The following is a 137,275-nucleotide window of genomic DNA, read 5'->3' on the forward strand; positions in this document are numbered from 1 at the left end:
TCTCGACTGAGAGGTGCCCTGATCGAAGGCGCAAGGTGCGTGGGGAGCTGTGCCCCAGCTGGGCCTGGTAATCCTATTAGCCGTGCCGTTTATCCAGCACTGGCTTGGGGCAGGCCAGTGCTGGCGGCTTTCCAGACATTATCTCCTCTGATCCACACTTGAACCCTACAGGGTCAGTCCCGTCATCCCCCTCGGCTGGGGTTCCCTACTGATTCAGGTGTCTGTGACTTGGTGGTAACTGGGCGGCCCCTCAGGAGTGTGGGGGGGTAGTGGGCAGGCTCAGGGATTCCCCAGCTGGCCCCACCGGGGGCGTGGCCCCTCCCCTGCCGTCCACCTGTACTTCCACACCAGGGTCCTTGAGGAAATGGAACCAAGCAAGACATTAGGCTCTATCTCTGTGGGTTTCCCTCTGTCCAGCTGCTCTATTCATTTCTCCAATCTCATGTCCTGTCCGTCTTGATGTTGGGATAGGTGGGGTGAGGGTGACAAGACAGTCTTGTCCAAAGGCACATCCGAGTGTGTGTGTTTGCTAGCTCACTTATCCATGAAAACATTTTATGACAGTAAAGACAATCTTTTCAAGGGGAAAAAAATGTAACACGTCATTAAGCGCATTTGAAGCCCTAGCTGTCCAGGTGGGGCATGGGGCTGGTGACCTCCTGGGTCTTCATTCCTCCACTTCTGGGGCCCTGTGAGGCGGGTGGGGACCCTGACACTCACATGCCAGCGCAGAGGTGAGGACAGGGGCCAGGGAGGGCACCAGGTGAGGGCAGCCAGCCCCCTCCAGGAGTGCCCACTGGGTGTGGGGCTCTGGCAGGGTCTGTGGGTGAAGTGGAAGGAGCCAGAAGGACAGCCTTCTACTGCTAGAGAGAGGCCCTGGGGACTCACCATGTGAACAGCAGGAACTCCTGTCCAGCCTGGGTGTTTATTGGTGGAGGTGGGAGCCCCACACGTGACCAGCAAGCAGGAGGCTGAGAACAGTGGCAGCAGGGGCCTTAGTGGGAACCAGGTCTCCCCGAAAGGGTTTTTAAAGTGACATCTGTGCCTGCAGCGCAAGAAACATGCGCAATGTGTCCTTTGGTCACTAGTAATGCTCTGGCCTGGTGCTTACCTTCCCCTGTCCATCATCTCTCCAAGGGTGGAGCCAGGGCGCAGACCCCAGGCACTGCAAGCAGTTGGGTCTCTCCTCTGCACCTCTCCTCTGCGACCTCATTTCCAGGACAGCCCTGCCCCCCCTGCCGGTGTCTCAGCTCAGAAGCTGCTCCTTTGGGGAGCTGGGACCCTCATTAGTGAGACAGACAAAGGCCAATTGTCACCCTGAGCTGTTAATTCATCAGCATGGGAAAGGGGCTCCCAGACTGGGGGCTGGTGGCTGGGGCTAAGTTGGGTGGGGGGTGAGGTAGGATGGTAGTGAAGGGGGAGTAACCCTCCCTGAGATTTCCTCAGGGCACTTTCCAAAGCAAACCCCAAAAAGCTTCATGTGAGTAACTAAATGCCTCTGGGTATTCCAGGGGCCTTTACCCCACTCCCCACCATGCTGAAGGCACATTGCACCGGTAGGTAAGCCGAGGTCCTAGGAGAAAAGCCTAGAAGGACCAAGCCAGGAGATGGAAATGGGGATCCTGAGAGCCCACCCCTAGCAGGGCTTGCAGGGGGAGCTCCTTTCCTCCCTCCCTCCCTCCCTCCCTCCCTCCCTCCCTCTGAGATCATTTCCAGCTCCCACCACCCAATAGAAAGCTGGTGATCCTGGGTCCCTGGCTTTGGGAATATCAAAGAAACAGGCCCCATGGAGGCACTCAGGGTACAGGTTGCCCCAGCCAGGCCTGGGGGTGTGTGTGTGCTGAGGCAGGGGCCCCTGGGAGTCGGGCCTTCAGGAGTGCTGCAGGCTGACCAGCTGCAGGCCGTGGTCCAGAATAGCAGTCCTGCCCTGCTGGCCTGGGGGTGGCCTGGCTTGTGGGAAGGGCTGGGTGCTGGCCCTGCTGGGAGGAGGGAGGGCCTGGGCCCTTCCCTTAGGAGTTTGGACTTTATCCCTCAGGCCACTGCCAGCAGCGGGGAGCATGAAAGAGTTTTGAAGCAAGGAATGACCTACTGGAGGGTGGCGGGCATGGTGGGCAGGGGGTGCTGCTCTCTGCTGGGTGGAGGCTGGGGACAGGCTGGCGGGGCGAGTTCTCCAGCCAGGGAGCAGGGGCCTGGGGACCCTGAGCTTCCCATGCGATGCGAGCACAGAGGAGCATTAGGGCAAACTCCTTGGTTCTTTTCCCCATTCCTCAGCGCACAACGACTCCTTTTATGGCCGCTATCAATAACTGCTCCCGCTCCCTGTTGCCGCAGTGGCCACATATATAATATTTAAACCACATTGGTGGATGACAGAGACGTACGGATATTTTTAATCCCAACAGGCTATTACGGTTCATATCATGTCTGTCAAATAAATATTATGAATCATTTCCCGTTATCTTTATGGGGGCAAGTTGACTCCATCAGTGAGATTGGGCACGGTGGCTCTTCCCTGCATATTTATCCTCCTCTTATGTATATGTATGTGTATAGAAGGAGATTCATGGAGCAATTGTCGATAATAAATGCCCCCGATAAAACACCCTGCCTTCTCACCGGACGGGTGGCGTCTGGAGAGGGCATGGAGGGGAAGAGCCGGGGAGGGATGTGCTATCGGGTGAGACTGGTTTTCTGGGCGCAGGCCCTTCTTGGGCTCCCATGGTTCCTGGGATTGACGTCCCTGGGCCCAGGTTCTCCTGGCATGCCACGAAGGTTCTGTGGCTGTTGGCTCTCCTCTTCCACTTTATAGCAGGCCATGGATCAGAGAGGGCCACGTGAGAGTTGGTGGCCTAGCCAGGTGGTGGCCTCCCCTCCTGGAACCCACCCCAGCACCCAGTCCTCCAGTTTTGCTGCCTGGCCCTCCTCCTGCCCAGTTGATCCCCCCCCCTCCCACCTCCACAACACCCATCCACTCTGTGATGTGCAAGGTGCTGGAGCAGTTTGCTCAAGGCTGGGGAGTGGGGGGTGGGTGATGTCTAGGGCCGGTGGTTGTTCTGAGGCTTCCCACTGTCCCTCAGCCTCAGTGTCTCCATCTGGGAAATGAGGAAGTGGGAGTCCTGGTCTGCAGGGCTGGGTGGTTGGTGGAGACGGTGCCCAGCAGTGTTCGCAAAGCTGGTGCACCAGGATGCACCTAGGAAGCCTCAGTGTCCTCCTCTCCTGACTGGAAACTCTTAGGAGCACGAGCCCTCTCCAGCCTCCTGGCCACACCTGCCCCACTGGCCCAGGCAGCTGGGACTCCTTCTAGGAGCATCTCTCCTGTTCTTTGAAATCCTGGTCCTTCTCCACATAGTGGCCCCTAACCCTTTAGGCCTCAGGCTCACTTGAAGGCTTTGCTCAAACTTCCCTTAGCTTCCTGGAGGTTTGGAAGCAGGCTCCTACCCGTGATGGAAGTAATCGGCTGCCTTCAGAGCACCTGACTCACATGGTACCCTACCTTTCTATTGCCTGCCTGGTCTGCGTGCGCAGGGCCAGCTGACCTTTGTGGCCAGGAGTGGCTGACAGGTGCGGTGGGAGCAATGTGGGGTTTCAGGCATTCATGGAGGGCCAGAGCCAGCTGCAGAAGGCACCCTCCACTCCCTACCCTCCTCTCTCCTCTCTCCCTTCTCTTCCCTATCCCATGCCCCCTGTCTTCCCCTCCTCTCCCCTCCTCACCCTTCCCCTCTTCCCCCATCCTTGCTCCTTCCCTTCACTAAAGCAGCACACACTGGAGGCCAGGTGTTGACAAGCAGCTTTCCTGTGTCCTCCAGACTAGTAGAGAGACAGGATAGGACCAGGGTAGTTCCATGAGGCCTCACTGTGATTTTGAGCAGGGCTTGCCTCTCTGGGCCTCACCCTCACCTCTCATCTTGGGTCATCTGCCATCACAGATGGAAAGTGTGACCCCCAGAGGAGCCACAGAGGCAGTGAGAAAGGGCCCCCTGGGCTGCGTGTTGGGGGACAGAGGCAGGCCACCCACCGGTGAGAACAGGCGTGAGTGCCCAAGCCCCTGCTCTGCGTGTTGGGGGCCAAGGGCCCAGAGGCCCTGTGAGGTCCTGCTGGTCACCAACTCAGGATCACATGGACCCTCTTTTGGGGGAAGGAACCAGAGCAGAGGAGGTGCCCCTTGCTGTCCCAGGAACTGCTGGGAGTCATCCAACCAGACACCAGCCTCAGGGGCCCCTGCCAGGCAGACAGGGGCCTTTAAAAATATTATTCACCCAGTGATTCCAGAGAGTGTTTACAAGACTATGCCGAGACAGGCCCATGAAATAGGCCAAAGTACCTAAAAAAGCATCCTTCAGGGATGGTTTAAAAGGAAAAAAAAAAAAAAAGCCCCAAACAAAAAACAAAACCCTCTTAGATCTCAGGTTGTAAATAGATGGATATTACTATAAAAACATTTTTGGCTGTAGAAGCACATGGCAGGAAGGCTGGGGGTGGATTTTTCCATGGTTAGCTGGGACCTGGCCACTCCAAATGGGGCAGCCACCGTCCGGGCGGTGTCTTGTGGAAGCATTTCCACAAAGAGCCCCGGCTTCAGGGGAGAGCAAAAAATAGAAATAACAAGCAGCACAGGCATTTTCCATCAAGGAGCTGGGTTTGTTGGGCTGCCCCCGCCCCGCCCCTCCCTGGATGCTGGTGGTGCCTCCTCGGCACCCTGTGCCCCGAGCCCGTGAGCAGAAGGCAGGGCTGGGGGTACCTGTGGTCAGGCTGGCATCGGTGGGTCATGAGGCTGGGGTTTAAGCAGGTTTGCGGTCTCGGGCCTGCACTCGCTCTTCTGTCTACCTGACTGGGGGCTGGGTGACCCCTCCTGGAGCTCTCTTAGGAACAGAAGCCCCTTCGCCCTCTAGCCTCCCTGGGGTGGGGAGCCCATGTGGAAATGGGCCTGCATGTGGCTCCCTGTCCCAGGCCCTGATGATTCTAGAGTCTTGGGTTTTCCAGGGCAGGGGTGGGGCTGGGGAGGACTGGGAGCCCCCTGTGCCAGGCTGCCCACTGTCAGAGGTGACTTCAGATGCTGGAGCCCAGCCCTCCAGGCTCCCAGGACCGGCTTTCCCATAAGCGCCCAGCGAGTTCCAACCTGCCCTCCAAGCGGTCTGCCTGCTGTTCCTTCCAAGAGCTGAGTACCTCCCACCTCCCGGCCAGTGCTCACACCGGTCCTGCTGCCTGCACCGCCCTCACCCTTGCCTCTGCCCAGTGAACACCTCCCTCCTTCAAAACCCAACTCGAGGACCCGCGGTCTCCGGAAGTGCCCGGGGCCCCTGGCTGGATGCGGCCCGGTGTCCGCACCACTTCCTGCGTGCCCGCGATTCGGCACCTCAGAGAGGCCCCTGTGGGCATGTCCGGTCTCTGGTCGGGGCTGGGGCGCCCGGAGGGCCTAAGTCATCCTCTTGTAATAATAGTAGTAGCAGAAGTAGCAGCTGAGCTCACTGAGCTCCTCCCACTCGATGCCAGGGCTCCCCTCGTGTTATCTCATTTCATCTGCACAGTGACTCAGTGAGAAGGAGGGCATGTCATCTTCACTTTGCAAGTGAGGAAACTGAGGCCCAGGTTGGGGAGTGACCTGGCCTGGCTACATGGCTGGAAGGGGGCAGAGCTGGGACCTGGCCTGTGTCTGTCCAACTGGGACCATGCCTCCCACCCCCGAGTAACGGCTCCACAGATATTTGTCGAATGACTGAAAGATCCACAATGGCGGAGATCACAGAGCAGAGATCTTTCACCTCTGTCTCCTGCTCCTGCCCACCCACCCTCATCCTCATCCTCTCTGTCCTGAGACTCAGGGCCTTGGATTGTCAGTAGGCTGTCCATTCATGACATGGTGGTAGGAAGCTCCATGGTAGATCCAGCTCCACCGATGGTCACCCAGGCCCATGGGGCCTGTGCTGGCTTGCACCCTTGCACCCTTAGTGGCCCAGAAGGCCCAAGGACAGGTCCTGGGTTCAAACCCTGGCTTCACCCTCACTGCTATGTGACATGTATGCCACCTCTCTCAGCCTGTCTCACAGCCAGGTGGGCTGTAGTGTCCACTGCCCATGGGGTGTTGAGTGCCTCTGTCAAGCAAAGGAGTGGGCCCTGTGGCCCTGGAGGGCTCTTCTTCCCAGTCAGTTGTGCCCAGTGGGGGCCGCGCATGAAAGGGGCAAGGCCTGATGATGCAGACCAGGAGGTCAGGGGCACTGACTGCGTACCACAGCCACGGGCATGCTGGCAGCGGCCTGAGGGCTGGGGCTGGCACACGGCACGCTCTCCATGCATGTCCGTGCCTGTGTCTGCTCCTTGTCAGAGCTCTCCCTGCGTGCTTGCCTGCCTCCAGCCCTGGCGGGAGGACATCACTTTGGGAAGCCGAGCCCCCAGAGGGAAGAAGGGTGTGATGGCAGTGGATGAGGGCCACAGCTCAACATGCTGCACTGGAAGGAAGGCGGGGAGCTGGACAGGGTAGGGGGCCCAAGAGCCAGCAAAGGGGAGGCCTTCTGCAATGGGGGGGGGGTGTCAGTGGATCAAGCAGAAGCCAGGGGGACCGTACAGGGTGGGGCCCTGGCGTAGTTGCGCTGGTTGGGGGTGGCTCCAACTGCTGCTTGTTCCCCCTGCCCCCTCCCTGCCATGCTCCTGTCCCAAGTGGAATGACAGCCTCCCCCCAGGGCAGGTCAGAGTGGCCCTAGCTCCCGGCTGTCAGGTGGCAGGCAGGTCCTGCTACACTCCCCATTTCACAGAGCAGAAAGTGAAGCCCAGATGGGGGGCAAGGCTAACCCAGTGTGACACTGGTGGCAGCGGTGCACCAGGCAGTAGGACTGGCTTTTTTGTCAATGATGGGGAGTGGGGGTCTCTGGGCAGCAAGGCCATCAACTTCCAATCACTAGCGCCCCCCCCGGGAGGGGGGGCCAGGATCACCATGTGCAGCCCATGTGACTTTGCTAAGCCCCTCCACCTCCTGGAGCCTGGGTCCCCTGCCAAGGATGGGTGCAGCAGGGCTTGTGGGGGCGGATGGCAAGGGGGCGCCTCCGGGCTGCATCTGCTCGGTGAGGCCCCCCCACGCAGGTAACCCTTGAGCCCCCACTCGGGCCGCCAAGCGGTCCGGTCCGGGGCAGCGTGATTCTTCCTTTCGTTTTTCAGCAAACAAATCAGGAATTTAAAAGTCAGGGCAGCGAAGTAGCCCCGGGGCCCCGAAGTCAGCACCCAACTCAGGGCAGCTCCTCCCCAGCCCGCTGCTTCTAAAGAGGGGTCCCCGAAGTCGGAGTCGGGCCAGCGTGCAGGGGTCCCGGGCCCCCGCCCTCCGGGCGGCTGCGAGCAGGGCCCAGGGTGCCGGAGACCAGGGCTCCCCAGGGCGTGGAGGCGGGGGTGGGGGGCGGCCGGGCACAGGCCCGCACACTGGAGGGCTCGCGGGCGCAGGCCTGGCCCACACCCCTGCGCGAGCTCGGGCCACCGCGGGCCTCAGTTTCCCCACGTGGCGGCAGGCGGGGGCGGGGCGCGGCGGGCCGGCCGCTTTGTGTGGCCGCCCAGACAATGGCCCGGCCGCGTACGGCTCCGCCGCCCGCCCGCCTCCCCCTCTGCGAGGAGGGGACCCCGCGCCCGCCCCTCCCCCGCCGCCCCGCGCGGCTCCCGGGAAGCCCGGCCGCGGCCAACTCGCAAGTTTGCGCGCCGCCCGCTCCGCGCTCGCGGCCCAGCGCGCGTGCTCGCGGGGGCGCGGGGCGCGGGGCGCGGGGCGCGGGGGCGCGGGGTCCGCGGGGGGGCGCGCGCCGGGCGGGGCGGCCGGGCCGGGCCGGGCGGGGCGGGGCGGGGCGGGGCGGCGGCGGCGGCGGCGGCGGCGCTGCGCCGAGTCCGCGCCCGTCGCGGGCCCCCCGCCGCCCCCCCGCCGGCGCCGCCGCGGTCGGAGAGGAGCGGACGCGGGCGCGCGCGGCGGGGGCGCGGGCGCGGGCGGGGGCGCGGGCGCGGGCGGGGGCGCGGGCGCGGGAGCCGGCGGCGGCGCGCAGCGCAAGTAGTTTACATTGTTGGGCGACTTTTGCAACAACTCGCCGCGCCGCGGCCTCCGCGCGCCGCCGCCGCCCCGCCGCCGCCGGCTCCCGCCGCCCGGGCCCGGCCGGCCGCGCCGGGGGCCGCCGCGCTCGCCCCTCCGTCCCGCCCGGCCGCGGGGCCGCCGACATGGACACCAAACATTTCCTGCCGCTCGGTGAGTGCTCGCGGGCGGCGGGCGGCGGGCGGCGGGCGGCGGGCGGCGGGGCGCGTCCCCGGCCGCTCGGCCCCGCGCCCCCGGCCCCCGCGCGGCCCTCGCCGACTTGGGGCGCCGGCCTGGGGCGGGCGGCCGGGCAACTTTTCGCGGGCCGGCGGGGGCGCGGGGCGCGGGGCGCGGGGCGCGGGGCGGGGGCGGGAGCGGCGGGGTGAGCGGGGTGAGCGGGCCGCCGGCTGCGGGCGGGGGTCCCCCGCGCCCCCTCCCCTGGCCACGCCGGCCCGCCGGTAGCCCCGGGCGCACCGCTCGCGCCGGGCTGCGCAGGGGCCGGGCCGGGGCGGGCGGAGCAACTTGTGCGCTCCCAGCCTGCGGCCGCCTGGCTCCGGGACGGCCTGTGCGCCGCCGCCCGGGCTGCCGAGGCCAGCAGGCCGCCGGCCGGGGCCGCCGGACCCCTCCTCCCAGCGCGCTCGGGCGGCTGTGCGGGGTCACCGGGGGCCGGAGCGCCGGGAACCCCAGGAAGGCGCCCCTTGCTCCGGCGCACCGGGCGTGGTGCGGGGCGTTCTCGGGGCCGGCGCTGCACTCGGGGAAGGACACCCCCGGGCGCGGAGGCTCAGTTCCCCCGCCCTCCCGGTGCCATCCCGCCCTCCCGGTGCCATCCCGCCCAGGGGCCGCTCTGCCCCAGACCGCGTCCCGACTCCAGGCCCTGACCCACGCAGGAGGAGGAAGGGGCTTGGCCGGGCGCCCCCAGCCGCTGCCCTCCCTAGGGTTGGGGAGCCTGTGAGAGGCAGGGAAGGGGGAGGGGGTGGGGAGACTTTATGAACGGGCGCCGGGAAGGATATTAATTTGGTGGTGGGGCCGGCAGCCAGGCTGTCAGGCTGGGTGAAGGATCTGTGCTGAATGGAAATTAAAACAGCTGATTATGAATGAAAGCCCTCGGTCAGTTGCCCCTCCTGCCTGCCCACCCCCCTGCAGCCTGGGGCGCAGTTTGGCCACCAGGTTGGCCGTCAGAACCCAGCACAGCTGTACCGACCTTTGCTGAGATTGGGAGGTGGAGGGGAGCCAGTGTGGAGCTGCCTTCCCCCTGCCCATGGGTCGGGGGGAGGATCTGAGCACCCCTACGTACCCCGCAGCCCACTCACAAACGGGGGGGGGGGTGCTGCAGGGAGACGGGAACAAGTTTCATCAGGTTTGTCAGATGGAGGAAGATGCCCTCTCTGATTCTGTAAGGTCAAGATCTCCAAAGGGACCAAGCTGAGTACCCTCCTTGCATGAGCCTGGTCCTTCCCATAGCCTCCGGAGGTGGACATATGTGCCCATTTTGCGGATGAGAAAACTGGGAGAAGCTGAGGCCACAGCATACAAAGTGGTGGATTCTGGATTTTAACCCCCGAGTCAGTGGGTGCCAGTGTGTGTGGAAGAGAAAATAAAGCTAAGTAGTGTCATCTTCCCCCCCCTTCTGCCCCCGCCCCCCCTTGCTGGTCAAGGCTGGAGCACACTCTTATGTGCACAGAGCTAGGCTCTCCCAGAGGATCCCTTTTGGAGCAGGAACGTCTGGCTGTCTTTGCTCCCCACCCCCAACGTGGCAGGGCCCTGGCTGGGTACTAGGAGGGGAGCAGGAACAGGCTCTGACGTTCTGGGAGGGTCCCGGGAGTTGGCCCATGTAGGGCTCAGGCTGCAGGGTAGTTGTGCTGGAATCCCCATGGAAAGGGGAGGTCCTGCCTCTGAGCCATTGCCCCAGGAAGCTGGATGGGTCACTCAGAGACTCAGAGGCTTTTCTTCTCCAGGCCGGTGGCCTCCCAGCAGCCCAAGCCCCAGGCTTGAGTGGAGAGTCCTGGGCTCTGATGACATTTTATTTTTTCTGAGCTTGTGACCAGCTCTGAAGTGCGGTGGAGTTGAAGGTCCGATTAAGCAGCTACTTGCCCAAGCTCTTTTGTAAACACAGCCTAATCCCTCCTGGGGGTGAGTGTCGGAAGGCCCCGCTCGCTCGCTCACTCGCTTACTCGGCCAGGGCCCGGCTGGCAGCCCAGGCCAGCCCTGGCGCTGCCAGGAAGGCCACACAGCCCTCCACTGTGCTTGCGGGGCCTTGGGCAGAGAGGGCCTCCTCCCCCAGCGCCCCTTGCCTCGGGGCCTGGTGGGTCCGGGCCCTTGCCCTCCTCCACCTGGGAGTTTGTTTCCTAGCTGCTGCCCACCGAGCTACCTGGTAAGGACAGGGACGAGCCCCAGCTATAGATCTGGGGGCTGAGTGGTCTGAGGCAGCCCCTGCTCCCAGTGCCCCCCACACCCATGAGGGAGGCCTACAGAGGAGGCCCAGAGGTCCCAGGCCTGGCCAGACCCGGCTTGGCTAACAGTAGCTCACTAGCTGCCTGAGGGGACAGGGCGGCCAGTAGCAGAGCCACAGGCCCACTGGCCATCCTCTGGGGGACTCTCCGGGACCTGCGTGAGCTTGGAACCCTGGTGAGGGGCTTCTGGTAACATCAGAGCCCCGAGGGACCCAAAATAGAGCACATTCCGGGGCCTCCCGAAATAACAGGGTCACATGACTCTTGGGAGGCTGGGCTTGGAGGCCGGGCTTGGAGGCCGTCCTGCTGAGGCAGTTCTGTGGAGGCCTGGGCACTGCGGACTGTTGGGGCGTTTGTTTGGGTAAACTCTAGAGGGGGCTCTGTTTGTTGACAGGAGAAGTGTCAGGGCGAGAAAAACAGCCCTGACTGCGGCCTGACCGTGGCCTCTGCTCACAACCCGCAAGCTCGCAGGGATCTAGCTGCCGTGCCTGGGCCCAGCGTGCAGCCCTGACCCCCGCTGCCCAGACATGGTGGAATGAGCTGGCCCCAGGAAGGGCCGTGCTGGGAGAGCCAGCGGCTGGGGCTAGGGTTAGGCAGAGTGGAGCCAGCAGCCGCACTCACGCAGGGGTGGCCGCCGGGCAGTCCTGCTGGTGCACCGAGCTGTGTCTGGCCTTCAGGGCTGCAGGGACTGCGCTGCCTCCAGGAGGCCTTCTGCATGCTCTCTCTCCCTGGCCCCCACCGCACCCTCTCTGTTTCCAATCCCGAGGGAGGGTGAGGGGGTTGTTGTGGAATTGTGCAGGCCCAGAGTGGGTGATTGGGGGTGGGCCCCTTCTCCGGCACGGGCACAGTGTGTCTGTTGGGGGCTCCGGCGTCAGGAGAGCAGCTCCCAGGTGGTTGTAGGTGGGACAGACTGACTGCACAGTGGGGGTGTGGCAGCGGGGGGTGTAGAAGCGGGGTGGCGAAAGCCCTACATGCCCAGAGCCCATGGGAGCCGCCCGCGGAGTCCCATTTTCTTGAGCGGCGTGGGCTCTTCCACAGTGAGGGTGTTTCAGGGCTGTGGTCTCCAGGGCCAAGTGAGGCCAGCCTGTAGGAGAGGCTCCTGGGCCAGCTCAGCTGCCCTCCGTGGGACACAGAGCCGGGGCGGCAGAGCTGGCCCAGGCCGGGCACTGTCACCAGGCTGAGGCTTTGTAAGCCAAGACTTGCTCTCCGTTTCCTTCTCCACTGGTTTCAAGTTTGTCTTTGTCCTTTGTAGTGGGCCTTGGTAGCCAGGGCTCTGAGGGGCCCAAGCCATGGGAGCTAGCCATTGGCGGTGCTAGGGATGCAGTGGGGCCCAGGCCCTCAGGACTCTGTATGTGGACTTGGAGCCTGGTGGCTAGTGGGACTGGTGCCCACTTGGGGCTCACCTTCGAGGCCTTTGTCCCGATGCTCATGAAGCAGATCGATTTGAGGGATGCTGTGGAGGGATGCTAGTGCCCCCGGTCCATCCGATCCCCTGTACTGCCCTCCCTGCATCATTTCAGGTCTAGGAGATGCAGTGCCAGGCTCCCCCTCCTGGTCATGCCCTTTGGCACTTGCTCCCCACACCCGCTCTCTCTGGAATGACCTGGCTGTCCCTGGGGTGGGAGGACCAGAGGCAGCACCTCGTGGAGGCCAGTGTTCTGTTGTTGGGCTGGGGGTCATGCCCCAGGGGTCCAGTCCTCTCCTTGCTGCCTGTGTGTGGTCTGCCTATCTCTCGGAGCCTCAGCTGAGCATGAGCATTTGTCAAATGGACCTGGATCTTGGCCCCTGCTGGGTATTGGGGGAGGAAGCCCGATTTGTTCTGATGGCCCATCTTCGGAGGCGAGGTCTGTGGCCAGGGGCACCCTGTTCCTCCTGCCTGGGGTGGGGTGGGGTGCGGGTCTGGAGGGCTGGACTGCAGGGATCCCAAAGTGGAGAGGGTGGCTGGGGCAGCAGACACGGAAGGGAGGGCGCCCCCGGCCTCTCGGAGGTGAGTGAGCACTGACGGGGGCCCCTCGGCTGGGTGCCTTCACCCTTGCAGGTTCCTACTGCAAAGCCTATCCTTGAGGCCCACAGCAGGTGGGAGAAGCAGGGGACTCCTTGCATGCCCCGCCAGCCTGGTGCGAGGTGTCCTGAGCCTCCCAGGTGTGCGCCAGGGCCACCCCGCAGGCAGGGGGATCGTACCCTGGAGTTACCAGCGGTTGTGGCCCTCGGCAGCCTAATGAGCGCAAAATGGGGCAGAAAGCGGCTAAATGAAATTGGCGTGGCCACTGTGGGGGAGGGTGGGGGCATGCACACAAGTGTGCAGGGCCTGGATGTGTGCACGCTCACATTCTCCCTCCCCGACGGCCTCGGCCACACCGAGCTCTGGCCCCTGCCCCTGGGCCCTGCCTGGTGCTCTACCCAGAAGTGCTTGTTACGCATCCCTGTATCTTCGTGTCTGTCCCCTTGTCCCTGAGACCTGTGTCCCTGCCTCCCAGTGTCCCCACGTCTCTGTGCCCCGGCCTGATTTCCTTGTCTTCAGAATCCAGGCGGACCTCGTGGTCATGGCCCACCCCCATTTGTCTAAACCTCTCCCAACTGGTTCTGGGCCCTGGTCTTCCCCTTTTGAGAATGCTGTGGCTCAGGTCTTTGGGCACCTGCTGTGTACTTGGGACTTGATCTTTAGGACATCACGGGGGTTTCATGTAGGCAAGCCCACTGAGTGGATGGGGACACTTAGCCCTTCTGGGAGGCCTGGACTGGCCTTTGGATAGGAGTGCTGTTTCTCCTGGGCTGCTTGATCCTCAGCATTTTCAGAAGCCACTTGCCTACTGGGACCTGGACCTGTGCCCTGTCCCGGCTCTCTAGGAGCTCTATTACGGATCTTGGGCCTGCGGGTAAATGAGTGTTCTGTTCTGGAGGACTTGGTGGAAGCTTCACGATGTTCCTTCCGTCCCTTTTCACACACGGAAGGCCCTCTGGGGAGTGGAGACGCTGATCCTCATCCAGGCTTGTCTTTGGTGGATGGCGGGGTGGCTGCTGTTGGGCTGGAAAGCCATGGCTTGGGTCAGCAGCCAGAGGCACAGCCTGAGGACCCCTGTGGCCTGGAGCCCTCCCCCTTGCCCAGGTCTGAGCCATCTAGCAGCAAATTCCTGAGGGAACTGGGTGGCGAGTGGCTGGGCTAGAATGGTCACATTAGGGCCCCAGGGCAGGGCGGGGTCTCGATCATCTCTGTGATCTGCATTCCCAACACACACATGAATGCATGGCACATGCATGTGAACACACGGGTACACATGCACACATGAACACCCCATATGCATGCATGTACACACACATGCGAATGCACACATGTAAACACCTGCACACCCATGTACAAGTGCATATACACATATGTGCTGTGTACACACACAGATCCACACGTACATGCCTTTGTGCATGCTAGTGTATATACACACGGATACAGGCACAGGTGTACATGCCCTGCCTTCCCAGCCTATGCTAACAGCCCTGATGAGCTCTTCCTTACAAGAACCTGGGCCTGCTGCCTGGACTCCCATCTACATGCATGTAGTGCATAGCTGGTGGGTGCTGGCCTGGCCCTGCCTTCCCATGGAGGTGGGTCTGAGGTGTGGAGGGCTGGTGAACCTTCCTGATGGAGCTGGTCCTGTCATGGGCTCTGCTGGAGAGGCAGGGCTGCAACAGGTGGTGGGGGGAGGGGTCTTCGAGTGGCAGGGACAGTGGGGACAAAGGCCCGGAGGCTGGGTGTCCAGGCCTGCATGGCTGCAGCTGGGAGATGTGGTGCTGTGTGAGAGGAGGCAGGATAGGAAGTAGGGTCCGATGCATCCAAGTGAGGGTCTGGGGCTCAGGTCAGGTGTGTGGGGGCCACGGGGGGCCACGGGCAGGGTGGTGTCCGTGGTTGGAATTAGGCCTCCAGCTCTGTGCAGAAGGTGGGCAGGAGGCGGGCAGGAGATAGAAGGAAGAGGGGTCCAGTGGGCCTGGAACCCGGCTGACCAGGTGTTGCTCTGTGTGGGCTGCTGCCCTTGCCTTGGCCAGGCACTCCTCGGTAGTTGCCTCCTGGGGGTGAGGAGGTCAGGCCAGGCCCCTGGGCCAGACTGCAGATCTCTACTGTCCCTGATCACGGGGATGAGTGAGTAGTCATTTTCCTCCCTGGCCCCCGCCTCTCCTGCTGTCCCCTTTCCCTTCCTGGCCCTCAGGCCCTTGGCCTGCCCTTGGGGGGAAATGCCGTCCACTCCGTGTGCCCCTCCCACGTTAACCAAGACGTTCCAGGGCCTGGGGTGGGGCTCTGGGAAAGATGATGAAACAGTCTGGTGGTCAAGGGGGCTCAAGCCCGGGTCTGGGAAGATGAGTCCTAGACCAAGGGTACCTGGTCAAGTCGGGGGGACAGGCTGTCCATAGGGGGCAGGATGGCTGGGGTCCTGGGGGCAGGGCAGGGACCTGAGGGCCATGTTAGGACTGGCCTTGGGGCTGGGGCCTGGGAACTGGGGGCCCTTGTGGGGCCTGCACCACAGGGGCCTCAGTGTGAGGCATTAACCCGGGGACCCCCCCCTCCCCCCGATGTTCACAATTGGCCCTTGGCTCTGAGTTCGTGAGATAGGTGGCTCCGAGCTCTGTTAACTGGGGCTAGGGATGAAAAAGGGAGACTCTTGGCCTGAGACCCTGCTCCCGGGGTGACCCAGAGCCTGGCCCTGGCTCCCTGCACCTCTGTGGTTTCCAGCTGTGCCTCAGTTTCCCCACTGTGCTTGGGGCACAGGGCTGGTGGCTGTGGGTCTCAGGAGAGGGAGCCTCCAGCATGGAGGGGAGGGGAGGGGAGGGATGGGAGGGGAGTGTGAGTTGGGCCTGGGCCAGACAGTGTGTAAATCCTCCAGCTCGGTGGATAAACCCTGTGGAGTTCAAAGCCAGCCCCGGGTGTGGCCTCCTGGCTGTAATGAGGTTACTGATTCAACAGGCTTCCTGGTGCTGCGGCCCAGAACCGAGGGAGGCTGGGAAGCCCGGGGGAGGGATCTAAGTATCCCATAATTGACCAATTTAGCTTAAGTGTCCGCACTGGCCCCAGGCAGAGGTCAGGCAGCGACAGCCCAGGTGGCTGGAGTGGTGCACTCATGGGCTCCCGATGGATGCCCGCCTTGCCTGGAGTTTCCTGGAGCAGATGTCTGTGGGCCCTGGCCGGCACCGTGTCCCCCCTGGGTGTCCCTCTGCCCCTTCACTGTGCCTTTGGCTCCAGCGCCGTGCCCTTAGCCAAGTCCTTTCGGAGGCCTGCTTGGTTCCCAGCAGGGTTGGTCCAGGATGTGCTGTAAACGGTGTGGGATGGTGGGTGGCATCCTGGACTCGGTGCCGGGCTGGCTGGGCTTGGGCACCAGCATCAGGTCCACAGGCCCTTGGCCTTGTTGCGTCCTCATGCCTGCCGTGGGGGTGAGGAGGGGGAGTTGTGCGGCCTCGTAGGGACACATGAGGGTTAGCTGATCAGTGGGAGGCTGTCCTGGTGGAGCAGGTGCTCAGCCACTGTGTACTCCTGATGCCCTGGCCCCCCACGCCTTCTCTTGCTCCTGAGGTTCCCTGAGGGCAGGGCCCATCTCAAGGGTGTGCAGTCGTGTGGTACCCAATATGGGTGTCCTGGCCACCTTTGGTTGGTTAGGGACTGGGATGGAGAAGACCCCGCGACTGGCCGTCAGTGGCAGTGGGATCCCACTGTGTGGAGGATGCACCCAGTGCCCCTGTCTTCCTTAAAACCTGGGCCAGCCCAGGTCTGGAGATGCACTTTGCTCATTGTTTGCCCCTCAGGGGCCAGGCATTGGGCAGCACCAGTTGGTGACCATCAGTGATGGGGTTGGCACAGTGGTAGCCACGTACTTACTGAGCTGTCCCAGGTTCGGCTCTGTGTGGACCGGCCCATGATGGGGGATGAATGCTTCAGGCTCAGGGAGGTCGCATGACATGCCTGAGGTGCTCTGGCTGGTGAAGGCCCGGAAGGCTAGCTCTGGGATTGAAGCCGGGGGGTGGGGGGCTGTCTTGAGACAGTCGGTGCCTCCTCTGCACCCTCTGGGGCTGGCTTTGTCCAAAGCGGCTTTGGGGTGCTTTCAGTAGAGGCTGTTGCTGCTGCTCGCAGGAGAGGTCTGTACAGTTGAGCTGTGGGTGGGGGCCGTCCATGGGGCCCCTGGTTTCAGCCTGCTTGGGTGGATGGGTGGTTCCCCACCGCTGCCTCCTTGGGGGTGCTCTCTGACCAGCTTGTTGCATGCCTGGCCTCAGTTTCCCTGGTATTCTCTGGCAGCCAGAAGCCTCTACTCTTCCCTCCCAGTACCTTGGCCTTGTTCCCATAAGCTGGTGGCCATCTGATTGGGGTGTTGCCGCTGGGGACCAGCTTCTCAGGAAATGGCGCTAAGCCCTCCCTGGGTTGAGGAGGACAGGCCATGGGTGGGGTGGGCAGGGAGGTGCCTGTGTGCTAGGAAGCCTTGGCTCTGAGTTGGGGGGAGGGGCAGGGGTCTGAGGCTGGGCCTGGCTGTGGGTCTGAACTGGGAGTGTTGGGTTGAAACAGTTTGGGGTGATGGCTTGTATGGGGAAATTGTGAACCTTACAGGTGGGGGCCGGCATCATTGTCGGCAGCGGGGGCGTCCTGCTACCACTTGTGGCAGGCCAGCCTCCTCTCTTCCTGGGTTCTGACCTCCTCTGCCTGGAACTCTCCATGGTTTTTCTTCACCCCCAGTGTGGAGGCCAGGCCTCTGCTCAGGGTCTTGTGGCCCTGGAGCCTCTCCTGCCTCATTAAGCGCCACTGACTGTTCTTCCTTGCCTTCTCGTGTTCCCAGCTTGCTGCCGAAAGGGTGTCCTGTGTGAGGAATGAGTGCCAGCTCTCAGTTGGAATCTGGGCGGCCCTGGGCTGGCATATTCACCTGTCTGGCCTTCAGTTTCCTTACCTGTAAACTGCCTGGGGAGGCTTCACAGGAGAGGTGGTATCGTAGTTGGGTTTTGAGGCATGAACAGGAGTTTGTTGGGTGGGCTGTGGAAAGGGAATCAAGGTAGAGAGAATGGGTGAGCCCTCCCCGGGGATTTCTTACCCCAGGGAAGGGCACAGAGGGGGATGCCCATGTGGATATAGGCAGGAGTCCTCCCTGGAGGATTTCAGAAGAGTCTGATTGGGTGGCCAGGCTACTGTGATTTGCCTCTTGCTAGCTGGGTTGTAGGTCTGTGCTGGTGAGGAACCATGTGAGCACTGGGGCGGGGGGGGGGGTGCTGGGGGGTGTAGTCAGCTGGTCTGGGAATAATTAACCCTGTGAGGAGTTAAGGGTGGCCGTGGGCCTGACTCTGACCTGGCAGACCCCAGGCTGGCCGTTGGCAGCCCCTGCAGGCCAGATGTCCCTCTGCTTCCCAGGCCCTGAAACGTCCTGGTCTGGAGTATGACCCATTCTGGCCTAGCCCACGTGGCCCTAGCTCGGAGCTCTGGTTCCTGGGGTGAGTGGCCATAGCTGGGTCCCTCTGGGTGGAGCAGCTGGGGGGGCCCTTTGTTCACCCCCTCTGTCAGGTCTGTGCCCATGGTGCCCCCTCCTGCTGCCCCTGTCCCTCTCCCGGTGGCAGCTAGGTGTCATGTGCCCGCCCAGCAGCCTCCTGTGTGAGCCCTGGGCTGTCTTCTCCCTGCATCGAGGACAAAACTGATGAGGCCAGAGTCCACAGGAGGAGGTGGAGTCACTCCCACCCCTCCCTTGCTCTTGGACTTTCTGCCCAGGACCAAGGTCAGGAGGAGGGCTGAGAGGTGGAGACCACAGGCACTGGGTGCTGGGTCGTGACCCCTGGGGCAGGGTGGTGCTGGCTTCGGCCTTCCTGGGCCCCCAGGGCCTCCCTCTAGCCTTTTCTGTCTCAGGGGGCACAAGATCCAGGCTGCAGCCCTCCTAGCCTGCTGGGTACACCTAGCCCTCCTCGCAAGAGGCCTCCAGACCACGGGCCCGGGGATAAGTGGCATGCGTGGTGCCCCTGGACTGTCCCGTCTGCCACATGATCTTGGTGACTTGGAGCACATTGCTTCCTCCCTCTTTATCTCGGTTCCTAGTTGGTGGAGTGGAAGGAAGGATGTTGGAGTTGCTGGAGGTGGGAAGCACGCTGGCTGGGGCTGCTCCCCTTCGTGGGCACTGCTGCCTGGGCCAGCTCTGTCCCCCTCGGATCCCTGAGACTGCTTCGGGGTGGCTTCTAGATCTTGTTTGTGCCTGAAGCCACGGTGCCAGGTGCTGCCCCAGCTTTGCGAAATGTTGGTTGATTGAATTAGTGCACCATGTGGTACCTCTCCTGCCCTCTGCACTTCAGGGGAGCTGTCAGCAGGGAGCATACCCATCTCCAAGTTGGCTTTTAAGATGATGCAAACCACCCTCCTTCTGGGGGTCTGTGGACTTTTGAGGGAGGGGACTGCTGTGGTGTGCAGCTCAGTGCCAGTTCCTGGGAGTGGAGCACAGAGAGTGTGGCGTGATGGGCCAGAGTCCTGCCCTGGAGGGTCCCCTGAGGTACCCTTGAAGGAGCCTGTGGTGGTGTCATTCTTGCCCGCAGGCGAGCCCCCCGCCCATCCCCTCTGCTTCATTAGCTGCAGCTACTACCTGCTGCTACAGGGGTCCTGGTTGCCCTTGGACTCAGGTCCCAGATGCATACAAGGAAGGACCCTCCGCTCCCAGGGGCTACCCATGTTAGGACCAGGTTCCATCCTCTACCACTAAGCAGAGGGTCAGTGGCTGGGATCAAGGCCTGGCCCCGAGGTCCAGAGCAAACATATGGCCGGCCTGTCTGACTGGCTGTGTGTCCATAGACATCTGGCCCCACTGGGGCAGCAGAATTGAGTGAGGCCCAGCCCCCAAGGGGTGAGTCGTGTTTGGGGTCCGAGAACAGAGATGGACTCAGTGGTGCCAGTTGACAGCGAGTTGCCTTGGACCAGATTCTCAAAACCTTTCCGGGCCTTGGCTTGCTTATGTATACAGCAGGGCTGATGGCTGTATACAGCCATGGCTGTATACCTGTGAGGGTAGGTCACACGCAGTGAGCATGGAGCTGAGGTTGGTTGGTCTGATGTCACCTCTGCTCTTGCTCTGGGGGAGGAGCCGGTGTGAGTGGGGTGGTAGGAAGACGTTCTGGAAGCAGGTGGAGCTTGCCCTGGTGTTTGCTGGGTTGGGGCCCTCTGAATTGGGTCCTGAGGGATGGATAGGAGTTTGGGAGAAGTCTGCCTCTATATTCTCAGGCCTGTGTGGAAGCTTTGTATTGTCAGGGGCCACCCTGGAGCAGGGCTCCTTGAATCTGCCTGTGTGGCTAGAGCCAAGCCACTGAGGGGAGAGGGGGGAGCTGGAGTCGGGGTGTGGAAAAGGCCCTGGATCGTCTCTGTCTCTGTTAATCACTGCTGTCTCAGAAGTGGGGCCAGTGGGCAGGATAGCGGAGTGGTAACCAGGTGGCCTCCGTGTCTGGAAGACTGATGTGCCTTTTATGGAACGCAGAGAGCTGTGGAGGGGCAGGTCTGGGGGCAAGCAGGACTTTGGCAGGGGATGCGTTCTGACACCCCCAGTGGCCTCATGGGGCTAGAGCACAGGGGAGAGGCCAGGGCTGTGATGTGGGGTGCCATGGGGTGGGAGGGGCAGGAAAGCCTGGCAGGCGGAGGTCACTGCCAGGGTGGTCCTGAAGAGAGCAGAGGTGGAAGCAGGCCAGGGCCCCCACCCTGTCAGGGGCATCCTTCCAGGCTGTGCACATGGGGAGGTGTTTGCACCGGGCTTCAGAGGCAGGACCCCCACTCACCTTCCCTTTTCATTTCTCGGTGCTGCTTTTTGTGGTGGGGGCTGCTGGCTTGGGGCTCAGCGGAGCGGGAGCTGTGCCCATCTGCCTGGTGGCTCTGTGGCTGCAGAGCAGCAGCTGAGAGTGGCCCTAAGGACCAGGAAAAAGCCAGCAGCAGGCAGCACCCTGGTGTCTCCTTGAGGAGGAGGGAGGGGGTCCTCATCCCTGCCCTGGAGTATGGGGGCTGCTGGGACCTCCAGCGGCAGGGTTCTGGTGGCTGGTTCACGCTGTGCTCTTTGCCCTCAGCTCTTTGATGGTCCATTGGAAGAATGTGTTTAGCAGCCGTTGTAAGAGGTTACTTCCACTCTGGCCCCCTGCTGCAGCGGGGGGACACAGCCGGGGTGTGGCGTGTCCTGGATGGCCAGGCTAGAGACTAGGTCCTCACTACCACCCCCCGAGGCCTGGTCCGCTCCTCACTGGGTACCTGTCTGGTGCATGCCAGGAGGCCCGGGCTGGGCTGTTGGCACCTATACCCAGGCAGCCGGGCAGTGGGGAGCATGTGCATTGGCCTGGTTTGGGTCCTAGCTGAGTGTCTACACCTGCAAACAGGGCTCGTGATAGCCCTAGGGTGCCTGTGGGTTGCAGGAGATGGGGATGCCCCAGGCAGAATGCAGAGCACTGCCTGGGATATGCAGGGCCTCTCTGGACCTTTTTCCTCAGGCTGAAGGGTGGGCAAGTGTGCACTCACGGCCCTCGGCCTGGAACTCCCACTGCTGGGTGTCCGATGCCTGCCGACTTCCGTCTGGCTGCTGTGGGATAGGCATTGCAAAGAGGACGTGTCATGGCGTTCCGAGGGCCGCCAGGCGTTGGGGTGCAATCTGCGTCTTCCCAGCCACAGGATGTGGACAGCTTTGCTTCCAGGTTGACTGGCCCCACCCAGGACTAGGGATGCCTCATCCCTCTGATCCATCCCAGGGTCACAGGGCAAGGTCACATCTCCACCTGCCTTTACTGGCTGCAACCCTTGGGAGAGGCGTGCCCCCCATGTGGGGAGTCCAGCCTCCCTGCCTGCAGCCCATTGCTGACACTTATCTGCTTGTGGGCAGTTGCTGTGTCTCTGGCCCAGGCAGCGGGGCCCCGGGAGGCTGGGGAGTGGGGGAGGGCCTGGCTCCAGAGCCCACATTGGCCCTGGATGCAGCTGATAAGCTGCAGAGCTTATCGGAGGGCAACCGGTGCCCTGCACCCCCTGGGCATCACTTCAGTGTGCGTGGACACCAGGCCCTGTGCTCTGCTCAGCCCTGTAGGGAGGGCTGGAGGCAGGCAGGTCATGGCCTTGGGGTGGTGATCAGGCCTCTTGTGGGTGTCTCAGAGTGAGGAGATGGCCTGTCCTGGGCCTCCCTGCCCCACGGACTCTCCACTTCTGTGTCCCCAGAGTACTAGGGAACTGTGGTCACCACTGTTGTCCTCCTGGCTGCCCGGACTTGTGCTTGGTGCTTGGCAGCCCAAACCAGCTGGAACCTGGCACTGCAAGTTGTGATCTGGGTCCCCAGCCCATGTGTCCATGGCTGGTGGGCTGGTGAGGGCTCTGACCTCAGCCTTGGCCCCAGGACCTGGAGGTCACGGGACCTAGGGTTTCCCTGTTGTCCTCTGGTCCCAGCCACGGGGACCCCCACTTCCTTTCTGGTAGCTCTGAGGGTCTATTGGCTGGAGGGTACTGGGCAGAAAGGGCCAGGGCTGGGTGGTGGGCCTGTTGCTTGCTGCTCCCCTCCCCCATCCTCCTTAGACTCTTCTCAGGGACTCGGAGGCAGAAGAACACAGGGCACAGGGACCTGGCAGGGTCACTCCTGTGTGGAGCATCATGTGAGTGTGTGAGAGAGCTTGTCAGCCTATGTGAGTGTGTGCGAGCCTGTGTGTGCAAGGCTGTGTGTGTGACCCTGTGTGCATGAGCCCATATGAGTGTGCAAGCCCATGTGAGCAGTGTGCCTGGGCCTGTGTGAGCCCATGTATGTGAGCATGTGTCTGGGCCTGTGTGGACCTGTGTGTATGAGCATGTGTGAGCCTGTGTGAGGATGTGTGTGTGAGCCGGTGTGAGCATTTGTGAGTGTGTAAGCCTGGGGTTGTGTTTGTGAGCCTGTGTGAGCCGTGCATATGAGCTGGTGTGAGCATGTGTGAATGTGCAAGCCTGGGCCTGTGTGTGTGTGAGCCTGTGAGCCTCTGTGTGAGTGTTTGTGATTCTGTGTGAGCCCGTGCATATGAGCTGGAGTGAAGATGTGTGTGTGAGCTGGTGTGAGCATGAGTGAGCGTGTAAGCCTGGCCTGTGTCTGAGCACATGTGAGCATGGGGGCCTGTGGGAGTGTGTGTGTATGTGTGTGTGTTCTGTGCATGCTCTGTTCCCCCCTTGCTGGCCAGCACAGTCACGTCCAGATGGCAGACCCCCCCCCCCCCCCCCGCGCCGTCCTGTGAGGGCCAAGTGACTGTGTAGACGGCTGTGCGCAGGGAGGCCTGGGCAGGGCTGAGCCGGGCAGCCGAGGCTGGCAGGCTGGTGAGGACCTGGGGTTTTCTTGTAGGGTGCAGAGGATGGAGTGGGCTGGGAGCAGATGTGTATCCTGGGAAGACAGTGGGCCATCGTGGGGAGGCTGGTTTGGGCTGATTGGGGCTGTCTCAGACTGGTTATGTCACCCCCAGGCTTCCCTGGCTGGGCCCCTGGCCCACTTCAATTCCCCTGGGAGGGGGCTGTGGGTGGCAGATCCAGGGGTGGCCTACAAGGGCTCCTGGGGTGACAGGGGTTGCTCTGAACTAGCACACAGGTGCTGCTGGGGCCCCCCACGAGACACTCCCACTGCTCCAGGCCCAGGCTGAGCGCTGACCAGCAGGTGCCTTACAGAGAAGGGTGGGGAGTGGAGGAGGGTCCTTGTGCCATGGGGGGTGACGGGGGGTTGGCTCACATGGGCCTTCCTTGCCCTCTGGGCGTCTCAGCTCTTCTCACAGTTCTGTACCCTGGAGAACCAGCTAGACCCGAGCCAGAGCCAGTCATATACACTTTAGTATGAATGAGTCTAGTGCCAGTCCTGGACAGGCCCAACAGGAAAGGATAGGAAGGAAGGCTTCCTCTAATTGTTCCACGAGGAAGTTCAGGTCCGATTACCGGCCGGGGAGCTGGGGCAAGTGGGGAGCCAGATCCAGTCTCTTACTCTAGTCTGGGGCTTTTGAGTGCCCGCCTTGGGTGGCAGAGTGCATGTGCAGATGGGGCCAGCAGTGGGGAGCATGCCTGGAGAGGAACCTGGCAGAGGTGTGAGGGGTGCCAGGAGCCTCGTGTGGGCCATGGTTGCACCCCTCCCTTTCTATGAACCGGGAGGTGGGTTTGTGCCCCACTGATGGTGAGGGAGGGGCTCAGCTCCTTGCCCAGGGTCACCTGGCTTATTGGCAGAGCTGGGCTTTGAACTGGGTCCTTGGGATTCCTCTTGGAGTCTCGAGAGTGCGTAGCTGAGGTCTTGGGGCGGCTGCAGCTGGGGGGGGGGGGGACATTCCTCGTCTGGGAGGGGCCTGGTGCTGAGCCCGCCTCACGCCTCACAGGGCGATAGATGCCTTGTTTCCTACACAAACAACCAGGACTGGCTGGAGCGATTTTATTTTTATTTCCTATTTTTACTTCCCTGTTGGCTCTTTTTAGCAACTCTGGGTCAGAAAGGCCCCCGCCCTCCAGTCTCCACCCGGCTTCCTGGCCCAGGCTTGGGGCCTCAGAGAAGATGAGTACGTGTGACTCCAGTGGGGGGACTTGGCAGCTTGGCTTGCACTCACTTGGTGATGGAGAGCTCACTCCCTATCCAGCTGGTTCTGCAGTGGCCCCTTTTCATCCTCTAGGACCAGCCACAGTGGGGGGGTGGCATGTCTTCATGCGTAACTCAGTTTACTCACACCCCTCCCTGGTTCTCAGCTGGAGGCTGAGGCTAGGGGTAACCCGACAGGAGAGAGGTGACTGGTGTAGATGCATGTGCTGGGTAGGGGTAGGCCGTGGATGTGCAGGTAGGTGAGTGTGAAGCATTCCTGCCTTGGACGTGGCTGGACAGGGTATGTCAAGGACAGGGCCGGACTGGGCCTGGTTCAGAGTGTGTCCACCCACTGGGAGGCCAGCTGTGCTGTGGGGTCAGGGCTCGTGGATGTGGCCAGCCAGCTGGGGTCTTCCTATGATGGGTGCTGCGGGACACGTGGTGACCACAGGCCAGGGGGCGACTCCCCAGGGGCTCATGGCCCTGCCTGGAGTGAGGGATCCTGGGGACCTTGTCTGCCTGTGTGAGCACAGCTAGGCCACGTGCCAGCATCTGGTGGGTTGGGTCCCAAACGGAGAGACTAGGCTGGAGTGGGGTTGGGGTTCAGGGCCAGCCAGCTGCAGCTCATCAGGTCCCCCTGTGCCTGTGCCAAGCCTGCAGCACTTACTCCGTTTACAGATGAGGCCTGGGCTCAGAGATGCCAGGCAGATCTGCAAGGTCGCACAGCTTGGGAGTGTGGGGCTGGCCAGTGTCACAGCCTTGCCCTATCTCTTACAAAGGAAAGTGAGGCATGGAAAGTTGGAATACTGCTGCCCAGGTCCCACAGGCGACAGCATGGGGAAGGGGCTGAGCAGAACAGAGTTGGGGGAGCTTGCAGTAGAGGGGGCAGGGCTTATCCAGGACCCACCGTGGGCCCATGTACATGGTGGGGGGGCTGCAGCGTCAGCATGGAAGGCCTGGGGGGCTTGGGTGTTGGCGAGTTGCTTGCCTGGACGCGGACACAGGACACAGACTGGCCCACCCTGCTGGTGCTTGCGGTGCCTGTGGTGTGCCTGGTGCACCATGGCTGGAGCGTGCACAGGCGGGTGTGGGTGAGGGCTCGGGGCTCAGTGGGTCCAGAGGCCAGCCCGGGCGGCTGAGTACATGAAGGACACAGACTCGGGGAGGAGTCTGGGCCTGTCCCCCACCCTAGTCTGCCCTGGAAATGCCCGCTTTGTGTCTGCCCCTCCATCTGTCCTAAACTTCATTCTGCTGAGCCCCACTGGTACCGGGGACCCCATGCCATCCGGAAGGTGCTGGGTGGGCTTCCCAGGTACAACCTGTGGGCCCCCGCCTCCTGCAGGGCACCAGGTATGCTCTCCCGGGCCCGACATGGGCAGCCCCCAGCGCTCAGGCCCGCCTGGGGAGGATGGGGGCTCCAGGCCCTAGGAGGTGGCTGAGGACACCGGGGATGGACCTGCCCAGCCTCCCTCCTGGCCCCTCCTGCCCTGGCTGGCCCAGGTGAGCGCAGCAGGTAGCCGTTGTCCTGTGCCTACATCCTGGTATGAGTGATGTGGGTGGTGCAGGCATGCACGTGTGGGCCAGGGATTGTTGGTAATCCCTTGAGTTGAAGCCAGGAAACTGAATCCGGCAGCTGAGGTGAGTGGGGGGCCACCTCCTCCCTGGAGAAGCCTGGAGCTTGCGGATTTGTCCCCACTCCACCCACGGGAGGTGGCATGTGTGGGCAGGGCCCTCTGGCGGGTGTGGCTGCCTCGGTATCGCAGGGCGGAGGGCTCCTCTTCATGGGCTTGGAAGCCATGTGTGGGTTGGGTCGCTCTGGGCTGCTGGGTGGCTTGACTCGCACTCAGGCCTACACAGCACTGTGGACCGGGCCGGCATCTCCCTCTTGTCGTCTGTGAAGTGGGGTGATGGCACTGGCCTATGGGGTGGGCATGCGGGTGTACCTAAGCAGGGCCAGACCTTCAGTTTTCACGTGGGAGCAGGGAGGAGTGGTGGCTGGGGGACCCCTGAACTCAGTGTCCTCCTCTGCCTGGTGGGGAGAGGGATTTCTCGCTCTGGTGCTGGGCCACGGGGAGGCCTGGCTGTCAGCACCAGCGGTGCCTGGAAGGTGGAGAGTGCTCTGTGCTGGGCTACACAGTGTGGGGAGGATGTGAAAGTTCTGCTGCTCCCCTGGGAGGGGGGGGGTTTCAGGGGCGGCTGGCTCCAGAACCATCCTGGGAACTAGGAGTCTCCAGGGTCAGGAAGTGAGACCTGTTGGCAGGTGTGGTCTTGGCACAGACCTGGGGGTTCCGTGTCCCATCCGGTCCCCACAGGCCTCTCCCCCTGGCGTGTCCTGGGTGGGGGTGGGCGCCCAGAGGAGTGGGCTCTGTCGGGGACCCCTGGGTCTTGAGGGACTGGCCCCTGCTGCAGGGAGTGAGCACCGAGCCCCGGAGTAGAGTGCTTCTGGGTTCCCCTTCTTCCTTCCAGCAAAGAGGATCTTTCGTAACTGTGGGAAAGAGCATTTCTCCCCGAAGGCGGGTGGGGGCGGGGGCTTGGTCAGCAGATGTGACGTCCCCGCCCTCTTGCCCTCTGCCCTCCTGCCTGCAGTGCCCTCCAGCCCTCTGCCAGGGTGGGGTGGGCGTGCCCAGGCGGCTCTCACCTCGGACCTGCTGTCTCCCGTGGGGGCCCCCCGTGGAGCTTCCTGGCCGGCTGTGCCCTGTGCCTGGTGTGCCCGCCGTGCTTTCGATCCTGTCCCTGCGGCCTGATAGCAGTGTGCTCCCTGTCCCCTAGAGGCCGGTCCCCAGGCAGGGGCTGGGTGTCCCTGTCCTCTGAGGGTCCTTGCCACCCCGAATCTGCTCCAGACCCCAGGAAGGGATTAGGCCAAACGGATCCACCTTCATGCACACCCTGGGCTCCCGCTGCCCCGGCCCCTGGTGGGTCCCTTCCAGCGCTGAGAAGTGACGATGGTGTGGCTCACAGTCCTGGGAGGGGCTGCTGCGGTGGCCAGGGGCCAGGAGCTGGCTCGCTCAGCGAGGATCTGGCTGGTATGCAGTAGGCGCTTGGCAGGGCTTGGGGCCAGCAGACTTGGCTCCCTGCCTGTGCTGTTGGAAGGGTCTGTGATTCGGGTCCCACCCCTGTGTGCCTGACTCAGCAGCCACAGGGTGGGGGAAACCAGAGGTTTCTCCACAAAAACCCCAACCCTGGGCATCTGCCACCAGGGGCCCAGATTTCTCTCCACGGTGGGAAGTGGAGGCCTTGCTTCCTGCCTCCGGGTTCCCAGCAGGACTTTGGGGGTGAGGCTGGCATGGGGGTGGGGCTGGGGCCGGGTCTTTGGGCTCAGCCTGGAAGTGTCTCCCCACTCCCCTTGCCCCGGACTGCACTCCCCCAGCGCATCACCCTCTGTGGCTCCCCAGTGCCTGCAGGATGAAGTCCTTACCACCCTCCGCTTGGCTTTCCCTCTGCCTCCCCTGACCCCCCCTGCTGCCACATGGGACACCCCTCAGCCCTGAGGAGCCAGGCTTCTGCCTCTGGGTCCCCCCCACAGCCTTTCTTCACCTGACAACTTCCTGTGCTGTCCAGTCTCCACATATGTAATCTCTTCCAGGGGCTCTCCTGGGTTGGGTCCCCTCCACCCCTCAGTGGCAGTGCCCAGTGTCCCGTCACCCTGGCGGTGGTGGCAGGATGGGGCTTGGAGCACCCCCCGCCAGGGTCAGTGCTGGATGTGGCCGTGGAAGGGAGCACTGAGGCTGTCCAGCAGGGGCCAGCCTTCTGCAGCCTGGGCTGCCTGGCGGGGGAGTCGGGGCTGGCACTCTCAGGGCCTTTGCTCAGTTCCTGGGACTGGGTGCCTCCAGCCACCTGAGGCTCCGGCTGCCCCAGAGGCCACCAGTGAGCACCTGGTGGGGGTGGTTCAGGGCTAGGGCCTCAGTTTCTCACCGAGTGGGGAGACCGCCCCCCCTCCCCAGGGTGTCTTGGTACAATGTCTGCGCCTGCTCCTGGGGGTGGGGCTGCTGGAGATGAGGTTGAAAGTGGCCTGAATGCAGAGGTGGAGTTTCATGTCCCCTTGGCCGCCCGTGGTGGGTGCACATGGTGGGCTCTGGCCATCTGTGGCCACCCCAGGATCAGTGTGCAGGCTTGAGAAGCTTCCATCAGGGGCTGTGTGGCTTTGGGCAAGCAGGGGCCACTACCAACGCTTGGGTCTGGGGTTGTGCACTGTTATCACTCGGACCTTGTGCTCCAGGCTGGGCCCCTGCTGCGCGGTCCCAGCTGGGCATCTGATGGCAGCCTGAGAGCCCCCCACCCGTGGTGTCAGGCACTGGCTGGATCCTACACATGAGCTAAAAACAGTTCTTCCCTGGGGGGCGGGGGGAGGCGACGAGGGAGAGAACAATCGAAGCTGAAATTAATTGTGCCACTGCTCTCCTCTTGCCCCCCACTCACCGGCGATGCATAATGCATGACCAGGGAAAGTGAAAAGTAATTAGAGTCTTGAGTCGCCTGCTTCATTCATGACTAAATCTGGGTCAGTGCCTGGCATGGATAAGCATGAGTGGGTGCCTCACGGCAGGACGACGGCAGTGCTACTGCACTAGCTCTCTGTGCTGTGCCCAGATGTCCCCTCCTACAGGAAGTCCTCCTAGATTCCCCCCACCCCCGCACTTGGGAGGCTCTTTCCCACGCCTGAGGCCCAGTGTCTTTGCATCTGATGGTGTCTTTTCCTTACCTTCCCTGTTGGGACTGTATTGGGGGCTGGCAGGAGCTTTTGGGGTAGGGCATATGGGAGCATGGGTGACAACGCAGTGTGATGTGCCCAGGGACCACACGAGGCCTGCTTGCAGTGCTCTCTTGTTCCAAAACACTTGACCCCGGTCGTTCTGTGCTGTTTAGATCTCTCCCACGCTGGCACGGCCCTTGGGGTGAAGTACCAGCTCTGGCCCTGGCGTGCTTCCCGCTGGGGAGGCAGACCAGCTGTGCCGATTTGCTTCCTTTTGCTAGAATGTTCCCTGCTCACGGCCTTTGCACGTGCTGTGCCTTCCCCTGAATGCCCTTCCTCGTATTGCCCCATGGCCCCAGTTCTCTTCCTTCTGATCTCATTCAGGTGTCCCCCCATGGACCCTGTAACGGCTGTGGCCTCTTCCCCTGCAGTCACCCTCAGCCACCTCGGTCTGCTTGTTTCCCTCCTAGGGCTCTGCTCCCCTGACTGGGGTGTGGGCTCTGGGACTGTGGGTGCTGCAGGGACTGCTCATATCCCCACGTCTTCACAGTGGGTGCAAGAAGAACGTGGCCAAACCCCATTTCTAGGGCCGCGACTAACCCTGCCCTTTGCCTCCTCCCACTTGGGACATAGTAGGGTACCCTTAGTTACGTTGGGGGAGGACCCTGGGCCTTTGGGGGAGGACCCTGGGCCTTTGTGGGGGAGGATCCCTGGCTGAGGGGGAGGGTCCTAGGCCTGTGGGGTAGGGTCCCTGGCCGTGGGGGAGGGCCCTGGGTGGTCACTGTGGAGGCAATAGGTAGAGGTGAGGTGGGAGCCTAGAAATTGCCAGTGGACAGATGGCACAGTAAGCTGGGTGCAGAGCCTGGCAGAGAAAGGGTTACAGATTGAGGGAAGTAATAATGTTTCTAATTCTCCTTTGTGATTTAATAAAAATGTAAATCGTGGGCAGTACAGGACGGCCCACCTCACTGTGGTGTTGATCGAGATGAATTGCGGGCTCCTGGTGGTCAGCCTGCCTTTGTCTCCACGCCCCTGAGCTGGGTGCCTCTGCGGGCCCAGGAGGCCAGCCCTCTGCCTGCATGGACGCAGAGTCGGAGTGAGGGGGGGTGCCCCGGGGGTCTCCTGGAGCCTGCTGAGGAGGAAGGCCCGGGAGGAGGCTCCCCACTGACTCCTGCACCCCCTCTCCAGGGAGCTCAGGGGCTTGGCTAGGATGGCCTGAGGTCTGCGGTGACTATGGTCGAGTCCCAGGTCCGTGGGGTGACGTTTGAGGTGAGCTTGCAGGGTGGGAAGAGGTAGCAGGCAGAGCTGTGGAGGAGGAGCTTCTGGGCTGAGGCGTGTGCAAAGGCCCTGACACCGGAGTTACCTCGCCTGGCAAGGGTCAGTGCTGGGGCGGGTGCTGGGTCCCCCCGTGGAGTGGGGCAGGGGTTGGGGCTGGTGGGAGGCCAAGCCAGGTGGGGGACAGCGGGGGACTGGGCTTGATGGGCCTGTCCTGCCAGCCATGGGAAGGCCCTGCGGGGCTCAGCGGGGAGCGAGGACTCTGGTGGAGTTTGGGGGACCCTGGTCACTGGTGAGAATGGTCCAGAGGCTGTTGCGGGGGGTGTGCTGGTGGACCTGGGTGTTCCTAGAGCCAGGACGGGGTTCTGGCAGCTTGGGCCACCCAGGGGGTTTGGCCTGGGGGATGGCTCTGTTTGTGGGGTGTGGCAGGGGCGGAGTCTGGAGTTCTGAGTGGGCTGTTAGGATGACGAGGTTGCACAGGGCTGTGTGGAGACTGGGCCCATGCCCGGCCTTGAGGGAGAAACTTGGGACGCTGGGATCTGCAGTCAGAGCATAGAATGTTCTAGGAAGCTTGAGGGTGAGAGGAGCGGGGTTCACAGTGGTCTCTGCTGGTGTGGGGAGCATGGTGTCTGGAGGGATGGGGATTCGGCAGGGGTGCCCTCGGAGCTCAAGACAGTTGGAGCAGCATCCTGCTGCGAGTGGATATGGGCCAGGCTCAGCAGAGTTGAGAGGCTGTGGGGACTGTTCCTCAGATAGTCTCGTCCCTTCCTGAGAGAGGTTGCTGCCATGTCTCAGACCCACACTGGTCCTGGAGTCCTGCGGTCCTGGGGTCCTGGCGTCCTGCGGTCCTGCGGTCCTGGGGTCCTGGGGTCTTGCGCTCCTGGGGTCCTGGGGTCCTGCGGTCCTGCGGTCCTGGGGTCCTGGGGTCCTGGGGTCCTGGGGTCCTGCAGTTCTGGGGTCCTGGGGTCCTGCGGTCCTGGAGTCCTGGGGTCCTGCAGTTCTGGGGTCCTGGGGTCCTGCGGTCCTGCGGTCCTGGGGTCTTGCAGTCCTGGGGTCCTGTGGTCCTGCGGTCCTGCGGTCCTGGGGTCCTGCGGTCCTGGGGTCCTGCGGTCCTGCGGTCCTGCAGTCCTGGTATCCTGGGGTCCTGCGGTCCTGGGGTCCTGGGGTCCTGTGGTCCTGGGGTCCTGGGGTCCTGCGGTCCTGGGGTCCTGCGGTCCTGTGGTCCTGTGGTCCTGTGGTCCTGGGGTCCTGGGGTCCTGGGGTCCAAGGGTTCTGTTGTGTCTGTGCCTCTGCCATCAGGCAGTACAAACTCACCAGGAAGCTTCCCTGGGACGCTGGGCCCTGGGGGTTCCGTGGTCCCCAGGTATAAGTGGACCTCTCCTGACACCAGCTTCGCCCAGCCCGAGTAGCAGCTGTGGGTCTCGCCACAGAAAGAGGCTCAGGGGAGGAGCAGGCCTGTTGGACACCCAGCTCTGTCACCCTCAGGGAAGGGAGGGCCCTCGTACCCGCTGTGGGTGGGCTTGAGTGTGCACTGCTGCCCTGGCGAGGACCCGCGCTGCCTCTGGGCTCATGATTGGTGTGGGGGTGGGGGCATCCCCGAGCATCTGCCCCTGCCTCATGAGCGCCTTCGTGGAGGCTTTGCCAGGAGCTGCCAGACCTGCTCCAGCTGGGCCTGGAGCCACCACCCCCTACACTGGTGACGTGGGGACCTTTCTCCCTAGCTGCCCTGGGCTCTGTGCTCCGTGACCTCGCATTGTCGGTCCTGCTTTGGCCAGCTCTGGGCAGGGGGCACCTCGGCCTGGGGGCAGGGCTTGGCCAGGTTTGCTGGGTGGGGAGGGAGGGCAGACCTAGATGGGCCAGTTGGGTGTTGACAGGGCCTCTAGGGCTCTGGAGGGGGACCCGCATGTGGGAGTGAGTGAAGGAGGGCAGGCTGCTTGGGTGGACCTCAGCTGGGGGCTGGGAGCTGCTCCTGGGGCCGAAGGGGAGGTGGCTGCCGGTGTACTCGTGAAGTTTGATGTCTCTATGGGTCTGTAGGACCAAGCGAGTCCCCTGGGTGACCACCGAGATTGGGTATTTGGCGCCAATACACCCCTGAGTTCCAGCTGCACGCACCCGAATCCCCAGGGCCGAGCCCGTGGGCATCGCCCGCTGGGGAGGGCTGTTCCCCAGGGGGCTGTGCAGGGGGAGCCCATGGACAGCACGCGCTGTTGCCTTCCGCCTTCCATACCTCTGCCGGAGCCTGCGCAGGCTGGGCGGCCTCACGGGCCCAAACACAGTGGAGGCATCCTGCCCACCGCGTGCTTTGACTGAACAGCCTGTCCGGGGCAGCCGGGCGGCTGGTCAGCATCAGGCACACAGGGCAGGTGTGCAGAAGCCACCCCGCTCTTGGCGGGAGGGAGCGAGGCTGTGGAGGGAGGGGACGGCCTGGGGAGTCCCTGGGGACTGGTGCCCGGAGCAGAGCACTGAGCCTGGAGTCGGCCTCAGAGTGCCTGGGCACACGGCCTGGCCCTACTTACAGCTGGGGCTCTGGGGGGCCCTCTGAGCCTCAGTTCCCTCCCCTGTAAGGGAGGGTGCAGACCCACATGGGGGGCTGGGGGTTCCCTGGGGCTGCCTGCAGAGGGGCTCACGCTCCCTCAGGGATGCCCGCGATGTCTGTCCTGGGTCACCTTGGCCCTGTGGCGGGCACCTGCCGATGGCGCCTGCCGGCAGCGGGTCTGCCTGTGCATGAAATGGAAGGCACTTGCCGGGTGGGGCTCCCTGCTGTCGGCGCCCGGCCTGGGCCGACTGTAGCCTTGCTTCCCTAGTCCCTCCCCTCCTCCTCAGGGCCAGAGTCTCCAGGCCACACTAGGGGCTGCTCCTTTGGGATCTTTTCATTCTCTGTGCAGAGGTGGAGGTGGGAGGGATGTGGGCTGGGTGTCCTCGCGCTGCTACCACCTCACGTGGGGACACTTTATAGAGAGCCCAGAAGCTCCCTAGAGGTCAGTTGAAGCGCCTCCCCTTGTCGGTTCTGTGTCCTCTTCTGTCCCCATCTGCTAGCGTCAGCACCTCTGGCTATGTGCGGTGTGCTTGTCAGGGGCCCGGCGTCCCACACCCTTCTCACCTGGCCATGCTACTCGGCCAGGGTGGGCAGAGTGTCTCCTCTCCTGCCTCAGCATTCCCTCCTGAGAAATGGGGGCAGCCCACTCAGCCTTCAAGAGAAGCCATAACCGCCTGCATGTCAGGAGGGATTGGCGTTAGGGCCCGGGCCCTCTGACATTTGTTTAGGAAACTAGTGCAAGTGCTGGTCCTTCTGGAGGGTTGGACTGGCGTTGGAGGTCCAGCCATGCCTACGGGAGGTCACTGCTGGTGACCTCGGGCCACAGCATCCTTCTGCCAGGACTTACCCACGGGAGGCTCCTGACCAGCAGCAGGGTCTGTGGTGTACCCAGAGCAGGGACACCGGGAAGGAAGAGCCCATGGCCCAGGGGACACGCAGGGTGCTGGCTGTGGGGTGGGCGGGCATCTAGCCCCTACCCCGTAGGCTCTGTTCCTCCAGACTGCGCTGACTCTCATCCCAAACGGGTGTCCTCCCAGCTCGGGGAGCCCCTGGAGAGGGCAGGGATCCTACACCTTGGGAAAGGTGATCCCCTCCCCGGCCTGTGAATATTTCATCAACGGATTAAAAATTGAAGCTGAACTGTACCTGATCGAGGAGGGCAGAGAAGGGGCACTGCCTCTGTGTCAAGCCTGTTGGAATATTTTTCTTGATGACGGACCCACATCAATTAGAAATGGTACTGCGGTTTAAAAAAGCCGTTCTGTGGCCTTCTTTAATGAAGCCTGAGACGTAATAGCCAATCGGCTGCCGTGAGTGAATTTTTGACCATCAAAATGAGAGGTGAATGGTGCACAGCAGGGTTTGTCAGAGCGGGTGTGCCGGGACAGTGGAGACATTGGTGGAGGCCATGTGGAGCTCTGTGGCCTGGCCCCGGGGGGTGTGGCTGGCATGTGTTGAAAGCATTCTGGTCCGTGTGCATGTGTAGGGTTGGGGCGGGGGTAGAGTCTGGTCTGCATATGCGGGGCTGGGCGGGCCTGGGTGGCTGAGGTCTGGCTTCCCACTCATCAGGGGACCTGCTGAGCTTGTATTGCCTGGTGCCTGGAGAGCTGGAGCCCTGATGGCCCTGCAGCAGGGAGTAAGGTCACACCGTCAGCCTGGGGCTGGTGATGGTCCCAGGAGTGATATGTGGAGGGTAGGCAGGTCTTGGGTGCAGTAAGGGGACAGTGTCCTGGGCCCTGGGGCTGAGGAGGAGAGGGCCTTTCCCTGGGGCTGCCCACGTGGATTGTTGGGCTGCTGGTAAGACAAGACCGGCAGGCCCCTGCCCCCGGGCCTCTAGGCCCGCGGGAGCTGGGGCTTGGGTGGACAGTGCCACTCCAGGTGGGCGTGTTGGACTCCCTGGCGGGTGCACTGGATCAGGAGGACAGGGAGGTGGTGGCATGAAGCCAGGCCAGGTGGCGGCTTGCCAGGGCCCTCTGGGGTCTGAACGGCTGCCGCATCAGGGCCCCTGGGTACATCCTGGGCACAGGGAGGATGCAGGGGCCCCGCTGCAGGCCCCTAGGCGGGCAGCGCCAGGCTTGGCAGAGCTGCCCTGCCCCTCCCTGCCTTGCTCCTGCCCAGCAGCAAGCAGAAGTGGCCACTCGCCAGGCAGCACACCGCCCAAGGCCGAGTGTCTGGACCACCCAGCCTCGGGCCACTCTCCTGCTGGGCCTCTTGTTTTCCTTTGGCGGGTGGGAGCTGATCCCAGCGGCTGGCGGGTGCTGCAGCAGCTCTTGGGTGTCAGTCCCCCCAGGTGTGGGAGCTGTGGGGTTGGCTGGGGGACCGGTAAGCGGTGGCACACGGAGGAGGGGCTCCCGCTCAGTTCTCATCGTCTGCGTGCGTGTCGTGCAGGGGTGCAGAGAGCGCCCTGGTCGGCTGTGAGAGCAGGGGTGCCCACTCCCTTTGGGGGCCTCTCTGGGCTGAGGGGAGGTAGGAGCTGAGTCACCCAAAGCATTGGGGGCACATGTGCTCTTCCTCCCCATCTTCCCTTGGCATGTGGCAGTGAGTCTGTATCCCGGTCTTTTCCCTGCCCTGGGGACTCAGCCGCCATCCTGTGGCAGGCATTGCTGGGCACTGTACAGCTGGCTGGGCCCTGCGCTTTGGGGTGCTGAGTGCAAGGGTTCTGGCTGTGGTGTGTGGGCCGGGGGTACAGGCCCACAGCTAGGGTCCTGGGGGCTGGGGACCCACAGAGCTGGCTCAGCTGGGGAGGCATGCTCATTTCCTTAAAGGAGTAGAGGGCTTCTGGGGGGCCCAGGCTGTGCGCGTGCCACGTGCATACGTGTGTGTACAATGTCCATGTGCAGATGTGCTCACACCTGTGCACGTCAGGCTGACTCCCTCCTCGAGGCCGGGCTGCTGGCATTCCTTGCCCTAAGCAGACCTTCTTCACTTGCTTTCGGGAGTAGTGACTTTACCTGGTGGTTCACTGTTAGTTTCTTGGAACCTGCATGTCCCCAGCACATGCTGAGCCTTCCCGTCCTCCCGAAGGTGGCGCCTGGGTGTACCCCTCCTCCAGGCAGCACGTAGTCTGCCCCTCCTTGTCCCTCTCTGGGCAGGAGGCTCGAGGTGCCCTCTTTGTGGCCATGTCAGGTCTTGGAAAGGGAAGGGTGCCTTCGGAACGTGATTCCTTTACAGGGCTAAGTGTTCCGTTTTGGTAAGTCAGGGCACCTGTGACCTGAGATTCCTGATCTCTGTCGGTCAGGGTGATGTTGACAAGACCTCGGGCTGGCTCCACACATACCCACAAGCCATGCTGGGGGTGGGGGTGAATGCAGAAGGCTTTGTCTGCGGCTGGGGGGAAGCGTGCCCGAGGTACTGGTTCGGATGGGGTCAGCATGAGACAGAGGTGCTCCCAGGGGTCCCCAGGCCCCTGGAGGAAGGGAGCTCGGCTTGCACTGTGACTGCTCCCATCTCCATAAAACACCTCCTCCCACCTCAGCCTGGGATGGCAGAGGCGTGGGTAGCCGGCATTCCTGCTCTGATTGGCGGAATCAGTGGGGCTCGGCAGTGAGGAGTTGGCCCCGGGAGGAGAGTGTGCTGTGCCGTGGTGGGTGGGTGACGTCTGCCAGGGAGGACAGGGACAGGAAGGGGCACGAGTGGCGCGGGGCTGTCCTGGGTCTGCTGCCTCCTGCTGCTCCTCCACTTGGGCTCCTCCCCCGAGAGCTGAATAATGGGGCTGTGTCTGTTTCTGTTGAAACTTGTGCAGCATTTTGCACTGCATGCTGCCCCGGCGCTCCGCATGCTCTGTCCGTGAGTAGCCTGGTGGGGAAGGCCTGTGGGGCCCGCAGAGTGCTGGGGTGAATGCATATACCCCATTAACTGTAGCCCTGCATTGGTCTGGCTGCCCTTCAGGGCCATCAGGGTAGTTTGGAAGCTCCTGGCACCTGGGCCACACCCGAGCCCGGCTAGATCAGCAGCTCTGCAGGCGGTGCCTGGGCCCTGGGGCTTTTTAGCGTCTCCCTGGCGATCCTCACGCGTGGTCAGGTGGAGACCCACTGGCTCAGCGCATCGGGGCCACATCCGTGTCCTCCCCACGGCTCCGTGTGAGCACACACGTCCGCGAGTGTTGAGTGTCGCGCGAGGTCTCAGTCTTCAGGAGCTCTGTTGTTGCTGCGTCTCAGATCTGGGTCAGACCTCACCCGTGCCCCAGGCCCTGCTGTATTCCTCCCGCGATGATTATCTGAGTCCTCCATCTGTGGCTTCCCGCTGTAGACCTGACTTTCCCTGCTGGCTCCCACGGGCCTCCTGGGCCTCGGACAGCCTCAGGGGCCACGGGAAGTTTCTCTGGGAGTTTGGGAGCCTGTCAGAGTTCTGGGGTGTTTGGGCCAGAGGGAACCCCAGAGCCTGGCTTCCCTGCTCTCAGGAGGCTGTACGAGGAGGGGATCCCAGGACACAGAGTTCCAAGAAGGACGGGCATTCCTCTCTCCTCTGCCCAGGTTGGCCTCTGGGGGTCCAGGTGAGGCTGTGGCTGGGCATCCTTGAGCCCTCCTCTGTGCCCAGCTCTGCTCCTGCATACTGCTTGGGCACCAGCCCAGGGCAAGAGGGGCAGGGGGGCTTGCTGGGTGGGGGGAAGGTCTCCGCGGCTTGTGTCTGGTTCTTTTTTCCCCCGGGGTCTGTCCTCTCCTGGAAGAAGAGTCGGCCCAGGCCCTGGGATCTGTGATGTGGGCTTCCTGTGTCAGGAAGCAGCGTTTCCAGTGAGCAGCGCTGGGTGAGCCAGGTCATTTGAGCTCCCCAACAGGGCCGGGGGCTAGTCCACCTTGGAGGATCCTGGCCTGCTGGCACTCTTAGCCAAATCAGCCTGCCCCCACCCTCTCCTGGCCTCAGCTTGCTGGTTTGCCCTCAGGAGGGCTGGACTGCTGAGTGGTGCTCAGGGCTCAGCCAGGCCTGGGGGTGGGAGCGGGGGATCCCTGCTTGTCAGTTTGTCACTGAGGTTTCACCTCCCAGGTGGGCTGGGGAAGGAGAGGCATAGGCCCAGGTTGAGGGAGGTGGTGTAGCCCAGAGGCAGAGCTGGGATAGCACCTGTCAGTGGCCAGGGCCCAGTGAGGGCCACTGAGGCTGGGGAGGTACCCAGCTTCTGCCCTCAGCGTTCTCCAGCCTGGAAGGCTGGTGGGTCCTGGCAATGCCACAGTGGCAGGTGGGGATCCAATGGTCCTATGGCCTGGGGAGTTTCTCCCAGGGCCCTGCTCTGCCCTGCCCTGGAGTCTGCACGTTTGGAAAGCTTTGTGGCACCCTGGTCCCAGGGACATGGACGTTTTGAGGTTGGCCTGCTCTCAGGTGTCAGGCAAGCCCTGGGTGGGGGTGCTTGACCATGGCTGGGCTTAGGGGCAGCCCTTGACCTGTCCCGGGCTTGGGATGGCTGCTGGGACTCAATGTCCCCCCACAGAGTGGCAGGGCTCTGGCGCCCCCGGGGAGCATGGCTCAGGCTTGTCCCTGGCCGGGCCTCCTCCTCCCAGTGGCTCGAAGAGCCTGAACCTTGCTGGGCTTGGCTTCTTCCCCTGCCCCCCTGGCAGGCTGGGGCAGGCAGGGGCCTTTTGGGAAGCTGCCACACCTCCACCCAACTTCCCAGCCCTTAGGCCTGAGGACTGTGTTGGCTGTTGTGGGTGACCCCCCCACTGGGAGCAGGGGACCTCTGGCAAGTTACTTAGCCACGCTGAGCCTGGCTTTCCTCAGTAGTGAAGTGGGGAGAAAAAGTCCTACCTTGGGTCTTTGTAAAGTGTTAAAGCATGGTCCAGCTCATACCTGGAATGCACACACACAGGATGTGGCAGTCGGGCCGGGCTCACAAGAAAGATTCCTGACGGATGGCCAGGCTGAGGGGGCCGAGGGACTTCCACTGTGCGCTCCTACTGTGTGCCTGCCACAGAGCCCTGCACAGGAGGGCGCCTGGGCCGGCTGGCCCTCTACCCCGAGAAGGCTGGGGCGAGTGATGCCTCACCCAGGGGGGTGTCTCCCTCTCCCCTGCGAAGGGCCTGAGTGCCCTGGTTGCCAGGCACGTGCCTGTTTAGTGGCTCTTGGACCTGACACCTTTGAGCCGCGGACTGGGGATGGTGGATTTTCTCATGGTTCTGCTGGAAGGAAGGGAAGGTCACAGCGTGGCTGGTAGCAGGTTTGGCCTGCAGTTGGGAAAGAGCGGCTTTCTTGGGGTTTGGCCACCCCGCCCCAGCCTCACCCTGCCCCAGGGACAGCTCAGCCCCCACCCCATGACAGAGGGCGTCTCCCTGGGGCCCCCTGCTGGCCTGCCTCCTCCCCGCCCAGCACCAGCAGGCAGGCGGCCCAGAGCCCCCGCGCCCAGGCCCTTGCAGGGCACCCCCGGGAAGCCGCGGGTCCTGCACCAGGCTGGAGGGTGGTGGAGGCACAGCGAGGGCAGAAAAAAACAAAACAAAACAAAACAAGAATCCACCCCCAGCCTACACCCTGGGTCTCCTTATCTGTCCTACAGACTGTTGCAATCGCTTGCTTGGTGCCGTGGAGAAATGTGATGGAACAGATAGTCACCAGGCGCGGAGCGTCCGGGCCAGTCGGACGGGTTTGGTTCCTGCCCCGGGTGGAAGGGAGAACCTGGCCGGAGGTCACTGCCTCCTGCCTGCTCGGCCAGGCTCCTTGTGCGTCCATCCGGGGAAAGGGGACTTTGGAAAGGTTCCCGCCTTGGCCCCTGACCTGTAGCTGTGATGTCAGGTGTCAGGTGCCTCCAAGGAAGGGGTGGGGGGTAGAAGGAGAGAGCTCTGCTGGCACAGACGGCTGGCAGCTTCTGAGGCCCGGTGACCCGTCGCCCCCCCCCCCCCCCCCCCCCGCCAAGCCGTGGTGCTGGCAGCCAGGGGACAGGCTGTGGTGGACATAATCAAGAGCAGATTTTCGGTAGAAAGTGCTCTATGTAACCAGCAGTCAGATTTCTGTGAGCCAGAATCTTCTGGAACACAGACAAGTGCCAGAAGGAGGCCGAAAGGGCTACCCTCTGCTCAAAGCCTCTGTTTTTAGAAACTTGTGTATAAATCATGATTTCTTCATAAGTTTATCAGTTTTGCCCTGATGACCTTTGACCTGTGTTATCATAGGACGAGGCCTTGGGGACAGTTTGTAGCAAACTCGAGTTCAGCAGGGAGAAGGGACAGCCAAGGAGGAGGGAGAAGGTACCTGTTGTGACCTGGGCCACCCTGTGGAAGGCTGGGGTGCCTCAGGGACCTGGGGATGTGGCAGGGAAGCGGGTTGTGGGTGGCCCCGGGATCTTTTTCACACTTTGGGGCATGGTTGGCATGAGGCATGATGTTCCCGTGTGTTTTTGCGGGCAGCCCCTGGTGGTTGTCACCCTGAGTCCCTGCCGCCAGGGCCATCCCAGTGTCCTGCCCTGCCCAGGTGTGAGCTCCTGCCCCGGCCAGAGCTGAAACGGCAGGCACTGAGTATCCTTACCTCAGGAGGATCCTGGCCTGGCCAGGCCAGTCGGACTGTCAGCAGCCACACTTGGGCAGGGTGTAGGTGATGAGGGTGCAGGGTTTAGCTGGGCTGAGGGGCAGGACAGGGGCCGTTGCAGTCCTGGTGAAAAGGCCTCCGTTTACCTGGGTTGGGGTGGAGCTTTCGGGAAGTGACAGTCTGCAGGTCCAGACAAGTGAACAGCGTATGCAAAGGCCCGAAGGTGAAAGAGGAGGTCTGGGTTTGTGTGGGGAGGTCAAGCGCTGGGGCCAGGTGGGTCTTAGAGGCCCTGCACGAGATCTGGAGTTGACGCTGTGGGAATCATGGAAGCCCTGTGTGCGGGAACCAAAAGGTCCAGTTCCAGAGACTTCTGCAGGAATCCAGGAATCCGGCTTTCCAGGTTTCTGTGTGGGTGTGGTTCAGCAGAGTGGTGCAGCCTCAGGCTCCCTCCCCCCGCCCCCCTCCTGGCCCGGGTTGTCAGCAGGACCTGGCAGGGCCCTCCTGGGGCGCGCTGGGGTCTCCAGGAGATGGCAGCGTTGGCAGGTCTGAGTGCAGCCTGTGTGTGAAGGCGTGCTGTGCAGGCGGGAGGACGGCCAGGAGCCCTTCCATTGGCCGTGGTGAGCCCCGGGAGGGCTGGGGGCCCCAGGATGGAAGGAAGGAAGGGGTACAGGTGCCCCCTCATGGGCCGAGCCTCCCCCTTGCCCCTGCACGGCAGAGGGGCCCATTCAGTTCAGGGAGCCTCCACTGAGCTCAGTGGGTACAGAAGCTGGGGTGAGGCCCTGGAGGAGACAGGGTCTGCAGCCCGAGATGGGGGGTGGGGTGGAGGCTGGATGAGGGCTGGGGTGCAGAAGCGGCCCTGGAGAGCTGTCCTTGGTTGTCGGGGTGAGAGCGAGGGGGTGAGTGTGCCTTTTGAGTTGGGCTCTGGGGGTACCTGCACCGCCAAGGTGCCTCCAGGTTGGATTTGACAGCCTCTGATCTCAGAGCAGCTGGGGGAGACTGCGGCCTAGCCATGGACGGCACCCAAGGGTGTGCAGAGGTGTGGGGCTTGGCGGCTTGGATGGCGCTGCCTGGGGGCCTCTTATGTTTTGGAGCATGCCCTGACATAATTACCTGGCAGTAATGAGCTAATTAGTCACTGTGGTTGCCCCACTCCCCCTGCCCTGGGCACTCTGCTCTCCTGTCTTCACGTCCCCTTCCTCCTGTCTCTGCCTGTTGCTCCTCCCAGCCCCCCAGCCCCTCATTCTTCCCCCAGGGGACAGGGAGGTGGCTTTGTGGGAGGGGCTGCACAGGGTGGGACCCCGGGGGGTTGAGGCTAAATGCCCCTCTCCCCATCAGTGGGCCTGGATTGATTTTTTCTGAAGCTTGGTAAAGATCCCTCACTCACTCTGCTAATAACACAATCGAAAACCTAGTAGTTGTTTGTGTCCCGAATCCCAGGAGAGAGGCCCAGGGTCCAGAACAAGTGAGGGTTGACCCCTGGTGGGAGCAGGTGGTAGGCTGTACCCCCCACTCCCGTGACAGCCCCTGCCCAGGCCCCAGGCTGTCCCCCCGTCTGTTTCCCTCATAGGCAGGACAGCTCAGAAGGGAAGGGGCTCAGCAGCTGAGGCTCCTCATCACCCCGCCGAAGGGCAGGGGAAGGTTCTGGAGCCGTCCGGGGTCCTGGGGCTGGCGAGTGGGCAGGGAGCCAGGCAGGGCAGTGGTACAGTGATGTCATGCCCAGGGCTGGTTTCCTCTCAGCCACCTCGGAGGAAGTCTTTCCCTAAGGCCCTGTTTTCACTGTGTCTTGCCTGGGGGCGGCCCTGGGTCCCTGGGCCAGGCTGGGAACCCCGACCCGGCTGTGGGGGCTGGGATGGCGCCTGGCTGCCGCCTGAGCTGTGAACGCTGCACATTTGCTTGACGCCAGGGGTGGGGGCAGAGCAGGCAGGAAGCAGCTGTTCCTTCCCGCTCCCACCCCCCTGCTGATCACGGGATCGTGCCCAGTGGCCCTGCACCAGCCCAGGGTTCGAGGGTGGTCCCTCTGAGCCCGCGTCCTTTCCCGAAGGACTGGCGTGGATGCAGTGGGTACCCAGCGTGCCTCTAGATGCTGCTGCCACAGTGGCTCGTGGCAGCACTCAGGTCTGAGGAAGGTTCTTAAGCAACAGGTCTGGGCTGGGGCCTGCCCTGTGTGGGCTGCTGAGAGAGGGGTGCTGGCTGGATCTCCTGGAGGGGATGGCTCCATCCAGGTGCTGGGGGCCCCGGGCTGGAGGGTAGCCGTGGAGCTGAGGTAGGGCACACCTCAGGGGCACCTGGCCCCCTAGGACTGTGGCAGGCAAGGTTGTGGGGAGGGGACCCCTTCACCAGCAGCTGTCAGGGCCCCAGCCGAGCCCTGTTTTCCTGGTCTGGGGTCTGGGAGCCCTGTCTGGGTGGCCTTGGAATCCAGGAAGCCTGGCAAGGTTTTGGGGGGGCCTCATGCCAGAGGAGCCCCCACACTGTGCCTGGCTTGGGCCCACAGCTCCCTTTGGTAAGCACCTCCTCTCCCCGGCTTCGTTGAGATCTTATCTGATGGGAGAGAGTGGGCCTCTTGCCTTCAGACTTGACTCTCCCACGTGCCCTGCCATCTGACTCATCAAATTAACGTAGTAATCATTTTGCTGATTTATCAACTAATGGTTCTGGAACTTTCTTTGGGTCAGGCACCTGGTCTCAGCCCCAGAGAGGAACTTGGAGATCCTGTTGAATGTTCCCATTTCACAGATGGAGAAACTGAGGCCTCCCTCAGGCGGGTGGCTGTCCCTACGCCCTGGGTCCGATGACCTGCTGGAGCTGAGGGCCTCCTGTGTGCAGAGGCCCATTGGAGGACCTGGCCCTGTGCTGTGTGTTCCACCCCATCCCTCTCTCCTGCCCTGTCCAACTCCCATCCATCCAGTGGGGGCCGGGACAGATGACACCTAGGGCTGAGGGGCACGGAGGTGTTGGGGCTCTGGCGCAGTCCATCAGGGACCCTGTGCTGTTGTCAGTGGTGCCGTCTGTTGTGGGTAACAAGCTTTTTCTTCTTGTTGTGGCGTGTGTCTCCTAACTGCCAGGAAGCATCTAATGACTCTGATTAAAATCACAGGGACTCTGGAGATTCCTTGTTGGGAACCAGCCTGTGGCTCTCAGGACTGCCCTCAGTCTGCCTAAGTGACCAGGTGGTGGTGGAAGCTTCCAGAACAAGAGCTCAGAGCCTCAGTGCCTTGGGTGTCCTCCTGGTCTGACCTGCGTCAGAGATTCCCCTGCCACTCTGCAGACTGGGGACCACAGTGTCCCCTGCAGCGAGAGCCCTGGGGAACTGCTGGGCTGGTGCCTCAGCTCCTGTGGGGGCTCAGCTCCTGTGGGGACAGCTGTGGAACTTGGCCCACCTAGCTGGTGGGAGGACCTCCAGCTCTGGCCTCCCCCGGCCCTGAGCGTGGACCCCCCTCAGCCTTTGTCCCACTTCCCCTGTAGGTGGGGTTGGGAGGGGACATGGCTCCAGAGGGTCAGCTGTGCTGATCCACGCTGTGGTGGCACTGCCCACCCATGCCTTCAGTGGGTGCCCATCGCCCCTGGGCTAACCCTGCATCCCTCAGCCGCTGCCCTGCCAGGAGCCTCAGCTCTTGTTCCCCTCGTGTGTCTCGGGCAGAGGTCTCTGCCTGGGATGGACCATCCCCTGGGCCCCTTGCTGAGTTGGGGTCCCCATTGCACACTCCTGCAGCCCCCAGCACTTCTCCCTTCCCCTCACTTCGCTGCAGGCCTGAGCCCGTGCCCTGCTTCCCTCTGAACCACGTTCTTCCTGCTGAAGCCCCGCTGGCGGGGCTGGTGCTCCTCCCTCCCACTCCCTTCCACTCCCAGAGGTGCTGGGTGCTTACTTCTGCAGTGCTCTGCTTGGGGACACAGACCCTCCTGGGGGGGGGGTGGTCACCATGTCCAGTGATGGATGTAACCCAAGTGATGGCTGCAAGCCAGTGGGCAGCGGGACCTCATTGCTCTCTGCCCCACATGTCCAGCTACAGCAGGGCCCTTCCCTGCCAGGAGGGAAGGGGAGGAAGGCATCCATTTAGAGAGGATCAACTAATTTCACACCTCACTGGCTTCCCATCTGAGCGCCCATCCCTGTGGGCCCGGGGTGGACCCTGCATACAGGCTCTTGCTGGAGTGCCCCTCACCCCTGCAGGGGCTCCTGTGTCTGGTTCCTGTGACTCGCTGGCAACATGTCCAGGAAGGCCCCAGGTGGTATGCCTGGCTGGAGGGCCATGTGACGAGGTGGTGAGGACAGCACCCGGAGCCCTGCATCCTGAGCTGGGCCGGGACTAAGTGCAGGTGTGCGCTTGGCAAATACGGTGGCACAGCCTCCCGTCCGCCTGCGCATGGCCGGCAATGCCCCTTTCCAACCCTGAGAGTGCTGGGGTCCTCCTGTCCAGGGCAGCGTGCACTGTCCAGGGCTGATGGGGGGGCGAGGGTGGGCTTCCAGGCAGGTGTAGGCTGTGTCACTTGGGCCCTGACCTGCCGTTGTCTTCACTTTGCTTAAGCGGTATGGGGAAAAGCCTTCCTTAAGGACTCTACAGCTAGACACCCCAGCTGATCCCAAGAGACGGTGGATTGCTCTTCCTCCCATGCCCTCCTCCTGCCTGCTGTTCTAGACTCTTCCGTGGGGGTAACATGACCAATCTTGTTCTCTTTCTAAATCTCAAGCTAAATTAGGACATCTCGTTGGGCTGAGCTTCTGAGGTCCATGGAGTCTCATTTGTGAAGTCCAGGTGTTCACGGGCAGGGTGCAGAAGTCCCGGGGTGGGCAGGGCAGAAAGTCGTGCGATGGTCCGCCGTGTGGGCACCAAGAGCCTGGGTGGAGACTCGCCAGCTGATCTGCTGGGACCCAGCCAAGGTTGGCGGGTCAGGGAAGAGATGCTGGGCATGTGGGCTTTGAGTGCCCAAGGCAGGGCTGGCCTCTTGGCCCTGGATGGTGGCCCTGGCCTTTTTTTTTTTTTTTTGGCCCCGGCCTTTTGAACATCACAGACGAGGATATCCATCCCCTCCCCTTTGTGTACCTGCCTCTTATAGAGGAGGAGACAGGCTGGAGAGGGCTGTGCCTGGTCCTTGTCACCCTGTGTGTGAGGGGGCCTGTCCTACAGCATCTGGGGTGTTTCCTGCAGTGAGGGCTGGGCAGGTTTGGGTGGGGAACATAGCCGGACTCAGGGTGCTGGCTTCTCACCAGGCCTTGGGAAAGCATCCTCATGTGCCATCTCGCGGGGTCCTCTTGAGAACCCCCTTTAACGATGAAGAGATGGAGACTTGGGTCCACATCCCAGTAGCCTGCCAGCACCTGGCTGAAGCCCCTCTGCTTGTCTGCTGTTTCCTCTTGGGGGCAGAGGTCCCCAGGTGGGGGAGCCAAGGAGGCGTTTGGGTCCCAGGCCCTGCGTGCCCCCAGAGTGTGGGCTGACCCAGCCTGTGGGGACAGAATTTGGTGTGTATGCTTGCTCCTAAGGAAAGCAGCTGCACTGTGTGTTCCTGTGTGAGACCTAAGTGTTCCTGGCTTATTCGTGTGTTTGCGTGCACCAGCCTCAGTGTTAGACACTGGGCTCTGGTGCAGTGTACGGCCAGGCCGCCTGCTCTGCCAGCCTTAGCCATGGCTAGCCGGATGAGGCGGGGTGCCAGGCCCAGTGGCTTGGGCTGTGTGTGTACTGGGTCCTCGATGTCCCTCAGTGGCCTGGGAAGGGACAGTTGGACCAGTTTTATGTCTGTCCTTGGCTGCGAACTCTGGGCAGGGGTAGCTCCGAGGGGCTAGGCGGACTCATGGAGGGGCACTTGGCTTGCTCCATGGGGGAAGGTGTGTCGGCAGAAAGCGTTCCCCTCCCACCCTATCCTCCTGTCAGCACAGGCCCGATTTGGGGGAAGGGTCCCATATGGGGTGGGGGGCTTGGCCCACGTGAAGTGCATACAAATGTGCAGCAATGAAGCTGGGCCCTCCGTGTGTCGGGAGGTCAGGGGTCAGGTGAATGATCTCTAGGGGCATTGTTCTGTCTTGGCTGGAGCCTTAAGACTGTGGGAGTTTTGTCTGGAGCCTCCTGCACCCCTTCCTTCCTGGAAGGGTCAGGGTTGCACCCCAGCATCTCAGGCTGGCCTATGAGAGCTTCAGCAGCAGCCTTGGGAGAGGTGCTTTGCCAGTCCCAGAGTGGGATCGAGGCCCCGGGATGCCAGGGCTTCCGTGGAGGGGCTGTGGTCTTGGGGTGGAGGGCGAGTGTCTCCAGCATCGGTGCTGCCTGGGTGGTCTCCAACGTGTGGAGAGGGGGAGCGGCTTCTCCTCTCCCCCTGCACTGCTGGCTGCCCCTCCCGGGGCCGCAGGCCTTGGCTAGGACTCAGGAATCCCACATTATCTCAGGCCGCTTCCAGCTTCCTCAGGAGGGCGCAGGGCTGCTCCCCTCCGGCACTGGCCACATCTGCAACCGATTACCTCGGGGTGTCAGCGGTGGAGTGATCGGCTGCGGCGGGCTCCCGGGGGCTGTGAAGTGGCACCCTCCCCGGCACCAGCCACAGCTGCGCCCCTGCCTGGGCCCCTGAGGCCTGGGGAGGATGGGAGAGGCCGGCCTGGGGCCAGCGTGGCCGTGGGAGGGTGGGGGGAAGTGTCCCTCCCCAGTGAGGAGTTGGGCGGGGCTGGAGGATGTCTGTGGCCAGCCTGGTAAATTCAGGTCAGGGTCTGAAGGGCCTGGAGGGACTTTTCCTGGTGTGTGGGGAACAGGGGGCAGGTCCCTTGCCTGAGGTGGCACTGTGCCCTGGGACCCAGGACTGACCCCTGCCTCCTGGGTGCCAGCTCCTGCACGACTGTGCAGGCTGTGTCCCTTGGAGGGGGATCCAGGGCAGGTGGCCAGAGCAGTCCAGGAACCAGTCACCTGGGGGGAGGCCAGCCACATGGGGAAGGTTGGTGGGCTTCTGTCACCTGGCGCCTTGGAGGGTGTTATGGGCCTGGGCTTTGCTTGCCCTTGAGCACAGGAGCACTTGGAGCCCATGCACCGCCCTTAGCACCCGCAGGTGGAGAGCCGAGGGGCGAGCTGTGGCTGTCCTTTCCCTCGTCAGGGCCCCCCCCACCCCCCAGGACCCGCCTAGCCTGTCCCTGGCAGCCACACTGGTTCCCGGGCCCTGGCTCAGCCCGCAGTTTTTGCTGACCCTGCAGGAACTGCTAATTAAGCTAATAGTTCCCAGAGCTCCCTGACATCAGTTGATGGGATCGGCCTTGCTGGAGAGACTCTGTGATAAGACGCTCCCCGCCTGCTTGGTGTAATTTGTTATTAAACAAACACAGCTCGGTTCATTACGAAGCCGTCACTGCCCTCCCGGAGGTGCCACTGGCGTGCTGGTACTCCAGGCCCCGGGCTGCCCAGCACCTGGCTTCTGTGATCCCCGGCAGCCTGGCTGCAGCGGGTGGGGATTGGGGCCTCCCTGGGCCCTGGGGGTTCCTCCCACTGAAGCTAGGGGCTTCCCCAGCCTGAGCCCAGGGCTTGAGAGAGCCCTTGGGCCTCATCCTGGGGACTGGCAGCCTGCAGAAGATAAACAGCATGGCGGTGGTCACATTAAGGCTACGTCTCCTCCCACGTCCTGAGTGAGCCCCCATCCCTGAACGGGCCTCCTCGCAGTGAAGGAGGACACGCCTGGGTGTGTGGCTCTCCCTGTTCCCAGCTCTGGCCCCCTTGTACCTGGGGCTTGCCAGGGGCACAACTAGGCCTTCAGGGGTAGCTAAGGCCTCTTCCAGAAGGGACAGCAACCCCTGCCACTCTGGCTGCCCCAGGGTTTTAGTGAGGATGCCTCTGGGGGCCTGGAGTTTCCCACCTAGGGCTGGACAGCTCCTGCCACATGGGAGAGATGCTCCCTGTGGAGTGAAAAGGCCCAGACAGCAGAAGTTTCTAGAGAGCTGGCTGTCCTGCTTTGAGGGAGAGATCAGGTGTGCCGTTCTGTGGGGCGGGGTGCACACCAGTGTGTGTGTACTTGTGAGCGTGAGGGCCCTTTGGGTCCCTGGGAGCTCCCTACAACCCTGGCCCTGTCCAGATTTGGGAGTCCTGGGCTCAGTTCAGGTCCCACCTGCGGCCGCTGGGTAACCTCGGTAGAGTTCCTTCACCTCTTGGGCCAGGTGGGCACCTGTCCCCAAACTTCCCCACTGTGTCCTGTAGCCTCGTGATTCGGAGGCCAGAGGGGGCAAGAGCAGGGGCTGAGTCAGGAGGCCCCTCGTCCGACCTGAAGACTGCTTTAACCTGAAACCTTGCTTGTGTCACCTGCATGCAGTCACACATATACACGTGGGACCAGACTCCAACTCGGGTAGGCCAGTGTGACGAGCTGGGTGTCAGCTGTGCCTCACAGTGTCGAGCAGGTGTTGGACTCTGGCTGGGCTGAAGGTGTGCTGGGGTGCTGGGCATGTGGTGGGTGGCACCTTGTTGCCGGACTCCCTGGGACAGCCTGGGCCTGACCCTTGGTCTCCTGACATGACCTTACCAAGGGTTGTCTTCAAGGGCCTCCGAGGGCCATGCGGGTTGACGGGTTTGGACATCCTTGTAGCTGATCTTGAACCTCGGCTGCATTCCTGGCAGGCCCCCACTGGCCGGCTGCTCCCACTGTCTGGAGCGCAGGGCCCCCTGCAGCCTGGCCATCTCCTCTTGGTGCTGGGTTCTCCCTGAGACCTTTCAGGCCACCGGAACCACCCAGGCCTCCCTGCTTGTCAGCCCCCAGCTCCCTTCTGTGTTTGCGTACTAGTTCCCCCTTGGTCTCCCCCAGGGGCTCCTTGCATGTCCTTGCATCTGGGGTGAGGCGGCCAGCCAGTCTACGCCTGATGAAGGGCATGTGGTCACCCTTCATTTGAAATCCTGTGTCTCTCCCAGCACAGCCTGGCTGTGCAGTGCCTTTAGGGATGTCAGAGAGCCAGTTGCAGCATGATGGCCGAGTCCTCCTCTGTCACCTGGAGCCGTCCCCGGCAGTCGATGGGCATTATGCTGAGCCCTGGGGCGGGGGATGCGTGGACAGAGGTGTGGCCCCTCAGAGGCTGCAGTGTGGCACAGCCCTGGTGAGTCTGCTGGGTGGGTGGGCCCGGCTGTGGCAGGTCCTGGGGGCCTTGTGCACAGAGGGGTGCAGGCCATGGAAGGCTGGGGGAGCCCTGATGCCCTGGGCCACACGTGTGGGGGGCTGGTGGCTGGGTGGCGGGCCAGGAGGCTGCTGCAGTCATGGAGGAGACAGTGTTCTCTCTTCTGGCTCATTTGGGATAAGTCCCAGGGGCCTCGGGTGAGGGTGCATGAAGCCGTACAGTGGGTGCCCATGCTGGGAACCTTAGCCCCTCCCCAGAGCTGGAGCTAGAGCTGAAGGGCGGGGCTCAGTTAGCGCTGGGGCTCCTGGGCAGGCTCTGGGGTCAGCAGGTGGTCAGACCCTGGGCGAGTTGGCAGACAGGCCCTGCTCCCAGGGATTTACCTCTAATGCAGACCTGCTGTCCCCACCATGCCCCCACTCCGACTAACATTCCTCCCCTGCTGACCCTGTGGGGTAACAGTGGGGTTCCCACTGCCCTGCTCCTCCAGATGAGGCCTTGGGTGAGCCTCATGGGGCTGCAGGGTCCCCTTCCTGGGGTGGGACTGCCCCGACAGCTCAGTGGGACCAGTGAGAGTGGAGCACAGGGTCCTCTTGTGTTGCAGCTGCTGCTGTGGGCCCCACTCCCGTTTTTGCTTAAAGTTGAACAAAGGCATGGAGGCCTCAGGCTGTCTCTGGGCTTGCTGGGCGGTGAAGAGGGCCCCACTCCGTCTGACCTGCCACCATATGCCCACTGAGGGGAGCCTGTGCTGTTGGGTGCCCCAGGGTGCCAGGCTGTGGGCAAGGCCCACGGAGAACTCTTGTCCTCCTCTCCTGTGGCACACAGGTAGGGAGCAGAGCGTGGTGGCTGATTTTAGGCCTGGTACCCCCTGGCTCACTGGGCCTGCAGCGTGGCATGGGGTGTGGGAAACAGGCTTTGGGGGTGGCCTTTGCACGTTTGAAATGATCCAGCCCTTGTCACTGCATGTCCCTGAGGACAAGGGACATCACCCAGGTTGGGGGATGGCAAGGGGAGCCGAGAGTGCTAAGCCTGAGGCCAGCTTCCCCCTGCATGGTGTTGTGAGGCTGGCGGGTGGGCTGAGGGCGGGCCAAGGCCCTTTCCTGGGTGCTGTTGCATGTCGAAACCAGTTGCTGACGCGGCCAGCAGTGTTGAAACACAAGTGCTCGTGGGTTTCCCAACATCCTGCCAGCCTGTCATAGGACCTGGTGTTGGGAGCCTGGGTGCCAGGCCCAGCCCTGGCTTCCCTGTCAGGGTGCCTGGCTCCCTGCTTCCCTCCAGGGGGGATGAGGAGCAGCTGCCCTCCCAGACTGCTGCCCAGGCTGCTGGCGGTGGTCATGGTGTTAGGACAGTGTGACATTGCTCTGGGCCCACATAGTCCTTGTGACCTGTCCATTTTACGTAGATCACTTGGCTTTAGAGGGGGCAGGATTTGAACCCAGGGCTTGGAGTCTGTGCCGTTGCTGCCTTCAGGGCAGGAAGGAACAGGGAGGGAAGGGAGGAGCAGAGGAGGCCAAGGGACGTGGCACGGTGGGTGTGTACCAGTCTGGTGACAGGTGGTGCAGCTGGGGGTCCTAGGTCCTGTACCCTCTGAGGGACTGCCCTGGCTGGACATGGGCCCCGTTCTGGGCTGACCCCCATGTGAGGAGACAGTGGAAGTGGGGAGCCTGAGGCAACACCAGGGGGTGTTCCTCTCCCTTCTCATGGAGCAGAGCCTGTGGCCTGAGACTGCCCTGCAAGAGGACAGACAGTGACCACCATGGCTGCAGTCACTGACCATCCTCTATGCTCAGGGCAGTCGACCTCAGGGGGGTCCAGGAGTTGTCCTGTGACCCCTGGGGTTGGCATTCTGATGCTTGGTGTTTAGAGGGGGAAATGGGCTTAGAGAGCCGAGTGGCGCACTGGGCTCACATTGCCCATGGGCAGGGAGCCGGCATCCGGCTTGCTGGGTGGTGACTGCCACTCTCTCTGGGATCCTCTGGGTCAGCCTGGGAGGACTCAGTTCAGAGGAGAATGCTCTCCTGGGGGCATGTCCCAGCTCTGCAATTCCATTGCGTCCACCTGGGACACGTGGCCCGGGATCCTCAAGGGACCTCTGCCACTCGGGCCTGGAGCTGGTTGAGAACGTGACCTGTACCTGGCTGTTGGGGTGAAGGGGAGCAGAACAGGGGCTCACAGGATGGCGAGGACCCCCTGCCTCAGGGAGGGCGGTGTGGGGGCTGGGCTTCTAGGAACCTGTGGTCAGGCCTCGCCCCGGCCCTGGCGTCCGACTGTCGCTCGTCAGCAGGGAGGGGCGCTGGAGCTGGGTCTCTTACGGAGGAGGAAGCAGGTGCCGGAGAGGATGGGGGGGCTGAGCCTGGGCCACACAGCGAGGCAGCCGCTGAGCCAGGGGCCGTGGAGAAGGGGGCATTGGGAGACCTGCGCGCTGGTGAGGGCAAGTCTTCGTGGTGGGACTGGGGAGGATGCTGTGGGTTACACTTAGGCTGCGAGTGACGTCGTGGGGAGACCCGTGACCCCCGAGGCGGCCCTTGGTTATGGAGCACCTGCTGCCTGCCAGGGTTGTGGTTGACGCCACCTGCTCTGGGGGGGGCGGCATGCAGTGCACCAGGCCCTGTGCTCAGACGACCGTGTCTGGAGGTTTATCAGCCCGTTCTGCTGAGAACGGGCTGGTAAACCCAGATGAGAACCCCGTAGCCCAGAGAGGTAATGCTCCCCGTGGTCTGGGGCCAGGAGGGGTTGGGCCTGGACTCAGGCCCTGGTCTCTGCGCCTTCTGCTGACGGGGTGCCCCGCAGGTGTGTGCTGCTCTCCCTGCGGCTGTGGCAAGAGTGTCTGTCCCATTCTCAGTGCAGGTGGCATCAGGGGCAGGGTGCGGGGGGGCTATGTTGTAGCCATAGGAAGGTGAGCGGTGCCTCTTATAGGAAGCCCTCCCTGACGTCTGCTCCCAGACAGGGCACCTGTTCTCCTGCTGTGCATCAGTGATGGAGGGCCCCATGGGCTCCTGGGAAGGTCTCTGACTCTGGACTGCATACCCCTGGACGGGGCCCTGCCTTGGTCTGTGTGTCCAAGCAGGGAGGGCAGTGGAGTAGCCCTCTGTGACATGTGGAGGGAACTGAAGCTATCCTGAGGACAGGGGCACCTGGACCTGTGGGGCAGAGTCAGATGCCTGGAGGCCCTTACCTGGCCATGAGTCTGAGCCTGAGTCTCAAAGCCAGGCTTGGAGCCCAGGCCTGGGGGCCACAGAGCCACCTGCTGCTCACCATGTGGGGACAGAGGAGGGGCCAGCCTCATGGTCCCTCACCTGCGTCCACTGCCTCTCAGCCACTTTCTTCAATTGTGATAGCGTCTCTTTGCAGAAGAACTAAAAGCTCAGAGAGGTTGTGTAAGTGCTGGGGGTTGCACAGCTTGTCAGGGCCTTGGGATCTCTGTGAAAGTTGGTGCTTGCTCAGCTGGCTCCTAAGGACCCCGGTGAATCCTGCAGCCTGTACCTGTCCATTCCTGCCTTTCCCACCCATGCCCTTTCCATGTGCTTAGTACGTCTTTACGTGGGACCTCCGTGTGCCAGGTCCTCTGCCAGGCCCCAGGCCAGGCCCCTGGATGCCTGAGGAACCAGTGGAGCTCCTGCCCTGAGATTTGAGCAGCCTCTCACAAGCTGGCTTGGGTTCCTCTTGGGGGGCGGTGGTTGGAGAGGTCTCTGCTTTGGCTGGGAGGATCAGGAGGGCATCCTGGAGGAAGTGTTGCTGAATTTGGCAGGGAGTGAGCCAGGAGACACGTAGGGAAAGTTTCGGTCCAGGGAACAGCCTGTCCAGGCCTAGAGGCCAGAGAGCCGGTGTGTTCCTGGAAATGACCTGGTTCCCAAGGCTGGGGGTGGAGAGTGGGTGGCCCGGAGAACACGGGTGAGGGCAGGGGCCGCTGCTGCTGTGGTTGGTCCAGGTGCCGCGGTGGCCCCTGGGTCCTGGGCCGGCACAGTTGGGGTCTGGGAGATGGGGAGCTTCGTGGAGGGAGATGGGGGCATGCTGGGGGTGTCAGCCCTGGGTGGTGGGCAGTGGCTCTGGCAGGCCCCCCAGAGCCCCATGGGCCAATGCTCCAGTTCTCCAGGTGGCTCTTTGTCAAGGTCAGGCCTCACATCTTACAGCAAGGACATGGGCAAGGGGCCAAGAGCTCCTAGCTTCCCCAGGGCTGTTTCCGGCTTGGGGGGCAGGGGACAAGGTTGGAGGGGCTCCGGGCAGGGGGAGTTTGGGAGAAAATCAAGTCAGCGTTGGTGTGGAGGGGACTTAGGTGGGGGAGTTTGTACTGGGGCTGACAGGGACGCTGAGATTCTGTAAAACGGCCCCTCCCCTCAAACCCCAAACCAACGCCCCTGTAGCTCTGTCATCAAAGCCAAAGAAAGTGGAAACTAGCCACCGCGTCCCGTGTGGCTACGGCTGGTTCCCTGTCACGTTGCCGCGCAGTGGCCGTTTTCTCGAGTGCAGCTGGGTAGTGGCTACCTCGCTGTTTATAGTTTAAACCAAAGGGAATACGGAGTTTTGGTTTCTGTAGGAAGGGACCTGCCCCCCTCTGAGGTGGGTGCTCAAGCGCTCCCGGGGAGGACCCAGGGTGGGGGGAGGAGTGGCATGTCTGGCCGTTGGATCACCCTGCCCAGGTTTCCCCCTGGGGAGCGCACCCTGCTCCCTGCTCTGCTGCCTCCTCCTGTGGCTGCCCCTCCCTCTCCAGTGCCCTGTGCCCGGGGCAGCCTTGGCCTCACCGCCCAGCCTGCCACTGACCAGCTGTGTGGCCTTGGGCAGCTTGAACTGTGTGTGACAGGGCCTCCCTTTCCCTGCTTGTAACAAGACCATCGATGATTCTTGTAGAGTTTTTGAAAGACCATGATGAGCTATATGTTCTAGAGCGTCCCATGCTTAGATCTCTGGGGAGATCAGAGGGCACCTGGCAGGGGCCTTTTGCCATCATAGATGCAGGGGCTTTGGGGAGGGACCTGCCCCGCTTCCTGTACCTGAGACCAGCATGTATGGGGTCTGGGCTCTGGGGGGTGGTAGGGTCCACGTAGGCTGCGGGGGAGATGCTGGTGTGGGATGGGCGGGTGGGCAGGTGGGGGAATGCTCTTACTTCCCTGTGCTGTCTGGGTGGCTGGGCTGGGCTAGCTCCCCTGCAGGCCGAGCATGGTGTGTGTGTCCTGGCCCCACACCCTCCCTTCCTTCCAGGCACACTCTTTGCTGTTCCTGACCAGGGCCGGCGGGTCCCCCTGGCAGCCCCCAGACCCTGGGCCCAGGGGAGCAGGGACCCTGGCCAGCCTTGCTTAGTGTCTGGGACCACGTGGGGGACAGAACCCCAGGCTTGTTGCTTTGAGCCGTGGGCCAGGGGAGCCCTCCCTCTGTCCCCGGGGCCACTAGGTAGTATTGGTGGTGACCACTCCCCGCAAGCAAGGGGCGGTCACGTTACTGGTGGGCTGAGCCCGTGCTGTCCCCTAGTGCAGGGGTGGTGGCCCGGGTCCCTCATAGCCTGACCAAGAAGCCTGCTTACTCCAAGGCTGTCCATTGGGGTGGCACCTGGCCAAGTGGAGGTCTCCCCTGTGCAGTCCCCTTGGCGGGAGGCCCCTGAGTACAGCTTGCCCCGTGCTTCTAGGCAGAAAGTGCTGGCTGGAAACTGCACCTGCTGCTTGCGTGCAGCTCCGTGGACCTCACCTGGGGACCCCATGTGGCCCTGCGGGAGATGAGGGCACCTGCTGGTCTGTGCCTGGAGCCAGGCTGTGGGCACGTCCCCTGCTCCATGGAGCCGTCTTCTGGGAGGGGGCAGATACCCGGCCAGACCATGGCCAGCTCGGTCGCAGCCAGGGCATGGAGGCCTCTGAGCCCAGGTGTTTGTGCAGTGCAGCAACTCCGCCCAGGGGCCCGGGGAGCTCGGTTCTCTGTGCACCGGGGGCTCTGGGTCCCAGAGGTGCCCCTGGCCTGACCGTGTGTCTGTCCAGAGTCCCTGGAGGTCCTGTATGCAGGCAGCCCTCCTGGCCCCTGGCCACATGCTGTCTGTGTGTCCCTCATGCTGAGTGTAGCGGGGAGCCAGGCTGCCCTTGGCTGTGACTTTGTTTTGTTTCCTTGAGTCAGGCTGTCCTCCATCCTGTGCCCAGAAGAGAGGCCTGCTCCTGTCCTGGGGCGGCCGCGAGCCCCTTGCCTTCCCTCCCTGGGGAGGGGGTGGTTGTGGCCCGTGCTGCCATCTCTTAAGACACCACTGTCCTGCTGCTACAGCTCCTGGGCCAGGCTCACCTTGTACACCTCTGTGCAGCAGGACTGGACGTCATGCCGTTCCCTGTGCTGCCTGCTTGTCCTTGCTGGACTCGTTTCCGGAGCTTTGCCTTTGTTTCTCCTTCAGGCTCTGCTGCCGTTTACTTGTCTAAGTGGGGCTCCTCTCCTGTAAGATCTCTGCCCATTTCCCGAGCTCCCTGAGGCCCTCTCGGGGCACCTTTGTGACCCGTGCTTGGGAGATGTGGGTGTCCAGATGTGGATGCCTCCTGGAGGCATCCTGGGACAGAGTCGTCCTTGCTCTCTGGCCATCTTTGGGGAGACCATCTGGGACCCGCGGTCAGGAGGGGCCACAGTGGGGATGTCTGAGGAGGCCCCTGCCCTTGGGGTGGTGAGTTGGGCCTGTGGACATCACAGCCGACGGCTCTTCTGTGTCAGAGGCCAGCTCTGGCCATTTGAGCCAGGAGGTGGCTGCCCCCACGCTCCCCTGTCTCTTGCCCTTTCTCAGCAAGGGTGTTCTCAGACAAGACACCCCTGATGGACAGCTGAGACCTTGGCCTGGCCTGAGTAGAAGGCCCATGTGGGGACTGTTGACCCGCCCGACCCCAGGGTGGAGCTCGGCCTTGTGGGGAGAGGCAGTGGCCCCTGCACCTGGATTTGGTGGGTCCGGGACCCTCCCTGGTCGGTCAGCATGCTGGCCTCTGGGTTGGGTGAGTCAAGGAGGCAGTGGCCCTGTCTGAGTTCCGAGGCGCTTTTACCGAGGTGGTCCTCTGGGCCCTTGGGGCCCTTGGGATCAGGCTCTAGCCCTGTAGCGGTGGTGTTTCTTGAGCCACCTGCCTGAGCATGACTTTCCTGGGTCCCTCCTGGGAGTCCCTCCATGGCACAGTGCCTGGCTGGCCTCACAGTTTGGGGACACCCGGTTCCCAGGCCCTCCTGACGTCCGCCATCATCAAGTCTGGGCAGGTGTGTGTGTTCAGGGCGGCCTCCTGCAATGGGGGCCAGATGGCATTCCGGCCCTGTGAGTCACACGGATCCTAGGAGTGGGGTGGCAGGGGCCTGGCTGTGGGGTGGCGTGCCAAGACATGCCACTGGCCTGGCACTGGGGAAGAGGGGGAGCAGGGTGGGTGGGGGCCTGCTCATGGCCTCCCGGAGAAGCTGGCACATGGGCCAGGTCTCAGAGACCCAGCCTCCCCCCAGCCTGTGCCGTGGGAGATGGCAAGAGGGCTCTCGCATTATGGCTGGGCCCTGTGGAGCAGACTGGGGGTGCTGGGTGGTGGTGAGAAGCTGGTGCCTCCCCAGGGAGCAGATGATGCCTCGGTGACCACCTTGCAAGTGGAGAGCAAACACATGGGGGAAGGGAGGAGGCAAGGCAGGAAGGCAGAGGGACATGGAGGCTGGCTCCTGGGTCGGTGGGTCAGTGTCCCTGCATGTCCAGGGGGCAGGTATGGCAATGTGGCAGGCCTGAAGGGGTGTCATCCTATGCTCGTGCCCCCCATGCTGTCGCCCTCCTGCTCCTGTGCCTGGTGGGGATGAGACTGGCCACCTAGCCTCACCTGCTAACCCTTGTATCTGGTTCTAGGAAGGTGTAGGGGGTCAGAGGCCAGAGGAAGGGCCTCCGTGGGGCTCTGTGGCCACCCTTCCTGGGATCAGGGGGCTTCAAGGTGCAGGCTTCCCGAGGTAGACAGTGGTTGCACCTTCTCCTGAAGGCCCACGTGGTGGCAGAGCCAGCAGAGCCCCGGTGGTGGGGTGAGGCGGAGGGAGGCTTGTGCTCCCCACGGTGGGGAGTGGGACAGACTGTGCAGGCAGAGCCAGGGGCTGAGCCTGGCAGGGCCTCTGGCCAGCTGTGACCTGGGGACAGCTTTTCAGGGAGGAGCCCTGGACCTTGGGAGGGCCATCGGGGTCCCACTTTGAAGGACAGACGTGGGCTGGGCTGGCGGAGGGAGGTCCTGGGGGAAATGGGGGTGGCTGGGGCAGGTGTGAGGCTCAGCGGCTAAGACGAGCAGGGCTGCGAGTGGCTCAGAGCTTGTAGTCTGAGCTGGGGTCAAGCGCTCTGAGAGGGCCTTTGGGGCTGGGGCTCTGTCTGGCAGGGGCAGAGAGGGCTTCCTGGAGGAGGTGTTCCTGGCAGGAAGACCAGAGTGAACAAGCATGGCTGCTCTGAGGGCCAGGGCTGGGGCTAAGAGGGGCAGGTGGGCATCCAGCCTGGCGGGGCTGGGGGGCCTGGGGCGAGGCCGGCGAGGGGGCAGGTTCTCACGGGGCGGGGAGGGGGTGGCCTGGGGGCTGTGATGGACGGAGACTCCCGGGTGAATTTGAGGTTTGTCTGGTCGGGACTGGGAGGGGCCTTCCCCACCAGTGAGTCCCCGGGCTCGCGGGGGCCTGGGGGAGCTGCTCAGGAGGGAGCCGGCCTCGGCGCGGGCCCCACCCCTGCCCGTGGGCACCTCCTGCCCACCCCTGCCCCGCCGGCTGCCCCCTCGCTCCACGGCGCGGGGAGGAAGGAAGCTGAGGTCGGGGTGGTGTGTGCTCCTCCGGGGCTCTGGGCGCGCTGGCCAGGGCCCGGCTCGGCTCGGCGCCTGGGGGGAGGCCGGGGCGGGGGGCCGGCGGGCGGAGGGGCGGAAGGTCTCCGGTGCCCCAGGCCTCCGGGCCGCCATCTTGGACGGGCCGGACCGGCCGGGCGGACCAGAGGCAGGGGACTGGCTTGGAAGGAACAGTAGGTGTGTGGGGTCGGGCGGGGGGCCTCGGGTCCCGCCAGCCCCCTCCGGTTAGAGACGGGGAAGTTGAGGCCGGGAGGGGGCAGCCCCATGGCTCGGGGCCGCCGAGCTCCGGTTTCCGCGCCGCCAACGCTCTGGCCGCGGCCTGCCTCCGGCTCCCGACGATGCGGTTCAGGGCGGTTCAGGGCCCGTTGCGAAGGGATCGCGAGCCGGCCCGCCGGGCAGGTGCAGCCCCCGCCCCCGGCAACACCCCCACCCCCTCTGCTGTCCTGCCCACCCAGAGATAGCTCCGCTGCTGCTCCCCATTCTGCTCCCTGCCTGGCACATTCTTGGCACTTGGTGAATGTTCAAGCTCCTTTGGGTGGGCCCCCAGGGGCCAGGAGGGGCCTGGCTGTGCCCAGGGCTGGCCCAGTGTTGGTAGGACTCTTAGACCCTGTGACCCACATGGGTGTGGCTCGTCTGCATATGTGATGGGGTGCGGGGTGGGGGGCTGGGCTCCCGGGTGTCAGCACACAGGCAGGAGTAGAGGGGACCCGTGGCCAGGCTGCACCACCTGAGGCCACCAGACGGTGGGGCAGGCTCTGCGCCTGGTCAGCTGGGCTGGCTCCTTATCCTGCAGAGGCAGGAATAAATCTGTGTTGGCTCTGGGGGTGGCCCTGAAGTCCTAGACCCACCTGTCACCTGTGGCACTGAGCACCTTTTCCTCCCTTGCTGCCCCAAAATGGCAAGAGTTAGTTTTTGGTGAGGAGATGCTGTGCAAAAGTGAGCTGACCCGGTGGGATCAGGACCAGGGGTCCCTCAGGGACCACACCTCCCTGCCCCTCCCTGCCCCGCTCTGGGAGTGCTGCCCGGCTGATCGTCCAGGCCGCAGGCAGCTGAGGAGGATCTGGGGGCACCACTGACCACAAGCCACAGCTGAGCTGGCGTGTTGCCTCTTGGGAATAAAGCCTCATGTGGGCTGGGCTGCAGTGCTTGTTGCAGGCAGGGCCTTGCCACACCTGTCCATCGGGTGAGCTTATCCAGGTGTGGTCCCGTGCCCGAACCAGACGGGCAGGCGCTGGGAGGTGTGGAGAGGAGTGAATGGAGAACGGGCAGTGGCAGCCTGGCCCCGTCTGGCCAGGGCCTTGCTGAAGTCAGGTTGCCGCAGGGGTGGTTTGTGTCATTATTATGAAAACAGCATGTGCAAACGGCATAAAACCCAAACCAAATAGAGATGCAGAAAGTGCCATCTCTCACCTTGGAGCTGGGAGTCCTGGGCCCCTCCACTTTGTGGGGTGATTCCTGGGTCTTTTCCTTGTGATCCTGGAACCCCAGATTGGGCAGACATTGGTGGGGTGCCTGCCCCTTCTGGCCGGGGTGCAGAGGGGACTGTGCTGTGGGTCCCTGGTGACAGGATTAAGTCAGGGGGTGTGATGAGCACCAGGAGAGCCTGCTGTGGGGTAGGCCAGGGATCGGGAACTCAATGGGCCCTGTGAGCGTGGGCCTCTGTGGGCAGAGGGAAGGGACTGCTCCAGTCATACAGCTGAGCAGATGGGTGGGCAGGCCGAGGGTGTGCTGGAGTGGCCTGGGCGCAGGGGCGCATGAGGACTTTGGCTCACTTGCAGGAGGAGCCGCTGGTGCCCGGGTTTGCACATGTTCAGGAGGACAGGTCCAGCCATCCTGTGGTGTGACTGACCATGCCACCGAGGGTGCCGGTGGAGGGCTTCCTTCCAGACAGCATAGGCCTGTGTGGGGCTGCCACGGGACAATCCTTGTGGCCCTCTGGCCTGGGACACATCTCGGTGGCCCATCCCCAGGGCCAGCGTTCAGCATGGGGGGTGTGTGGGTGGGCGGCACACAGGTGGTGTGTGCTGCTCAGAGCGAGGATGGGCCTGGTTGGGCCTCAGGCTTCCATCTGGCAGGGACTGCTGGGGCTGAAGGCTGCGAGTTGCGGTCCCTGTACCCCCACTCCCACCACCTGCCCGGGGGCCATTGGCTGATGGGCCACAAAAGGCATTCTGTGCCCAAGAAGAAAGACCCGTTGTGTGGCTGAGGAGCGGTGGGGGGCCAGGGATGCTTCCTTCCCTCCGGTGTCCTGAAGACCCTCTCCCCTGAGAGGCCGAGTCCCCGCGGCCCCTGAGGCGGGGTGCGTCCTGGCCTGCTCAGGCCCTGCTCCCCTGGCTGTGGGGCTCCTCGTGGCTCCCCTGCACCTCCCGCGGTCCAGGATCTGCCTCACCCCAATCTCCCTCTGCCCCCTGTCCTGTCTGGGGCTCTTGGCCTTCGGCCTGCACCTTTGCTGCACCTCCTCCTGTGGGACCTGTGCCTTCTGGGGCTCAGGGCACCATATATCTGAATGGAGGAGCCCTTGCCGAAGGGCATGCTGGCTGGCCCCGGGGTGGGGTGGGGTGCCCCATCTTCACAGCAGCACACAGCTGGGGCAGGGGGCCGGGCCGGGGGTGGGTTGAACTCAGCCTGCGCCCTGTTCCTCTGGCCCCGGCCAGGCATCATGCCCATCTGCTGCACCATCTGCGGGGCTGGGCCACTGTGTCTCAGATTGAGGAAACACGGCCGGGGTCCCTGTCCTCTTCCAAGAAGTACTGGTTTCAGCCAATGGGAGCTGCCTATGGCCACAGGTGTCTGGGTGAGGGTGGTGGGCTGGGCGGGCCTTGGGAAAGGGGAACTCGCCCACTGGGCCAGTGTGAGCACCACTTGCTCACAGTGGCAGCTGCTCGCAGAGACGCCAGTGCTCCTGGGCCTCGTTCCCCTCCCAGGCTCCCGCTGCTTGCGTACTGTCACCCTGCATCGCCCGTGGCCGTGGGACCCTGAGCCAGCGGGCCGGGGGCTGATGGCACCGCCCCCGTGGTGGGACCTGTCCCCCACACTCGCCATGAGGCTGCACTTCCTGGCCTCTCTTTCAGGAGGGGGCCTGGCCTGGCGGGCTGGGGACCCCAGGTGGCTGGCAGGTGAGGGCCGGGATTGGCGGGCCTGGGGGCGGCCTGGCCTGGGGGGGGGCTACCATTGACTCACCCGGGGGCTGTGGAGCTCATGGCATGCGTGGGGGCCCAGGTGAGGGCATGTTGCTCCTGTCCCAGCTCTGGCCACTGCCATCCCTAGCGGCCTCTCTCCTTGCCCTCGATGTGCATGTGGAGGTGACTCGTCTGAGGGCCCGTGGGCATGGCCGTGATGGAGGGCTTGGGCCTGCCAGACCCCACAGCCTCAGCCTTAGGCTCAGCCTGTTGGATGTGTGGGCACTGAATTCTGGGGTGGGGTCAGGAGGGCCTCTTGGGGTCTGGCCTACTCCCCTTTGGCACCTGGGAAACCTGCGGTGGAGACCAGAGATCTCGTGTAACTGGAGGTGGCTGTGGACTCCGGGTGGCCGAGTTGGGGTGGATGGGCAAGGGGCTGGTGGCTGGAGAGGCAGGAGGCTGAAGGAACCTCCCATGCTGATGGGGGGCATGCCCCTTCCTGTCCCCCCCTTGCTTGCTGCAGGGGTGCCCGTGTCGTGGGCTCACCCGCACTGGGGCCTGTGTGGGCTGCTTTACCTTCATCGATGCTCCTGGGGGGACACAGTCTTCTGTGCCCAGGTTCAGGGGAAACTGAGGCTCAGGTGTGCAGTGGCTTTCCTGGTGCCACAGAGGCCTAGGGAGGGACTCCTGGTCTGCTGGGGTGGGGCTCGGGCCACCTCAATCCTCCCGGCCTTCTAGAGTCCTCTGGCAGTTTGTGGATGTTTGACCCTTAATGTCTCAGCCGCTCTCTTGCGTCTCTGTGTTGGGGCTGCGGCCTGGCCTGTTGGTGTGTGGTGCAGACGGTGCAGAGGGTGCAGGGAACCACATGGTTGGGCCCTGAACACCCCGCTGGACACCTTGCTGTCCTGACCAGGGGCTGCCTGCCCCTAACCTGCCCTTTGTGAGCCTTTCCCGCACTCTGCGGTGTCAGGAACCGAGGGACGGTCATGGGGCATGCTTGCCCTGCACACTTGTCCTGGGCTGGCCCTGGCCTACTGGTGGCCTGTAGCCCACCCTGGGCATCTCTGGGCCCAACTCTGCCCCTGCGCTGGGCTGTCCTGGCCGAGTGACCGTGAAGGCCCACTCGAGGCAGGCCCTGTCCTCCTACAGCAGAGAACTCCGGCATGTGGCTTGAAAGCAGGGGCTCCATCTTTCTGGCTTCAGAGGGGTCAGCGGGCATTGGAGTTGAGTTCCCCCCGCAGCTCTTCCTTGAGGGTAAGAACTGCTTATGTGAGGTCTGTTGTCTGCCTCCACGCTCGACCCTGGACAGGCCCTTTTAATTCTTGACTTTGGTGTCCGTATCTGTAAAACGTAGGCAGATAGAGAATTTTCCAGGTCAGCTCGTCTTTTGTCATGACAGACATTTACAATCACATAAAATGACTTTTACACAGAAAAGATCCTGAGCCTTGAGGCCCTCTTCTGTGCTCTTGGACAGAGGATGGGGGACCCATTGCATCTTGCTGGGCGGCTTTCAGCTGGAAGTGAGCAGAGTGTTGTGGTTGTTACAGCCCACGTGTGTGTGGCAGGTGGTTATCGTGGGCATCTGGTGGCTGGGCCAGGCTTTCTAAGTGTCGTGCCGGGCATGCTGACGGTCTTCCCGTGGATGGTGGGGGGACATTGCGCTGGCCACTTGCAGATGAGCTCGGAACGTGGGGACCTGGCTGCTGGGCATTTGTGTGACTTTGGGCTTTTCCCACTGTCCCCTACTTGCCATCCCATGCCACCACGTTTAGCTCTTTCCACTTGTTTATTCCCTGGAAAGTCATCCCAAGAGGGGTGTTAGCATTGCGTGTGATGTTGAGTCAACAGGCCCTGAGCAAGGACGGCTTCTGTGAGTCAAATGCATGAAGTTTTTAGCCTCTGGAGTCAGTGGCGGCTGTTTTGAGCACATCAGGCTTTCTACTTGTTTCTGAGGCCTTTCTGCCCTGGGCCTGGGTCATGTGGCATCTGGGTAAGAGGGGGTATTGTGCTGGAAGCCTCTGAGGAGGGAGGTTGTTCTGGGCAACACATCTGGGTGCTCTCAGGGCCAGGTGCTGAGGGTTCCCCAGGCATCCCACAAGTTGTATGTTTTTTGGGGGAATCCAGATCCTTTTCCCACATGGCAGGGGCTGTTGCCCCCTGGACTCTGTGTGGGTTTTAGGATCGGGGTGGGTTTGAAGTCTCAGAAGGCATGTTTCTGGGCCCCTGCTTCTCTCTCTCAGATGCCAAAGGGGTGTCCCCACTCTCTCTGGATGGGGTATGAGCCGGACGCGTCTCTCTATTGGGCTTGCCTCCCCCACCCAGGCCTCTGCACCCAGCCTCACTGGGCTCCAGCTCCTCGGGGCAGGGGTCTGGTTGCCCGAGCCTCTTAGCAGGGCCCTGCCATTGGACACACACGTTGGTCACCTGGTCCTGTGGTCCTCCATACCGCCCACCTCGGCATTCAAAGCTACACGTTATTTGTAGTTCATGGGAGCTATTTGCAGTTATTCCCAAAGACAGTAACCAACAATGGAACATACTTTCTCCAGGTTCCCTCTGCCACGTTACCTCTGGCCTCGGCCATCCCCGGGGGCTGCTCTTGAGACCCAGAGAAGTTGGTGAGCCCAACAGGGCCAGGAAGGGCATGGGGGCAGGGACCGTAAGGGGAGAGGCCCCAGCCCCACTTGGCCAGTGTGGGGGAGGTAGGAGTGCAGTGGTGCCAGGGGCCTTGGAGTTTGGGGGGTGTATAGTGGGGCGCCATGGTGGGTGCTGGCAGTGACAGTGGACCACGGCCATCCTGCCTGGTGATTGGCAGGAGGGATGGCCACAGACAGGGCATGCTGAGGCAGCGGTGGCCTGTGCAGCCAGACCTGAGCTTGACCACTGTACCAAGGGGGCTGCTGGGGTATTCGTGGAGGGCAGTGCGGTGCGGTTGGAGGTCGCGATCCTCCAGAGCCCAGCGGGGGGTCTTCTGAGCTGTCTGTCCACCCCCCCCTTCTGCCCGGAGACCCTCTGGTCTGGGTGCTTTCATGGGTGCTCCCTGTAGTCCTGTTCTGGGTTCTAGGGCAGGGGCTGCAGGGAAAGGAGGCTGCCTGTCTCCCTCCACAGCCACGCCCCTAGCCCCCAGCTATGTCAGGAGTCAGCGGCCCTGGCCACGTGGTTTGCTGTTTGCAAGGACGGGGCAGAAGTCATAGGGTCGGCCAGGCCTGGCCCCGTCCTTGTGTGGCCCCCTCCGGCCTCTGTCTCCCCTCTGCCTGCACGTGCTGGAAGCCCAGAGCAGGAAGTAGTGGGGGGAGCTTGGGACTCCAGCCCAGCCCGTCAGCACCACAGGCCCCAGACCAAGCCAGTCCAGCCAGGGACGGGGCTGTGGGGGCCTCGCATGTCAGCCTGTGCAGGCCCCAGAGCGGTGACAGGCTGGGAGGGCTTTCAGCCTGGGCAGGGTGGGGGTGCCATGCCGAGGGCCAACTTTGCAGAGGCTGCTCTGGCTTTGGTCGGGCCTGTGGCAGGGGAGGGAGGGTTGGGCAGCTGAGCTGTCCAGGTGAGCACCCATAGGGGACCCCGCCCCTGTGGAGGGGAGGTGCCCCTGCTGCAGCTGACACGGGGAAGCCCCACTGCAGCAGGCAGACGTCCTGTTCTCAGTCTGTCTCACGGTGAGGCCCTGTCTCCAGTCTGCAGAGCTCTGCCAGCTGGGCCCCCGCACACGACTGGCACCAGCCTGGTGCTGCCGGCTGAGTCAGTGTAGTGTGGGTGAGCCTCTGCCAAGGGGAGGATACTGTGTGGCCGAGGCTCATGGCACGTGGCACTGGGGGTCTTGGGAAGCCCTCCATGAACCCCCGGGAGCTGAGCAGACCCTGTTCTCCAGGGACTCCTGGCTTGGCCCTGCTCTGACCGCCAGGTGTCCCTGGGTCACCACGTCCTGGGGCTTTGAGCTTTTGTGCCCACATCCATGAAAGGGTGGTGCTCTGTGGGCAGAGGGGGGCCTCGGGGTCGTCCCCAGGTGAGACCAGTGCACGCTGGGCCTGGAGGAGTCTCACCCTCAGCAGCCCCTCTCCATAACTGTTCCAGAAAGCTCTGACTGGCCGACCACCAGCCTGGAGGCCCCTACATTCCACCACAGCTGGATGGGGTGTGGGCAGACTTAACCCTGGCTGTCTGGGCAAGTGTGTCTCAGAAGCCAACAGGGATGCAAATGAAAATTAGAAAAACAGCCAGAGTGGGTAGAAAGCATAGGCGTTCCACGACAGAGCAGGGCCTCCGAGCCAGCCAGGGCAACACGGCTCAAAATGAAACAAGAATCATTTCTTTTCCTGTTGAAGAGAAACTGGCTCGCCCAGCCCGCAGGCTCGGGGCCCCTCCCCAGCGAGGTACCCCGCCGCAGGCGGGCTTTCACCAGGAATTCCCCCCCTTCCCACCTGCCTTCCTCCGCAGTCTGGGCAGCTCCCCACGGGGGTTAGGGACAGTTGAGGGGACATCCTGGAGGGGAGGCTGCGGCGCCCAGGAGCCCCTGCCTGGCCTCGGAGAGGTGAGCGTGCTTCCCACTCCCGGCACTCCATCCCCACGGTGGGCATTGCTGCTTGGACACCGGGTCCCATCGCTGCTTGGACACCTGTAGCTTGGTGCTCGGCCACGCCACTGGCCACGGGGTTCTTCACTAGGGCGGAGGGTCCTGGCCAGCTCTCACTCTGTCTTGGGAAGAGCCTTGCCCACCAGGCCCTCTCCCTGCCTGCAGGATGGGCAGGGGAGCCCCCCCCGAGAGCTCCTGTGATGACGTTTACATGGGGCTGGGAGTGGAGGCTCTGCCTAGACTCTGCGTGTGCGATACGGGATGTCTGTCGCCAGGGAGACACGCCACGCCTGTGGCGTGGCAGGCTCGTGGGTCTGGGGAGCTGTTTTGTGGGGGCCGGGGTGGGGGCTTTGTCACTGCACGTTCGTTAATCATGGCTGGCTGCCAGCTCCTCTGTGTTCCTTTTGTCACCCCCCTCTGTGCCCATGCCCCCCCCCCCCCCCCCCCCCCCCGTCGGAGTTCCAGCAGGTACCGGGATGTCACCTGCGACCACTGCTGGGCCTCTCCAATAGGCAGCACCTGTTAGGCCACTGAGCGGGAGGTGTGGCCCAGCTGTCTGGCAGTAGCCCGAGGTGGTCTCCCTGCTATGCCCTGCAGAGACACAGGGGTGTCCCATGCCAGCCTGCTGAGGGTGCTCTGGCCACAGGGCTGGAGACCAGCCCCGGGGACTGTGCGGGACCCCTTGGCATCTTTCTGGGCAGGGAACACAGCATTGTTGGTTGGGGCCCAAGCTGGGCACTGCCAGTCACTGAGCTCTTCTGACTCCCTCCTCAGTGCTGGCTGGGTTGGCTGGGCTGTCCTCACCTTTGGGTCCCTGGCATGGGTGGGTAGCACCATCAGTGAGGCCACCTGAATCCTGTTGCCTGCTCGGCCATTTCTGGGATGGCAAGATGTGCGTACTTCTCGGTAAAATCAGATGTCTTGGAACTCTCATAGAAGGACTGGTCTCAAGATTTGGGGGCCCTAGGTGGTGACTGTGTGGTTTGCACTCTGGGGCTAGGCATCCTTTGAGGTTTCTGCTTGTTGAATGGATGGAGAAATAGCACCCAGGGAATAGGAACCCAGTTGAGCACTAGGGATGGGACTCCCATCCCACAGCCATTGACTCAAAACCACCAGCCCTGACCACTGCCTCTTCATGTCCCTAGGCCTCTGAGGACAGGCCTGCCTGCTGGTTCTCACTGGGTGCCCATCCTGCCTGTGGTCACATGACTTCTGGAAAACCTGGCCATGCCCATAGCTCTAGGAGGCCCTGGAGTCACAGGGAAGAGGGAGGGAAGGTAGAGAGTTGGCATTTCCTGAGCTAGTGTTTGGGGGCGTCTGTGTGGTATGCAGGTTGGAGCGAGGAGGAGGTGTCTGTGCTATAGGCCATGTTGCTCATTATCCACAGCCCTGAGTGGCCTTTGGGATCTTCTCCCTGTAGCACCCAGGCACCTGGGGCAGCCTGGTGAGGATGGGCTGGGCTAGAGAGGCAGGGCTCTGGAGTGGGGGGTCCAGCCCCACCACCCTGGGTTAGGCTGCAGCTTGGGGTGTGTCCGAGGCATGCCATGTGCCCCCCTGTGCTCCCCTCCTTGTGTGTGTCTCTAAGCGGGGAAGACTCGGGCACATGCTGCTCTGGAACTCACCTTCCTATTCTGTTCCCTGGTGGTTTGAACAGTGCTCCCCCAGGCTGAGCATGCCACTCAGTTCCCAGGGTTTTCCAGAGAGGGCCCAGCACAGGCCTCCATCGAGTGCTGCCAGCCTGCTGGGTGATGACAGCGCCTGCTGCAGGAGCTGAGGGTAAGGGTGCAGATGTATTTCGTTAACTCTCTAGCTGGGCCTGGTGTAGGGGCTGTGGCTGCAAGGACTGGGGGCATGGAGGGCAGCCTCCAGCAAAGACCCTGGCCCTCGTGCCCCAGGCCATTAGTGCTGTCACTTCTCAGCTCAGCTCTCCTGGCTGGCTGCTCATAGGGACCCCCTCCTGGCCACCCCTTCCCCTGCTGTGCTCCTTCCTCTTCCATGGTAGCTGGACTCCAGCTGTACCGCTGCTACTGGGCTCTGTTGTAGTACCCCTTCTGTATGAGTGGGCTGGGCGAGGATGGCTGCCCCTCACCAACTCCGGCCTGCTCAGTATGTCTAGCAGAACCCCAAAACACTGTCCCTTGTGCTACTTGTGGTGAAACCTATCAGACTCTCTGGGCCTTAGACTTTTATGTGTGCAGTGGGGCAAGATGGGGGTTTGCTCAGATAGTGATGATGATGGTGGTGGTGGTGATGGTAGTGATGATGGTGGTGATGGTGGGTGACAGTGATGCTGATGGTGGTGATGATGGTGATGATGATGATGTTGGGTGATGGTGGTAATGGTAGTGATGGTGATGATGTGGTGATGGTGGTGATGATGGTGATGGTGGTGATGATGATGATGATGGTGGGTGATGATAGTATTGATGATGATGTTGATGGTGATGAAGGTGCTGCTGATGGTGGTGGTGATAATGATGACAATGATGGTGGCAATGGTGCTAGTGATAGTATAGATGTATTTGTCATTGAGTGCTCACTGGATATCAGCACAGATGTCCTACCCTGAGCTTTATTATGGAGAATGGTTTCCCCTGTTAGGCCCTTTGGGCCTCAGTGGTGCCTGTGTCCATGAGGGGCCCTGTGGCCATGCGGGGAATTGCAAGGGGTGTTCCCTCTGCCTTGGGGAGTCTGAAATCGGTCAGGATGGAGGGCTTTAGATTGGTGTCTCCTGACTAGGACCCAGAGGTCCAAGTACTTGTTCCTGTCCTCACACACTGGGACGGGCCTGACTGGGGCCCTGTAGATCTGGGTTGCCAGTCCTGCGCCTGCCTTTGTATCCATTTCCACCTGACCAGTCATGTTTCATGCTGTGCACCCTCTGTGCCTTCAGTTCATAGCCCCTCACTTCCCCCCATTTCCCATGTTCCCACTCTGAGTCAGCCCCTGGTCATGTATTGGGGGCCATGGTGGCTCCAAGGGCAGCTGGACAAGGTCGGACAGGGGGCTGAGTTCTGCGTTCCAGGAGGGAGAGCCCAGCTGCATGGCTGCTCCTGGAATGGGGGACAGGAGCCAAGCTCTTGTTTTCCCTGACCTGGGTGGAGGTCAGTGACCGCAAAGGTGGGTTTGACATTTCCAAGTCCTTGAGGTCTCATGCTCAGCTGGGACCCAGGGGCCCTGAGCTCACAGAGGCAGTGGCTAGACCAGAGTCCAGGGCCCTGAGCTGGCCCACCCACTCAAGGCCACTCTGAGACATGGACACCTGAGGCTCCCCGGGAAGCCCCAGACCCTTCCTGAGTTTTGGGTGAATGCTCAGTCCACGGTATCTGGTCATTCAGGGCCCCTATAAGGCCTTGGGTCTGGGGTCGTCCATAGTGTCTGTCCCTTACCTCAGAGTATCCTGCTTGTCCCCTGGCCTTCAGTGTCCACTGTGCCTGCCCCTCCTCATCCCTTCCCTCCTGGACCCATGGGCATCTCTCTCCGTTGCAGTGCCTGGGAGCCAGCTGGTGGTCCCCATGAGGCCTATGGGAGTGAGGTCCCTGTTGGGTGCCCAGGGACCAAAAGCCCTGGGAGCCATTTCCTCTGCACAGGTGAGGGCTCACTGTGCCCCTCCTCTCTCCCCATCTCTCCTCTGGGGTCTGAGTAGACCTGGGCCACCGTGGGCTCCAAGTAGAGCTGGGCAGGTCCCCAGTTCTGGCCCCTGTGGGCCCGTGAGCCTGCTGAGCCTGGCAGGGGGAAAGCCCCTAAGGCTCCATGCCTGATACGCTCCCCACCCACTCTGCTTCCAGGTCCCTAGTGCTTGGGGCAGGGCAGGAACAGGGCAGGGTTTCTCCTGCCCCCCTGTGAAGGCCCAGCTGACTGGTGTCCTCAGCAGGGCTGAGATTTGGGGCTGGGACCATTGGGTTGGGAGAGGGCAGGGTGACCCCAGGGGAGCTGGAATTTCAGCCCCGGCCCCCTGAGCTGTTAGCTGACACTGGAGAGGAGGCCATGGGTGGACCGCGCTCCCTGGGCTGGAAGTGGCAGGGCCCTGGGTCTCAGCCCACCCTTTGCGGGGGTGGGGAGCAGGCACCGGGCACAGGGGCCACCATGGTGCCTCTGCCTTGGGTGCGTTCAGCTTACAGAAGGGGAGACAGGCGAGGGAGGGCCAGCCTGTGAGCCCCGAGGGCCCGGCAGGAGTCTGCTCCCAGGGCCCAGCACCTCCCCGTGTCAGCCCCATGTCCTAAAGGCCCCTCGGGCTGTGGGCCAGTGGCAGCTTCCTGCTTCCCCTGCCTTGTCGCCTCCCTCAGCTTCCCCCAAACCCAGACGCGCCGTGGTCCCCACCACAGCCCCCTCCAGGCCGCCACTTCTCCCTCCCTGGTGGTGGCAGGGGAAGCAGTCCTTCCGGAAGGTGGGGACCCGCAGTGGGTGTCCCCCCCCACCCCCGGGAAGCTCCTGAGGACCTGCCGGCTCCTTGACGTGGGGTTTCAGTTCCGGGGCCGGGGGAGCTGGTGTTGGGCACCATTCTTGTTCTTACGGGGTTCTTCCTTAGCCCCCATGCCCTCCTCCTCCTGAGAACTCCCTCTCCGACCCCCGTGCCCTCCTTCTGGCCCCTGGGACCCACCCCCCACCATGCCCCGTCATTGGGCCTCCTGTCACTCCCCACCTCCCGGCTTCCTGCCTGGCCGGCCCTGTGCCCTCTTCTTTTTTACTGGCCGTGTGGCTGCAGGCTTGGACCCTGCCCCAAGTGGTCCTGCAATGAAGGGCCTCAGAGGAGGCCTGAGCCCCCCTTTCTAAGTGCTGGGGGGTTCCCTGGCTGCCCAGGAGGGGCAGGGCCCCGGGGGCGCACCCCCACCCCACCGCAGCAGGGCTGGCATTTCCTGCCACCCACCCCCGTCTGCCAAGTGGGGACCGGAAGGGAGTTGGTGAGGGTTCCCTGGATTCCTGGTGTGGGGTCTCTCCAGGGCTCCCTTTCAGAGGGAGCTCCCTGTGTAGCTCAGGAATCTTGGAGAGTGGTGGAGAGTCCCTCCCTCCAGGGGCCCTCAGGGGCCACCTGCTCAGCCATTCCTGAGTGGTGTATGTAGTTTTTGCTTGCAAGGAGCTACGACGGGAGAGCTCATCACCCCAAGGAGCAGCCCCCGCTGTTGTTAGTCACCCGGAGTGCGTTCTTTACTTTAAAGTTTACCAGACGTAGCTCTTCACCCTGAGGCTCTGGGGGTTCTGGAGCTGAGATCCCAGGGCATCCTGTCTCTGCCAGGGCTCTGAGGCTGGCCTCCAGGTATTGGCATGTTAGAGGCACTTCTGTGGCCTGAGAGCTTTTTGTGTCAAAAGACAGATCTGTGGGCCGCTTCTTCCACGTAGCCTGCCTAGACTGAATCTGGCAACGCCCCCAGGTCTCTTAGCCCGTGTTGGGGTGCTGGGCATCCTCTCTGTTTGCACAGGGGCCTCTTTCTCAGACGTCCTTATGAGCTCCAGGGCCACAGCCTCCTTCCCAAGTCTCACTGATTGCTCAGAGCCCCAAGGGCTGTGTGTGTGTGTGTGTGTGTGTGTGTGTGTGTGTGTGTTGAGGTGCTGAGGGTATGAGATTTGGCACTTGCCCTCACAGGCCCCTCTGTACTCCCTTGGGTGGGGAGGGTTGGGTGTCTGAGCCTGACCCTGCAGCCCCGCCCCACCAGCCCCACCAAGCGACGATCAGATAAGTGTGTGGTGGCCAGCCAGTGACAAGGCCCCAGCAAGTCCAAAGTTTGACTTGTAAAGAATAAGGCCTGCTTACCGCCTCTGCTTATCAGTGGGTGGGGGCGGATGAATGGCTTGGCAGCCTCAAGCCTGCACGCACGTGGAGGGGGGTGGGCAGGGCCTCTGCAAGCCGAGGATGTTTGGGCATTTTTTTTGCCTTTTCTTTCTAACATTGCCTTCCTGGCCAGAGTGTCTCTCTCCAGAAAACTCCAGAAAACACACCCAGCCCATTGTCACCCAGGCTCCGGGAGAGTGTCTGCTGTGGATGTTCTGTGTAAACAGGAAGCACCCAGAGCGGGGTCCTCAGGAGGCACGCATGAGGGTGGGGGTAGCCACCCCTCCGGACTAGGCAGCCCCAGGGGGCTTGCGCCAGTGTGGAGCCGTTGCTGGACACTTGAACATGCGCCGTTAGGCTGGGGGTGGGGTGGGGTTGAGGGGTGTCGTCGCTGCAGAGGATGGGGCTGCGTGGAGGCTGGAGGTGGGTGCTCCTTCCCCCATTGGCTCCCCCTCCGCCTGGTTTTCAGACTTGGGCCCTGGGTGCGGGCAGTGCCTTGGGCGTCTGAGGAGCTTTGGGCTGCAGCCTGGCAGCTGGCTGTCAAACAGGCCCCCTCCCTCCCTCCCTTCTTCCGGCCAGGCTTTCTCCTGCTTCTCCCTCCCCTTCCTGGGGGGAGCAGCAAACAAACAAACAAGCAGCAGCTCAGGCCCATCGAGGAGCAGAGTGGGCACCAGCCAGGGCAGGTGGGAGCTGGGGCTGCCCCCTGAGGCCCTCCAGGCGACCCGGTGGGTGACCTGGCTGCTGACGAGCAAGGAGCTCCTGCTAAGCCCCGCAGTGCCCTGCTCTGATCCACCGGGAGTACCTGGCAGGGGGTGGACTCTAGGACTGGCTTCTCCAGCTTGGCTCTGAAATCCTGGTTTCCTTCCCACTTCTGGGGAGAGAGGTGAGCGGCTCCCCCTGGGCCGCCCTCCTGGGGCCTGGGCCCTCTCTCTGTGCTCTCCTGTGGAGGTGTCCACAAAAGCTGTTTTGCAGGGTCCATCTTGCTCCCCCTTGGCTTCCACCCTGAAGTCAGAGAGGCTCTCCTCCAACCCCGTGGAGGCTGAGGCCGCCTCCTGTAGAGCAGGTGTGTGTAGATAGGGAAGCCCAGGTTTGGGCAGGGGTGAGTCTGGCTGCAGGCCAGAGAGGCACAGTGGGTCCACACTTGCTGGGAGCTGCGAATTTCTGCGCTCATGCCTTCGGGCAAGTCTCACACCAGAACTCTGTGCCTCAGTCTCCTTGTCTGTCACAGATGGGCAGAGAGGGCCATAGGAGCTCAGTGCATCAAGGACCTGCAGCTGGACCTGCTGTGCTTGTCCCGTTGTCAGCCCCGTATACACCCCCACCCCCAGCTTCTGGGGGCGTTGGACCTCCAGGTACAGGGTGTTCAGGGCACTGGATGGCTAATGGGGCTGATCCACAGTAACCACCTTGCCAACAGGTGCTGCTACCATCCAGCCCTGGAATTCCTCTGGTTTTCATTTTCAAGTTCAGTGAAATGGTAGATCCCCAATTTTGTAAATGGCTAGGGTTTCAGATGGATCGCATGAGGCAGCTAGCCAGCAGAGTCAGATAGGGTGCAGGCAGGCTCACCCACCCCTGACTCTACAGTAGGATTGTGGGCCGGCTTCCCACACCCCTGGTCCCACGGAGGAGGGAGGAGGAAGTGCCCAGTGGGCTGGGGGCCACAGGACAGAAGTGAGTAAATGCTCACAGAGGAGGGCAGAGCCTCCTGTGTTCCCCCCAGCACCGGGGACAGGTTCATTAAGTCCCCGGATCAGGGTTTTGGCTGGAGTCACGTGTGCGGAGTCCTGACTCGGCCACTATGTGTCTGGACATGTGTCCATTTGTTCTGGGAGCCTTGAGACATAATTGCTCCGAGGTTCAGGGAGGCCGGTTGTCGCTGGGGCCGTCGAGTGGGCAGCCAGGGTGTGCCTGCAGACCTGGGGTGTGTGCGACAGAGGCCACTCCGCTGTGTGAGAGAACATTTTGCAGATGGGAAGGCTGAGGTTGGGAGAGGCGCCCAGGCTTGCCCAGGGCATTCCACGGGGTGGAGGTAGAGCCCTCTGGCCCCTGCACCTCGGCCCTGCTGCCTCTGGGCACCTCCAGTTCCCGCTGGTATGCTGGTATGTTCCACCCGCCTGCCCGCCCGCCCGTGGGCAGTGGATTCACCACCTGAGAGCCTCCCTCCTGGGGAGGCTTCTTCCTGCTGAGCCCTCGGGGTGGGTGGGGAGGCCTAATTAGCTCTTGTTGGGGCTTTGAAATCCCTGAGATGAAAGCCTGCATGTGGGAGGTCCCAGCCTCGCCCCACAGCCTCTGTGGGCTGCATGTCTCCACGCCTGGCACACACCTCGGTCCTCTCCTCGAGGCCCACTCGGAAGAGGCCCCAGGCACACAGGAAGCGTGCATCTCTCTGGGGCCTCACCAGTTGAGGGGCCATGGCCATTGGGGCACCTGAGCAGGCCTGGGCAGTGTGGTTGGTTGGCCTGAGGCCACAGGACTCAGAGAGAGGGTTGGCCTCCTGGTGGCATACCTGCTGTGCCCTGGGCCACTGCATGAACACAGGGCCTGGGTTCCCTGTCCTTAAGATGCGGTAATGGTGGTATCTGCTGCATGGCTCTCTCCTTCGTGTGTCACTCTGTACCGAGGACACGATGGGCACTTGGGAGGTGTCAGTCTCATGGTTCTTGCTCTTGTTCATACGCCTTCACCTCAGCCCTTTGAACACATGGGCAGAGGGAGTGGCCCCTTGTGGTGACCAGGCATTCTAGGTGGATGGGCAGCCGTCTGGCCTCCATGCCTGGATGGGCCTCTGAGAGCTTGCCTGTGGCAGCTGGGGGGCCTGCTGGGCTGGCATATGTGGGGGGCTGCCCGGGACAGGGAGCTTCTGGCGCTCTGACTTGGCTTGACCTCGTGTTGGTGGGAATTGGCGGCATGAACCATTGCGATCCCTGCGGGAAGCAGGCTGGGCTCCTGACCTCCATCCTCTGGTTCTTGTCTTGCAGACTTCTCCACCCAGGTGAACTCCTCATCCCTCAACTCCCCCACGGGGCGTGGCTCCATGGCCGCCCCCTCGCTGCACCCCTCTCTGGGGCCTGGCATCGGCTCCTCGCTTGGCTCCCCGGGACAACTGCACTCGCCTATCAGCACGCTGAGCTCCCCCATCAACGGCATGGGCCCACCCTTCTCGGTCATCAGCTCCCCCATGGGCCCCCACTCCATGTCGGTGCCTACCACGCCCACCCTGGGCTTCGGCACCGGCAGCCCCCAGGTAAGTGCAGAGGCAAGGCCCTTCCTGTGGACCATGGGGGTAGGGGGGATAGGTGCTGTCCTTTCCACCTTTTGTCTCTGGGAACCAGAACCTCGGAGAGGTGGCTTTAGCCTGAACTTGAGCCCAGGTCTGGCTGACTCCCCAGTGCTCGACTCTCAGTTATTAGCCAAGCTCCATGCAGCTGGTCATCTACCCTAGTGGGACCCCTCCTGTGGGGGGCCCCCTGCTCCCGTGACCCCCTGCTCTGTAGAGCGGGGCTCAGTGTTTCTCAGGTTTAAACCTGCCTCCTGGAGCCCGTGCCCCTTCACCGCCCTTCCCTCGGCTCACACCCTCGTCAGGAGGTCTCAGTGCTCTGGGGCCCAGATCCTAGGGCGGGTTATGTCCAGGCTCCATGCAGATGCACCCCTCCTTGGGCCAGGCTCTTGGCCCCATGGTGGCCTCAGCTCATCTGTTGGGCTTGGTGGTCTTTTCCGTAGTCACGTGTTTGGAACAATTTGGCTTTCAGGGTTGTCTCTGAATCAGGAAGCATCTGGTATCTGGCAGGGCCTGGCTTGGTCCAGTTCTTGTGTTGGGATTCTGGAGGCTGGTCCACCCTCTCCTATGCTTCTTGTCCAAACCCTTGCAGCATTGTCCTGAACTTTTCTGGAGATCCCTGGGAGATCCCTGCAGCTGCCCCCCACCCCCCAGCTCCCTGTGGTTCCTGGTGGATTTCCTGCCTGAATCCCAGGGGGACCTTCCTCTCTGGGGTTGAGCTGTCCTTCCTGAAATCCGCAGGGCTCCTCTCCAGCTCTGAGTTCCTCCCCCGGAATGTGAAGGCCCCTTTGGTGCATGTCTCCACGGAGCCTCAGGACAGCCTGCTGGGAGAGACTTGAAGTGTAGGCTTCCCTGCCCAGAGCCACACATCTAACCATGTCAGCCTCATCCTAGGGCCGTCCGAGTCCTCTGCTGCTGCACCACCCGCGGGGCAGCCCACTTTGCTCTGGTGCAGGAGGACTGGGATACTGAGCAGGGGCCAGTGTGCTGCCCGTCTGGCCGGGCCTCTAGAGCTGGCCTTGGGGGAGAATCTTGCTGGCTTTTCCAGAGTGACCTTGTCACCCCTTTGTGGTTGAGGGAGAGGGTGAAAGAGCTAAGGTCTCTGGCATCAGTGCAGAGCTCCCGAGCCCTGCTCATGTCACCTGGTCCCCAGAGCAGTAGGAGGCCTGAGGTGCTGGCAGAGGGGAGGCTGGGCTATCTTCCTGGGCCTGGCTGGGTTGTTCTTAACACAGCCACCCCACCCCCATTCTTACCAGCTGTATAGCACCATGCAGGGAGTGCAGAGGCAGGTGGAGACTGAGTGTGCCCCTGCCCTCTGGGGACTGTGACAGAGGCAAGTGTCTGCTGACCCTTGGCCCCACAGGCCCCTTGCTGATCTCAGGCCTGCCGCCTGTTCATAGACCTGAGGGCTCATGTATAGCAGTAGCCTGGACAGGGCAGAGATACCCCTCCAGCCTTGGGGGCACTTGCCCTTTGGCACTGTTCTCTGTCTGGGGGCAAGGGCAGGTGGTACTGGGGAGTCAGAGTTTTCAGGACTACATCCATCCTATTCTCTGTGTTTCTCTGCACACAGCCAGGTTCCTGGCACTTGGTGGGTGCTGGTTGAGCCCAAGTTGTGTGTGCAGAGGGCCCTGGGCCCCTTGAAACTGATGAGGGGGTCAGGACAAGAACTGGAGGCGCAAACCCAGTGTGTCCTAGATGGTCCTGACCTGCGCTCAGCCGCCCATCTGTCCATGTGTCCATCTGTCAGGTGGCCCCCAGTGAGTTTTGCCCCAGTCTGAGGTCCCATGCTTAGCCTCTCCTATTGCTGCCCCTCCTGGGTAGGTGTCTCCCCTGAACCACCCCCCGCCCCATAGTTCCTTCCTGGAGGGAGTGCAGCTTCTGGGCTTCAGCAGCTTGTCTTGGAAACCTAGGGTTCCCCATATTCACAAGAGTGTGGGTGGAGTTCAAAGGGGGGCATGCCCCACCCCCTGCCCCAAAACCACAACCGCAAAGTCATGGTTGCCGGATCAAGACTTCTGCTGTCTTGGGGGAGGCCTGGCACTCTGCCTCGTGCTGCCTGTTCAAGTCCGCACAGCCAGGGAGGGCCATTGACACCACACCTGTCCCACTTGACCTTGCCCGGGGGTGTTGGCTGGACAGAGCCAGATCCCTGGTGCTGGTACCCACACTGCCCCGCATCTCTTCCTGGTCTGGGGGCTCCATCAGCACAGGGCCTGGGAGCATCCCCAGCTCGTCCCAGAGCCCACTCGTCCCACCTGGCCTGCTGTGGGCAGCACTGCGTCCAGGCCTCATCAGCCCAGCAAGGCTTCCCTCGTGAAAGGAGTGCACACCACAGGGTTTGCCCCTGCCTGGATGGCAGTGTGAGGCCGGTAAGGCCGAGGACCTGCCCTCATGTGCAGCTCTGTTTGTGGGTGATGGCCTCCCTCCTGGGTTGGAGGGCCTGCTGTGGGCTCAGGAGGAAGAGCCTCCTGAGGTGGTGGGTGCAGAAGAGAGGAGCCTCGAGAGATGGCAGAGACCCTGGTGCGCATTGATGAGGCAGGTGGTTATTTTAGTATGTCCTGTAGGCTCCGGCGGGAACTGAAATAAATGCCAAGGATCTGAAAGGGGAAATGGGAGCAGGCCCCCACCCTGGCCATACCACGTGGTCGGGCTCCAGTGAGGGGCTGCTGGTGCCATGGGTCTCCCCAGAGGGGAGGTGGGGTACAGCAGGAGAGCAGTCCCCCTTAGGTGGGGGGCTGCAGAGTCCCCTGGGAAGGGGTGCGGGCAGGGCAGAATGAGGCCCCAGGAGTCATTCCGGGCTGTTTTGGGGGCTGTGAACCCAGCCCGAGGCTCCTCTGCTTAGAGCTGGGGAGGGGGAAGAGTGACCCTGACCCTCACAGCCTTGCCTTGGTGGCCCAGGCCTGTGGTGAGTGGGGACCCCAGCTCAGTCTTTGTGTTCCCACAATGCAGGGTCCCTTGGGGCTCCCAGGGCCTCTGGCTGACTGCTGTGCTCATGGAAAGCCTGGCCCGGGAGGGCAGGGATATGCCTGGCACGTGACCAGGAGCCACAGCACTGACTGCCCGTCCTACCTGTGGCTCCCTCCCATGTGGGGCCCTGGCCAGCCCTCCTCACTGCTGTGGCCCTGCATCAGTTTACCTAGGGCAAGCACCCAAGGGCCTGCATGCAAATTGGCAGCCGGAGACAGGGCAGGTGGCCCACTAGCTGCCCAGCCTGGGGTGGGCCAGCACGGAACGGGAAATGTCCAGTTTCCCTCCCTGGTGCTCCCACGTGGATCCAGCCATGTGGAGTCCTGGCTGGGCTTCCGTGTCTGGGGCAGCTCCCCACAATCCAGGGGGCTGTTCTGCCCCCGCCTCCAGCCGTACCCCGCCGTGCCTTCTCCCAAATAGTCTGTGGGTTTTCCCACCTGCACATGTCGGGTCTCTGCCTGGGACCAGCTGGTGATACCTCCTCCTGGAGGCTGTGTGCTAGGCAGCTGCCCCCGCGTACACTCTGTTATCCTGACAGTGGCCCTCAATCCTGCCTGCCAGGGACCTCAGGCCCAGAGTGACTGAGTAATTTCCCCAAAGTCACATAGTGAATGGAGAGCCATGATCCGGAGGCCCTGCCCTAAGCTATGCCATTCCCCAGCCCCTCTTTCCCCTGTCCCCACCTGGCCAAGGGGCTCTGCAGCACTGCATCACTGGACACCCAGTGAATGGATGGGGTCACCGAGGGGCTCTGGGCCAGCCGTCCTCTTGAGGCCTCAGTTTCCCCTTCTGCAGCATGTGGGCATCCCTTTGGTGCTCAGCACCTGCTATCAGAGACCAGAGCTTAGCCTGCTCCTCTGCCCCTGACCCTGGGGCCTCCGTGTCCATACTGGGGAGATGGGGAGGGGCTTCCCGTGCATGGAGAGGCAGTGCATGCCGAGCCTGGGCATTTGAGCAGTTAGACCATGCCCATCTGTGCTCCCAGCACCTGGGACGGTGTTGCTGGGCGTGCTCCCCTTACTCAGGGGGCTGCTGGAGCCAGCACTGCCACCCTGTTACAGCCCCGTGGGCTAGAGCCTGCCTCCTGACCTCCAGGCAGCCCACCTGGGCCCCACGGGGGCTAAGCACCCTCCCAGAGCCACACGCCCCCCCCCCCCCCCGGGGGTGGGGGGAGGAAGGACCCAGAACTGGCCGGGGGCAGGCCGGAAGGCCAGCATGGAAGGAAGCTTCGGGTGCTTTCTGCTTTGTGTGCTCTGAGCACCCAGCTTTTCCTGCCCCGTGAGAAAGGGGGCCTCGGGGAAGGAAGGAGGCAAGGTTCCTGCGGCAGGAGGGGCCAGGGGCTGGGGGGTGGTGCGCAGCGCCTGCCGCCCTTCCCCAGGGACCTCCGCCTATGGGGGGCGTTGAGGAAGTGGGGGTGCGGGGCCTGCAGAGACAAGCTGGCCTGCGGGGGGCGGCGGGAAGCACCTCTGGGCCCTGGCGCTGACAGGGGAGCTGGGTGGACGGAGCAGAACCAAAACTGCTGTGTCACTGCTGCTCGCAGCTGTTGCCAGGGTGACGGGTGAGTTTCCCACGCTTCCTCCTGGGCAGCGGCAGGCAGGCAGCCGCGGGTGGGGCGGGGTGTGGGACCTGGTCCTGGCTCAGCCCTGCTCGCCCTGGGCCACGTGGTCAGAGACCCCACCCTGCCAGCATGGACCCCGACTCCTGCCCTTCTGTGACCAGGCCTCAGTCTCCATCTGTGGGTTAGGGGGCCCCAAAGGGCCTGCCTCTCTGGGAGGGTCACGAATTCACGCCATCCTGTCCACCGCACGCTCTGCAGCGAGGGCGGCGAGGGGCAGGGGGTGTCAGCAGGGCCTGGGGTCTCCTCCCCGAGGCCTGTGCTGGGCCATGGGAGGGAGGAGTGCCGAGGGCAGGGCAGCGGGGGGCCCGGACCCTGCCCTGAGCCTCCGTCCCTCTCTCTGCCAAGTGGAGGTGCCTGAGCACCTGCCCTGCTGTAGGGCCGGGGGGTTCGCCGGTGTAGGCCCCTGCACAGCCCCGGTTCTCCCTCCTCAGCTCAGCTCCCCCATGAACCCCGTCAGCAGCAGCGAGGACATCAAGCCGCCGCTGGGCCTCAATGGTGTCCTCAAGGTCCCGGCCCACCCCTCAGGGAACATGGCGTCCTTCACCAAGCACATCTGTGCCATCTGTGGGGACCGCTCCTCAGGTAGGCCGCCCTGGGCGCCGCGGGGGTCCTCCTGCCGGGCCTCGGGGAGGTGGGGGGGCCGTGTGCTCATGGGCCCCTCCCTGCAGGCAAGCACTACGGAGTGTATAGCTGTGAGGGCTGCAAGGGCTTCTTCAAGCGGACGGTGCGCAAGGACCTGACCTACACCTGCCGCGACAACAAGGACTGCCTGATCGACAAGCGGCAGCGCAACCGCTGCCAGTACTGCCGCTACCAGAAGTGCCTGGCCATGGGCATGAAGCGGGAAGGTAGGCGGGGGGCGTGGGGGGTCACCCGGCAGCAGGCACTCACTCCTGTGGGGCTGCATGCTGGGTGCTGTTTCCCCGCAGGCCTGGGCCCCACCTGACCCTCCCTGGCACCTGCTGCGTGCCAGGCCTCGAGGTCCCCCAGGGGCCTCCCGTCGTCCTTCCAGCCTGGCTGGGGACACACGTGGGTCAGACCCTCCTCTAGGTGTTGGCGGCCCAGTGCATGGGCTCCGGGTGGGGGCCAAGGCTGGCGGTGGAGACGGGGCGGAAGGTGCCCAGGAGCGTGGGTGCTGTCTGGAGGGGGGTGGCTGTGGACGCTGCGGCGAGGACAGTGCTGACGAGGGGTAGAGTGGAGCGGGGATCACCAGAGACCATTAAGATGCCCCCAGGCCTACGGGGTGCTGGGGTGGCCCTGCTTCCTCCTACAGACCTGGTTGGGGCGCCTTGGAAGCATCACCCACATCCTCAGAGCAGCGGGGCTCTCAGGCTTGGATCTGTGCCCATTTGCTTTATTGACAGTGTTTGTTAGGGGCGAGGAAGGGCAGGGGGCGGGGAAGGTGCCTCCCCTGAGGTTACTGAACTTGTCCAGCGGTTCAGCCAGACGTGGTCTGAGCTCTCGGCCCTAACTTGCAGTGTGGCCTTCCCAGAGCCCCTTGGTGTCCGTGGGCCTCAGTTTCCCCATCTGCAGGCTTGGTGACTCCTGGTTACAGTCTTCATCCAAGCTTGAACGGGGGCAGGTCCATCCCACTGAGTCTGGCACCCAGGGCCTTGTGGGCTGGGGGGTGCTGTTGGAGTCAGGGTCTGCATGCCTGCCCCCATCTGTGCCACACTGCTCATGGCGGGGTCCCCGGGCTGCTGCCTCAGCACTGAGGACAGTTACCTGGGGTCCTGTGGTTCTCATATCATTCCCTTTTCTAGCCTCTGTTCTTGTGGAGAAACTGAGACCCCAGCTGGGCCACGCAGTCCCGTAGGATTTCTTGCTGGGGGCTACAGGGCAGGCAGGACCCGGGATGTCCTGCTGTTGGCACCACTCCTGGCAAGAGGGCCTCGGGGTGCTAGCGCTGAGCTACAGGGGCTAGCCTGGGCTGTACACATTGTGATTGGGATACAAGTTCCCTGCAGTGCTAATCCTCGTACAGGTGGAGAGACTGAAGCCCAGAGTGTCTGGGGCTTGTCACTGTGTGCCAGGTGGGACCCGGGCCTCTGACTCCAGTGCTGTCCTCTTTCCTTTCAGCTGTCATGGGTCAGAGGAAGCTTGTGCCCAGCCAAGGGAGGGGAGCACCTGGCCCCGGTTCCTCTGGAAGGCAGGGCTTGCTGGGGGTGGTCCATGCAGCGTTGTCACTGGGATGGGAACTCGGTTGGGGTGAGTGTGTGGTGGGCAGTGGACCCATGTGTGCCAAGGCCTAGGACCTGACCAGATGGCCCGGTGCCAGCATGCTGGGGGAGGCTTGGGCTCCCTTGAGGACATCCTAGCACAGAGCGAGCTTGGGCTGGTGCCTGAGACCACTCCCTTGCCAAGCTCAGCACTGCTGGTGCCAGGAGCCATGCTGGGCATTGGGCATGTGGCATTGAGTTGTGGGCATGTGTCCACTCAAAGTGATTGTCACATTACCAGGCAGGGTCCCCAGGTGTGGTCAGTGCTGATAGGAGAACCCGGCTGCAGGCAGATATCTAGCCTCATGCCTTGAGAATGGAAGGGTGTTGGGACATCTGGGTGGGTCAGCGGTTGAGCATCTGCCTTTGGCTCAGGTCATGATCCTGGGGTCTTGGGATTAAGTCCTGCTTTGGGCTCCCTCCCCACAGGGAGCCTGCTTCTCCCTCTGCCTCTGTCTCTGCCTTTCTCTGTTTCTCATGAGTAAAAAAGTTTTAAAAGTCTTTTTAAAAAAAGCATAGAAGAAAAAAAAAAAAGCATAGAAGGGTGTCGGGCAGACTGTGTGCCCAGTCAGAGGGAATAGTGCATGCCAGGGCCGAGAACATCAGCAGATACAGCACACTGCAGGGCCTGGAGGCTGTTCTGACTCGAGAGTGACCCTCCATGGGTCCCCGGATGGTCCAGGAAATGCTCATCTCTTCTCAGGACCCTGCAGCCTGGCCACTTGGAGCCTGGGCATCATCAGACTCCAGCTGTCTGGCCCCCTTTACCACTCCCCCCCCCAGGCCTGGGAGAGAGCAGATGATGCCCCAGTCCTGTCCCAGTGGAGCTGCAGAGCCCCAGAGCTGGGAGCTGGTTGGCTATTGGTGCCCACAGTGACTGGGCCTTGTTGCGAGTAGCTGTTAGAAGCACCTGCTGTGTGTGAGGCCTCACTGGGCACCCCGCCCCATCGTCATGCCCCTCGCTCCCTCACCCGCGGTGCTGTGATGCTGCCCTACACATCACAGATGGACAGATGGGCTGCAGAGGGGGACATGTGAGGGGTGGCAGGGGAGGCTGCAGGGCAGTATAGGCGGGGCCCAGGTTGCACCCCTCAGCTTGGTCCAAGATTGAGCCAGCCCCTGTGTCTCTCTTGCCTCGCTCTCTTGTGTGATGGATAGATCTGGTGCTTTGGACACATTCCCAATGTGGCACACGGCCCTTGAGAGCTGATTTATGGGCCGTTAGATAAATACCTGATCCCGTCAGGACCCACCCACCTCCCCTTTGCCTCATATTGGATTTAAAAGTCGGGAACGTGCAGTAAAAACCCTCCTGCGGAGCTCTCTTATGCCTCCAAGACAACAGCCTGAAGCCGGGCCTCTGACATGTGCTTGCCTGGTGTGTGGCTCTGCAGTACATGTCCCAATGTGCAGGGGCCCAGTCCACAGCCTCCATCTCGGGAGAAGTGACTAGTGGCCCCAGTGTGGTGCTGGTGCCAGCCCCGCAGGGAGCTCCATGGTCTCCCAGGCTGAGAAGCCTGTGGCTGGGTGCTGGGAACTGCCTCTGGGCTCCCCGGAACTGGTCCTGAAACAGCTCCTTTCCTGTGTTGTCTTGGACACAAGGAGGGCCCCCTGGCAGCAGCAGGAGAGTGGGGGCCAGGTGTGCATGCTGGTCTTGGCCTGGAGTACCTAGGATGTGAGGTGTTGGCTTTCAGGCTAGTGTGGGCCGTATGACCCCTCAGTGAGACTTGTGGTTGCACCCCTGGTACAGGTGAGGAAGCGGGCATACACCCAGATGGTGTTGCCCAGTGCAGCATGGGAAGAAGCAGCTTGGGGTCAGTGCCTGGACCACCAACCACAAGGAGAGCTCGGGAGGGGCTTGCTCTGGCTCAGAGCTGATGGGGACCCCTCCTTGGTGCCGGCCAATGAGGGATGCTGCAGGCAGATAACATCTCTGTTGGGCAATGCAGGGGCCTGTGCACACAGGCACCACCCAGGACTCGCTCTGCAGCATTCTCGGAGGAGGTGGGGGCTGAGGCCCAGGTGGGAGATGGCAGCCATGTGCCAGGCTGAGCCTGGGCCTGTCTGCTGAAGCGCTATGGCAGGGCTCAGGGGGCTTGCTGGCGCTCCTGGTCTGTTGGGGGGACCTGGCCCCACCTGGGTGATGCTGACCCAGGCTGGAGGGTCACCCCACTGCCCTCCTGTCTGCTTCCTTCTTTTCCCTCCAGGAAGGCCTCTCCCTGCTTCCTTCCTGCCTCCCTTTTCTTTCCGAGCTCTGTCTCCTGCGTGCATGCGTGTGTGTGTGTGTGTGTGTGTGTGTGTGCATGCGGGCACACATGGGGGTGCATACACAATCGCCCCACACAATCCGACTGTGGAGAAAGAAGCTGGCAGGGTTCCAGTGCTGCCCTGTCAACATCGGGCGAGTGACTGCCTCTCCGAGCCTGTTTCCACGTGTGCACAATGGGGGCATTGGTGGGCCTCTCCTGTAGGCCAGTGGGGAGAACAGGGCAGGTGGAGGCCCTGTGCCTGGGGGGCAGGGGGGTTGGAGAGTGGAGAGCGTGTGTGTGTGTGTGTGTGTGTGTGTGTGTGTGTGTGGTCGCTGTCATGTAGGGCGCTTGGCCTCAAATGCCCCGAGGGACAGAGGGGTGTGTCCTCTGAGCCTGTCCATCCGACAGGACACCCCCTCTCTGGGTCCCAGGGGCTTTGGCCTGAAGAAAGTGTGCTGGGCCAGGGCCTTTTGGTGACCGTCAGTCCTGCCTGTCCTGGGGGCTGTGCCAGGGTCAGAGGGCGGGCCCAGCTGGCTGGCAGTGCCCAGAGCAGGGGACGCAGCAGTCTGGGGTGCTGCCTCTCAGAGATGCCCCTTCCCACCTCCTGGCTTCCTGCCCAGCCCCAGCAGCCTGGGGGGGTGGCCCACTCTGGCCGAGGGGCTGGGGACCCCAGTCTCCCTGGGTGCACCCTCCCTGCCTATGGCTCCTGGTCTTCCCGGGGTCCCACAGCATTCAGGCCTGGGGGGATAATGAGGCCCTGTGTTGGCAGATGCCTCCTGCCCAAGGCTTCCCGGCGCCAACAGAACATAAGCTGGACATGACTACCTCTGAGAGGTGATGGAGCTGGCGGGACATAAATCCCCAGGCTCCTGCCTGACTCCTCTGCTGTCTATAAATAAAACTATAATATTCATAATGATGCCACTCAGAGCTTCAAAGTGCTTCACGAGGCATTGGCTAATTAACTCGTGCCGCCCCCGCCGAGGAGGCAGGTGCTGGGGACCCCTGCCCACTGCTGCTCTGGGCGCTGCCCTCCAGGCTCGGGGCTGCCCCATCTGCCCCAACCGTGCAGGGGGAGGAGATCCATGGCCCGCTGGCCACGGCCACGTGTGAGGAGTGTGGGAGCGGCAGGCACGGGGCGGGGGCAGCCCAGGGCCAGCGCTGTGGTTTCCCCCTCCAGGGCTGAGGAAGCGGGGCGAATGGCCTGGCAGGGGCACGGTGGGGGCGCGGTGGGGGCGTGGCGGGGCCCAGGAGTGCAGCCACGCCCCTCTGGGGCTCTGGACCTGTTTTCCCAGCTGCTGGAAGGAGGCAGCTGAGCTAAGCTCATGCCCCTCAGCTGTGTCCTGGCTCTGACAGCTCAGGAGTTGGCCCAGGACTACCTCCAGCCTTGGGGGCTCTGGGACACGGGCCTGCCTGCACTCTGGGTTCGGCACCCTGGCTGCTAGCCACGTTGGCTCTCCTGGCCTGTCACCCTGTGCCCTGTGGCCGGGGGGTGACAGAGGAGGTGCCCTGCTCCAGCCCTGCAGCCGCCACGTGTTGGGATCTGTGAGCCTGGCTGGAGAACAACCGGCCGTCTGCAGGCACACCAGCTCCTGGCCCCTGCCCACCAGCTTGAGCTACCCCCTGCAGACCCCACCTGCTGTCAGATTTTCTGGAAGAGCTAGGCTTGCAAAGACTCTGACTTGGGGCCTCCTGCCTGGCTCCTTGGCCAGCTGGTGTGATTTGAGGGTGTCAGCTGGCCCCTGTCCTTGACACTTGCTGTGTGGATGAGAACTCCCTGGCTTGAGTCTGGGTCTTGGAGAGTGCAGCCTCTGGCAGGGCATTGGCTCTCAACAGCTACTAGTCCGTGCAGGAGGGACGTGGGGCCTGCCCTCAGGGGCCCCGTGGGCTGGTAGAGAGCTGTTCACATGGACTGTTAGGGAGCTGTGGGCCATGCTGTGGGAATCAGGCAGGCCTGAGGGACCCCTGGGCCTGGCACCATTGGGGAGCTCTCACACCCCTGAGCTGGAAGAGTGGGGGGAGCGAGGGCTTGTGGACCCCAGGGGAGGCTGCTCCCAGGAGCTGTGGGCTTAGACGTGGCAGCTGAGGATGGAGGCAGGGCAGGGAGGGGGCCAGAGCCCTGGACACCCTCCTCCCACCCTTTCCTCCACGTTTGCCAAACCCAGCAGGGGAGCCAGAGGGGAGAGGGGAGATGAGGCAGCCTGAGCTTGGGCCCTCAGAGCCAGGGCAGGGGCGTGGGTCTGGGGGTTCAAGGAGGCGTCCCAGGACAGCCGGCATCTGTGAGAATGGGGACTGTGTGTCACCCTCTAGAGACGTCCTGGAGAGGAGGCTGAGCCCCATCCACGGGCCAGGGGGCCAGAGCACTCAGGAAGCCCCGAGAGAGGCTTCTGCTCTCCAGAAGACACTGCCCCAGGACATTGGACCAGGAAAGAGGGTGCTGAGCACAGCATCCCACGAGGGGGTGAGGAGTGAGGGCAAGGTGCCAAGCTCTGTAGGGACGGGGTCTCCCATCTGGCTTTGTGGATGTCAGTCTGGGATGGGTCATGAGTAGGGAGTGGGAGGTCATATGGCATAAGGAAGGCCTGGTGGAGGGAGAGAGGTGCCAGCATGTGGCCGGCAGCCCTGGGAGGGCCTCGAGGCCCGTTGGCTGAGCCCCTACCTCCAGGCGGCCGGAAGCTGGGCCATGGGCCAGAGGGCCGGCAGCTGTTGCATCAGCTGACCTGAGTTGGCTCCTGTGTGAGAGCGTGTCCTGGGCAGGTTCAGCGCCCACAGACGTCACTGTATGTTTTCTTCACGCTCTGCCCTTGGCTCTGTGGGTCTCGGGCTGTGTACTGGGCCCTCTCCACCGTGCTGCTTGGGTTCAGTCAGGGAGTGGGGTGGTGAGGGTCCCGGGAGGTGGTGCCAGCTGCTGCCAGATGGCCTGCGCCCATTGGGCGGTCTGGGCGTCCTCTCCAGGTGAGGGTTCTGTGGGGCCCATGAGGTCTGTTGGGCGCTCGGCTCAGCAGATTGGCCTGCTGGGTGCAGTCTTGGAATAGAGGGCTGCTCGGACTGTCTCCCAAGGACCCACTGCCACCAGCTCCCGCCCAGTTCTTGAAGTCCAGGGAGTGCACTCCCTGTACCACTTGGGGTGCTGTGAGGGACCCAGGCCTGCCACGTGGGGTGTTCCTCACTCAGGATGACATTCCACATCTTATGAGGAGCCCCCTGGACTCACTGTGGCCCAGGAGACAGGCCCAGCTCCAGCAGTCCCGGGGTCCTCTCGGGGATCTCCAGCCCCTGGGCTCTGCAGCGAGGGGCCACTTCCACACCCTTCCCCTTCGCTTGGACGGGCATGTGGATGGAGATCTCCCTGCCACACTCTAGAGGTCACCTCACCAAGCTCCCGCTCTGTTGGGATCTCCGGGGGACCCCAAGAAGCTGAGGGCCTTGTCAGGTAGGGGCTGAGGAGCCGGCCCTGGGGGATCTGCTGGAGGGGGATGTCCACACATCTCTAGCTAGGGAGAACAGGGCCATAGGAGGGTAGGCATGGGTGGGCTTGGGGGAGGCCTGCCCATCCTGGTGCTGTAGTAATGGCATCTGGGTACCCCCAATACCCCTGTTGGCTCATGCTGTGAGAGTGCCGTGTAGACGGCCCTTCCCAGGCCTGCACCAGGCCGCACAGTTTGACTTCTCCCCTTTGTTGACTCATTTTCCCTGTGTGTGTGTGGTGGGGCGGGGGGGTGTGCAGGGCGGTCAGCTCGGGGGGCTGCAGCAGCTCGGGAGCCATTTCGGGTGCTTGGGGGGTTCTGGTGGGGTTCATGGCCTGGCCCCTCAGCTTGAGCTGCCTGGCTCTGAAGTCTGAGGTGTGTAAACACCCCGCCACGGGCCCTGACCTCCTTCCTCTGTCCACGTGGGTCCCCGTGGGGCAGTGTGGAAATGAATGCCCCTCTCTCTGCCTCCCCCGTCGGCTTCTCTCCCTGAGCTCCCAGGGACTGTTCCCTCCCAACCTCCTGTGTGCTTGGCCCTACACCCTGGTGCTGACCCCTCCCACTCCAGGCCAGCCCAGGCCGTCCTGGCTCGCACTCGGGGTGGGCCTCTAGCTCCTGGTCTCCCTGGGTCCCCCCTCTTCTTTCTATAGCTGGAGGGGACTTTCAGAGATGTGTTTCATCCTGTCCCTCTCCTGTGGCACGTCAGACTCCTGTACCCCTTGCAGTGGGTTTCCAGCCGGTGTGGTACCCACAGATCAGGAGTGTCTCTGCTCTGGCTCTGGGCCTTTGCACACACTGCCTCCTCTGCCAGAACTGTCACCTTTGTCTTTTCTTGCCTCTTTCTTCCGGGAAGCCTTCCTGGTTTACCACAGTCTGTAGTCCATCAAAGTCCTTCTGACTGCCTGTGGGGACCCCAGCTGAACTGTCAGCTCCATGAGGGCTGGGCCCTGGTGCCCTGGCCTGTGTACTCCTGGCCCTAGACAGCCCCTGATGTGGGCTTTAGTTGAATGGGTTAATGAGGGGGCGGGTGTGTGCTGTGTCCTCAGAGCACAGGGCTGCTGGAGGCCGGACCTGGGCCGAGACAGGGTGGTGGTTCAGCCAGCTCTGAGCAGCACCGTCCCCAGCCAGCCTGGCAGGCACGCTGGCTCGGGGCTGGCACTGCTCAGCCCCTGATGGCAGAGGGGCTGCTGGGGGGAGGGGGAGCCGTGGGCTGACCACCGCTCTCTCCACGCCACAGCCGTGCAGGAGGAGCGGCAGCGGGGCAAGGACCGGAACGAGAATGAGGTGGAGTCCACGAGCAGCGCCAACGAGGACATGCCAGTGGAGAAGATTCTGGAGGCGGAGCTGGCTGTGGAGCCCAAGACTGAGACGTACGTGGATGCGAACATGGGGCTGAACCCCAATTCGGTGAGTGTCACCCCTGTCCTTATGGCCTCCCCTGGGCGGCAGGGGCCCCAGGGCATGTTGCTGGGCAGGAAGCCCCATCTGTCCTGGGCCATGCCGATACCCAGGACCTAGCTCGGGCTGTCCTGCTCTGTGTGTGGCCTCCAGCCATTGCTCAGCTGGGTTTTGAGGTCCTGTACCTGCCCCAGGGGTGCAGGCCGTGGGCTGGTTTCCCCTGTGCCCCCAGTGGGTTCAGGGCTGGGACCAGAGCCCTAGGGCCGGGGTCCTGAGGTCACAGTGGCCTGTCCCCCTCCACCCTCCGCCTGGCCCAGCATGGCCCCCATTGTGCTGGACACACTGCCCTGCTCATCTCCCTGAGACTCCAGGGCCTTTGACATGCAGCTTCCTCTGATTCCTCGAGGCTTCTGTCTGGTGTGAGGGGACACTTTTCCAGGGGGGCCTTCCTTCAATGCCCTGCGAAGGTGGGCCTGGCCCTGTGACATGGCACAGAGCTTCGTTTCTGTCCCCTAGCATGTGGTGGTGCATAGTGGGGTGTGCAGTGCATTAACTCTCCATCCCCGCCTGGCCGGGGGTGGCGTTTGCACTGTTGCTCACTGCCGGGACCCTGCAGCCCAGGCCAGGAGGGTCTCCTGTGCTCACGAGGCTCCAGCACTGAGAGGCCACCCTACTTCCCTGTATTTCTGTGGGGGTATCTGGTGCCCAGGACCACAGCCCCCCCTGACCTCCACCTGGAGCCCAGCCAGGGAGGAGGTGCACAAGGGGCCTGCCTAGTGCTCTGCTTGGGAAACCTTCTCGTGTCCACCCCTCTGTCCCAGTGGAGGGACCAGCTTCAAGGCTTTCATGATTGAACAGAAGTCGAGAGGTGGACAAAGCATTGCCAACTTATTCATTTGTCCAGTAAGGACATTATTAGGACAAGACAGCTGCCATCTGCTCCCTGCGGTTTTGACCACACGGGGCTGGCTGAGAGGGGAGCACATGTCGTTTTGTGACTAGCACGTGTCTGACCCTGCTCCTGTCAGCCTGGGAGCCCCGTGGGGACGGCTCGCTGGGCCCCGTCTCTCAGATGGCAGTGTGGTTCACTCGGCATTGGGAATGGTTGCTGGCACTGCTCAAGCCCTGGGGGAGCCTTGGGCCTCTGCCTGGGGGCCCTACTGTCACCTGTCACACAGGACGTGCTGATCTCTGTGTCCAGCTGCAGAGACTGACCTGCCTAGGAGTGGCTCAGGGGCTGGAAAGGGGGCCAATGGCCAGGGGCCAGGGAGGCTGGTTCCCTGGGCTTCAGAGCCTATGGCAGAGCATTGAGGCTCCTTCCCACTTTCCTCCATATCCCCCTGCCTCCCCGCTGCACGGCTTCCCTGGGCCCCTGTCCACCTGCCTGGGCCTGGGCTCCTGCCTCCCAGGGCTTCCCTGAGCCTCAGAAGAGCAGAGCCTGGCCAGGGTGGTGCCCACTAGAACCTGGCCCCGGCGTCTGGCACGCTAGCTGCTGGACATGTCACCCACGTGAGCTGGGGACCCCGTGCACGCCTTCCTCCATGCCATGGTCGCTTGCAAGAGTGAGGGTGAGCTCCCACAGGGGCGCTGGCGCATATGGTCCTAGGCTTCTGGTGGTACTTCGACGGAATCTGCTGCAGAGGACAGAGGAGAGAACACCCCACCGCCAAGGGCCAGCCCCATGAGCGGAGGGCCTTTGGGGTGAGGGCCAATTTGGGGGTGTTCTGGGTCTGGCACCCTGGGCTGGGGTCCCATGAGCCCCAGAAACCCTGGCTGACACCTGTCCCTGCAGCTTTGTGTCCGCCTCTGCACACCCAGCCCCTTCCCACCCAGTGGCCTCTGCTAGTTTGTCACCAGGCTTCCCACTTGAGCCCTCGGTGGGCCCTTCCCACGGGCCCCAGGATGTTTCGACGGCACCTCCCTTTAGGGCAGATGGTTTCTGCCATGGGAGCTCTTTGCAGGAACCTTCACTCCTGCAGGGATGCCTTGGCCACTGTGTGTGGGCGTCACGCTCCCCCTTGCTCAGGACCCAGAGGGGCCGCCAGCCAGGAGCTGGGGAGAGGGGTCCACCCTGCCCAGGCCACTGATCCTGCCAGGGTTTCCTCACTTGTGACAATGTGACAATGAGGATAGAATCACCTCTGGCTAAAACTTTCTGGAAGAGCCTCTGATGCCCCCGTCTGTGTGTCGTCTTGCTCTGGTAGGAAGAAGTGGCCCGGAGGGGCCCACACTGCCCACCACCTCGGAGTCCCACCCCAGCTCAGCACCCACACCAGCACCTGTTTCCCCAGCTGTGCCAACTGGGTCACTTGGCCCCATGCTGAGGGCTTCAAACCACACATTTAGTCTCTTCTGGTTGCAGAAGTCTGAAGTCCACAATCAGTGTTGTGGACTAGAGTTGTGGTGTCGGCAGGGCTGGTTCCTACTGGGGAGGACGCCCCCTTGCCCTTCCCATCCCTGGGGGTGCTGCATCCTTGGCTCGGGCCTCCTCCAGCCTCAAGCCAGCAGCTTCTCTCCTGCTCGCATGTTCTGTCTCTGACCCCGGCCTCCCTCCGACAGAGACCCTGTGATGACACCGGGCCCAGCTGTTGTCCAGAGTTCTCCCACCTAAACCCCTCACTTGATTGTGCCTGCAGAGGGAAGCCTATAGGGGCACATGTACAGGGGCACACGTGCAGGCTCTGGAGGTTAGGACATGGTCCCTGAGGCTGTTGTTCAGCCCAGGGCAGGTGCAGCACGTGGTGGTGGGGCGGCCCGACCTAGGTTGTCTTCTGGGCTGGGCGCTCACTGCGTGCCTCTCCTCCAACTCAGCCCAACGACCCCGTCACCAACATCTGCCAGGCTGCGGACAAGCAGCTCTTCACTCTGGTCGAGTGGGCCAAGCGGATCCCGCATTTCTCTGAGCTGCCCCTGGACGACCAGGTCATCCTGCTCAGGGCAGGTAAGGGCTGGGCTGGGGGGTGGCTGGGAAGGTATGGGAGGGAGAGGGCAGGGCACTGAGGACCCACAGGTGGGCTGGGCCCTGGGACACTCCTTTCTCTGGCTGTGGGGGGGCTCCTGCCCTGGCCTTGACCGCCCCCCATAAGGAGGTATTTGGTTTTGGGTCTCTTAGTGCCCTTTGAGGGGTAAAGGGCTCTCTGGGGCCCTCTGGAGAGGATGGGGGCAGCGTGCCCAACAGGGGCTGCCCTGGACGGTTTGTGTTCTGTCCTCGCCCCGCACCAAGGCCGCAGCTCCTCCTCCCGGTGGGGGATGCAGTGCTGGCCAGGTGGGTCAGAGCCAGGGGTCCAGGTTGGCCCAGTTCCTGATGCGTGACAGGTGTACCAAGTGGAGACTCGTTTTTGCTGAGACCAGGGTCCTCAGTGCACGTCCTGGCAGTGGGGCAGGAGGGACAGGTGAGCCAGGTGTGCTGGTGCTGGGCCTCCAGTGGGGGCCGGCAGGGAGCACCCCCCACCGAGCCAGCCTCCTGCCCCGCTGGGCCACCTGCACGAGCTGGGTGCTGCCAAGTGCACCACCGGCGGAAGGCTGCACGACACCAGCTGTATGCCAGGCCAGTGCTGGGCGCTGCGGGAGCGTCCCAGGGCAGCCCGCGTGTGCTTGGGGCAGTGGGAGCCGGCCCAGAGGTAGGAGGAGGCTGGGCAGGCCCGTGGAGGATGGATGGCAGGGAGACAGAGTGATTCCAGAGTGATCCGCAGTGGGGGGAAAATGCACTTGGGGCCAGCTCTGCCCCAGCAGAACTCTTGTCCCCGGGCTGTGGGCCTCGGGGCCTGGGGAGCCTGTGGGCTTGGGCGCCTATGGGCTTGGGGGCCTGGGGGCCTAGGGGCTTGGGGGCCTGGGGACCTGGGAGGCCTGGGGGCCTAGGGGCTTGGGGGCCTGGGGACCTGGGGGGCCTGGGGGCTTAGGGGCCTGGGGGCCTGGAGGTCCTGGGGGCCTAGGGGCCTAGGGGCCTGTGGGCTTGGGGGGCCTGGGGGGCCTGTGGGCTTGGGGGCCTGGGGGCCTGTGGGCTTGGGTGCCTATGGGCTTGGGGTCCTGGGGGCTTAGGGGGCCTAGATGCCTGGGGGCCTGTGGGCTTGGGGGCCTGGGGGCCTAGGGGACCTGGGGCAGGGCGTGCCTTCTGGAAGAGCTTTCCCTCTAGCTGGGGCTAAATCCCCACACCCAGAGCCATCAGGGGAGGTGGTAGGGGTGGCAGAGGCCTGGGTCCTCGCCCTTACTCACCATGTGACAGGGTAACCCCTACCCTGCCCTGGGCCTGTAGGATTGTAGTCAGGATGATGTGTGACAGGCTGTGTGGGGCCATGAGTCACAGAGCCTGGGGAGTGTGGCTGTGTCAGTGCTGCACCTGTAGAAGCGGCTTGGGGCTTCCCCATCCACAGGACTCATTGAGAGCCCAGCACAGAAATAATTTCTATTTCAAGTTTTGCTTCCATACTTTCTCGTAACCCTTGACACCCACCCCAGTTGTCTGTGCCGGGACCTCATGAAAATACTGTCCGGTTCGCCTGAGGCTTTAACACACCTTATGTCAGTTTAAGAATTTATTTTTTGCAGTGCCCCCCGTAGTACATGGGAGTCTGAGAGTTTGCTGCTGGGACCAGGTTGGCAGCAGCTGCCCCGTGGTGTTCCACAGAGAGGCCCTCTGTCCTCTATGGCAAGAGTGTCCGGCACTTGTGGGAAGAGACTTCCTGGGCACATGGGCTTGGGAGCACCTGGGTTGAACAGAGCCAGAGGAGATGCTCCATGCAGGACTTCTTGGGGAACTTGTTGCCCTAGTTGGCATGTGGCTCAGAATCTCAGGGTCCGCAGCACCTGCAGTGAGGTGTTCTGTGCTGGTGCGGCCCATGGAGGGCCGAGTGGCCGACCCATCATGGGGAGGGACACAGCCACGTGACCGTGCACCCTCCCCTCCCCACCCAGGCTGGAATGAGCTGCTCATCGCCTCCTTCTCCCACCGGTCCATCGCCGTGAAGGATGGGATCCTTCTGGCCACCGGACTGCACGTCCACCGGAACAGTGCCCACAGCGCGGGGGTGGGCGCCATCTTCGACAGGTGGGTGCCCCGGGCCAGGTTCGTGGAGGGTGTGGATGTGGACATGGAAATTGGCATACAAGGACCCAAGTTCAAGCTTTTACACGTCCATTCACCGGGGGACTTGATGACCCCAGCGTAATGTGAGGGTTCATTTCCTCCTGGCTCCTTTCTTTAACATCCTGTATCCCGTACATGGGAAGAGGTGCCGTGCTCCTTGGGCGGAGGTTATACAGCAGGTGCAGTCCAGCAGTGGCCTGGGTCTTTGGAGCCGCAAGCCCTCGGCTGCATGTGTGCCACTGCTCCTCCTCCCTGACCGCAGGTGGGCGCGTGCCTCCCTGCACCCCTGCGTCCCCTGGCTCCCCAGCAGAGGGGCAGCACTGGGCAAGGGGGCGGCCGCATGTCTCCATTCTAGCTGCTCCCCAGCCACTCAGCCCACTGGAGGAGGAAGGGCCAGGAGGGACACACTGTGGGCCATGGGGGCAGGAAGGTGGTGGCAGGGCTCCCAGGGAACCCCCGAGCAGAAGAGCCTGGGGTCAAGGGTGCACAGACCCTCCCGGGAATCACCCACAGGAAAGTGAATGCAGGAACTGTGCTGCCCTGCGGGCAGTTCTGGTAGAACCAAGAAGGAAGCCCTGGAACCCGCTGGGATGTGCCAAGTGCAAGTAGGGGTTGTGGCCACATACACTGGCAAGCACTGGTTTTGCAGGGGATAGGTGGTGTGTCTTTGTGCAGTACTTCTCAGGGCCTTGAATGAGGAGCCACCAAAGGCTGCTGGGAGGATGGCTCTTCAGTGCCCCCAGAGGCCTCTTTTAGAGAGTGCAGTGCTGGGATATACTTTGGTTTAGAAACGCAGCCCTGCCACACTCCCAGCTGCTAGGGCAGTAACAGGGACAGAGGCTTGGGCTTCTACCCAAGGAGCAGCGGCACAGGGAACCAGCTCCTTGCCCTTCGCGTGTGTGGAACTTGTGACCCCTGCCTCAGGGCATCCCCTGGCCACAGAGCAGTGGACATCTGAGCGCCCGTCCCCTCCCATCCTGTCTTCGGTCTCCAGGGTACCGTGTCCCTCTCCAGCCTGCAGACCCTTGGGGACTCTGGCTCCTTGGGGTGACCGTCCAGGCCCTCCCCAGGCCACTGTCCTCTGTTTCCCTGTGGTCCAGCCTCACTGACCACTTAGCACTTCCTGGGCACAGCCATCGAGTTTGGGGGACCAGAGACTGGGTTGATGGGGTTGGGGAGCTCAGGCTGGGGATTCAGGACCCCATGGGGCAGGCCAGTCAGGCTTGGGTCAGAGTCCCGCCCTCTGACAGAGCGGGAGGGGAGCCCCGGGCCTGGGCCGGGCAGCATCCCGGGAGGTGGGGCCTGTCCTCCAGCTGCTCCCTGGTCCCCACCCAGCCTCCCGAGCCCGTCCTGGGGGTCTTTCTGGGGTGGGGTGCCCTCGTGAGGGGCATGGTCTGACTCAGGCTGTGGTGTTTGCCCGCTTCCTCTGCAGGGTGCTGACAGAGCTCGTGTCCAAGATGCGGGACATGCAGATGGACAAGTCGGAGCTGGGCTGCCTGCGTGCCATTGTCCTCTTCAACCCGGGTATAGCTTTCCTGGCATGGCCTGCCGTCCAGCCTTGGGCCCGAGAGCCCACTCGTGCTACAGACTAGCCATGCTACCTTCTTCTTGTGGCTCCCAGGAGTGGGACGCACGGCAGCCACTGCAAGCAGCGGGGGGTGGGGGGCGGGGGGGTGGATCGAGAGCCGTGCTGGTTTCATGCTTTGGCCGGGCCTCGGGCCGCGCCTTCTGGGCGCTGTGTCCTAAGTGTGGCACCGCTTGGTGCTAGAATCCTGGGCTCCAGAGGAGGCAGCGTCTTCATGAACTTGTGGTGGCCAAGCCCTGGAGCCCAGACGGTTGGCCGGGAGTGGGTGGGGGTGCGGAGGGCCAGTATCCTTTGAGGCTGCCGCAGGCTTCTGGGGAGCAGTGGGGGAGCGGGCCAGCCCATGGGGTAGACGGGATGGCGCCAAGGGTCCTGACCTCCGGCCCTCCCTTAGCTCCATCACAGAGGGATCTGGCTACTGTAGGGATGAGCCCATTCCGGGGGCACTGTGTCCTTCAGATTTTGCCCCTCGCCGTGATCCTGCCAGCATGGGAGGTGGGGCCACACATCCTGGCCCTGCCTGGGGGAGGCCCCTGGTGGAGTTGTGTGTGGCTTCAGTGCTGGCTCTGGGTCACTGAGGCATGGGTGTAGGGCTGCTGGAGGGCATGGCTAGGGCCAAGACCCCCCGGTCTGGGGATGCTGAGCTGTGGAGGAGCCTGGCACAGTCTCAAGGTACCCAGGCCACCTGTGGCATTCGCGTTGGACCCCAGTGTGCCCGCTGGGAAGTCAGGCTGCCAGGCAGTGCTGGCGGGAGCCCCCCACCCTGCCGCCCCTGTCTGCGGCTCAGAGGTGACCTGACAGCAGGCCCGTCCCACAGCAGAGCCACTGTGGGGCTCGGCGGCATCAGACAGCAGCAGTGAGTGGGTGTGGGCTCCAGCCTATGCCCCCCTGTGCCTTCAGGGTGGACCACACTTGGCTGGGGCAGATTAAGGGCCTTGTGAGTGTAGCTTGACAATAAGTGGTGGCTGGTATGCAGAGAGATGGGCTTGTCTCTGTTGGCCCGTTGGGTCTCAGGAAACCCTGGGAGATGAGGAAGCAGAGGAGACTCCACAAAGCTTTGCCTGGCATGGGGGACTCCACCCCGTTCAGGAAGCCCTGTGACGCCGCCCTGGTTGAGCCCTGGAGCGTCTCTTGCTCCTTAGATCCCACCCTGGGCCCTGCCAGCTTTGGTGGCTGGGCTCCCAGGCATCTCTGTCCAGGGTCAGAGCCCCCTCCAGGCTGAGCTCAGGCTTCAGCCTGGTTGCCATGGTAACCAGGGAGTGTGAGGGCAGCTGGATGCACTTGACCCCAGATAGGGAAGCTGAGTGTTAGGAAGTCCAGGGATAGGCCGCAGGTCATGTGGCTAGCAAGTAGCAAGCCAAGCCTCAAGCCCAGGGCGACCTCGGGGGCTGAGCCTGCCCAGCAGCTGCTGGTCCTGGCCCAGTGGGGAGAAGGGGGAGCTAGCCCAAGCACCTGGGTGTTCTGTGCAGCTCTCTGACCTGCAGCCCCTACCCCCTGCAGACTCCAAGGGGCTCTCGAACCCAGCGGAGGTGGAGGCACTGCGAGAGAAGGTCTACGCATCCCTGGAGGCGTATTGCAAACATAAGTACCCCGAGCAGCCAGGAAGGTGAGCCCCCCACCCAGGCCCCTCCCTCGGGGGCCTCAGGGTCTCTGTTATCACCCCTGCCCCAGCAAGCCAGCCCCCAGCCCTTCTGACACCTTCCTTGGGCAGGGTGGAGGCACTCGCTCCCGCTCTCCTGCAGCCGGGTTCTGTCCTCACAGAGTAGGGAACGAAGCCAGGGCTTCCCTCCACTCCTCCAGGGAACCCCCAGAGGCAGGGCCTTGGTGTGCTTACCCCCAGCAGGGACGGACACCAGCACACAGTGGGTGCTTTGTAAACGTATGTGGAGCTTGCCTCCCACCTGCCTGGGTTCCAGAAGGGCCGGGTCTCATCTCTGGTGCCCGGTGCCAGGTGCACGGTAGGCGAGAAGGGGATCTGTTCTTGTCCTGATTCTAGCTCCTCCCTCCAAAAGGGCCTCTCCTGGGAGGGCGCGTGGCCCCCACCCTGGGTGCCAGCACCACCTCCCCGCCAGCGCACGCGCAGCTGCACACACGGTGGCTGCCCTGCTCCCTCTCAGCCCTCATCTGGTTTGGTTTAAAGTGAAACTTGCCGGGGAGGCCGGAGGGCTGGCCCGGTTGTTTTTCCTGGCTCCCGGCCATAGCCCTTCTCGCCAGCTCAGCAGAAAACAGCTTTCTCTGGCCCCCGTCCAGCCTCTACGCTGTGTTTTTGCCTTTAAAACGTGGGTTGTGGGGCAGCAACCACAGCGCTTCTCCCCTGAAACACAGACGTTGTGAGTAATTAATGAGGCCCCACAGCCCCTTGAGGGTCCACACCATTGTGAAGGGCGGCTCTGGACAGCCCCTTGGGGATGGGCACTGTTCTTGAGGGCAGAGCAGCCCAGCCTGGCATTCGTCCTTCCCGAGCCCCGACACCTCCCCTGCCCACCCCCATCCAGTCTCCTCCCTGGGGGGCTGGGCAGGGCCTGGGGCTCCTGCCTCTGGCCGAGCTCCAGCAGAGCTATTTCTGGGGAAGGGGTGGGCACTGGCCCTGGGCTTGCGCCCGCACAGACCTGCTTCACCATGGTCTCCCCACAGCAGCCAGAGGCATTGCTGGTTCTCAGATCCGTCTTCTGAGTGATCTCCCCTGAAGGTCTGCTGTGGCTCCCTTTGCCCGCAGGGAAAGCCCACATGCTCTAACTTGCCCATAAAGCCCTACTGAGCCTGCACCAGCCTGACCAGCGTCTTGCCCCCGGTCCCTCGGAGTCTTCGTGTCCACCCTGTGTGCTCCTGCCCCCAGGCCCTGGCCTGCTGTCCCTGCAGTTGGAGAGCTCGGCCTCCCTCTCAGGTTTCTTATAGGCCGGGCTCTGCTGCTCCGGCTTCAGGCCTGGGTCCTATCCCTGGGGGCTGCTGGGCACTAGGTGGAGGAAAGGACACCCCGGGCTCACCTTCAGCCGGCCCTCCCACAGGTTTGCCAAGCTGCTGCTCCGCCTGCCGGCCCTGCGCTCTATCGGCCTCAAGTGCCTGGAACATCTCTTCTTCTTCAAACTCATCGGAGACACGCCCATTGACACCTTCCTCATGGAGATGCTGGAAGCCCCCCATCAGATGACTTAGGCCCCAGCCCGTCCTTCGCACCCACCCACCCACCCACCCGCCGGCCATTCTGCCCGGCCGAGCCCACCCTTGACCCTTCTCCGCCTGGCCTGTTAGGATGCAGGGGCACTGCCTGCTAAGCCTGAGTGTGTGGCCACCTCGCTGTTTTCAGAGCTACTCGTCCACAAAGCTGGCCGTGGCTTTCCCGGGGCGACAGCTGAGCAGCAGGAACTGGCGTGAACCCCGGCCAGGCCTGGCAGGCCCCCCCTGGGTGGCGGGGGCAGCTGCCCCCGGGCCTCGCTGGTGTTTGGAACATGCCATGCTCCCCTCCTGTGTTTGGAGTGACCTCCGTCGCCTCTTGTCGGGCACCCCCCGGCTGGCATGCCCCGCCCAGCCTTGGGAGTGGGGCACAGAAGACCCTCGACCCCCAGAAAGATGAGGGGGGTTCTGGGGTGAGCAGGCTTCTCTTCCCTCACAGTGATGGGCGAGCAGCCCCTTTTCCAAAGATGACTTGCAGTGTGGCCCCTGAGCTGACCAGGCCAGGAGCTGACCTCTGTGTAGGGTTCCGGGGCCCCCTTGAGGCTGCGGGGATGGGAGTCATGCACCTCCCCACCTCGCTTTTCTCTTCGCATTACTGTGGCTTCAGCTTCTCCCTCTGCACAGCCCTGTGCAGGCTGGGGTAACCAGACCCCATGAACAGCTCGCCCTCAGTTCCGTCTGCTGTTCTAGTCTGTGTGGAGGGCAGGCTACCCCCCGTCTCCGCAGGGCTAGCCCACTGCCCAGCCTTCCTGGAAGTCCTGGGCCATGCTGACCTGTCGTGGGCAGAGGCTGGGCCTGGGAGGCCCACAGGGATAAGAGGGTGGGGATGCTTTCCCCAGAGGGTCTTCAGGAAGCTGTGCACATTTGGAGGGAGCCAGGAGGCCCATGGGGGGCGTGCAGGGCCCAAAGGACTTGTAGACACGTAGGCCCAGCAGGAAGGGGCAAGTGGGGCTGCTTCCTGGAGCTGTTGGCGGGGAGGCCCCCTTCGCTGGCTGCCTGTTGTGTGTAGGAGACTCTTGGAATCGGGGACTGTTGTGTGCCAGCGTCCTCCGGCCTACAGCTAGATGGCCCTCGGGGACAGCCAGCCCGGCTGTTGTCTCGTCTGGGTGACAGCCGCATGCGGGCCTCCATCAAACGCCTGCTCCGGTTGACGGCTCCCCAGTCCAGCGCTGCACCTGCTTCTGTAGCATTTCCACCGACCCGGGCGGGGCGCTGCGTTCTGGGGCAGGGTGCTCTGAACTCTGGGTGCGCAGGGGCTCTCTCAGGTTGAACTGGCTTCTTTTGCACTGTAATGTCCTCCTTTTGGTCTGAGTCCTTTCCAATCTTATGCCTCATACTCCACGAACCCAGCGTTTGTCCTTGGAGGGAGGGGGTTGCTGAGCAGGGATGGTGGGGTGGGGGTGATGCGGGCAGCTCCTGTCTTTGCGGCCCCTGAGGGGATGCTCTGTAGCCCTGGCTTCCCTCCTGCTGCCCCCACGAGCAGCCCTGGGAGGGGGGTGCCTTCCCCAGAGCCTGGTTCCCCAGCTGGTGCAAGGGTGCCCCAGGGGCAAGGCCAGGACAGGCCTCCAGGCCTCTGGCGGGAAGAAGGTGTCCCCTCTGCCTTCCAGAATCCCCAGCCAAGCTGAAGGTGAGGCACCGGGCGGAGGCTCTAAAGGACTGCACAAAATCCTCCTTCCTCTGCCGCCCGCTTGCTCGTAACATGGGGAGGTGTCCCCTGCCCTGGAGGTGGCATAGGCCGGGCCTGGAGGGTCTGCCCAGCTCCCAGCCTCTTCCGAAAGTCTCAGCAGCCTCTGGGGGCTTAGGTGTGACAGGTGGTGATGCAGGCAGTCTTGGGAACTCCGTCTTGGGTTCCCCCCTTTGTGGGCACCATAGACTGCCCCCCACCAAACACCCCTGGTGCCTTCTGCAGCCAGACGCACCCCATCATCCATGCCCCGCCCCCTCCTCCCCAGGGGCGTTAGGAAGGTGGGGACCTGCAGTGGAGAAAGCCCAGGACTGGGTCTGTGGGAGGGTTGGCTTCTGCTGGGGAACTCCGCTGTGATGGGCTCCGGGGGCCCCGGCTGCTTGTCCATAAAGCCCTGAGGCCCCCAGACCACAGCTTTGAGAGCCAGAAGTCCCAGCCCGGCCGGCCCGCGGGCACAGCGCCGTGGGTGCATGGGGCTGCCCTGCGTTTTCATCCGTCAGCTGTCCTTGTCACGCATTCAGTGCTGTTGGAGGAGGTGGCTGAGTGGGGAGATGCACATGGCTCAGTAGAGAGGTAGGAGGTTTATTTAACCAGACCGATAGTAGTGTTACCAATGTGGTTCAATTAAGGTGATTTTTGTAATTATTTTTATTATTATTATTATTTTGGTGGGACAATCTTTAATTTTCTAAAGATAGCACTAACATCAGCTTGTTAGCCACCTCTTGCCCATCCCCGCCGCAGCCCGGCCAGGTGCTGCCTGGGCCCCGGGCATCCGTGCCTCTGGCGCGTGTGTGACCTGGGGCCGGGGCTCCGCAGCCGGGGAGCGAAGATGACCACGCCGTGTCCGCATGGAGCCAGCTAAGCCCATAGGGCACCTTGGATGGACACCAGCCTGCCCTCAGCCCCGGGAAGCATGTGGCCTCAGGCGGAGATGGCCTCATGCACCCCGGCTTGCCATGTCTCCATGCCCCTAAAGGATTCAGGCCTGCGGCCAGGGCGGACACCACGCTGGAGCCCCTGGTCTGCGGGGGCCACCAGCAGAGCCCGGCCAGCGTGTGGCCACTGGGTAATCGGCTGACATTGTCCCCATCATGGAATTCGGGCGCATGGCCCGCTCCCCGTCCATGTAGGTGTGCGGCCTGCCATGTCTGTGCTGTCCGGAGAAACTGCGTGGGGCTGCACACCGTCGACGCACAGCACATGCGGAGCAGTTACCAACGTTGTGTCTTTATTTGTAATTAAGACTTTCCCCCATTTTCCTATCCATTTGCTTCGTGTAAGCAAGTACATAAGGACCCTCCTTTGGTGAAATCCGGGTTCGAGTGAATATCTCAAGGCAAGGAGTGCATCTATTTTAAGATGCTTTGGAGCAAGCAGCTTTATCAGTCCCCCATCCTTAGCAATGCCTTAGCTGGGACGCGCAGCGAACACTTGAGAGGGTGGCGAGTACAGAGAGTAGAGATAAAATGTCTAAAGCATCGGGAAAGGTAAAAAAAAAATCTATTTTTGTACAAATGTAATTTTATCCCTCATGTATACTTGGATGATGGGGGGGGTGGGACTTGTTTTGTTTCTGCTTCTAGAGATGGAGGAGAGTTTTCTCAGTGAAGGTGCGGATGCCCCGCTGCGCTGCGCAGACGTCTCCCCTCGGGCAGGGTGGGCCCCCGGCGGCCAGGGGTCTCCTCCTCTTCCGAGAGATTCTTAAAGCCTTGCTCTGTTCTGCCCCTGTCGCCAGCCGGCCTCCCCGAGACTGTTTGACTGTGAACTTACTTCCCTGCGTGATTGTTGTCTGAACGCCGCCGCCGTGGGTGCCGGGCACAGACGAACAATGGTGTCAGAACGTGGAAAGGAAAACACAGAAAAACGTGAGAGGAGAAACAAAATATGAGCGTTTAAGAATACATCGTTGTGCTATTCTCATTTGTTCTGCTGGGGGCTTTCCTGTCTGGGTCTGGAAGTTGGCCACGCACGGGGCTGGCACGCTTCCCCGGGCCGGTGAGGGTGCGCAGGGCGCCTCGGCTGCTGCCCGACTTGCGGGGGGCCAGTCCCAGGCAGCGAGGTCCCAGCTTTGGGGCATCGGTCCCCCCACAGCTGTGCTCCTTCCTTGGCCTGCTCCCCTCCACATCCTTGGGCACTGGGCGTGCAGCCACCTGCCTGCCCCAGGAGGCCCAAGCCCTGATGGGCACGCGGTTCACACACGGGGCCACCAAATGAGTGAGGCCTTCCAGCTGCCCTGTTCATAATGAGGGGATGACACTCACCTGCTCCATTCTGTGTGATATGTGCTTATCATCGCTGCGCAGTCTGGGGGCTGGGCCACGGCTTGGTAACAGTGCTGTACCCTCCAGCAGGCACCTTCCTGGGGAGGCTCTGGGCACCCTGGAGCTGGGAGCCTTGAGGGCTGGGGTCCTGCCCCAGGGACACCAGACAGATCTGACCGAGGGCAGAGGCAAGTGCCCAGCCAGGTGGGGTGAACCTCACAGCAGGAGGCTGGTGGCTCCCCTCACGTGCCCCTCCCCAGGGTGTGCTCACACACACACTCATGCACGTGAACACGACAGGTGCACAGGCACACTCCTGCACACAACAGGCTTGCCCCCGTGCAGCCCTTGCCCACAACATACATGTACGTGTAACACGCATGTGTGCACTGGGGTGCCAGGACCTCACGGGGCCTCGGGAAGTCAAGTTGGCACACACCCCCACGTGCTGCCCCTCATGGCATGGGCCGAGGAGGAGGCTGCACGCTGACAACTGAGTCCCTCCCGGGGCCCTGGACCGTGGGTGGATGGAGACACCAGGAATGGAAGGACAAGTGACATGGTTCACTGTCAGCTTTGGGCCCCGTCAGACCTGCCACTGGTTGTGCTCATGGGTCATGCCCTTCCTGGGTCAAGGCCTTGTTCTTGCCCACCAGGACTCAGCCCGGGCACCCTGAGACAGGGTGGGCATGGGGGCCCCCATACCCCCGCAGGAAGCCCCCCTGGCCCCCTCCCAGCCAGGCCCACTCTGCTTTCCTGTTGGAAGCACGTATTACTGGCTATAGGAGCTGCTTCCTTGCAAAGAGGGGGTTGCAGCCTGGGGAATCAGGAGGTGGCATCCCCGTTGGGCCCCTTGTCCTGCCTCCACATGACCGCAGCTACTGCTGAGTTCCCCGGGGGTGCCCCTGCCCGAGCAGACACCAGCACCCCTCTCTGGGCAGGGCCTTCTGACCAGTCGTGCAGGGCTGTGTCAGGAGGGCTGGGCAGGCACAGGTGTAAGTGTCCTCTCTGGGGCACAGGCTCTCACAGCTGCCCGCCAGCAGTGGGGAAACTGGGAAAGGAGCATTCCTCACAGGGCTTCAGGCTACGGCCCTCCCGTGGGGCTGGGGGCAGATCTGCGGAGGAGCCATGTGGGCCCCGGAGGTGCTGAGCCACGCGACCCCTTCTGTCCTTGAGTCCTTCTGGGACCGCGACGGCCAGAATAGGCAGGTGACAGGTGACCTCCATGGGGGCCCCTCATGCCCAAGCCCAGGGTCCTGCACGTGTGCTCCAGGCCACAGGCTGCAGGGGGCACAGCTGGGGTGCTGTGCTTCCCGCCGGGGGGCACAGAGGAGCCTGTGCAGGAGGGGCTGGGGGCCAGTGAGTGTGGCTGGGCGGGGCTCTAATGCCGACCTCCTGCGGTGAGTGCAGCCCTGGTGACCCCCCCACCCCGCAATGGGTGCACCGCCGGGTGCACTGAGCTTCCAGCAGTCAGGCAGAGACCCTTGGCGACCCCCGGCCCACACGATGTTGCAGGGCAGTCTGGCCTTGGTCTTCCTGCTGCCTCTGGCTGCCATGGCAACCCCTGCCCAGGGTGGTCCCCTGGCCCAGAGGTGCTGGGGTTGGTCACTGGCAGGATTGGGGGGACAGGCCAGCTCAGCAGGGTGTAGGGGTTGTAACCCAAGAGGTGAGGGTGGGAGCAGTGGGATTTGGGATGGGATGTGCTGAGCACCCACTGTGTGGCAGCTCCTGTGCTGGGGCCAGGAGTCCCGTGACAGGAAGGGGATGGTCTTGTCATCAGCAAGCACGTATGGGCATGCTCAGGAAGTGGGGGGTTGTCCACAGGGGACAGGCCCCGGTGCCCTGCCTTGGACACACAGCACAGAAAGAGGGGCTGGTGCCATCGCTGGGCACAAGGGTGGCAGCCCCAGAGTGACAGGAACCTGGGGGAGGGGTCGGGGCAATGGTAAGGGCCGCAGGGAGGAGGGAACAGATGGGGGGGGGGGGAAGAGCCCAGGGGGCTCCAGGGAAGGGAGGCCATGTAAGGTCCCCAGCCCCAGCCCCTAGTGCCCAGCAGTCCCATCTGTCCCCAAACTCCGGGGCTGCTGGTGACCTTGTATCCTTGGGGTCCAGGGTACACGGCCACCATCCAGTGGGTATTTCCAGCTGCAGAACCCAGAGGGTCCAGGCCAGCCTCCCGCCCACAGAGCCCCCGGGGTCCTCAGTGGGGAGGGGGACAGGGCTCAGAGGGAGGACACCCCACTCTTATCTGGTCACCCGGCACCCAGGCATGGAGCAGCACTGCCCTCTGCTGGAGGTGCTGGGCTACGGCCCCCTGCCTCCTCGGGTCCCCTCCTGTCCTGCTGGGATCAGGGGACCTCCCCCCCTGAGATCCCAAGGTCCAGGTGGAGCTTGTGCACGCGCCCTGTGGAGGTGCCTGGGGGCCTGGGGTGGGGGTCAGCAAAGCTGCATGTGCTCCGCCCGGGGCCTGGGTCCAGAAAAATGCTCCTGAGCCACCACTTCCTGTTTTATTTTCTCTGAAGAGGCTGGGATACAGGGCGAGGACCTGGACAGGGTTGGGCAGGAGCCCTTAGGGGTCAGCCCTGGAGGTCCCCTTCCTGAGAAGGCTGGGGTGGCCAGCCCAGGGGGCGGCGCTGGGGGTGGGAGCCCAGAAGATGGGACATTGTTGTGTCCCCAGAGCTGCCTGGGGGAGAATCTGCAGGGCAGGGACTGCCTTCATTCACCTGCTGGACGGCACCCCCACCCCCGGCTCCGCGGTGTGGCCCGGGCACGGCTGTCCTGGTCACCTAGCGGCCCTGACCCTCCCCACCCCCCACCCCGGCAGGGCTGTGCACCCGTGACCAGAGCCTGGGCGGCCCGGTGCTCTGCACACACTGGAGCCGAGAAGCTGGCTGCACGGAGGCTGGGGGCTGGCTCGGGTGTGGATGGCCGGAGTTTGCTGGGAGAGCTGGGGCCAGTCCCGCCCGCTGCCCATGGAGGACCGTGGGGTAGGGACCAGTCTGATGGTCCCTCCTCAGCTGCCCTGCCCCTTGGGGTGTCCTGAAGAAGCGGGGCTGCGGTGCCACTTGGAGGAGCCCATTCAGGTCTCTGGGGCGGCCAGGGGATCACAGCCAACCCTCCTGCCTTTGTGGTGACAGCAGTGTCCAGGCCCGGCCTGGGCCTTCCGGGGGCCTGGGTGGGACACAAGGGTCAGTCAGCCAGGCCTTAGCCAGCTGGAGATCCGGGGGCACCACACTTACCTCCCCAGCCTCAGTCTCCCTTCCGTGGCCTGGTGAACACGGTAGTGAGTGTGCACCCTGAAGGCTTAGACTTGGGAGACATGTCACCACTGCTCAGGTAAGAAATGAGGCAGAGGACGCCTGGGTGGCTCAGCAGCTCAGGGTGTGATCCCGGGGTCCTGGGATCAAGTCCCTCATCGGGCTCCCTGCAGGGAGCCTGCTCCTCCCTCTGCCTGTGTCTCTGCCTCTCTCTGTGTCTCTCATGAATAAATAAAATGAATAGTGTAAAATCTTTAAAAAAAAAAAAGAGAGAGAAATTGAGGCGGGGGGCTGGGGTAGGTGGCGACTAGAGGTCAGATAGGTGGTGGAACTTGGGCCTCAGCCTGCAGGCAGGTGGAAAGAGCAGGCCCAGGGTGCCAAGAGGGGGCCGGTGGAGCCCACCACCTGCCGCCTATGGACCTCTTCCCCTCCCCCATCTGCTGCCTGGCTTGGCCGGAGGCTCTAGATCCCCAAGGCCATGAGGGCCTTAGAGAGGGGACAGCCTCCTCTAGCACTTCCACGTCCCTCAGAGGAGGTGGGGGTGCGTCATAAATGTCGCCAAGTGACAGGAGCCCTAGAGAGAGGGTGACACGGTGACTCGGTTCACAGGGCCCCCTGGGAAGGGTGGGGTGGTGGAATTCCCAGGGCCCAGGGTGGGCGGGTGGGGCAGGGGGTGCCTGGAGGACTCCAGGGCGGTGGCTGCGTGCTGCCTCACCGGTGGGGACAGGACACGCCTGTGGCCATGCAGACAGGGAGCCTTGGGGGCAGATGGGTGCTTTGGGGGTTCCGGAGCACATGGGGCGGGGTGCTAGGGTTTGGACAGACCCAGGGTGTAGTTCCTCGAACCAGCGACCAGGCGGCCTAGCTGGGAGCCCCGAGAGGAGCCGGTGTTGTGCAAGTGCAAGTGGAGGGAGTGGCGTGTATGGGACACATGGGGCTCAGCTCCATCCGAGTGGGGGTGCCAGGCTGTCGGGGGGCCAGGGCCGGGCATCACATGGTGGGGCGGAGCTGGGGTCATCCGTGCCCCTGCCTGCCGGCTTCCCAGAGCTCGGCTGCTGATGGCTCCGGACAGGGAGGGGAGCGGGTCAGCCAGGGCAGTGAGAGCTGCCGGAGGGACCCCTGGGCTGGCTGGGATGGAGACTGGAGACGTGAGGGAGGACCGCTCCCGGGGGAACACGGTGCCCTTGTCCGCGGAGACACTGCAGCCTGGAGACGTGGTGCCCGAGTCCGCTGCTGAGTGCGGGCTGCACGGGCGGACGTCCTGACCAAGGGGACCGTCCAAGGGGAGAAAAAGAGTGACTGCAGTGGAGAAGCCTGGCGGCCTGACCCCAGTGGCATGCGCCCCTGGAGTGATGAGGAGCGTACCCCACCTCGTGGCCCCGCTCCCAGACCCGCCACCCACCCAAGCACAGGGAGCACGGGGAGCACGGGGAGCATGGGGAGCACAGGGAGCACGGGGAGCACGGGCAGATGCTCGCTGAGGGACAGGGCACAGAACGCCTGGCCGGTCCTCCTGGAAACCATTGAGGTCACACACAGAAGGGAACTGTGGGATGGTCCAGAGGGGGCCCGAGGCTCACGCAGGGTCCTCGCCAGGACCTGGGGCAGGGACAGGGCATTAGCTAGGAAACAAAGACCGCCCGCAGGGAGCACGGGGCTCACCCGCCAGGACAGACTGCCCCAGGGCGCCGAGGCCAGTGAGGGAGCCCCGGGTGTGGGGGACGGAGCACCGGGCCGCCTGGTGCTCTTCGGTACATCTGACACCCGTCTAAAATAAAAAAAGTGTATTTAGAAAATCAAAGCGGTGTGTGTACATAAAACATGTCGCAAACTGTTGCCTGAGCACTTACTTAGGGAAACCAACGTGTTTACTTGTGAGACATTCCAGTGCTGTAAATAAGGACGTGGCTCGTCCCCAAAGATGCCATAGCGAGGCATTATTAATATCTCATATTTAGGGAAGAGGGAGGGAGGGGAGAGGGGGGAGGGGAGAGAGGAAGGGAGGTGGGAGGTGAGGGACACAGGGGTCTGGGGATGGGAGGCTGTGAAGTTGCCACCAGGTTGACGGCCCTCCCTCCCCCTCCCTCCCTCTGCCTTCTCTCTCCCTCCTATCCACCCTCCCCAAGGCAGGGTCACTCACTAGAGTCTCTAGGGTGACACTCCAGCTGGTGCCGGGTGCACTCCAGGTTCCCAGGAGCAAACCTCTGTGGGAAGGGGTGTGACCCCAACCTCAGGCTGCCCAGCCTGGAGCAGCTTGTGTGTACAGATCCAGAGCTGGGGTCCGAAGGGGAACTTCCCATACAGGCAGGGTTTCTGGGGGGTCTCCCCACCGTCCGGGGCTGGCAGCTGTGGGTGTGAGAGGGGAGAGCAGACATGGGCTCTGCGGAGCTGTGGCCAGGCCTCGGGTGTGGCTGGGGGGTCCCCTGGAGGCCCAGGGCCTCTTCTGCCGCCCCCCTCCCTGGGGATCCCAAGTCACACACATCGCCTCTCCCGCTCACTCTCCAGGCGAGCTTCAGTTTCTGCATCTGTGCAATGGGCCAGTCCTCGTGCCTCCTCATGGCACTGAGCTGGGCTGAGTGCACGGCAAGGACAACAGGGTCTCCAGGGCTCCGTGTGCAGAATCCACAACAGGTGTCTGTCTGGCGCGAACATGCTGTGACTCGAGGCCCTGGGCAGGTTCCCAGGCCTGAGTCAGGGCCTTCCTGGCTGAGGGGCAGAGGGTCCGAACTGGATGCGGGGGTGGAAGGTGGGACTCCCCTGGGCCTCAGGGTCTTTGGGTGAGCGAGGTAGACACTGCCTAGGGGGCTGAGGACCAAGATACCTGGGTGGCGGGAGGGCCATGGGGTCTCCAAGGGCCCGGTGGGGACAGGTTGGAGGGATGGGTGTGGGAGTTTGCCAGCAAGGACAAATGCAATGAATGTTGGGTGGGACACGTGATACTTTGGGAGGAAAAAAAGCAACTTCTGAAAAAAGCAGTGAGTTAGGGGAAATACAGTGTGGATGGAGTGGCTAGCTGCTCGCCGTCCCACCGGAGAGGGCTTCCTGGAGCCGCATTGAGAAGGGGCCTGAGGTCTCGTCTGGTGCAGGACACAGAGGCCAGGTTGGCCGGGTCTGCCACCACGGGTTCGGGAGAGTGACAGCTGTCACAACTGGGGCCAGGTGGGGGTGATGGTGTGAGTGGTCAGCCTGCTTGAGGCCTGGAGCTTTGGTGGCCACCCCTGTGCGTGGGTCAGGCCCCCTTAGGGCTCGGGAAACCCAGCTCCCCCTCCACCCGGCCCCCGCCCCCTGCAGGTGGAGGCACCTCCCAGCTGGAGCGACAGCCCTTGTACAGCTGGGTTGCAAGCCTCCGGGTGGACGGTGGGTGGCGCTACCTAATTATTCCAAGCTGAAGGTCCTTCAACTTTGCAACTTTAGGGTCTATAAAACCAAAATAAGCTGTGGAACGAGCGGGCTCAGCAAGGCCTGTGTTTGCACGCTGAACTCTGCGGATTATGAAGGCATTTCACGAGCTCTTTCTATTCCCGCACACCGCTCCCCCCCAGCGGGGCTGCGGGCAAGGCCGACTGCGGCAGACAGTAACCTCCCCGGAGCGCAGGATGGCGGGGAGCTGGCGGCGACCGCGTAGCCCCTGCCGCCCGACAGGTGCGAATCACCTGGATGCCCCTGCGGCCTACCTCCGCGGGGGCCCCACCGGCTCCGGGCGCCGCAGCCCGGCTGTCATACCCGCCGCCGCCACCAGAGGGCAGCGTCGCCCCGCTGAGCGCTCCCGGCCGCCGGCCGTGGCCCCCGCCCATTGGCCCGGCCGCCGTCTCCCCGGCAACCGCCCGGGCCGCCCCCTCCGCGCCCGCGGGCCCCGCGGGTCCCCAGCTCCGGCCGAGCGCCGCCGCCTGACAGCGGGGAGGCGTGCGGGGCCCCGTACCAGCGGCTCTGGGTCCTTCCTGGCCGAGGGTCCTCCTTTCCTCAGATGCGTGTCCTTCCCACATCGGAAAACGCGGAGGGGGCTGTGGGGGCCGCGCAGGAGGGCCGGGCGGCGCTGCGACCCGCCGTGCCCCCGCCCCGCCCCCCCTCCCCCCCGCGGAGTCCCCGCGCGGCCTCCCAGCTGGTCCTCTCGCCCCGGGACGGAGGGCGGGCGGGTGCACCTGCTGCGGGCCGCGGGGATGCAGGGCCGGCGGTCCTGGGGGAGGTCCAGTGGGCGCCCCCTCCCCCCGGGCCGGACCTCCTCAGGTGTGAAGTCCACCTGGGACCCCAGTGTGACCCCCCAGGGGTCCCCGGAGCCTGCAGAACGCCCCCAGGAGGGCACCTTCGCATTGGCGAGCCCGCCCTGCAGAAGGGCAGAGGGTTGGGCCGGAAGCCCCCGCAGGGCACCTGAGGCTGCCTCTGGGGCCGGGCCTGGGTCCCAGCCACGCACTCTGAAGTGTCCAGATGGGCGGCAGGTGGGGAGACCATCTGGGGGCCAGCCCTGCTCTGAGCAGGCCTCAGCGAGGAGCCAACCCCGCAAAGATCCAGGGAAAGACATCCCAGCAGGGGAACAGCAGGTGTGAGGCTCAGAGGCAGTGGAGGGCCGGGCAGCGAGGGACAGCTCGCAGGTGAGAGCGGGGCATGTGGGGCCCGTGGCAGGTCAGGTACAGGGCTGCCGGGCAACCGAGGGCCCTGCTGCCCAGCGGCAGCCAGACACCTCACAGCCCCACCGGCTGCCCCAGTCCCTTCCAGATGGCCCAGCCTCTCACCAGCCTTCCCACACCCTCCTGCTGCCGGGCCCCCCTCCCTGCCCCTGCTTCTGCCCCCTCGGAGCCTCCAGGCTTGGTTAGGGGCGTGCTCAGCCACCTGTGAGGCTTCCCAGCTTCTCCTTGGGGTGCCCCGAGCTCCCAGCACAGGGCCGGGTGCCCCGTGGGGTGAGCACCTGACGGGTGGGCTGGCTGTAGACCTCAGAGGAGGGGGGCTGTGCTTCGGTGAACGTCACAGGCCGCCTGCACGGCAGCAGGACAGTCCTGCTGGGGCGAGTCAGATTCCCGGGCGCTCACCCCGAGCACCCACCCACTCATTCATTCGTTCTCTCATTCCTTCATTCATTCAGCAAACACTGCCTGGGAAGCTGAGCTGGCTCAGCAGTTAGCAGAGTCTCTCTGACAGAGATGCAATGTGGGCCACATATGGGATTAAACACATTGTAGTCGTCTCATCAAGAACCACGTGAATTTTAATAATATATTTTTATTTAACCCAATATGCTGAATTATTATTACTTCAATATGCAAGTAATATAAAAGTTACTAATGAGCCATTTTTCATTTGGCTTTTGGTACAAAGTCCTTGAGAATTGGTGTACATTTACACTTCCAGCACATCTCCATTTGTGCAAGCCATGTTTTGAGCTCCCCAAAGTCACATGTGGCTGGTAGCTGGCGTATTGGACAGTGAAAGTCCAGAGCATTCTCATGGGGCTGCATGTGGGCTAGGCCATGTTGGGAGTAGGCCGCGATCCAAGGCGCTATGGGCACACAGATGAGAGAGCAACCAGTGCAGGAGGGGCTGAGCTGGGTTCTGCGGCATACATAGGAGTCCTGTGGGTGCAAAAATCTTCTAATTTTATTCCTGGTACCCCGTGTAGGGCTCATGGAGATCAAGGAGAGTGTAAAGGGATCAAGGACCTGGGACACCTGGGTGGCTCAGTGATTGAGCAGACACCTTTGGCTCAGGTGTGATCCCGGGGTCCTGGGATTGAGTCCCACATTGGGCTCCCTACAGGGAGCCTGCTTCTCCCTCTGCCTGTGTCTCTGCCTCTCTCTGTGTTTCTCATGAATAAATAAATAAAATATTTAAACAAAACAAAACAGAACCAAAAAGGAACGAAGGACCTTGGATGACCTCTCCATCAGGTGCTCCTGATGGACCCACGGGTTTAAATCCTCTTATTTCTGACCTGGGCCCGGGTTGGTGTTTTCCCATCTTCCAGTTACAAACACTGCAGGAAGAGTCCAGCTACTGGCAGGTGGGCCAGAAACCTCAAGCCATGCTGGCCAGGCCGTTGGACAGTGTGGCCTGGTCCCAAGCTGTTTACAAGGCATTATGCGTGTGCTTGGGAACTTTCCAGAACGCTTGTGTATGTGTTACAGGTGGGGGTTCTCGAAACTCAGCTGACAGACAAGGCAGGATTATCCAGTTATGGTTTGTGTAGCCTCCACCAGGCCTGAATGAACAAACTCTCCTTGCTGCTGCTGCAGCCCGGGCTGGGTGGTCCTTCCGGGCTGCTGGGAGGCAGGGACCCACCTGGAAAGTCGATGAATCCATTTTAGACATGGATCTTCCAAAATGTTTCCACGAAGCATCTAAAGATTAAACCTGCATCAAAGGCATCTCTGGATAGGTGATCAGTGCCAGGGTGGCCGAGGGCTGTGACAGTGCCGTGTGACCACAGCCACGGCCCCTGCCCCTCTCTCCCTGCTGTAAGGGGCAGGGGTTCTTCTGGGATTAAGGTTTGTGGTTCCAGGCGGTGGGGTGGGTGGCAAGCGGGCCTCTGCCTCCCCCAGACCCCCATCCTCTGTTGTGTGCTCACCAGGGCCTCACCCAGGGGATAAACAGACACTTGTTGCACATTCTTAGGGATGGGGGGCTGGGCAGGTTGGAGCAGGTGTGGCCACTGTCTAGTCCAAAGTCCACCCGAAGTTGAGGGAAGCAACCCAGTGGTGCCTGGCGGGGTGGGGGTGGGGGGTGCTGCACCCACGCAGCCACTTCCGGCAGGGTCTCAGCCCCTCGAGGCCTGGGCTCACCTGGCTTGGGAAGCCGGGAGGGTGTACAGTGTGAGATCGGGCGTGGCTTCAGGCTCTGTGACCCCGCCTGCCTTCGGGCATCATCAGTAAGGCGGGGGTAGCAGCAGGCATCCTGGGTCCTGTGGGGCTGGCCCGTGCATGTCGGGCAGGGGCTGGAAATCTGCCTGACACGTTTCTTGCCCACTCTGCCCTACGTGGTGGGCTCCTTCGGGCCCAGGGCCTCCCCTTGCGGCACACAGTGGGCTGCGTCACCCTGCAGGAAAGGGTTAACGGGGCCGACCCCGTGTGCCCACAGCCTGCACACGGGAGATATATGGCCCTAGCCTGACTCCTGGGAAGCAACCTCTGAGCCCTTAAGACATCCTGCCTTTGTTTACCTGGGGCCTTCGCCTATGCCACAGAGTGTCTGCCAATGATGGCATCTTCGGGGCCCTTGAGTCCCCCCCGGCATCAGCTGGACCCCGGGAGGGACAGAAGACTCAGGTTGGCTGTGTGTATGTGACCCGGGCCCAGGAGCACTGGACGCCAGAGTGCAGATGGCTTCCCTGGTTGGCCGCACGCACGTTGTGACTTGGGCTCTGGAAGGGCTGGCCACGTCCGTGGGCAAGAGGCTGTGATCACCGTGCGGTTGCTTAGCGGAGCTCTGTAGGTCCTGGTGAATCCCTGGACCTGCGGTTGGTGGTGGGGCCCCTGAGCTGCATCTCTGGGGCTTGGCCCACTGCAGGCAGGTGAGCAGGGAAGGTGTCGGCCCCATTTCTGCCACAGCCCATGGAGGGCAGTCCTGGTCCAGGAGCCCCTGCGGTACAGACCCCTGGGATGTTTGCTGAGGCTTCCCCGGGCCTTTGACATCTCTCTCCAGCTGTCCATGTTTCCCTCTCTGGCCACCCAGGTCACCCACCTGGTGTCCCTGAATCCCAGGGGAGAACTGAACTGCTGCCAGTGTGCAGAGCCTCCGTGGGTCGAGGAGGCCTGGCTAGCTCCCCTGCCCCATCCTTGATCTGAAATGTCTGGGCACAGGAAAGTGGGGGGGAGGGAGGGGACGCTGGGTGGCAGGACTCCGGACTTGAAGACTTTGTGTCACCCCGGAGGCTGGAGTGTTGGGGCGGGTGGGGGCTTCCAAGGGCAGCACCTGGCTCTTTCTTCTCGGGCTCAGGTGACACTTCCACAGTGGCCTGGCGGAGGCTGTGGTGGTGCTCACATAGCCGGGATTGCCCGGCCCCCTCATGTAGCTGCCCAGGGGCCCCCACAGAGGTGCCAGCCCTCCTGGAGACGCCTTGGGCCCGGCAGTGGGTCTGTCCAGCTTCGGGCCTTTGCTCAAAGTGGTTCGCTGGCCTCCACCACTCTCCTCCATCTCTGCCCTCTGCCCGGGGAAAACCCTCTGAGGCACATGCATTCCTTCAGCCCTGAGCCCTCTGGGACCTGCCCTCCCTGTTCAGCTCCACACCTGCCTCTAGGTGAGTGGGTCTGGACCAGGTGCTCCCTGCTGCCAGCACCGGACAGAGGCTGCTTCTAATTCAAACTGCCAACACAGCCTCTATCGTGGGGAAGCCGAGGCTGCGGGGCTGGGATTCCCCGCAGGACAGTCTGGGCCCAAGCCTGGTCCTGAAGCCCGGCCCTGCTTCTCCCTGGGCCGTCCTTGAGGCTCCATGGCCCCAGGACCATGTCCTCCCAGAGTCCAGAGCCGGGGCGTGTAGGCGGGAGAGGACTCGGACCGACTGGGGCCCGCCGCCTCCCTGGCCTGCAGACGTGGCCGGCCGCCCCCGCCCCGCCACGTCTCCACTTCCACCCTGCCGGCAGGAAGCTGCGCGCTCTTGCTCTCTTTCTGTGAATTTTTGGAGGGTTGTTGTTGCAGGAAACATCTGGACGTGGTCCAAGGAACATAATGAAAAAAAGAGAGAGAGAGAGAGAGGGAGCGGAGGAGGCAGGGGTTGGGGGAGGTTTGGAAAAACCATCTGATTTCACTTTGCAAAGACAACGGCAATTATGCTCTGAGGGCTTCACAGCCACCTCAGATTCAAACCATGCCGGCTGACGTCAGGGGGAAAATATGAAGCTGGAGATGCTTTTGTGACACACACAACACGGAATGGGTCCCAGGCCGGCTCCTGGCTTTCGAATCAGGACAGTTGATGAAACACGAGGTCTTTTCCAGAAGTGGGAAAAGCAGGACGGGGCCCCGGCTTTGGCCTTCCTGGGGTGTATGGTCCCAACCCGGTGGCCTGGCTCAGCTGGGGCCGGGCCGCCCCTCTGCGGGAGGGAGGACAAAGGAGGAGCATTGCACCGGGCTCCTCGCCAAGGTTCGGTTTCTATCAAGCCCATCGCAAGCCCACCAGCTCCAGAAACCCTGGCTGGGCTGAGCCGGCTGTGTCCTCCCCACCATGCCTTTGGCATTGGGGGCTCCCGGGTCTGGGAGGGTGCCCGGGACCACAGGGCTGTGTGTCGGTGGCCCTCACGCAGCACCCAGGTCCCGGCTGCCTCCGTCCTGGAGCCGGGGTGAGGGCAGCAGCTAACTTCTGTGCCTCCAGCTTTGGGGCAGCTCCAGCCCCTGGGTCGAGACAAGCCTGTTGCAGCACTGCTGGACAGGTCTCCGGAGGCCAGGGCTCTGGGAACATGATGGGAGCTTTGCAGGGAAGGGGGCCAACTCCCCATCCTCAAGATCCTAGGGCCTCCCTGTAGACGCCCCCTGACCCTGATGGAGGCCAGGCCTCCGGCCAAGGTGAGCACAGCCTCACCTGCGGACCACTCCCAGAGAGGCCTGCTGTCCCCAGAGACATCACAGCTGGGGGAGTCTGCATGGGGCAGGGGGCTAGCTTCCTGGTGTCCCCATGTCTTGTCAGAAATGGTTCTCAATGTAAAACCCAGTGGAGAAGCCCAGTGACCTAGTGACGGTGGGTGGCTGCGTGCCGAGGGGACTCAGGTTCCACGGGACCAGCTGACCTGTGTCAGACCTGAAAGCCAGGCCCTGGCCTGGGAGCCCACCTAATGGGTCACCCCCTGAGCAAAGCCCCAGAGGGCTCCTCCCACCTCCCCTTTCTCTCGACAGGTAGGAGGCTGAGGCCCCAGAGGATACAGGGTGGGCTGCGGGGCTAGGCTGGTGTGGGTCCAGTTGGGCAGGGGGCAGGGCCCGGCTTGGGACACAGGGTGTGGGGGGCGGGGGGGCGCCGTCTGTCTGGGACACGATTCAGCTGTGGCTGCAGCAGAGCCTTGAGTCATGGGCTGGGGCCTCCTGGCCTCTGGGGCGGGGGGGGGGGGGTCTGAAGACATTTTTTCCATGGAAAGTAGCCACTGGCTCTCTGCTAAGCAGGGAGCAACCCCCGCCCCCCCGCCTGTGGGGCCTTGGCTGTGGGCCTTTGCTGTCCTCGGGCTGATTCTCTGTATTGGACTTTCCGGGGCCTGGGGTGGGGTGGGAGTGCCAGGCAGGGGTGAGACAGGCAGGTTCTGGGTTCGGGTCGGCCTCGGGTGGGTGCCTGCCCTCTGAGCTTCTGGTTTGCTTTCTGTTTCCATGTCGCTTGGGGCCGAGGACAATGAGTGTCAGGGTCGGCTGGAAGGGGACAGACCTACACCTTGGCTGGTGCTTGCAGGGGAAGCTCGGGTGAGGGTGGGGAGCTGCAGGAGGCGGATTGTGTGAGAGTGAGCAGGGGTCAGGGCAGGTGGTGGCTCCACGGGTGTTTGCCACCCTGCTGGCCTTGCAGCAGCTGCTCCATGCGGAATGTGCCCACTTGTGCCCGATGTAGCACCCCAGCCGCTGCTCCACTGGGGCCTTGGCCATAAACCTGGTCCCCAAAGATCCCTCCTGAAGACCCTGGAGGGCCTTTTCCCACCACGGGAAATGCAGGCGTTCCCAGGAGCCCCAGAACTTCTGGTGACATAGGGGCAGGGGGTCAGCGGTGAAGATCCGTGGCTCTGCATCCCCCGAGAGCGGCTGAGCTTGGGAGCGTTGCCTCCTTCTTCCTCCCCATAGCAGGGGCTGGAGAGGATGGCAGGCGGGCAGGCGGCCTCCTGGGGGGCCGTGGATGCAGCCTAGGGAAGCCCCGCAGTGGGTTACCCCAAGTGGTCTTGGCAGTGTGGCCCTGGGGCTTCAACACGGGAAGCTCTGTGACCGTTCCTGCCCCTACCCCTTCCTCCAGGAAGCCGTCCTGAACCATGTCTGCCTGTCTGGGTTTTTTTGTCCTTTTGGCCTCGGTGGTGTTTGGCAAATGGATGGCACAGTGTGACCTTCAGGTGTTCTAGGTTTCTGTGAGTAGAAGTCTTAACCCTCTTGAGGTTGTGGTCCCCAGAGGGCTCCCCAGGGGCACTCGTCGTGTTGACCCAGGGGTGAGTGCCAGGCGTGGGGGGCTTTGCAGACAGACGGGCTTGGGTGTGGCTCCCAGCTCCGCCACCCAGAGCCGGCATGTGTTTGAGCAAGTCGCTCTGAGCCTTGGTTTCTCCTTCTGTGAGATGGGATCAGAGCAGCTCTGGCATCACTGAGTTACTGGGGGGACTTCACGGTAATGGCTCCACAGGCCCCACAGGCCGTCCAGGTCCCAGCCTCCCCCAGGAGGCCCTCCATCCCCGTGCAGCCCTCGGCCCTTCACCTGTGTCCTAGGAACGCAAATATCCTGTTGCTTCTTGACCTTTTGCCGATTACTGTTAGTGTCTGTGGGGCTCCTGCGCAGTGGGCACGAGGGCACACCTGTGGCTTCGGTCTGTCTTGTCCCCCTATGGAGGGACAGCGGCTCCCAGGGGCATGGCTGTGTTTGCCACAAGGCAGCAGGATGAGTGGATAAGGGTCCTGGGCCTGGACCGGGGGGACCCAGCCATGGGCAACCACAGACTCTCCCCGAGCCTCAGTTTCCCTGCTGTGCCACGGGGCCAGAGCCCGCCTCAGAGGGTTCTGGTGGGAAATCTGTGAGCTGCTACATGTGAACACACTCAGGAACACCCAGGAGATGCCCAGGATGGGGTGGCCGGCGGCTGTGTTGGTGGTGGCACTGGTGGTGCTGTTGTGCGTCCACCTGCCATGCTTCTCTGGGCCCCACCCCCAGCCTTGGCTTTCTTGAGCCCAAGCTTAGAAGTCCCTCCGCTTGGGTGGCAGGGTTACCCCTCTCATACCTTCTGTGGCTCCCCCACCTCAGTGAGTGCCACAGCACTGGGCTCCAGGGGTTGGGGCCACAGCATCTCCCAAACACCTGCCTCCAGGCTGCCCTGGGCTCGGGGGACCATCTGGGAGGGACCCTCGCCCCTTGCTGGCCCAGAGCAGGGTTCCTGTCCCCCCTGCATCCGGAGCTGGGGCCGGCCGGGGGATGTCTCAAGCGTCTGACCTCTGCCGCTGGATGCCAGTGGGCATCCCCCGCCCAGAAGATAACCACAACTGTGTCCAGCCATTGCCAAACGTCCCCCAGGGGACAACCTCCCCCCCCCCCCCCCCCGTTAAGAACCCGTGACCTAGAGAAACAAGACCTCCTCCTGAGCCAGGTGGGAGTCTGAGGGGCTCAGGGGTGGCCTCCTCCAGGGAGCCAGCCCCGCTTCTCCATAGGCCAAGCCGTCCTCTCCTCGTCATGCTCGGCCTGAGGAGGTGCCTATTGCCTCCCTGACTGCAACCTGAGAGGCTGGGGGCCCGCCGTGTGCCCCCTGGAGCCTCGGGGCAGGTACATGCAGTGCACCGATTGCTGGGTCCAGGGTGGGGGGTGGCACTCCTCCACCTTCTTTCTCTGGGGCGGAGCTGCCCACCCCTAGTGGCTGGAGATGACATGAGGTTGGAGGTTGGCTTCCATGGCCTCTGTGGGCCAGGAGTTCAGAAGCAGGGTTTCTCATGGGGCTGCAGCCTGATGCCATCACTTGGTCGGAGTGTCGCATCGGCGCTGGAAGAGGGCTTCGCAGGCGGCTCCATCCATGCAGGCTCCGTCTATGCGGGTCCCCCAGCACCCCCACAGCCCTGCGGCCGGCTAGGGCAGAGCCGCGGTCCCCATGAGTCACCCTGTACGCCATGACTTGGACACGTTCTGCGGGCACCTGGCCCTCGTGACCCATTGCGGCTCAGCTGGGTGCCAGCAGTGGCCATTCTCTAGGTGGCTCTCATGGCACCTTCCTGAGGCTGGTTTTCTCACACGCTGGCTCCTCTCCTCCATGGGACGCCAGCATCCGACAGGCAGGGTGGGTTTGGTTGGGGCTTGAACGGATCTGGGCCTCCAGGCCTCCCAGCTGGGGCCGGTTGGCTCCTGGAAGGCCTGTGGGGGTCATCTTCTGGCTCGACAGGAGTGTCACAGTGTGACGGTGTCCATCCAAAGGGATGGGCTTTCCAACCCAGGCAGTGTGGCTTTAGGCACGTCTCTGAGCTCCCTTGGGCCTTAGTTTCTTCATCTGTAAAATGGGGAGAGGCGGGCTCTGGCCAGTAAGGAGCCCCAGAGAGCCTTGAGCACGCACCTGGCCAGGAGCCCTCCCATGGGCTTTGCCACAACAGCAACTTGCTCGCGGCGGGGGGCTGTGCTCTCGGCCTCTGCAGCTGCCGGAGGACCTAGAGTGAAGCCGGCGAGAGGGCCGGGGCAGACAAGGGGCACTCGCTTCCCAGCCGCCGGCCGTGCTGTGGCTGTGGCCAGGGAAGGCTGGGAAACGGGCCCATTGCCGGGATGCGAGGGTAACGCCGGCTGCTGGGCTGCAGGCAGGTCGGTGCCCGCTACGGGGGAGGGCGAGAGCCGCCGGGCACCTGTGAACACGGGCAGAGCTGGGGCCGCGGCCGCATCTGGGATCCCGGCCAGGTCAGTGCTCCTGGGCCGGACGGTGTGTGAGCACGGAGCTCGTGGCTGGTGCGTCTCCTGCCTCCTTATGGCAGCCGGGCCGCTGCTCCCTCCTCTGGCGGAGACAAACCAGACAGTCCCAGGGCTCCCCTGTAGCATTTTTCTGCCTGAAGACACACCGCGGTCTGAAGAGCGAGGGCATCAATTTTGTACAGCAAGGGAAAAAATAAACCTTTAGGACAACTCGACAATAAAAATCCCAGCCAGCAGAACGCCCAGCCGGGTAGGAGCTCGCAGAGGCGCTGAAATGAGGGGATGCTGGCGGCTGGGACAGGGTGGCCTCCGCTGGTCCTGTCCTGGGCCATCTGGCGGCAGTCCTGGGCGTGGTGGCCCAGCCCCGCCCCACACTCAAGAAGGTTCCATATTTGTGCAGGTCCCTGGTGAGAGTCTCTCCCAAACATTTCCACAGCGATAGCTTTCATTCCTGGTTACTCGATGTCTCTGCTCATGACAAGATCATAAAAGAAAGTTTATTGTTTTTTAAGATTTTATTTATTTATTCATGAAAGACACAGAGTTTCAAAAGGAGAACAGAAGGTTTTTGCTCGAAGCCTGTTGGCCACCTGACCTCCACTTTGCAAGGTGCACTGAGGGGGGCACTTGATGGGATGAGCACTGGGTGTTATTCTATATGTTGGCAAATTGAACACCAATAAAAAATAAATTAAAAAAAAAAAAAGGAAGGTGCAGGTAACTTGAGCCTCCAGGCTCCCAGGGGAAGCTGGGCCTGGGACCGCGGCCTCTGTCCCCCCTCCCCCCGTAAGGTCACCTCTTGTGGGTCCACCATCACTGTCCCGGTGCGGGCAGCAGCAGTGACATCTCCTTCTCTGCTCTCCCACCACAGTTCCCGGTGTGGTCCGTCCTCTGCCCCGCAGCGAGGTTGACAATCTGACTATTTTGACCCTGAGGAAAACCTGTAGGTAAAGCCCGAGTCCAAGCCTGAAGCTGTTTGAAGCCAGGGGTCAGGCTGGACCCCTCCTCTCCTGACTGTCACTGCCCCCTCCCTAGTCCTTGCAGAGCGTCTGCCTTGGGCTTCCCCGAGTCCTCACTGGCTGCCTATCTTCATCCCTTGACACACACCTGAAGCCCCCGAGACCCCCGGCCAGCTTGCCTACCCTGGGGCCTGCCCCCCTCGGAGCTACAGTGCCAACGTCCACTTCCAGCCTCTGGCTTCCGTCCTCCTGGGTCCCCATGCTTGGCCAGCGTAGGTGTGTCCGGGGTGCCTGAGCCCAGGCCATGTGCACAGCTCAGGCAGGTCTTAGGGGTCTCTATGGTGGGGCTTGGGGGGGCAGCTCGGATGTGTGACAGGAAATAAGTAGGGGCTGATGTCCTCAATCGTGGCCCATCCAGAGTTAGCGCTGATAAGAGGACAGCCTCTCCCGATGGTTGTGGCCAGGCCAACGTGGGGCCTAAGTGGCCCGTGAGTTCTGGGGGCAGCCTCTGCCCCTGGAGAGGCCCCTGTCGGGGCCGAGTGCCCGTTCCTCATTGGAAGTTTGAGTCCTCGAGGGGGTGACTTGGGGTGCCGCCGGGGATAGCTACTGACACTCTGTGCCCTGCTGCGGCCCTCAGGGGAGGCAGGTGGACACCACGGCAGGTGGGCGTGTGGGCCTGAGGTATCGTGGGCCCTGTGATGTCCCACAACTTACCTGTTGGGGACAACAGCTGGGACCTGCTCCAGCTTAACCGTTTGCTCTGAGGCCCGGGTGAGCTCTCTGCCTCTTTGGGCCTCAGTTTCTCTCCCTGCACCCTGAGTGCCTCAGGCACCATCACAGCAGTGGGGCTGGGCCCCTACCTGGCCTAGGACATCTGCACGAGGCATGGAACCACTCATGCTGACGCGGCATTGCCACTTAGCAGTGCGGAGCCCGGCGCACCAAGAGGTGTATTTTGGCCCCAAAAAGAGGCTAATTGGAGAGGGCAGTCCAGCCTCTCCTGCCAGGGCTGGCGGCGGCGGAGGGAGCTGGAGCCTGGGGCCGGGACCTGGATCAGGCTTATTTTATGTCAGGATGACTCGGGCTGTGGAGGAGGTGGCGTTGCCAAAACAACGTTTAAAACATCTCGGAAAATGTGCAGCCTCTTCTTTTCCACAGGACTCAACCCTGATCCTCCCAGCTCCGATGGTGAGGTGGGACTGGACACGGACAGAAGGAAGGGGGGACAGCATGGGGAAAAGAGGGAGCTTTGCCCCTCCCCGGGCCTCCCCTCTTCCCTCTCCCCCTTGCCCCTCTGTCTCTCTGGGACCCCTCACCGTCCCCTCCCGGGCTCTTCCTGTCGCCTTCCCGGGCCACCCTGGGGAGTGGGCATAAACCCATTTCGCAGAAGGTCAGTAAAGGCCCAGGGTGGATGCATGGCGGATTCCCACGCATTCAGCGTGAAGGCCAGGAGCTGCACTGGCGCAGAACTGGTGGGAGCCGGTATGAAATGAGAACCCAGGGCTTCTCGTTCAAAAATCAATAAGGGTTTCAAGAGGGCAAGTGCAGTGTCTGAGCCTGAGCAGGGGCCTCCTGGGCACGGGCCTGGGGGCTCAGCCTCCCTCCGCTCTCACCCGGCTGCTCAGACTGTGCCGCGGGGCCGGCAGGGTGAGCGCAGGGCTGTGGGGTGACTGTGCCCGAGTCACAGAGCTCTCTCAGAATCTGGGGCCTCCTTCTACCAGGCCAACCCCCGTGGGCGGGGGCAGCTCCCTGCGGCCCTGGGGTTCCGGGCACTAGAGACAGCACGGGCCACCTGAGTGGTGGGAGGTTGGGCACGGCAGCTCAGGAGGCTGGGGGGGTCATGCGCTGGGGTGAGGGGCTCCTTGCCCAGGTAGCTCTCATGGCCTGGCCACGTGATGTGAAGATGGAGGGTCCAGGCTGGTAAAGTCATGGCGCCCACAGCATGGAGCCCACACCGGGCATCCCCGAGGACCCTTGGCCGCATAGGCCCATCGTTGCCGCAGCCCATGTTCCCGGCTTCGGCCTCCCACGCCCTAGTAGCTGGGCCAGAGGCCCTTCTCCAGCAGAGTCCAGGCCATAACGTCTGCTCTGTGAGGGGTGTGGGGCCCTCTCCAGGCCCGTGGGTCCACCCTGCTGTCTGGCCTGGGGGGACCTTGGCTCCCTAGGGTGGCCAGCTAGAATCAGAGCCTGAGACCCACACACCCACCGCTGTGCCCCCCCCGTGCCCCATTACCACCCCTGGAAAGGCTGAGTGGTCTGAGTGGAGGGGCCTCCCTGGCATGTGATGGTTGACTTGGCCTGGCCCATCGCAGGCCTCAGTTCAACGCTGAGCAGTCAGCTCTGGCGTCTCCATGTCCCAGTGTCCCTATGTCTGGATGGGAGGTAGCACGTCCACCTCTCCCAGGTGAGGCTCCAGCTCAAGTCCCACACCTGGTAGCACAGGATGGCAATATGGGGTTGAGGTGCAGGCTTCATACCAGCTGAGCCTGGGCCCTGGAAGGCTCTGGAATGGGAAGGGCGTCTAGCAGGGCCCTGGCCTTCCTCACCTGGACCGGCCCTGGGCTGCCCTGCCAGTGCACCCGGCAAGTCCTCCTGGCCCAGCCCAGCCCAGCACACCCCTATCCGAGGTCCACCCCTGGCTCTGTGCAGAGACTGCCCCGGGCTGAGCCTGGAGGAGCCCCTGGCTGCGGGGCAGCCACAGCTCTCCCCCAACTGTGGGGCCAGGGCCCAGTGGGTGACGGAGTAGACGGGTGTGCAAGCAGCAGGTAGGCCCACTATGCAGCCCACTATGCCCTCAGCGTGTGCCCCTGCCCTCAGGAGGACGCTGGCCCCTGCTGACTCCTGTCCCCAGGACTCCCACCCTCTTCCACGGGATGTTCGAAGGCTCTTCGGGAGCCAGGGAGGCCAAAACAGGGCACCCAGTGGCCTGGGGTCTGTTCCAGTGCCCTCCTGGGTCCTCACAGCAGAACTCCTGGGGGAGAATTTACGCTGCCCTGGAGAGAGCACCCAGGGTCAGTCTCTTGAGCCCCTTGACGGATGTGAGGCCTGAGCAGGTGACCCCTGCCCCTTGCCCTGCTGTGACCTCCCCCAGGGTGGCCACGGGCTGGTGCATCTGCCTTCCCCGGAGAGCCTGAGCTGTTGATGGAGAGCCCACCCGCACAGCCAGGTACACGGCTGCCACTTGGTGCGTGATTCGGGAGAGGGTGGCGTGCGTGCCTGGCAGCTGCAGTCCGGGCGTGAGCACCTGCCTCAGGGCCTTTGCATCTGCTGGGGCCTCCAGTCACACTCTGCTCTGGTGTCTACTTCCCGGCAGAGTCTTCTCTGGGGGGATATTCAGGGTGCCCTCCCCCTCCCCTGCCCTCCTGTCTCCCCCGGGTGTCTTCCTCCTCAGGCTGGGAGGCACCTGGTGTGTGCTTTGTTCTGTTGTCACTGGCCCCAAGGCATAGAGGTATGTTTGCTCCCAGCTGTGACCCTGGTGTCTGGGGTAGGCCTGGCCCACGACGCATGTGTCTGGCCCTGAGAAAAAGCCTGGCCCGGAGCGGGGGAGCTGAGGGAGAGACCCTCCCATCTCTCGCATCCCCCATTTCCCTGCTGTCCTGGGAGCAAGAAGGGGCCACGGGTCCCTGGGGTGGGGTGGGGGCAGAGTTGGGGGAAGGCCTGATGGCCCCGCTTGGAGGACAGGGTGCTGCCGGCCCCAGCAGGAGCCCCCCCACTTCACGTCTGCTGGGGGCACGGCCTCTGGTGGTGCTGGTGCCTGGGAGCTGCCACGTGGACGCTGCCTGCTGCCCGCCCCATCTCCGTGCATGTTCAGGAAATGAATTTTTTCCTCCTCCTTTTCTGGGCCTCTTCCCGGGGAGGCTGGGCCTGCAGGAGAGGAGGCGGGCCCCGGCCAGGGAGCCATGCCCAGTGCCCCCTGCACTCCACAGCTGGGGCTGAGCTGGGAGCCCTCATTGTCACCATTCTCCACCCCCACCCCAAGCCGCACCCTGACTGCACCGCCTCCCCCTGAGCGAGTGTGCAGTTTGCTGGGAGCTGGGTTTGGGGATGCAGCTGGTCAGCTGCTCTTACAGCCCTCCCCCCCCACATTTGGAGAGGGGGCCTCCCGACACACCTAGACTCCTGCAGCTTCCTCAGCACAGACTGGGGACACACCCTGGACCTGCCAGCTAGTTGCGTCCTCTCCAGGTTTTGGTTTGCCCACCTGTGTGATGGGCCAGGTTTTGCTCCCGAGAGTTGCCAGTGGTGGTGAGGCAGGTGTAGACGAGGTGTGTGGGTCTGGCTGCCAGCGCGGCCGCATCTCGACTGCGTGGCCTCCAGCAAGTGGCTTTCTCACTGCCTGAGCCTCTGGTTCCCTGTCTGTGGAGTGGGTGCTAGCGAACACTCGGCCTCTGACGGAGAGGTGAGCTGCGGCTGCTGCTCCTACCTGTCCAGAGCCTGATGGTGCTGCCTCTGGGGACCTTCTAGAGCTTCCTGGCCCTGGGCCCTGGAGGGAAGCCTGAGCTGTGGGGGTGGGTGGGGGTGGGGGAGCTTGGATCCAGGCTGCAGGACCAGAGCCCCAGGAAGGGGGGGGGGCAGGTTCACCCAGGACCCCCATCCCCTGCGTCCCACCATCTCTCCATCTCCTCTCGACACCAAGACGGGCCACACGCATGCTCTGCAGCTCCACCACCAGCAGGTATCCCCTGAGCTGTGGCCTGGATGCCACCACTTGTCCTCCACTGCAGGATCTCAGCCTGGGGGAGCCCAGAAGGCTGGGGAGGGCTGGCCCCACAGACTCCTGAGGCCTAGACCCTGCAGACACGAAGTGCCTCGCTCCTGGCAGGACTCTGCTCAGTCCCCAGAGCCAGGAGTCTGGGCTGGGAGGCTCTGATGAAATCAGAGTGGAGTGTGGGCTGTTGGGACTCTTGTTCTTGCTCCCCCTCCCTGCCCTCTCTCTCTCTCCCTCCACCCCCCCACAGGGTTTGACTCATCCGCCCTTGTGGATGTGCTCTTGAGCACACTTTGGAATGGGGAAGAATTTTAGGTCTTTGTGCAGTTTTATTTAGGAAGTACAGAAACCAGGTGGACAAAATTGTCTGCATTTAGGTTTTATAACACTTCTGAAATCTATTAAGAAAATGTTTTTCTGCGACTTTTGATTCTCCTTTCAAGGGGCAGGGAAAGGGCTTTGCGTTCCCTGTTGGAGGAGCATGCAAGGCAGGCTGTCAGGACGCAGTTCTAAGTGAGGTCTGGTGGCTCTCCTACCGGGTCAGCAGAGGAGCTGGGAGTGGAGGGGCCCTGTCTCCCCCTGGGGTGGGTGTCTGGGTCCAGGTTTGGCGTTGGGGCTTCCACCCTGGGGTCCAGCCTTGCTTCATGCCCACAACCTGAGCAGACCCACTTGGGTGCCCTGGCTGGGGGTCTCCTCCAGCTGCCCCTGGGAACCCAGACAGCTGAGAGCCACTGAGGGACTGGGCTGAGGGGGAGTGCAGGGTTCCTGCCCCCTGAAGGAACCGGGGCCCCATGGTCAGCCTCTCAGTCTCCGCTGGGGCCATGGCACCCCGGCTGTTGTCCTTGAAAGGAGATAAGGTGCTCCCCCATGGGCAGGGTTTTGGGGCCTGGGGGGCTCACCGTGTCTCCTACCAGGGCTGTTTCCCTGGCACCTTGGGAGAGTCCGTCAGCCTCTCCCCGTGCTGGATGATTCTAGCAAGGCCTCTTACTCTAGAGCCCTCAAGTCCATGGGGTACTGGCTCCTCTTCCCTAATCAGGCCATGGCGTAACGAACCCCGGTTACAGGCCCCCGTCCAGGGGAAGGTGGGGGGCACATGCTGTCCCCGGGCTGGGTGGGCTACATCTGCCGGTGCCAAAGGCTCAGAGGAGCTGGGGGGCCAGTGTCTTTAGATAATCCACCCCCGCCCTGTGCTGAGGTCCCAGGTTCTCCCACCCAGGCCCCTGACCTTGGCTTGTTGTCCTGCCCTGTTGGATGTCAGCCGTCTGCAGAGTCCAGTTACTCTGACCATCCGGGACAGCGGGCTTGGTCCCCAGTGCTCTCCACTGCCACCTCCCTGCAGGCCCCTGACTTTCACACCTGCCTTCCCACCACCTGCTCCTGGCCCTCAGGTGTCTCTTATCTTTCTCTGGGACAGGAGTGGTGAGTGGGCTTCAGAATAACCATCCAGACCCTTGTTCCTCACAGCTACAGTTCGGTCCCTTCCAGATGCACCCCTCCCACTTGTTCCTGGCAAGGCCGCAACAACTGGACGTCCCCATAGACCCCTGGTGGTGGAGGGGGAGGTCGGGCCCAGGTTCCTGGACCTGTTAGTGCCTTCCTGCCATCTTCCCAGTGGGCTGGCAGCTCCATGCAGGCAGGGGTGGCACTTGCAGTGCTGCAGCAGCCAGACTGGGCATGGCTTAGCTGCACCCAGTTGGTGTGCCAGCCTGAGCCCGGCTCGGACAGCTTCCAGAGCAGTGCTGAATGAATGCACTGTGTGGTAGCCTGAGTGCCCCTCCTGCAGGGTCCCCCCACCCCGCCAGGACCTGGGGGACCCCAATTGTCCCCTCCTGAAGGGTTCCCCTCCGCCAGGATCTGGGGGGCCCTGATCGTGCCCTCCTGCAGGGTCCCCCCACCCTGCAAGGACTGGGGTGCCCTGATCGTGCCCCTCCTGCAGGGTCCCCTGCCCTGCCAGGACTTAGGGGGCCGAGATCATGCCTTCCTGTGGGGTTCCCCCTCCGATGGGACCTGGGGCTTTGATCTGCTCTGAGTCCCCAGGACAGGGACTGGTGGGAGATTGCACTGAGAGGTGGACAGATGAGCAGGGAGACCTGGGAGGGGTCCTGCCTGCACCCAGTGGGGTTGAGGGTCCTCCCTTGGGCCCTGCCTGCAGGCCGGGCAGCCTGGAGTGATGAGTCCAAGCAGGGTGCCGGGTGCAGCTGATGGGGCCTCGGATGCCCTTTCAAGCTTTTGGAGGGAGGAAGAGCTTCTTGTTTTAGTTTGCTCATGGGTTGGCAGGAGAAGCGGCCTCAGGCAGCTTATGAAGCCGTGGTAAACCCGGCCTGAGCCAGGAACCGGCTTCAGGAAGTGTCAGTGAATGGGTGGGAGCTGGCGCCGGCCTGGACGGTGCTCCCCTGTGGCTCGTCTGTCTACTGGGGTAGGTGGGTCTCCTGGCCGGGCTCTGACTCACCTTGGGGGTGGCATGACCGGACTCAGTGGCTGGACTCGGGAGGGTGAGTGGCCACGTGGTGTCTGGGCCCGCGGCACCATCACTCACCCGCCCATCCGAGGAGAACCAGCCCTGGCTGGGTGGGTGTCCCTCTGCAGGCCACGAACTCACTCCAGCAAGCCTGGGGGAGGCTGCTCCACCTGGGGCAACCCTCCACATGGGGTAATCCCATCTTGTAGAATAGTCCTATTTTCTCAAGACACCTGCTCCTCTCGTGGGCACACTGGTGTTTGATGGGAAATGAGTGTTTAGCAACGTTGTTTATTGGCAGAGGAAAGAAGAGAGAAGCCAAGGTGGGCGATTGAGGGAGAGACTCCCACCCTCTGGGCCACAGACTGTGCGTACTCCCCCCACCCACCCAATTTAGGTCATGAAGCCCCAACCCGCACTGTGACTGTATTTGGAGATACCTTTCTGGAGGTAACGAAGGTTAAATGAGCCATATGGGTGGAGCCTACATCCTATCAATGGGTGTCCCGGGGACAGCCATGGTCTCTCTGTCTCTCCTCCCTACCACATGAGCACACAGCAAGACCGTGGCCATCTACGGGCCAGGAGGGGAGCTTGCACCGGACAGTGAATTGGTTGGGACCTTGATCTTGGACTTTCGGCCTTCAGAACTGTGAGAATAAATCTGTCACTGAAGCCCCCAGGGCTGTGGTGTTTGGTCTGCGAAGACCAAGACAGGGTGACGATGCCCACAAGCTCAGTTAGCAATGCTGATGCAGCATTAACTGTGGCTTTGGTGGAGTAAATATAATGAGGTCTTTGAGTAGTAGCCAGTGGAGAAAAAAACTTGAGAATCTTCCGATGATTTGGAAACTCCAAAAAAGAAAGGGGTGCCATTATACTGCCTGAACCTGGCTGCATTCCCCATCACAGAACTCTGGGGCATGAATCCATTCAAGGGTCCCGGGAGCCCAGTGCTCACTGGTATTTGCATAGGACTTTGTATGATCAGTGAAGGCGCAGAAGTAACCCTCTACTCCTCAGCACGGCAGATCTCCATCCAGGACGGCTAGCGCTGTTTGAGCAGCTTGTGATGAGCGTACTGCCTGGTGCTACACGCCGCGAACACACACTCAGCAGCCTGAAATGGCACATGCTGATGGCCCCACTGTTCCTGGGGGAGGAGTCTGGGCACCTCTGGGTCCTCCTTGGGGCTGCCATCAAGGTAGTTGCTGAGTCCGGGGTCTCATGTGGAGGCTCGGCTGGGGAAGGAGCTCCTTCCAAGCTCACATGGTTGTTGGAGGCACTCAGTTCCTTGTGCTGTGGGACAGAGGGCCTTCACCTCCTGCGGGCTGTTGGCGGGGGGCTGGTCTCAGCACCTCGCTGATGCCAGGCACAGGCTACCTGCAATTCGCTGCCTCCCAACACAGCACTTGCTTCAGTAAAACCGGCCAGACACAGGGGCTTTGGCCAGAGACACAGGACAGTCATGTGTAACCTGCCACAGGAGGGGCACACACTCAGTTTTGCTACTTTCTCTCAGTTAAAAGCCCCTTGCTGGTCCTGCCCACACTTGGGGAGGGGCTTATTGAAGGCATCAGTTCTAGGAGGTGGGAAATTGGGGGCCACCCTAAACTTGTCCTCCGCGAGGAGGTGGTCACCTGGGAACTGGATGCTCTACTTGAGGCCCTCAGATCCATCCTGCCTTCCTTGTCCTGCTCCATGGCCTGGGAAGCTGAACTCTAGGGGCCACTTGTTGGGCTTGGCTGGTGGGAGGTGTTGGCAGGAGACTGAGCAAAGAAGAGAGGGAGGTGACCCTCATTTCTCCCACCTCCACCCTGCTTCCCTGCCTGGCTGCCTTGTAGGGTTACAGCTCATCAGGAGGTTCCTGCTTCTGGAACCTAGACTCTGGGGTTCTGGTCCTGATGCTCCCTGCCCGCCCTTTGCTCTGGAAAATCTGGAGATGGCCAAGGCTTCCCTCTGCAGTCTCTTGGACTTGAACTTTTCATCTGGACCCTGGGGTTTCGTCATCTGTGTCCTTCTAACCCAGACCATCGTGTCTGGGGTGACCCACAGTGGGAAGTTCTTGTCTAGCACGTGCTAACCCTCTTGGGATCTTGTGGTTCTCAGCATCCATCTTGTGGAAGATTGTGCTGTTGCCCTTGACCACGGAGATGGGACTGAAAGAAAATAATGGTCTTTGGGTATCTTTTCAACTTAACCGTAAGCTTTCTGCTGCAATGGCTGTGCTTCCTCGGAGCTCAGCATGGGGCCCTGAGCACTGTGGGCTTGCATATACCTTTTAGGGCTGGAGAGACTTCTAGGGCTTTTCCTCACCCCTTGTGAGAGGGAAACATGCTCCATGGTGGAGAAGAGGGCCGGCAAAGGTCAGTGGGCTTGGTGCTACTGCCTGACGTCTGACTCACCCGGGCCGCATGAGGGGATGTGACAGAGGAGGCCTGGGTGGGGCTGGTCCAGCGGGGAAGGTGCCCACGCACAGGAGCCCTCAATCCGCAGGCAATTTCATCCTCTGTATGCTGGAGGTGGAGGCTGGCATCCCGAAATTTAAATCAAGTTCATTTTACATACCAGTGAGTCATAGGCAGCCCCTGGAGCTTCCTGTCTCCCTCCCCAGGGACCTCATGAGCTCGGGGCAGCCCGGGGCCTATCCTGAGCTCAAGGAGAAAGCAGGGCTCACCCCCCAAAGTGCTGCATGATGAGGACCAGCAGGCCCCAGCCTCCCCCCGAGGGCCTGACCTTGGGTTCACCCGGATAGAGGCCAGGGACACACACTTCCTTCCAGAGATGGGCCTAGTCAGGGTGGGACGATGGCAAATGTCCCACTTCCCAGCTGCTGAGGGTCAGGCAAAGCTGCTCAGCTTCTCTGTCAAATGGGGAGAAAGACTTGGTTCTGTGTACCTCACCGGATGGGAGTAAGTGTCAGGTGGTAGGATGGCATCCCAGGGTTCTATGAGGTGGAGGTGGGGGGGGGGGTACCTGTACCCACAGGTAGGATCAACCTGGCAATGGTGCCTGGGGCCCCAGGTGCTGTGAGCCCTGCTGGGAGAGGTGGGCGGCCCTACAGCAACGGTTCCATTAAAGCTGAACATGTCCACAGGGGGCTCTTCTCAGGAGGTGGACACATGTGCCCCAAGAGATGGGTACAAACATGCTCACAACAATGCCGTCTGAGATGGCCCAAACCAAGAAACGCCCTAACTGTCCCTCAATAGGAAAATGGATAAATTGTGGTGTGTATATATCAACAAATCACAGCAATGAAAATAAAAGACCTCAAGAGATTATTTATTTGATAGACAGCGAGCAAGCGAGCGAGCGCATGAGCTGGGAGAGGGACAGAGGGAGAGGAAGTAGACTACCCGCTAGGCAGGGAGCCCTACTTGGGTCTTGGGCTCATGACCTGAGCTGAAGGCAGAGGCTTCACCGACTGAGACCACCAGGCGCCCTCAAGGACTCCATTTTAATTGGTTACAAACCTGCCTACCTAGTAACTTCAATTTTGCCTCTTGGCTTATCCAGCTTGGTGAATTCACAACCTGGCTTGTTAGAAAGCCTGCGACATCCAGCAGGACTGTGTCAAGCAGGGAGGGTCCCCTCAGAAGCAGTCTTGGAGACCTGGCTTTGAGAGCTAGTGGCTTATCTGGGGGTGAGCCCGGGATGCATCGACAGGGAGGTGGGGAAAATGATCAAGAAGGGTACCGCTATGAAAAACTGGGCCATTGGCCACAGGGGACTTTGAATGACAAGGCTGAACATGTCTCAGAATGTCCCACGTGGGGGGCAAGGAAGCTGGGCATGGTCCTCCATTCCCACCCTGCCCTGGCCGAGGCCCTGAGCTGCCTGGCACTTCCATGCTCCCAGGACCGGGCTGGGCTTGATGCTGCCACCGAGGAGGCCAGGAGGAAACCCCCATCCAAGACTTTCGGGTCAGAGAGGGCCTTGGGGACGGATGGCATTGGTGAAAATTATGTAGACAGATAGGCCTCTGCTGGACACACGAGGAAGGAGGCTTGGGAAGGTCAGGACATATGCTTGGGGTCCTAAACGCTGGAAGAGGCCCCAGAACCACATGCAGCTAGGCTGGCTGGTTGCAGATCCTGGCCTTGGCCCAGCTCCTCTTCTGTGTCAGGGGCCAGCGGTTCCGAGGCGGTTCTGTGGCTCTGGCACTCGACACATCAGGGGCTGGCCCAGGGCTTCCGCTCCTTCAAAGCTCAGACATATCACTGCTTCAGGAATACACTCCCTGGCCTGAGACTTTATTAAAGTCTACTCAGTCCCAGGGCCCAGGGCCTAATGAGAACCAGATGCTCAGGAGAGGCCTTCAGATGTGGATTTTCCACGGAAGGCTGGGGTGATTTCAGCTTCGCACCAAAGCTGGGCTGGTATATGGTGGGTGTGAGTGACACATCCCCACACACTCGGTTCTGGAATTGACTTCTCAGTTCATGGTCCTGTGGGCTGGAGAGTTTATGCGGGGACAATAGCCATGGGCTCATGACGTCATAAGGCTCCCGGGGCGGGAGGGGCCACAGAGATGGCCCCTCTGCTCCATCTCCGGTGCACAGGGGGACAGAGTGGCCCGGGGGGGGGGGGGAGGGCGTGCCAGTCCCAACGTGACTTCATGGCCGGGTTGAGGCTCACTCCCCACGGGGAGCCACTGCCAACGAGCATGCACCAGGCACCCCATCCAGGGCCTCCCCACTCTCTAGGCCATCCCTGGGGCGCTGGGAGGATGCCGCACGGGGACCAGCCTCTGCCCAGCGTCGGGCGCCAGCTCCTCAGGCTGGCCGCGCCCCGGCCCTGGCGGGCATCTCGGAGCCCCCTCCTCCTGAAGGCCAGACGGGGCACGTGCACCAGGATGCCACGCACGTGGCCGCTGCGGGGAGCCTGGGCCTAGGCCTCTGCTCTGGGGCGCAGGGGTCACTGCTTCGGGCCCCCAGCACCCCCCAGGGACCGTGCATGTGGCCACCGGCATGGCCGAACCTCGTCTCCAAGGAGGGCCACATGCCTTCCTGCGGACGAGGCCTCTGCGAGGTCTGACGCGCGGACACGCTGATCTCCGGGAAGGCCACCCCCGGCTCAGCCTCCCCAGCAGTGCACACAGCAGCTCCCCCGATCTCTCTCCCTCCTTCGTCACCTGGATGGGCCGAGGCCTGCCCCGCGCGGCTCGGTGAGGCGGCGGGGGCCCGGGTGGCCCCCCAGCCGTCCCCGCCCAGGCTCCGGCCCCCGCATCTGCATTTTGTGCCGATTTTGTGGTCAAATGAGCAGAACTTGAGGCCGCCTGGGGAGCGTTCAGCGTCATCTCCCGGCCTGGAGTCCCCCTGCCACCGAGCCAGAAGGAGCATCAGACCCGTCCGCCCGCGGCCTGGGTGAGAAGGCGGAGAGGCCGGCCACGTGAGAAAGGCGAAGCTTGCTTCTCCGTTCGTGGCTGCAGCAAGAGCCCGGGTGGCCTTGCTTGTATTTTTTGGCAGAGACTCAGGCAGGCAGAGGATCGGGCAAACTTTATGGTGGAAAGAAGGGAAGGCCCCCGACGTGCCCCGCGGGGACTGCAGGTGGGCTCACGGGAGGCCTCATCCCGAGCGATGGGCTGGGGGCGCAGGCTCGATCTTGTCCGGTGGGTCCTAAGCTGGAAGTGAGGACAAAGATTAGCTGCCAGGTATTAGTCAAGTCCATCTTGGGCCTGTTGTTGCAGGCGTCGTTTGGCTTCTGGGTTGCTGCTAGACACAGCAGTAGGACTCTACCAGTGTGATTGGGGGGTGCTGGTGTCCTGGGCTCGCGGGGTGGTACACACGGTGTGTGGGGGGCAGGTAAAGACACACACGAGAGCCCTGCTGTAAAAACAGGTCTGAACTCTGCACGCCGGGAGCCCACTCGATCCCAGTGTGGCCCCCTCTCTGGGGGAAATAAGCTGCGAAGAGAACATCCCGTGGTGAAGAGGTGAGGAGGCAGTACGGTGACAACACCGCAGCCTCTCTTTCACCACCCTGGGCTCATATCCAAACTCTGCTGTCTAAGGTCACATCCACTCTTGGAGCCTGCGTCCCCCATGGAAGACGGGTGATGCCCCCTCCTTGCACAGTTCCGGGGGGAGGGGCGGTTATTGGAGATGAGGGATAGGAAGGCCGTGGTGCACGGTAGAGGCGGGAATCAGTTCCTCACTGTGGATGACTGGGTTTCCTCCGCAGGGCTCCAGCATCTCAGCTGTGACGGCTGGGTCTGCTCCTCGTAGATACCGATGCCTGAAACCACTGAGAAGGAGCGGTTCTCTCCCTCATGATGTCGAGGAGGCAAGGAAAATTGCATATGGCTGAGTCTGAACTTTAGCATGAAAACATGGGGAGGACACTATGAAGTCAGCTTAGATGTGGTGACAGTCGCCATTTAGAGGAGACAGCCAGCAGGGACCTGAGAATAAGTGTCAGCTCTTCACCAAGGAGTTTTGGGCTCCATTAGCTGGTGTTGTGGAGGACGGGGGTCTGCTCTGGTCTGGGTTCTTCTCTTCCATGGGAGTGGTCCTGAGAGAGTAGTTCTGGGATCAGTCGGCCTGCATCCACATGTGGACTCCACTACCTGGGATCCTGAATGAGTTACTGACCCTCCCCTTTATAAAATTGGGGCAATGGTGGTGCCTACCCTGTTAGGTTGTTGGCAGGAATCCCCTGAGAGAATAGGTTAAGAGCACCTAGTCCAGGATCTGGCTGGGGCAGTTGCAGGGGGGCATTCAGCAGGAATACCCAGGATCACAACCTGAAGCAAGAGGATGTCTGTCTCATTACTGTGTTTCTGCGTGCAGCCACTGCCTGTCCTGTGTGTATCAGAAGGCTGGGCTCTTTGGCTCCGTCGCAGGTGAGACTTGTTGGAAGAATCTTCCAGGAGAGCATTTGTGTCCCATTGCCTCCTCTGACAAGCTCTGCAGAACTAGTGGTTGCCTCTTTGGCCTGTTGTTGGGGAGTGGCTTTGCTCCCTGCAGATGGCTCCATGATGCTTCTCATCTCTTTCCTTGTTTGCGTACTTGTTTCCTGGGTCTGTGTTCCCTCCATGGATGAAGAAGGGGCTTCATTATAACCTGAGCTAAACACAGGCTCCTTCTGTGGCCAGAAACATGGCCCCCTGATCAGGGACTCCAGAGCCTGGCACACAGCAAGTACACAGCAAAGTCATTCACAAATACTGAGTGCCTAGTATAAGTGTTGAGTCCATGAAATAAGAGTTCAAGGAGTTGGGGAGTCCGTGATACAGCGACTGTGGGCCATAGAGGGGCAGAGTGGGGAGCTGTGATCTGAACCCACTTAGCCGCTCAGATGCCCTGACTTCCTCCATGGCGGTCAGTCCACTCCTGATGATCGAGCTGGAGGACAGGTCATTGCTAACTTGTGTACATACAATTCTATACAAACCCTCAGAGTTGGGAAAATGGGTGCTGGGAAAATGGGTGAAAGGTGCTGGAGAAGGTGGATTTTCTCAAAAGGCTGAGGCAGGTGTCTGCCTGGCTGTGTCAGCGATGCTCCTGGAGTCCAGGCTCTCAAGGCTGAGAATCAAGAGGATACATGGGTCCCAGCCAAGGCTCCTGACCAGTCAGAGAAGAGATGGCTGTCTCCAGCCCTCTGGCTATGGCCTGAAGGGCCAGGGAGCCCAGATATGCTCCTGAAGAATTTCACCACGAGCGTCAACAGTCCATGTGTTTCAGGAGAGCCTGCTCACGCCCTGCCCAGCATCTGCTACAGATTAGGGATCAGTGAGTTCACCCCTGAGGCCCCCAGCTTTACTGGTTTGCGTGTTAGTGGACAGGATTAAGAAGAGTTCCAGGGTTTTGTGCAATTCTTTCAGATAAGAAGTCCAGTTGGGGTTTTGAGCAGAATTCTTTGTGCTGCCAAAGCATTCCTGAGAGTCCCGAGTCACAAGGAAGCTCTCACTTCCCGTGTGTGCTGCATGCTACGACCGGGTGGGGGCGCTGGCAGAGGGGCCCAGAGCCAGGCCGGGTTGGCATTCCACCCGCTCATTCCCTGAGCACATGGCCCCTGGGTTCATGTGCTGGGCTGCACCTTGCTCGGTGCTGGGAACTCAAACCCCAGCCTGTCCTCACCCTAGAGAAGCTGGCCACACGTGTAGAGGAGAAGAGAGGTTTAGCCAAGTAACCTGAGTATAGTCACCCAGGTGACAGGTGCCAAATGGCAGGTGCCCAGTACTGTAGGAAAAAGTAACGGGGCCAGAACTTGGCTTGGAGGCCTGAGGGGGCTTCCTGGAGGAAGTAGAGTTTGAGTCAGATTCTGACAGGTGAGTGGAAGTTAGTGAGGTGAAGAGCCAGGGTCACACAGCTTCCCAGGCAGATGAGGCAGTTTGTGGCCATGGTAGGACAGAGTATGGCCAGTGCCAGGGCTCAGAGGGGGTGAGCCAGGCGTGTGCAGGGAGCAGGGCCTCCGGGGAGGACAGGGGCAGGTGCAAGCGTAGCGCAGGTTGACAAAGGTGGGTGGAGGGCTAGGCTGGAGTGAGGGCCTGGGGTTAACAGCTTAGGCTCTGCGTGCTTTCTGTTTTGGGAAGGAGAAGGGGAACTATAGAAAGCCACCATCAGCATTCACAGGTGGGTGAGGCAGTATTTCAGTGCTTGTGCTGTGGCCTGGTGTCCCCCTGGGGAGCACTGAAGAAATTTAGATGGGAGTAGAGCACCAGGACGTAGCTCTGGCAGACCGCAGGGGTGTGGAGGGTGTGCAGAGGACATACCACCAGGTGTGAGGTTTCTGCAAGGCTCTGGGTAAGAGAAGGTGCCAGAGACCTGGCCCTGGGTGGGTGAGTGGCCGCAGCACCGAAGGCAATGGCTCAGCCCTTTCCAAGGAGTGGGGTCTGTGCTTGATGATGTGGCTCTGGGTTTGCTGGGAGGGTCCAGGGTAAAGCCTCTTTTCTCAGCACCTGAGGCAAATGTGCTGTGGTTGGGATCGCCACCTCTTCAAGTGCTTAATTCTGGGAAATGAGCAGGGCAAACCATTCAAGCTTTTCCTTCTCCTTTTATACACATCTGACAGCTTCCATGGTTGGCAGAGGCCGTGCGGACAGGTCAGCCTGTGGGGTCCTTAGCTTGTCATAGATAGGCTCCCCAACACAGCAGACTCCGAGACGAAGATTTGGATGTGAGTCATTTGTGCAGTGGGGTGGGAACAGGAAGTGGGTGAAGATCAGCCTGCTGGGCACTCTCTGCATTGTCCCACTAAGGGTGCTCAAAGCACTGAGGTATGTAGCTATGCTCATCCTTTCCAATTTTAGGGTCATTTGGGGGGCTTTCCATTCTCTGCACTGTGGACAGAGCAACCCCCACACCAGAGAGATCCCAGGGCTAAGACACGCAGGAAGGAGGGGTCTTTTATGGGACTGTGAGTGCTCGGCCTCAGGCATGTGGATAGGGCTCCAGCCTGGCTGTGCACTGCACCCCTCATACCCTACAGAGCCCCTGAAGCCCCTCATTAAGTCTATCCTGTCTTGTCTTCTCTTCAGCCTGATGGCTTCCCACAACAAATACCAACACTCCTCCTAATTCTGGAAAGCTGGTGGGCCCAGCTGCAGCCCCTTGGCAGCAGATACCTCCGTGTGCACCTTGCCACCTGGCTGCCCACTTGTGTCAGTGCTGCCGCTGGGTGGGTTGCCGTGGAGGGAGCTGCTGGGGTTGGGGTAGAGGGACTACAGGCTCCGTTCTCTGGGCTCAGCATTTCTGCTGAGTCTGCCCTTGTTGGGCCCTGGCTGCTGTGATTGTCTTTTACCTGGGTCCCTGGGGCCCATGGCTACACCTCCTTGGCTCTTCTGGAGAGAGGAGAGATGAGGCTTTTCTCAGAGTACTGGTCTGCTGGGAGCCCGAGAGACCAGGTATTGGGTTGTAGCACTGGGTTCAGTGAGGCCCTCATTAACTTCCATCCCTGGGGACTGGGACCTCTGGTCCTATGGAATGTGAAGTTATGGTCTCGTCATGAATCCTCTGGGTAGCCCTGGATCACTCCGACTTCCACACCTTTGTTCCTGGGCCTGTGGCTCCACTTATGGGTCAGAGTGTTTACTGAGGGGCATTGCTACAAGATATATATTGTATCTTGACAGTGGTTCAAAACCTACAGAATGTTTTCCTTTTCTCTTGTATCTAATGTATGTTTTTAATCAAATGAAGTCCACATAACACAAAGACATTTTTAGGTGAGCATGGAGTGGCATTTAGCATGTTCACATGCTGTGCAACCACTGCTT

At 62.5% G+C, this 137,275-nt stretch overlaps 1 protein-coding gene across 7 annotated transcripts; it reads left to right on the plus strand.

The window, feature by feature from the left end:
* The first annotated feature begins 8,043 nt into the window (after window positions 1–8,043).
* On the plus strand, window positions 8,044–101,799 carry RXRA (retinoid X receptor alpha). Of its 7 annotated transcripts, none has more exons than XM_072748239.1 (10): window positions 8,044–8,200; window positions 74,156–74,421; window positions 79,474–79,624; window positions 79,711–79,890; window positions 88,215–88,384; window positions 91,187–91,316; window positions 93,287–93,419; window positions 94,891–94,982; window positions 96,541–96,646; window positions 98,046–101,799. In XM_072748239.1, the coding sequence occupies exons 1-10, from the start codon at window positions 8,173–8,175 to the stop codon at window positions 98,191–98,193; spliced, it is 1,404 nt and encodes a 467-aa protein (XP_072604340.1). In that variant the 5' UTR covers window positions 8,044–8,172; the 3' UTR covers window positions 98,194–101,799. The 7 variants fall into 7 exon arrangements, with proteins under 7 accessions (XP_072604340.1, XP_072604339.1, XP_072604335.1 ...); XM_072748238.1 differs by lacking the exon at window positions 8,044–8,200 and adding an exon at window positions 10,188–10,397; XM_072748234.1 differs by lacking the exon at window positions 8,044–8,200 and adding an exon at window positions 17,758–17,919.
* The last annotated feature ends 35,476 nt before the right edge of the window (window positions 101,800–137,275 follow it).

The sequence above is a fragment of the Vulpes vulpes genome, chromosome 2 (assembly GCF_048418805.1).
Source record: "Vulpes vulpes isolate BD-2025 chromosome 2, VulVul3, whole genome shotgun sequence".
Classification (NCBI taxonomy): Eukaryota; Metazoa; Chordata; class Mammalia; order Carnivora; family Canidae; genus Vulpes; species Vulpes vulpes.

Excerpts from the sequence above, each read along its gene's own strand:
- RXRA (XM_072748233.1), top strand. The coding sequence starts at position 60,717 with ATGGCACCGCCCCCGTGGTGGGACCTGTCCCCCACACTCGCCATGAGG. Across the intron at positions 88,385-91,186 it reads TGGGGCTGAACCCCAATTCG|CCCAACGACCCCGTCACCAA; the intron begins GTGAGTGTCACC and ends CCTCCAACTCAG. Across the intron at positions 93,420-94,890 it reads GTGGGCGCCATCTTCGACAG|GGTGCTGACAGAGCTCGTGT; the intron begins GTGGGTGCCCCG and ends CTTCCTCTGCAG.